The sequence below is a fragment of the Podarcis pityusensis genome, assembly GCF_964106645.2.
Source record: "Podarcis pityusensis genome assembly, chromosome: 8".
NCBI classification, from domain to species: Eukaryota; Metazoa; Chordata; class Lepidosauria; order Squamata; family Lacertidae; genus Podarcis; species Podarcis pityusensis.
Window position 1 is genome coordinate 5819536 of NC_138033.1, and position 144179 is coordinate 5963714.

At 47.6% G+C, this 144179-nt stretch overlaps 1 protein-coding gene across 1 annotated transcript; it reads right to left on the reverse strand.

Annotated features, from left to right (window-relative positions):
• Nucleotides 1-13483: 13483 nt before the first annotated feature.
• MEIS3 (Meis homeobox 3) lies at nucleotides 13484-89354 on the reverse strand. The gene is made up of 13 exons (XM_081019082.1): nucleotides 87805-89354; nucleotides 84426-84628; nucleotides 73525-73672; nucleotides 67696-67746; nucleotides 63481-63531; nucleotides 57907-58056; nucleotides 49488-49599; nucleotides 32539-32684; nucleotides 22639-22715; nucleotides 20478-20536; nucleotides 18355-18441; nucleotides 16103-16186; nucleotides 13484-14374 (listed from the first exon to the last, which is right to left on the reverse strand). The coding sequence occupies exons 1-12, from the start codon at nucleotides 87814-87816 to the stop codon at nucleotides 16137-16139; spliced, it is 1146 nt and encodes a 381-aa protein (XP_080875208.1). The 5' UTR covers nucleotides 87817-89354; the 3' UTR covers nucleotides 13484-14374; nucleotides 16103-16136.
• Between the last annotated feature and the right edge of the window lie 54825 nt (nucleotides 89355-144179).

Here is a 144179-nt window from a genome sequence, read left to right on the forward strand (position 1 = left end):
GGTGCGAGGTCTGAGCAAGGATCAAATGGTCCTGGGATGTGGCTTTGGCTTCGAGGGGCATGGAAATTCACAAGGTTGCCAACTGCTCTGTGGGGGGAAACTAGCCCAACTCGCTCCTGTGCCTTTTCCAGCAGCTCAGAAGAACAGCCCCGCATTGAGCCAAATCAGAGGGTCATTGAGTCTGTGGCTCGCCTGCTTTGCCTGCAGAAAGTCGCAGGTTCAAATCCTGGGATCTCCAGGTACATCCGGGGGAGACCTTTGCCTGAAAGCCCAGAGAGCTACTGCTGGCCAGTGTTGGCAATGCTAAGCCAGGCAGGCCAGTAGTGTGTACAAGGCAGCTTCCTGTTTTCCTGTATCACACTGGGGCCAACCAGATGCCCTCAGGAGACCCACAAGCAGGGCATGGGGGCAACACCCCCTTCTTCCCCACAACTGGCATCCTGACTCTTGAGCCAGACTTGGCCAACTAGCTACCAACAGGTGAAGCCTTTCGCAGCATGCCTAGAGGATGCGCTGCTCTGAAAAGCACAGGAGCCGATGAAAGAAGAAGAAGTTGGCAGCCTCATCAGATGAAAAAGCATCAGGGCAACCCAGATCATGTTCAGCATATGCTCAGTGGGTCATATGCATGTCACTCAATGCACCAAACTGGCTCTCAGTGTTGGCTGTGAAAGCCATGAAAAGAATTTTTCAGCTTTATAAGTAGCAGTCTTCATGGATCCAATGCATGTGTTCACACTTGTCCTCTTTCTCTCTGGCACTCTGTGGTTTTCCTCTCCTTCCCGACTCATTCAATACCCTGATTTCTCCCTTTGGTCATTCTTTTTCTCCCCCACCCATCTTTCAGCCTCCTCCCTTTCCCTTCCCCTCAGTCTCCCCGCTCTCTGCTCAGCTGCTCCAAAGCCAATCTGAGCACTGGAAAAGCACATAGAGCGGTAAGAGGAAGTAGGAAGGAGTGTCTCTCTTCCAACTTCCTCCTTCAGCTCTATGTACTCTTCAGGGGAGGAAGGTAACTCATGATAAAAGGGATGTTCACAAGGCTGCCAAGGCACCCACAAGCCCTGTGTTGGCAACCCTACATCTAGCCCAACTGACTGGTTGTCTCCTCTGACTGGTAGCAGCTATGACCAATAATAATAATAATAATAATAATAATAATAATAATAATAATTCATATTTCAAAGAAATGTGTTGTTTGCAAGACCCTAGAAATATCACAAATAAAAGTACAAACACAAAAAATGCAGTTTAAAACCCCACATTTTTAGTGGCATGGAGACGAAAATGTCCTCTTCAATACAGCGGCACCTCGGGATGCGAACGGGATCCGTTCCGGAGCCCCGTTCGCATCCCGAACAGAATGTAAGACGTGACAGCGCGTCTGCGTGTGCGCGGGTCGTGTTTCGCCGCTCCCGCGCATGCGCGTGACATCATTTTGACCGTCTGTGCATGCACGGGCGGTGAAACCCGGAAGTAACCCGGCCTGTTACTTCCGGGTTGCCACAGAGCGCAACCCGAAAGTGCTCAACCTGAAGCGTATTTATCCTGGGGTTGTTGTTGTTTAGTCGTGTCCGACTCTTCATGACCCCCTGGACCAGAGCATGCCAGGCACTCCTGTCTTCCACTGCCTCCCGCAGTTTGGTCAAACTCATGCTGGTAGCTTCGAGAACACTGTCCAACCATCTTGCCCTCTGTCGTCCCCTTCTCCTTGTGCCCTCCATCTTTCCCAACAGCAGGGTCTTTTCCAGGGAGTCTTCTCTTCTCATGAGGTGGCCAAAGTCTTGGAGCCTCAGCTTCAGGATCTGTCCTTCCAGTGAGCACTCAGGGCTGATTTCCTTCAGAATGGAGAGGTTTGATCTTCTTGCAGTCCATGGGACTCTCAAGTGTCTCCTCCAGCACGACAATTCAAAAGCATCCATTCTTCGGCGATCAGCCTTCTTCATGGTCCAGCTCTCACTTCCATACATCACTACTGGGAAAACCATAACTTTAACTAAACGGACCTTTGTTGGCAAGGTGATGTCTCTGCTTTTTAAGATGAATAACTCAGAGAAGCTATGAGCGATGCCGTGCAGGGCCACCCAAGATGGACAGGTCATAGTGGAGAGTTTTGACCAAACGTGATCCACCTGGAGCAGGAACCGGCAAGCCACTCCAGTATCCCTGCCAAGAAAACTCCATGGACAAAGACAACAGGCATAAATAATATATTTATATTATTATTATTATTATTATTATTATTATGGAATAGGACATCCCTCTTTTCCTCAGATAAATGTTGGAGGGTATGCTCCTGGGAGATAGTAGACCATAGCTGTCAACTTTTCCCTTTTCTTGCGAGGAATCCTATTCGGAATAAGAGAATTTTCCTTAAAAAAAGGGAAATGTTGACCGCTATGTAGTAGACCTCCCCAAAACCCAGGTACCTTGTGGCATACTGCAGGGAGGAGATGGACAGTATGCCCCTGTTCCCACAATGAAGTAATTTCTCCTCTGTATAGGACCACAAACTCGGTGCTCTTTCGGGTGAGGCAAATGTAGGCCGGAGCACGTAGAAATGAGCTATGGGTCTCTTTCCCCAGCCCCCCTTTTATAAAAAGCTCTTATATGGAACCACTGATAGCATAACCCTTGGCCACATTTGGCAAGCCGAAAGAAGGGGGTTCCCCACTCCTTATTCCCCACCCGCGCCCGTTCCACTAGAGAGCGACAACAGTGCTTAAAAACCAGCAGCACAGAAACACGCGCTCACTCCGACTCGCTCCCCCCCCTTGCTGCCCCCCTCTCCTCCCCCCGCCCTGCTCCCCAGAGATCGGCGGCTTGACTGGCGAGCCTCGCCCGGTGATAAATGACTTTATTATGATTCTTATTTCCCCAGCTCCCACCCCTTCCTATTTTTTCTCCTGGAAAGCCAGGGTCCTCGACACCTAATTCTACCTCTTTGGCACGGCCCATCCATCATTCCTCCCCCCTCTCTCTCCCCCCCTCCTCTCCCCCCCCCACAACCGCGGCGGCATCAAACCTCTCAGTGACATTACCCAACAATTGCCGCGCCTGCTGGCATGAATCACGCTGCCAGAGACGGGATGCAGATACCCCGTAAATTAGCATGGCCTAGATCGGAAGCCGGCCCCCTTGTTTGCTGTTAATCTGTCCGTGGCAAAGAACTGGAAATGGCTGGCTGTTTGTTGTGGGCCTTGTGTGTGTGTGTGTGTGTGTGTGTGAGAAAGAGGGTGTATATGCGCCTGTAATCTTCACGGAAACGAGAAAGGGGTAAGATTATGGCTTCCGAAAGCCTGGAGGATAGGCATGGGCCAAAAGAGGGGGAGACTTGTCCAGTTCGATTTGCCTTCAATTGAGCTCCTAATTCGCTTTTCCGGAAACAGTAGGCAAACCAAAACCCAGCTCTCCTTCGAAATTCGCTTTTCACCGAACGCAGTTTGCAAGAATGGCTGTGTTCGGCAAAATTGCATGCAGAAACGTGTGTATCAGGAGAAAGCAGCGTTGAGGTGCTGGTGAATTTTCGCCATGGCTTCTTCTTCTTCTTCTTCTTTTTTAAATTGCACCCTGATGTGGAAATTTGATGAGCTGAAGTTGAGACTGGAGAAAACGAGATAGGGAGGAGAGACAAAGCTGAAAGATTCATCCGTCCTGAATTTCTGGGTGCATCTCTGGGTGATTTGCCGTAGGTCAGCCCACGTTTCTGATTCCCCATTGTCTAGCAACAGCGACGACCGAAAAAGCTGTTTGCTCAGACACCCCTAAATTAAGTTATGGGGGGGGATGCATTGAGGTGTGTTTGGGGAACAAAAGTGCGTTGGGACTGGAGGAACTTGCCCGCTTGGTTCTGGTCCTGATCACAAACCCCCATGCATGGCAGACGCTCAAAAGCACCCTGTTCCCTAATTGTTGGCGTATGTCAGACTGCCTGAGCCACTGAAAAGCAGATCACACAAATCTTGTGATAGGAATTTTATGGTCTTAAATATATGGTAATGTTCATAAGTGTACCAACCAAGCACATACATAGATCAGCACAGGAAGGGCAACCTGGAACCCTTTTGATTCCTAAACTGAGCAAATCTTTTCTGTGCAAGGTCAAACTGGAAAAGCCTCCCCATTGTTTTTTCCTTCACAAATCCTGTCTTAAGGGTATGTCTGTGTTTGAATAGGGTGTGAGCCTGTGACCTGGCCCAGGAACTAAGTATTTATCACTCCAAAAGAATGGCCATCTCCCCAGGCAATCCAATCAAGTAACCTGCCAGACAGGAGATAAACAACAACAGGAGAAAAATAACATTCAAATTTCTGTTACAGATAGGTAGCCGTGTTGGTCTGCCATAGTCAAAATAAAAAAATCCTTCCAGTAGCACCTTTAAGACCAACTAAGTTAGTTCTTGGTATGAGCTTTCGTGTGCAAGCACACTTCTTCAGATAATTCTTCAAATTTCTGTTTTAGACCACCTTTTTTGTGATGTAGGTGTGATGTATCTGAGGGGTGGTCTTAGGTGACACCCCTTCTGTGATGTATGTATGATGTTTCTGGTGGTGGTCTTGATTCTACAGGGTGGCAATTTCAAAAGTCTTTATAAGGCCTTGCACGCCATTTTTCTGGGTCCCTCCTCTCTCCTGCGGGTGAGGGGAGCACCCTGTTGCAACAGATCAATAAAGGCCAAGCTGCTGTTTTGCTCCAAGTAATCCTGGTTGGTGTCTTTGTTTTTGTCCAAGGGAGCCCTCAGATTTTTCCGTTAACAACCTGAAGCTTGCTCACTCTTAACGCAGGAAAACAACAGACGTTCCACATTGCACAGGTCTCGGCGCACATGTGTACAACACACGGTGATCTCGATTTAAGAATGAAATGAAAGTTCCGTCCAGCTCAGCGTTCTGCTTTGTATCAGCTCTGAGCCAGGTGCCTCTAGGAGGTGGCCTCACCCTGTTCTTTGTCTCCAGTGTGCAGGGTAGACTGCTTTGGTACATGAAAGCTCCACTCATGGCTGTTAACGGACCGGTCCTCTCCGGCCAATGTGTCTGCTATCCAAACCAGATATTTAAGGAGCTTAAATATATTTCTCCTTTCCCCTCCTGTGATGGAACTCCTATTTGGGGACTTCCCTGGCTTTTTTCTGGCCCATGTAGGACCAGTCTGGAAAGTTAGCCTTGGTGAAGACTTGACATTTTCATCCCCCAAAAAGTTTTTGATTTGAGTTTCCATTGAAATGAGGCTGTATTTTAATGTTTTAATGTTGTATTTTAATTTTGTTTTTAAGTTGTATTTCAATCAATTTGTTTTTGTATTGGGTGTTAGCCACCCTGAGCCCGGTCTTGGCTGGGGAGGGCAAGGTATAAATAAAACGTATTGTTGTTATCATCATCATCAACATCATCATCATAGACCCAGGGTCACATGCCTTCTTAGGGGCCCACATGACAGCAGTGGTGAGAGGCAAAGGGTGGCGGTGTGTGTGTGCGCAGAGCAAATGGTGCAACTCTTACCCCACTGCCTTGTGGGGCATCTCTGGGAGAAGAAAAGGCTCATGGGTAAACTCTACACAAATCCAGAGCGGAGTCCCTAAGGTGGTTGGATGGCGCCTTGTACGCCTCCTTCCTGCAACTCCTGCAGCCAAGCTGGTGCCAAACGTCTTGCTCTCCTTTCCTTTGGACGCCATCAGTGAGACCAAGGGGATGGGGTCTTGTCATTTGGGCAGCCCAGGACGTCCAGACACACTACACAGGACTGCGCCCCAGGGAGGTCACTTTTAGGCTGCTAATGCAGCAAAAACAATGCAGAAGAAGGTAGGAACTAAGAGCTGCAATCTCAACCTGATGCTAGTAAGGCAGAGCATTCCAAACCGTGTGTCGGTCGTGACAGCTGCAGTGTGTAGGTGCGTTTTGTGAACATTTGCCACGTTCCTCCCAGGGCTGGAAAGGGGTTAGCCCAAGGATTAAGGCTTTCTGGGAGATGATCTATAATGAAATGAAAAAGGTATTTAAATATACCTTCTTGAAGAAACAAGAGGCCTTCCTCCTGGGCATAGTCGGCCAATTGGTGCCAAAGAAGGATAGAACCTTTTTTATGTATGCCACAACAGCAGCAAGAATACTTATTGCAAAGTACTGGAAGACACAAGATCTACCCACCCTGGAAGAATGGCAGATGAAGGTGATGGACTATATGGAACTGGCGGAAATGACTGGCAGAATCCGAGACCAGGGAGAAGAGTCGGTGGAAGAAGATTGGAAGAAATTTAAAGACTATTTACAGAAATATTGCAAAATTAATGAATGTTAGAATGATGTCAGAATGAAGTTAAGTGGTTTTAGCAGCAATGTTATAAAGGTGTATGTAAAAATGGATTGTTAACAGGTGAGATTCCAAAGTTAGACTAGATTAAGTTAAAGGATTAAGATAAAAACAAAGAGGGAAAGGAATTGCTGAATTAACCAATTGAACTGGAATACAAAAAAGGGAGGTGAGAGGAGGTCAGGGAAGCAAGGAAATGAAATGTAAGGTACGGAAAGATTGATTTGTTTTTAAGTGTTTTTTATTCCCCCCCCCCTGTATTTTGTATTTTGTATTTTTTCTCTTTTTTATTTTTTCTCTTGTTTCTTTTCTTTTTATCTATGTAATCTTTTGTTTCTGAAATTTTAATAAATATAATTTTTTTAAAAAAAGGAAAGGGGTTAGTTCAACCTCCAGTTTGCTAGTAAAACCGAATTACTGTGTTGCAAAATGTGTTGCATGTCTAAAAAGTGCATCACTGACATGAAAAGTTTGAACAAAAATAAATAAATAAGAATTCCTTCCAGTAGCACCTTAGAGACCAACTAAGTTTATTCTTGGTATGAGCTTTTGTGTGCATGCACTTCTGATAGGTGTGGTAAACCTGTTGACGACAATCACCCATTCCCACCACCCTTCTGAGTAATACCCTTCCCCATCCTCTCACTATATGTAAGGGTCTGGTGACTTCTGTTTCAGTGTATCTGAAGAATTGTGCATGCAAATGAAAGCTCATACCAAGAACAAACTTAGTTGGTCTCTAAGGTGCTACTGGAAGGAATTCTTACTTATTTTTTTGTTTCGACTATGGCAGACCAACACCTACCTGTAATGAAAAGTTTGGAAAGCTCTGGTGTGAGATATGGGTATTACAGGTTGCCTTAATTAGCCCCACCATGTGGGAATCTCTTGCAGATGACTGCAGCACTTAGAGACAGCCAGTTGGTGCATCCACAGCTGTGATCAGAGGAGGAATGACCTCAGGAAGGAGAGCAGAGAGAAGCAGCGCAACCGGACGCCTTCCTCTGCCCCAGCTGCAACAAAACATGTCTGTCTCGTATCGGTCTCTACAGCCACAGCAGGCGCTGTAACTCTTCACCCCCAGCAGCACACTCCGCCTTTGGCTCCTGAGACAGACAGATGCCAGCGACGACAACAACTTGTGTACAGAGGGACACATTCCAGCTCTGCAAATGCCACATCTAGGAACCCACATCTCTACATTCTGCACCCAGCGTTGTCTCAGTTCAAAGACACGTTCCTGCTAAGCAAAAATGCTCAAGGCTGCTGAAGGGTGTAGTGTGGGGAGGGTCTCGAGGGCCAGATGGAAAGGTCTTGAGGGCCACATTTAACCCCTTGGCCAAGCCACCCCAGAACCCATGGCCTTTGGCCACATTGCTGCCGTCAATTCCGAAAGCGCACTTCCCTTTTTTCAGATTTGCACTTATTTAAGCAAACCCAAGGGACACGGGTGGTGCTAGGGACGTGGGTGGTGCTGTGGGTTAAACCACAGAGCCTAGGGCTTGCCGATCAGAAGGTCGGCGGTTCGAATCCCCGCAACGGGGTGAGCTCCCATTGCTCGGTCCTTGCTCCTGCCAACCTAGCAGTTCAAAAGCACGTCAACGTGCAAGTAGATAAATAGGTACCGATCCGGCGGGAAGGTAAATGGCATTTCCATTCGCTGCTCTGGTTCGCCAGAAGCGGCTTAGTCCTGCTGGCCACATGACCCGGAAGCTGTACGCTGGCTCCCTCGGCCAATAAAGTAAGATGAGCGCCGCAACCCCAGAGTCAGCCACAACTGGACCTAATGGTCAGGGGTCCCTTTACCTTTACCTTTTAAGTTCTAGTATCCCGAGAGAAGGGACGCGGGTGGCGCTGTGGGTAAAACCTCAGTGCCTAGGACTTGCCGATCGCATGGTCGGCGGTTCGAATCCCCGCGGCGGGGTGACCTCCTGTCTTTCGGTCCCAGCTCCAGCCCACCTAGCAGTTCGAAAGCACCCTTAAGTGCAAGTAGATAAATAGGTACCGCTTTATGGCGGGAAGGTAAACAGCGTTTCCGTGTGCTGCGCTGGTGCTGGCTCGCCAGAGGAGCTTTGTCACGCTGGCCACGTGACCCGGAAGTGTCTCCGGACAGCGCCGGCTCCCGGCCTCTTAAGTGAGATGGGCGCACAACCCTAGAGTCGGACACGACTGGCCCGTACAGGCAGGGGTACCTTTACCTTTACCTTATCCCGAGAGAAGCAGGCGAGCTGGGTGTGAGGGGAGATAATAATCTCTCTCCGCACATTGCGCCATTTTGTAAACCTTTCTCTAAACAAAAGCACTGGGTCTTTTAGGTTTGGCCTTTCCACCCAGAAAAAGCAGGGAAACCGAGGCATTAATATCCCAGGACAAAGGTGGAGTGTGCAGGCCGAGTCGGCCAACGCTGATGGATCTTAGATCTGCTCTCCGTCTTCCAGCTTGCTTTAATCCCCCTCCAGACCACCGGGCCATCCATCAGGTTGTCCACCGCAGGCCCGGCGAGGCCCATTATCCCCTTTCCCTAATCAAGAGGTTGTCGCACAGTGAGATATTGCCGCCAGCTGCCTCCCCATCACCTCGGCCGCATCGATTCTCCTTGGCGCGCTGGCATCAGGTGAGGTGGTGCAGAGTTGCGTCACTGTGCGGAAACGGGACTCGCACCTTTCAAATTTGGCACTGTCAGCGTTTGGGCTGCTGCCGCCAAGTAGGTTTTCTCTAATAATAATAAATAAATAATAAATTTTTATTTATATCCCGTCTTCCACAGCCGAAGCCGGGCTCAGGGTGGCTAACAACAATAAAATAAGACAACATTTTAAAATCATTTCATTAAAAAATTACTTCGAATCAAATTGATGGCAGCCATTGGGTAGAGTTCTGTGAAGATTGCCAAAGGAGGGTGTCAGGCTGTGCCCTGGCCAAAGGCCTGGTGGAACAGCTCTGTCTTGCAGGCCCTGTGGAAAGATGTCAAGTCCCGCAGGGCCCTAGTCTCTCGTGGCAGAGCGTTCCACCAGATTGGAGCCACAGCTGAAAAAGCCCTGGCTCTGGTTGAAGCCAGCCTAACCTCCCTGTGGCCTGGGACCTCCAAGATGTTTTTGTTTGAAGATAATAAGTTCCTCTGTGGGACATACCAGGAGAGGCGGTCCCGTAGGTACGAGGGTCCTAGGCCGTATAGGGCTTTAAAGGTTAAAACCAGCACCTTGAACCTGATCCTGTACTCCACCGGGAGCCAGTGCAGCTGGTTTAGCACTGGGTGAATGTGATCCTGCGGCGAGGACCCCGTGAGGAGTCTCGCTGCAGCATTCTGCACCCGCTGGAGCTTCTGGGTCAGTCTCAAGGGCAGCCCCACGTAGAGCGACTTACAATAATCCAGTCTGGAGGTGACCGTCACGTGGATCACAGTTCTCTAGACCTTTTGCAACCCAGGGGGGGCACATTCCCACCTGAACAGTCTTCCGGGGCCACATCAATGATGGATACAGCGAAGAGCCAAGTGGGAGGAGCAATTAATATCAGTTTTACCTTTGTGCACTAGGCTAGTTTCTTTAGGCACATGAATGAGAGATAAGGTTTCCTTCGACATGAAATTGAGATTGATCCGGCAAGAATCAATATTTTGAGCGTAATTGACCCTGTATAGGAAGGCACTGTCCAACTCAGACAAATATTGGAGGTGTAACACAGAAAATGCCTCGTTGAGGTGTACGAGGTGGGCTTTTCGGTCCGAAGTTGTTATCCACATCAGTTTTGTATTGGCAATATTCCTGATATTTCCAGGTGTTTGTGTACTTTCATATCATCTTCCTGCGGCACGGCGATTAACGGCAGGGCAGCAAAAGTGGATTTTGCAAGCACGTATGGTTGCTAAGAGACTTCGAGCCTGAAAGGATAAATGCCCACTGTCTACTATGCAACGGTCTGAGGACCTCTCTGCCCTGACAACATTCAAACAATATTTTATATGGACATCAATTTTACGTGGACATTTTGAACACCTGGAGGGCTTACATTTATTTTAAGGTGCATATTCTGATGATGGCTGTATCCATAATATGAACTGATAGTGTGTGTGTTTTTGTTAGTAATATTCATATATTATTCCTTTTCCTTTATTTTAGTGTCTCTTAAATTCCCCCTTCCTTTCCTTTGTTAAATTTGCAAATAAAACATTAATAAACACACACACACACACACACACACACTACCTTTTTGTTGTCTCTCCAGACAAGCGGGAGAGATGGTCAGAATTCAAGGACAAATTTCAGCTGTGTTTGGGATGCAAAGTGGGGCAATTGGGGGGTGTGGCCTGTGAAGAAGGGGTGTGGCCAGCAGAGAGTTCATAGAAGGATGCATTCCTGGGCCTGAGAATACCCAGCCTCACTATAGACTTATTTGGTAAACATAGTTCTGGGCTGTGCTTTTTTGGAATGGGAAGGGGATGAGGTGTCACACAACTGAATGCAAACCTTTTCCCCAAATCCTTGCACCTAGGTAGCTAGGATGTTGAGGACAAGCCTAGGCTATAGAACCCTTCTCCCTGACAAGCTAGCATTCCGGGTGCGGGGATGTCTTTCAAAGTGGCCAATTGTGAATGAAGGCAACATTCATTGATTTCTGTGTGGTGGGGTCTTCGCTTATTTCATACAAGGATGAACAAGGTGGCTATAAAACTAACTATCAAATATAATCCATTCCAGGGGAAAAAATATAGACTAATAAAAACTCGGGACGAAAACAACAGATAAAACAGATGCGTTAAATAAAGCAGATTGTCTGTCCAGTAAACCAGCTTTTTTTAACCAGGTGCCCTCTAGATGTTTTGAATATTTCCCATCTGCAGCTGAGGCTGATGGGAGTTATAGTTCAAAACAACTGGAGGAAAAAAGTTCGGTGACATGTTTTGTGGTTTCTTGTTTTTGTTGTCATCGTACGTACAAACAATTATGTCTATTCATGAGGCTGTGTGCCTTGAATTTTTGTAGTGGGGTGTTACGGAAATTACGGGCACATCTTTAAAGTTAAATATTACAAATATTATGCCTGAATGTATCCTTTCAACTTGACAGCTCAGGGAAGTTACCTAGCTTTAAAAATAATATTAAAATCATCTCCTTTCCCAGTTTCCTCCATTCCAAAGCTATTTTCCCCTTGAAAAAGGACTCCAGGAAGTTCCCAGAGGTGACAATTACTGGGCTCATTGTTAGCCAAAGGAAGCCAAATCTCATCACCTGACTCCCTCAGGCTCCAGACATGCAAAGGAACTTCTATTGTACTTTTGGGTGGTGGGTACTTAAGACATATTTGTCTATGCTAATCTTATACCTGAGTCTTGCCCTGCCATGTCTGCTTATGCTAATCTTGTACCAAGAACTTGTCTGGACATATTTGCCAAGGTTAACCCCTCCCCTTTTGTGACATGTCAGTGATGTAGAAATGATGCTGTACGAACTATATTCTGGGATATGGTGGGAAAGTTTTAAAAGTCTTTGTCACCTCATCCTCGAGGTTCAAATTTGCTCTTTGAACCTATTGCGCAATAAACTTTGGTCTACATCTATTTGCTCCGGTTAGCTGGACTCCTTCCTTTATTCCGCAGGGACCCGCGGGCTCTGCCTGACCAGCTGGGGGACTGAGCAGCCTTGTTCCTAGATTTTTCCATAACGGGGCAACCACTGGATCTATTATTTTTGCTGTGCTTTTTACCACTGTAATCATAAATGGGATGGTGGTCATGGGCGAGCCTGTAAAATCATGCAAATCCATGAGGATCCATTTCAGTTTTGGGTGGATCTGACTTTCCGCCCAACCCTGTGGAACGAAAGACAATGCGTGCTTTTTCTGTCTGTGATTGGGAGCGAACGGGGAAGAGACTGACCAGTAGAAGGTGGGGAGAAAAGCAACTCGTTGGTGGTGCCTATAACACCCCCTTAAAATTCCAGATGTGCCAGCAGTCGTCCAGCATAAGAATCAAAAGATCAGGTTGAGATATGAAATGGCTGGGCTGGAACAAACTAATGGAACACAGCACATCTTGATTCTATTTGTTTTGGTCTGAACACAGACAGCAGTTTCTGGTCTTATTTCCACCATGTCAAACTACAACTCCCAAGATCCTTTGGAGGAAGCCATGACAGTTAAATTTGTATAAAATTGGCATCTGTAAAGGTCCGTATAGTTAAAGCCATGGTTTTCCCAGTAGTGATGTATGGAAGTGAGAGCTGGACCGTAGAGAAGGCTGATCGTCGAAGAATTGATGCTTTTGAATTCTGGTGCTGGAGGAGACTCTTGAGAGTCCCATGGACTGCAAGAAGATCAAACCGATCCATGCTTAGGGAAATCAGCCCTGAGTGCTCACTGGAAGGACAGATCCTGAAGCTGAGGCTCCAGTACTTGGCCACCTCATGAGAAGAGAAGACTCCCTGGAAAAGACCCTGATGTTGGGAAAGATGGAGGGCACAAGGAGAAGGGGACGACAGAGGATGAGATGGTGGGACAGTGTTCTCGAAGCTACCAGCATGAGTTTGGCCAAACTGCGGGAGGCAGTGGAAGACAGGAGTGCCTGGCATGCTCTGGTCCAGGGGGTCACGAAGAGGCGGACACGACTAAACGACTAAACAACAACAACAACAAAGTTGGAGATGACACAAGACTCATCCAGACCTTTCAGAGAACTCTAATTTTCCATTTTCCTAGGAGGATAAAATCACAGAATTGTAGAGTTGGAAGGGACAAGGGGGGGGGTGTCACCTAGTCCAACTGCCTGCAATGCAGGACTCGTTTGCCCAATGCCCTGAGATTCAGACGAGTCCAAACAGTTAATCTGGATTAAAAGTGTTTTAGTGTAGACACACCCTTAGACATTAGCACATTCCGGATCCTTAAATTCAGCCCGGCCGGAAAAGGCAGCTTTAAGGATTATTCCTCCTCCCACCCCCCATCCCACCAGCCATTTCTTATAAAGAAAGGAAGAGGTGAACGTCATTTTGTCTCGATAACTCAGAACAGCAATAAACCAACCCAGCGAGAACAAACGAGACCAAGGCCGCAGGTGTAGTTCGTTTTGGTTTTTTTTTCTTTTCTCTTTTTCTTGAATTATTTCTCAGTTTAAAAAACAAAACGAAACAAAAAAAAAAGCACGTTAAAAACAAGAACCCTGGGAAAAAAAGATAAAAAGGAAAATAAAATGTACAATTTAATTTACTTCCCCGTTCTGAGCATCGACATCAATAATTAATTAATAATTAAAACATCCAGAAGGAAGGAGGGGGGGAGGGGGAAAGAAAGAAAGAAAGAAAGAAAGAAAGAAAGAAAGAAAGAAAGAAAGAAAGAAAGAAAGAAGGAAAAGGAAAGGTTTTTGGAAAATGAAACAAAACACAACCCTGCTTGGAACATTCTCTCCTTTGGAAAAGAAGTCCGTGAAGAGGCCGCCGTGTCTGGAGTGGTGGCGGGGGGCAGGCGGGCGTGAGGTATGTGCCTGGTGAGAAAAATGATGGATCAGACCCCAAGCAATGAAAAAGTTAATACATCGGCCTTCCCCCCTCTCCACATCTTTGTTGAAAGACGGATTGCGCTCTCCACCTCTCCCTTGTTCTTTCTTTTTCCTTTTTTATACGCTGGGAAGGGGGATCTGTTTCCATCAAAGTCCAGCTTCTTCTGGCTCCTAAACCCCGGCAGACGCGACACCCGCAGGATATTTCGGAGCCTTGTCGTTTTGGCTACAGGTTGTCGGGAACGGTCCTTCTTTATTTGGCAAAAAGGAGTGAGGGAGAGAAGGAACTGGCGGAAGGGCAGGAAGAAGGAGGGCAGGGAAGGGGCGCTGTCCGTGCTCGGCCCGTCCCGAGTGGGGGGTTTGGGTGTGCTGGGGGTGTTTCGCTTCCTCTGGTCGGGGGTTGCAGTGCGGACAGTGGCCGTGCGTCGTGGCTGGAGGGGGAGAGGGAGAATGGTCTGTGGCACATTCTCACGGAGCGCTGGGGAAGTTGTGGGCGCAGGAGGCCCTGATGTGCCGGGAGTCTGGTGCCCGTAAAACCTGCTAGGGTTCATGTTGCCCAGCACACAGCCTAGTCTGGAAACCTGAAAAAAAACAAAGAAGGAGCAGACAGTGAACGCCAGGCATGCTTTCCTCACTCCGCCTGCACTTCAAATCTTCTTTTTCAATTTGTTGACATATTTCTATCTGGCGAGCTCCAGGTTACGTACACAGCTCTTCCCCTCTGCCTCTTACCCACACAACAACCCGTCGCGGACGACTCTGGGGTTGTGGCGCTCATCTTGCTTTAATGGCCGAGGGAGCCGGCGTACAGCTTCCGGGTCATGTGGCCAGCATGACTAAGCCGCTTCTGGCGAACCAGTGCAGCGCACAGAAACACCATTTACCTTCCCGCTGGAGCGGTACCTATTTATCTACTTGCACTTTGACGTGCTTTCAAACTGCTAGGTTGGCAGGAGCAGGGACCGAGCAACGGGAGCTCACCCTGTCGTGGGGATTCGAACCACCGACCTTCTGATCAGCAAGTCCTAGGCTCTGTGGTTTAACCCACAGCGCCACCCACGTCCCTAATTTTCGTAGCAGACCAGTATAAAGTAAGCAGCACATAAGCGGCACACAAAACACTAAAAAAACCATTCTACATTCATCACTGTTTAATCCAACTTACCTTTGTTGGTATCTAAAGGAGCCTGGCTAAAGGAACCTTTAAAGACTGAATCTTCCTTTTGGACACAATTTGAATGAGTTTTCTGCTTGTGGCTTCTGTAGTAGATATTGTACATAGCTCTCTCAATTTTTGGATTATTTATATAAGATTTAGAACGCAGAATGGTTTTTTAATGTTTTGTGTGCCGCTTATGTGCTGCCACAACAACAACAACAACAACAAAAGAATAATTTAAAATGGTGGATCCTGTTTAGAGAAATTTAGCAGAGAGGAGAGAGAAAAAGGATATTGGGGTGTGTGTGTGCAATGTCTCCTGCAAAATATCAGCTCAGTACTATTGGCTGAAGTCCCTGTCCCCCCCCACAAATGGACCAGCCAGATTCTTCAGGGGCGTCTCCCAAAATGCCCCAATCACAAAGCCTCAGTGAAGACCCAGGGCATCACGGGAAATTCCTAGCAGTGGTTTGAAGCAGGGCCGGCCCACCCATGAGGCAAGGTGGGCAACCGCCTGGGGTGGCAGGATCCACGGGGACAGCAGATCCCGATGTAGATCTTTATTCCCACCCCCTGTTCCTGTTATAGATCTTCACTCACACCCTTCTAACATGGTGGGGACTAGGTGCCTTTTTGTGGTTTGCCTCAGAGGCCAAAATGTCTTGGGCCACTGTTATGTACTGAGTTGAATAGGATCCAAAAGGCAGCAGCTGATTGGTCCTAGAACAATAGGCTTCAGAATGCAGCAGTCTGACTGGTCCACAGGAGCCACCCAATCCAGCTCCAGGTGGAAGTGAATCCGCAACCTGATTGGCCTACAGGTGAATCCCGGAATTAGCCAATCACATGGGGCCCATTGTGTAAATAATGTATATAAAGCAGACATTCTGGGGGAACTTCCATTCCTCCTCACCACTAGGAGCTGAATAAAGAGCATGAAATCCACTCTCGACTCCGAGTATATTTCAGCCACTCAACGGGGGGGACCCAGAGCCGGCGCCCATGTGAGTGGGTCCTGTCAGCTGCCCAAGGGTGCTGGGCACGGATGCCACACTTGGCTTCAACGAGCGCACGCCATGCTACTTCTGTTTCCTGGAGCACGAGGCCAGATGAACCCACCAGCGACCGCAGACTCCCATGAGATACTCACTTCCCCATCTCGTGTTGTCAGCGGGTTCAGGGCTTTACATGTAGTGCCATTGCCCCTCCATGCCCATTGCCATCCCCATTGGTCCTGGAAACGGAGGACAAAACCAGAGCTCGTAAGTCTCCCAGCACCCCACTTCTATTTCACACAGGGTTGTAGCCAACTACCGTATTTTTTGCTCCATAAGACTCACTTTTTCCCTCCTAAAAAGTAAGGGGAAATGTGTGTGTGTCTTATGGAGCGAATGCAGGCTGCGCAGCTATCCCAGAAGCCAGAACAGCAAGAGGGATTGCTGCTTTCACTGCGCAGCGATCCCTCTTGTTGTTCTGGCTTCTGAGATTCAGAATATTTTTTTTCTTGTTTTCCTCTTCTGAAAACTAGGTGCGACTTATGGTCTGGTGCATCTTACAGGGCGAAAAATACGGTAAGTAGACCCATTGAAATAACAGACTTAAATTAGGCTGCATTCACATAGTGGTTTAGGACGTTTCCCTAACTGTTGATTGCCAAGTTCTATTCAAGCTTTTCACACAACGTCAAAGCTGCTGCCAGACGTTGCAAATTTAGCTCCTCTTTTTCTTGTTATTTGCAAACAGAAACGAGTGCGAAACTTGGGCTACATTCCGCTATTTTTCCGGAAGTGTCTTTTATGTCATGTCAACACTCAAATATAATGCAGAAATTCACAGTTAGGGAAACATCGGGGGAAACAGAATAAACTACTGTGTGAATGCATTACTTAAAATGCATGACTTTCAAGGACTCTACCTTGAGTAGAACTTGCACTGGAGACAACCCATTTATCAGGGCTCGGGGTGAATGAATCTGTCCCTTTTGGTTTCCCTCAGATTCTCATTTTCCAGCCTTAAGCTCAGTTCTCCAAATTTCTGTTAACGGTTTGCAAACTATTATTATTTCTAAAGTCCTCACAAAAATTTGTCAGCATTTAGTGCAAATGTCTCCAAACGTGCACATGTTTGCCGGCAATTTTGCCTGGAATGCACACTTTTGCAAGCAATATAATACACTTCACATGTCGTCTTTATCCGATGCAACAAATTTTTCTGCACACTTTCCCTGAATGCACACATTCTCTGGTTGGAGAAGTGTGTCACAATATTCAGAGAAGTGCGAATTTCGAAGAATGCCTGCAATTCGGTTTCCCATATTGTTTCAGAAAGTGTGGCTGACATAAAAAGGTAAAGGGTAAAGGGACCCCTGACCATTAGGTCCAGTCGTGGCCGACTCTGGGGTTGCGGCACTCATCTCGCTTTATTGGCCGAGGGAGCCGGCGTACAGCTTTCGGGTCATGTGGCCAGCATGACTAAGCCGCTTCTGGCAAACCAGAGCAGCGCACGGAAACGCCGTTTACCTTCCCGCCGGAGCGGTAACTATTTATCTACTTGCACTTTGACGTGCTTTTGAACTGCTAGGTTGGCAGGAGCAGGGACCGAGCAACAGGAGCTCACCCCGTCACGGGAATTCGAACCGCTGACCTTCTGATCGGCAAGTCCTAGGCTCTGTGGTTTAACCCACAGTGCCACCTGCATCCCTTGTGGCTGACACAAAGGTAAAGGTAAAGGGACCCCTGACCATTAGGTCCAGTCGTGACCGACTCTGGGATTGCGGCGCTCATCTCGTTTTATTGGCCAAGGGAGCCAGCGTACAGCTTCCAGGTCATATGGCCAGCATGACTAAGCCGCTTCTGGCGAACCAGAGCAGCGCACGGAAACGCCGTTTACCTTCCCACCGGAGTGGTACCTATTTATCTACTTGCACTTTGATGTGCTTTCGAACTGCTAGGTTGGCAGAAGCTGGGACCGAGCAACGGGAGCTCACCCTGTCGCGGGGATTCAAATCGCTGACCTTCTGATCGGCAAGTCCTAGTGCCACCCGCGTCCCTATAGGCTGACATAGGCCCACTTTAAAAATCTGAACCAAACCGGTGTTGGCATCAGAGTCTGCTTTGGTACTGAGAGGCCCCTCGGCTAAGTCTGGTGGCAGAGGTAAGTGATGGGCAGATCTGTCAATTTCAGTTTCTCCAGCCTTCAGTTAAGCTCTACCCTTTCCCACATCCGTTTGTGGGATTTTTAAAGTCCTCTTGGAAACTTGCCAGCCTTTTAGTGCTGAGAAACTGAGCACATAGATGGGAAGATGAGAAACCAAAATCGACAGATCTGCCAATCCCTCTGATCTCATAATCCCACTGTGCCCTCTCTACTTCCCTTGCTGCCTTGAGTTCAGTCGCCACTTACCTGGGGGGCGAATCGTCATATGCTGCTGCCCATCCATGACGTAGCCTCCCATTGGCTGCCCATCAGGGCTGTACGGTGCCCCTTGACCTGATTGGACGAAAGGAACATCATCTCAAAAACTCACTTGCTTTCATGACCCATCGAGGATTTGTGTGAAAATCCGTTGGGAACTTTCTTAAAAGCCCTCATAGATTCTGCACCTGCTGACGCAAGGGACTGCGCATTTTAAATGCCATCAATAAATTCCATTCCAACTGCAAAGTCCTCCCTATTTCATCTTTTAGGTAATATAACTGGGCTTTTGGTTTAGGGTTTCTAAGTATCTGATAATCCTGTCAACTGCTGATTCATTGCTGTAATAATAATAATAATAATAATAATAATAATAATAATAATAATTTATTATTTATACCCCGCCCATCTGGCTGGGCTTCTCCAGCCAATCTGGGCGGCTTCCAACAAAATATTAAAATACAGTAATGCATCAAACATTAAAAGCTTCCCTAAACAGGGCTGCCTTCAGATGTCTTCTAAAAGTCTGGTAGTTGTTCTTTTTGACATCTGGTGGGAGGGCGTTCCACAGGGCAGGCGCCACCACCGAGAAGGCCCTCTGCCTGGTTCCCTGTAACTTGGCTTCTCGCAGTGAGTAATATCATACCCATTGGGTAGAAGATCAGGTTGATAAAGGCTTACATCTTAGTCCCAGTTAGAGCAGAGAGGGTGTCATGGGCCTGGTTTGAAGCGGTGGGAGGAACCAGCTGGGGAACCCCCCTGGGAAGAAGGCTCAGAGCCAGGGGATTGGTGGTGGGACATTGATGAATGGTTGGAGGGAGAAGACTAGGAAGAGGAGGTGTCAGAAGCTGAAGAGGCAACAGGGCTTAATGAGCAGGGAGAGTCTGTGGCAGAGAGCAGTCCAGAATCAGAGACAGAAGCTGAATCAAGCGAGTGGGAGGCGGGAGGCAGAGAGGCAGAGATGAGCCTGGTTGGTAAAGAGTCACTGGGGTCTCCCCCTCCTGTTGTAACAAGCTCTCCCCCCCCCAACTCCTGGAATCAGAAGAGGCATGAAAGGGGAGGAAGAGAGGTTGGCTGCAAGCAGGCAGCGTCTCAGATTGCTTGGGAAAAGCCCTGGAGAGGAGGTGACTTAGACGGCTGTGGGTGTTGGGATACTGCCGGGGAGACGGGGGCATCAGGCAGGCCCCCAGCTGGCTCCAGCCACTGGCTGGCAGCCGGTCTCCCTTGGAACAGCATCAATCAGCGACAAGAGCCACAGATACGTTTAGAGCCCCGTGCACGCTCTGTCAGCAGAGTGTGTAAATCTTCTCACAGCAGAAGAGGCGGACAGAGAAATGTGTAAGCATAATGTACAGCATAGTTCAGGAACAGAGGAAAACATGTCTGCTTCCCTTCGTCTCCAGCAAAAACAGCAGTAACACAAAAGCTATATACAAAAGGAAGTTCTCAGCAGACTGCTGGAAGTAAACAGGCATGTGACACACAGCAGTCATGCCTGTACCCTTTTAAGGTGGAACAAAACTACCGTATTTTTTGCTCTATAAGATGCACCAGACCACAAGACGCACCTAGTTTTTGGAGGAGGAAAACAAGAAAAAAAATATTCTGAATCTCAGAAGCGAGAAGAGCAAGAGGGATCGCTGCGCAGTGAAAGCAGCGATCCCTCTTGCTGTTCTGGCTTCTGGGATAGCTGCGCAGCCTGCATTCGCTCCATAAGACGCACACACATTTCCCCTTACTTTTTAGGAGGGAAAAAGTGAGTCTTATAGAGCAAAAAATACGGTATATCCTAACAGTAGGGAGACGGGGACTTTCAGCCTCAGCAACTGATTTCCACGGAATAAGACCACTGGGAATGAACTGCAACTTTGAACGGTGTGGTTACTGACTGGCATGCTCCTGTGACAGAGGGGGAACCTGCAGCTGCCTAGATGTTGCTGCACCACCCCTAGCCTTTGGCGTTGCTAGCTGGGACTAGTGGGAACAGTCGTTCGAAACATCTGGAGGGCCCCACACTGGAGGAGTTAAGCAAGTGCAGCCCCAGCATCCTGGATCACACAACCCAACAACCAAAAAAATCCACTTGCCCTCTCCCAGACGGAACCCCATACCTGTGCGATTTGATTGATCGATCATCGGTTGAACTATGCGCCGCCTGGCGTTAATAAACCTGCAAGAGACAGAAGAAGCAGTGGAGGAGTCAGGCACCGACTGATAATAGGGTCAGAGTTTGGTCTGGGATTATGCTGCCTCTCTCCAAAATGCCGCTTGCTTATTGGCAGTCCAACTCTGGGTCACAGAGCCACACTAAGAGCTTAGGAAGTTGCATGGTACAGAGTCAGACCCTTGGTCCTTCTGGCACAGTACTGGAGGTAGTTGGAGGATGGATAGCGGCTAATGGATTGAGGTTGAATCCTGACAAGACAGAAGTACTGTTCTTGGGGGGCAGGGGGTGGGCTGATGTGGAGGACTTCCGTGTCCTGAATGGGGTAACTGTGTCCTTGAAGGACCTGGTGCGCAGCCTGGGAGTCATTTTGGACTCACAGCTGTCCATGGAGACACAGGTCAATTCTGTGCCCAGGGCAGCTGTCTGCCAGCTCCATCTGGTACGCAGGCTGAGACCCTCCCTGCCTGCAGACTGTCTCACCAGAGTAGTGCATGCTCTAGTTATCTCCCGCTTGGACTACTGCAATGCACTCTACGTGGGGCTATCTTTGAAGGTGACCTGGAAACTGCAACTAATCCAGAATGCGGCAGCTAGAGTGGTGACTGGGGGTGGCTGCCGAGACCACATAACACCGATCTTGAAAGACCTGCATTGGCTCCCAGTGTGTTTCCGAGCACAATTCAAAGTGTTGGTGTTAACTTTTAAAGCCCTAAAGGGCCTCAAAGGCCCAGTATACCTGAAGGAGCGTCTCTACCCCCATCGTTCAACATCTAACTGAGTTGCTGAGTCTAGTGGCCGGCTCCCCTTTTTGTGGCACCGAGTTCCATGTACTAAATTAATCATTGTATTAAAAAAACAACACTTGACCCTCCTGTTGTTGGGTGAGCCTGAGTTTCAGTTGCTGGAATCACAAGTGGAGAGAGAGCTCTGTAACACTTAGGTCCTTTTTGATGGATTCATAGAATCATAGAATCATAGAATCATAGAATCATAGAGTTGGAAGAGACCACAAGGGCCATCGAGTCCAACCCCCTGCCAAGCAGGAAACACCATCAGAGCACTCCTGACATATGGTTGTCAAGCCTCTGCTTAAAGACCTCCAAAGAAGGAGACTCCACCACACTCCTTGGCAGCAAATTCCACTGTCGAACAGCTCTTACTGTCAGGAAGTTCTTCCTAATGTTTAGGTGGAATCTTCTTTCTTGTAGTTTGGATCCATTGCTCCGTGTCCGCTTCTCTGGAGCAGCAGAAAACAACCTTTCTCCCTCCTCTATGTGACATCCTTTTATATATTTGAACATGGCTATCATATCACCCCTTAACCTCCTCTTCTCCAGGCTAAACATGCCCAGCTCCCTTAGCCGTGCCTCATAAGGCATCGTTTCCAGGTCTTTCCCATTGAAGCATCTGAGCGGCCACAGTAAGAAGAGGATAATGAACTAGAAGGGCCATTGGCTTGATCCAGGAAGCCCTCCTTCCGTCCTTAAAATGGCTTAACAACATATTTTCAAACATATTATTAAATAATTTAAAGCCTTTATCCTGTGCACCCACTACATCAGGGGTGTTCAAACTTTTGTCAAAGAGGGCCAGATTTGATGAAGTGAACATGCGTGAGGGCCGGCCAAGTTGTTGGTTTCTCAGATAATATTCTTGTCAGTTTCTTAACTTTATTTTCTTTACTGGCCTATACCTTCCTAATACCTTCTGACTGATTATCTCAACTGTTTGACTGACTCCTCTTAACAGATTCCCTCACTCTCTCACATCAGACTAGCCCAACCCATAGACTTATCATCAGATAACCCACGGATTAGGCCCCCGAAACAGACTTTGGACATGCCTACCCTACATCATTTAAACACACACACAACTAAAAAGTCACCATGGTGTAAACCCAAAGGGCTGCATCCAGGGAGTGTCCTACTCAAAGTAATTGAAATGACTTATCATTACTCACTCAGGTTCATAATTCTTAAATATGTCTACCACAAGCAGAACCTAGTTGGTTGCAACCCACGTCAATGAAGAGAACCTCCGGACTGGGTGAAGAAATGGATCTAAAGGAGCTAAATACCCCTCTGCGCCAGCGTTGAGATCCTTACCAGTTATTGACTTGCAAGATGGTCAGTCCCGTATCCTGAGCTAGCTGCTTCTTCTGTTCTTCTGAGGGATAGGGGTGCTGTTCAGGGGAAGAGAAGAGAAGTTGGGGAGGGTGTTAGCGAAGTTGGCCCGATATTATCCGAAGGGTTTTGCGGAAGGTTTCTTAAACCACATTTGAGCTTGGCCCCCGTACATAGCGATAACCTCATGCTAGCATCACAACCTTAGCCCCCAGCATAATTCAAGCACTGAACTATCCAGAGTGCTTTATAGACTTTGATGTGGACCAGAGCCTTGTGGCCAAAGATTTAGCTAGGGTTGACATACGACTGGAATTCCCTGGACATAGCTGGTATTCAGCCCTTGTAAACAGCGTCTGGGCAGAAATCTCTGAAATATCCGGGGAAATCCGGACATATGGCAGCCCATGACGGAAGTGTCGATTTTGGCGAACTTCATTAAAAATAACTCAAAAGCTCGGGGTTTTTTTTTAAGAAGAAACTCCTGGCCACATGCATTCCCTTCTCTCTGCTAAACCATGGCCCAGTTTACTGTATTTTTTGCTCTATAAGACTCACTTTTTCCCTCCTAAAAAGTAAGGGGAAATGTGTGTGCGTCTTATGGAGCGAATGCAGGCTGCGCAGCTATCCCAGAAGCCAGAACAGCAAGAGGGATCACTGCTTTCACTGTGCAGCGATCCCTCTTGCTGTTCTAGCTTCTAAGATTCAGAATATTTTTTTTCTTGTTTTCCTCCTCCAAAAACTAGGTGCGTCTCGTGGTCTGGTGCGTCTTATAGAGCGAAAAATACGGTATATGATGAGCAGAAATCTAGTGGCAAAGTTTTTTCGTGGACTGCACCACTTGAGGCTACAGGGGTAAGGGGTGGTCTGGAGTATTTGAATACTGGGCCACAGGTAAAATTCCATGGGGGACCTGGAGTTTTACCAAGTGGCTACGCACAGCAGTGGGCCTCAACGAGGACAACAGGGGCACCCTGAGCATCCCCTGCTGGGCCTGGCTCAGGTGTCCCCAAACTGGTGCCCTTCAGGTGTCATTGAACCTCCACTTCCATCATCCTTGGCCTTGCTGTCTGAGGCCGACGGGAAAGCAGAGTCCCACAGAAGCTGGGTTGCAAAAGACTGGTCTATTTTAACTTCTGACAGAGCCCTGGCATGATACTGAAATGGAGGAATTTTGTGGGAAATAGACCCAGCTCAAAGAATTTTTTAAATTTTATTTTAAAGAGGACCCACAGTAGGCATCAGTAGTGGGCCCTGCCAGGACAGAGGGGCCCTAGCAACTGCCTAGGGGTGCCAGGTGCTAAGGCCAGCCCTACCTGTAGAAGTGTTTTGTTGTTTTTTAAGTAGGGGGAATGTACTAGGGGAATGTGAGACTGAGTCCTTCTTGAAGAGCTGGTTTTCTACATGCGGGGAGATATGCTGGACCATAAAGAAGGCTGATCACTGAAGAATTGATGCTTTTGAATTATGGTGCTGGAGGAGACTCTTGAGAGTCCCATGGACTGCAAGAAGATCAGACCTCTCCATTCTGAAGGAAATCAGCCCTGAGTGCTCACTGGAAGGACAGATTGTGAAGCTGAGGCTCCAATACTTTGCCCACCTCTTGAGAAGAGAAGACTCCCTGGAAAAGACCCTGATGTTGGGGAAGATGGAGGGCACAAGGAGAAGGGGTCGACAGAGGATGAGATGGTTGGACAGTGTTCTTGAAGCTACCAGCATGAGTTTGACCAAACTGCGGGAGGCAGTTTAAGACAGGAGTGCCTGGCATGCTCTGGTCCATGGGGTCACGAAGAGCCGGACATGACTAAGCGACTAAACAACAACAACAACATGCTGCATCTCTTCCCACCCCCAAGTGTGGAGTATCCAAACAAGCATGCAACCCCACCAGCACCCTCAAGAAGAGGCCCAGGAAAAAAGCTTCGCTGCTCAATTTTGCCAGCCCTGCACGAACTGAATGTCACAATCTTTGCTTTCTTTTCAGGCTCCTTTCTTTGGCCCCTGTCTCTTCGCCTTATGTTCCCAACAAATATGGGAACAGATCCTGGTCTCCCGCTTTGGGGATCACCTTCCTTTTCCATGCCCATCACAAAACCACGTCCCTTTCTTTTCTCCAATTCCAAGCAGATGTTCCAAGACACGAAAGGTCCCCTGTACCCGGTATCGGGGGACCTGGCAACTGTCCATCCCCCCTCCCCCATGCTACCCTCCGCCTGCTTCAGCCTTTTAGCTGTCACTCCAAATGATGGATGAATTGGGTCCTTGCCCACGATTCGCAACCGGGCCTCCGTAGGGGCCCCGGCTCTGACAGCCCAGTGACAGATGACCGAAGGTCACCCAGGTCACACACAGAGTGGGGCAATGGCTATGGAGGCAACTCTGAAGACTCTCTCAGGTTTTGAAACACAAGGTCACCACTTTGGGGCTTTCTTCTGGAGCATCGTGGAGATCAGAACTTCCACAGATGCTCCCAGTTTCCCCTATTTACCTAGTGGGGATGGACTGTCTGATAATTCACGGTTCCTACTTTCCTGTTTAGGGAAGCTTTTAATGTTTGATGCTTTACTTTATTTTAATATTGTGTTGGAAGCCGCCCAGAGTGGCTGGGGAAACCCAGCCAGATGGGTGGGGTAGAAATAATAAATTATTATTATTATTTCCGTAGAGACATCACCTTGCCAATAAAGGTCCGTATAGTAAAAGCTATGGTTTTCCCAGTAGTGATGTATGGAAGTGAGAGCTGGACCACAAAGAAGGCTGATCGCCGAAGAATGGATGCTTTTGAATTATGGTGCTGGAGGAGACTCTTGAGAGTCCCATGGACTGCAAGAAGAACAAACCTATCCATTCTTAAGGAAATCAGCCCTGAGTGCTCATTGGAAGGGCACAAGGAGAAGGGGACGACAGAGGACGAGATGGTTGGACAGTGTTCTTGAAGCTACCAGCATGAGTTTGACCAAACTGCGGGAGGCAGTGGAAGACAGAAGTGCCTGGCGTGCTCTGGTCCAGGGGGTCACAAAGAGTCGGACACAACTAAACGACTAAACAACAACAACAACATTATTATTTCCATTTCAAAAAAAAGCTAGGGGATATCCTGATGCACAATTAAACCTATCTTCCTTGTGGGGGGGGGCTCTTGAATGTAAAAGGGGGAGGTGGAATTAAATTTAAAAATGTACATAGTTCCTCCCTCCATATCTATGGTTTCTCCCAAAAAGGGAAACTAGGAAATATAGGTGTTCAGAGTTTCCCTAGGCTCCCGTTCACACAACTGTAGTTCCCAGGGATCCCCATGAAGAGGAAATAGCTTCTACACCAGTTCAAGCCTTCAGTGTAGTAGTATGTACAGATGACAGGCTTTCCTATGACAGCACATACAGAAATCGCTATCATCCTTGTTCACTTTGCACTAAGGACCGTGATCCTGCTTCCACTGCCATATAACCTTTTGGGAAGCGGATAAGACAATATAACTCAGTAGATCAGGTTTCGTGATGTATGGAAGTGAGAGCTGGACCATAAAGAAGGCTGATCGCCGGAGAATGGATGCTTTTGAATTCTGGTGCTGGAGGAGACTCTTGAGAGTCCCATGGACTACAAGAAGATCAAACCTCTCCATTCTGAAGGAAATCAGCCCTGAGTGCTCACTGGAAGGACAGATCCCGAAGCTGAGGCTCCAAGACTTTGGCCACCTCATGAGAAGAGAAGACTCCCTGGAAAAGACCCTGATGCTGGGAAAGATGGAGGGCACAAGGAGAAGGGGACGACAGAGGACGAGATGGTTGGACAGTGTTTCTCGAAGATACCAGCATGAGTTTGATCAAACTGCAGGAGGCAGTGGAAGACAGGAGTGCCTAGCGTGCTCTGGTCCAGGGGGTCACGAAGAGTCGGACACGACTAAACGACTCAACAACAACAGATCAGGTTTCATTATCAGTACCTGAAGTCAGGATGGGGAAAGTAGGCTTAGCTCCCAATCCATGTGAACTCACCATATATTCTCCCACGAGTTGACGGGGCCTTTTTCAGCATGGATGGCCCCCTATCTGTGGAACTCTCTCCCTAGGGAGATTTGCATGGCCCCTGCTTTGCTGGACCCTGAAAACCCAGCGCGGGGGAACCTATGTCCCTTCCAGTGTCTTTGGACTCCAACTCCCATCAGCCCTTGCCAGCACAGCCAATGGTCATGGATTATGGGATCGATAGTCCAACATCCTCTTGAAAGGCTAAAGCTTCCTCATCTCCCGAAAATCTTTTTTTTTTTTCCAAGCTGCTGTTCAAAACATGGCACTAACTATTGCGTTAACGGCTGCCTTTTAATGCTGTAAAGTTTAATTTATTTTTAAACTGTTCTTAGTTCCGGATTGCAGCTTTATTGATTTTGGATGACCGATGGGATGTTGTTCTGATGTCGGCCACCTTGGGAGATTTGCCCTGGGATGTGACTTATAAATATCCAGAAGAAAAGAAAAAGTCCAGAGGCTGAAAGCTTAGGATGCAGGAACCTTGATGAAGTTAAGCAGAACTTGGCCTGGTTAGCACCAGATTGGGAGACCTCTGGGGAACTCTGTGTATCAGAAAGACCGCCTCCTTCCCTATAGACACTCTTGGGTGAAAAGAGTCACAAGTGTCCCAGGAAAACTGGGACATCCCATTTTTTTCCGCGAGAGAATGGCAGACATTTTGGGTGCCATGATCTTGTGAGATTTCGTACCACATTTTTTCTTGGGAGGGGGGAGATAGATAGATAGATAATTTATTACGGTCGGAGACCAGCTTATAAAACACACTTGGGGGTACAATCTCAGAAGGAAAACAAACATTTAAAACAATGTGCAACAATAAATTTAAAATTTATAAATGTGATAAGCGTATAGACACTTAAACTTTAAGATAAGCTTCCGGCACCCATAAGGCTATTTCCCCCTTAATCTCACAAATTCCCCCTAACCTTTGGGTCTCATTCTTTCGATCTTTGTATGAGGACGCTGAACCTCCGTTACGGAATTATAATATAGAACAACTGGCTAAATGGCCGCCAGTTTCAGTAACTGAAGTGAAATCATATATAAAACAACTGAAAATCGCCAAAGCCCCAGGCCTAGACGGCATTACGCCAGAAATGATAAAAGCACAGGTGGATTGGTGGGCACATTTCTTAGCTATCCTCTTTACTTACATAGATGACACTGGCCACATCCCAAGGGAAGGGGGAGTTTTCTTAGGGCAACGATTTCGCATAGCACCCAAAAATGCACATTTTATGCCACTGTGCCCCAAAGAAACAGTTTTTTTTTAATTTCAGGGGAAAATCGCAGCACAAAACTGTGTGAGATCACAGCGCCCAACATGGCCGCCATTCTCTCGCAGGAAAAAACAGGAAGATGGCGCCCAAGAAGATGACGCCACGGTTTTCACCTTCAGGGTGTTGGAGGGTATGTAAAGATCAGCAGTTAAGAACCGCCCTGAGATCTTTTGATGAAGGGCGGTATATAAATCCAACAAATAAAAATAAAGTAAATAAAAGAACTTGGTAGGACCACCACTATCAGAAGTTCTGTGTGTGAGAGACGCAGGAGAGGGCACTCTGTGGCAACTCCTAGGTTGTGCACTGTTATTGTGTGTTTCTCTACTCTGGGCCTTTGTGAAACCATGTTTTTGTGTGTGTGTGTGTGTGTGTGTATTAGGATCCGTGCTATTATATTGACTGTAAGTTGGTTCAACTACAGTGGTACCTCTGGTTGCAAACGGGATCCATTCCGGAGGCCCGTTCACAACCTGAAAGGAACGCAACCCGCGTCTGTGCGTGCGCGTGCCGGGATTCGCTGCTTCTGCGCATGCGCGTGATGTCATTTTGCGCATCTGCGCATGCGCGAGCGGCGAAACCCAGAAGTAACCCTTTCCGGTACTTCCGGGTTGCCGCGGGACGCAACCTGAAAACGCTCAACCTGAAGTAAACGTAACATGAGGTATGGCTGTATTTTTAAATAGTACTTTAAACAATTGCAACCTGTTTGGGACTTTATGGTGAAGATGAGGCAAAATCATCATCATCATCATCATCATCATCATCCCATACCCTCCAACATTTCTCCGATGAAAATAGGGACGTCCCATTCCATAATGCTAATTTTACTATTTCTACCTCAGACATCTTAATGGGCTTTCCCAGTCACTGTGGGCAGCTTCCAACATATATAAAAACAGAATAAAACGTTAAACATTTTAAAAATGTACAAGGCTGGCTTCAGATGGCTCGGGGGGTCAGATAACCCCATACACTCCAATATTTTCCCAATGAAAATAGGGGCATCCTAAGGAAAAATGGGATCAAATCAGAAACCAGGACGGCTTCTCTAAATCAGAGACGTCCCTGGAAAACAGGGACACTTGGAGGGTCCATCATTCCTCTTTTTCATTTGGACCCACTCTGATTTGGTCCTAGCCGTGCCCAGCCCTCGTGTCCTCAAGCTGAAAAAGGCTCCCTGACCCAGGTGTAGTGGTTACAGCATCAGATTAGGAGTTTGGAGGTCAGGCTTCAAGCCCGTACAGTGGTACCTCTCAGGTTACATACGCTTCAGGTTACAGACTCCGCTAACCCAGAAATAGTGCTTCAGGTTAAAAACTTTGCTTCAGGATGAGAACAGAAATCGTGCTCCAGCAGCGTGGCGGCAGCAGCAGCAGGCCCCATTAGCTAAAGTGGTGCTTCAGGTTAAGAACAGTTTCAGGTTAAGTACGGACCTCCAGAATGAATTAAGTACTTAACCCGAGGTACCATTGTATTCTGTTCAGAGGGTCACCTTGGGCCAGTCACTATCTCATAGGTTGTGAGGTTGTGAGGATAAAGTGTGTGTTTGTGAACCACATATGCTTCCACTCCTTGGGGCAAGGTTGGGCTTAAAATCTAAGCAGCAAATACGAAAACAAACTAGATAGCGCATGGTGAGGAAGACGAGGCTTCCCCCTGCCCCAATTCCAATTTGCTTGCTCCCTAGCCCACTAGAGCCAGGCTGGGCCCAGCTTAGCCGTAGCCGCTTAGCCTTGGAAGCCCCCCTCCCACCTCACTCCCTGCCAATGCGTTCAGGGTAATTGGCTAGGATTGATTACCCTTCACCAGCCTCTAATAGCTTTATAGCTCCTTCAATTAGCCACTAATTGGCCAGCGCTCATTAACTCGCCTTTGTTTAACTAACCAGGGAGAGGCCCTGCCTAATTGCCTGGCAGCTTGGTGGCGAGCGAGGAGGCGAAGGGGAAGGGAGCCTGGGTGGCGGGCATGGAAAGATGCCCACTGTTAGCTAGCAAGCCGCTCGCTTGCCAGTTCAAAAGGGGCCGCAAGCAGGGAGCCAGAAATTCCCCAAACTCAGCCTGCGTTGGCAGAAAATGGCGCCGTGGGCAGAAATGATCAGCGGCATGGCTGAAACATCGTCCTTTATTAAGGCCAGCTTTGGGCCCATTCTAAAAATGGGTGGTCCACATGCCTTGTTGTTGAAGAAAACACCTGGGTCAAGCACGTTGGTGTGAGGGGTGGGCTCTCACTGCAGGGCTGTCCCCAGAATTAATCGAGCTGCCTCTGCTCTTCCATACCCTCCAACATTTCTCCGATGAAAATAGGGACATCTTAAGGAAAAAGTCCCATGGACTGCAAGAAGATCCAACCTCTCCATTCTGAAGGAAATCAGCCCTGAGTGCTCACTGGAAGGACAGATCCTGAAGACTTTGGCCACCTCATGAGAAGAGAAGACTCCCTGGAAAAGACCCTGATGTTGGGAAAGATGGAGGGCACAAGGAGAAGGGGACGACGGAGGACGAGATGGTTGGACAGTGTTCTTGAAGCTACCAGCATGAGTTTGACCAAACTGTGGGAGGCAGTGGAAGACAGGAGGGCCTGGCGTGCTCTGGTCCAGGGGGTCACCAAGAGGCGGACACGGCTAAACGACTAAACAACAACAACAAGGAAAAATGGGGCGTGGGTGGCGCTGTTGGTTAAACCACAGAGCCTAGGACTTGCCAGTCAGAAGGTTGGCGGTTCGAATCCCCACGACGGGGTGAGCTCCCGGGATGGGGTGAGCTTCCGGGTCATGTGGCCAGCATGACTAAGCTGCTTCTGGCGAACCAGAGCAGCGCACGGGAATGCTGTTTACCTTCCCGCTGGAGCGGTACCTATTTATCTCCTTGCACTTTGACGTGCTTTCAAACTGTTAGGTTGGCAGGAGGTGGCACTGAACAATGGGAGCTCACCCTGTCGCAGGGATTTGAACCGCCGATCTTCTGATCAGCAAGTCCTAGGCTCTGTTTAACCCACAGCGCCACCCGTGGTTTAACCCACAGCGCCACCCATGTCCCTATGTATGTATGTATGTATAAATAAATTTATTATTACTATTATTATTATTATTACTATTATTATTACTATTACTATTACTCTTATATACCAGGCCACCCTACTTGCAAACTGCCCTGTGGAAAGCATCCTGATGATATTGATATTGATCCTGATGATATACAATATTGTTTGTACTTTGATAATGCATATTGTGGTGTGTGTGTGTGTTTGTTTAAATGTACTGTAGTTCAATCTCACTTGTGTAAGCCAACTTAGAAAGGTTTGTATCCTGAGGGGCAGGATATGAATAACTGCAATAAATAAATAAATGCTCTCGTGATAAAACCATTTAAAATACAAGCTCAACCCAGCTCTGGGAGGTGGGGGAGAGAAACAGCTAACCGCTGGGGAGACAGAGGTAAGCAACAAGCAGCACACAGCCTTTGCTTCTCTTCTACTCCAAAGTCCTGCGTTAAGATCACCTGGGTCTTTGCTGCTGCTCACCAAAAAGACAAGGGGATCAGGGAGAGAGGGTCCTCTCTGAAGAGGGTGTTGCGAAAAATAGAAGTCTCGTGCTAGGACCTTTCTGTTAAATGCTCCTTGCTGCTTCAGAAAACAAGTGTCCGTGATCCCTTGAGCCAACGGAACGGTTTGAAACAGGGTTAATTTGGGAGAGGGAAAACTGGCCCTCCACATACTTGTTGGACTACGACTCCCATCATTTGTGACTGTTGGCCATGCTGGCTGATGGGATTTGGAGTCCATTTGGAGGGTCACGGGTTCCCAGTCCTAGAGACAGAATACAGTGGTACCTCGGATTAAGTACTTAATTCGTTCCGGGGGTCTGTTCTTAACCTGAAACTGTTCTTAACCTGAAGCACCACTTTAGCTAATGGGGCCTCCTGCTGCCGCCGCACGATTTCTGTTCTCATCCTGAAGCAAAGTTCTTAAACCGAGGTAATATTCTGGGTTAGCGGAGTCTGTAACCTGAAGCGTCTGTAACCTGAAGCGTCTGTAACCCGAGGTACCACTGTACAGTGGTACCTCAGGTTACAGACGCTTCAGGTTACAGACTCTGCTAACACAGAAATAGTGCTTCAGGTTAAGAACTTTGCTTCAGGATGAGAACAGAAATTGTGCTCCGGCGGCACAGCGGCAGCAGGAGGCCCCATTAGCTAAAGTGGTGCTTAACCAGAGGTACCACTGTATGCTGTTTTCGCATATCTGACCTGTTCCGTACTCCAGGAAGCTTCAGGAAACTCCCATCAACCCTTGTTCAAATTGTCCGGCCCCCCCATTCCCAATTCTTCCCTGCGTAGCTGAGAATAAGACGCAGGAACCCTTGTTTTTGAAGAGGTCCTGGGGTTCCAGTCCCAGCTTTTCCAGGTAAAACTGGGAATATCCCCCTTGCACAAAATGCTGGAGAGACTCGGCCAGTAGGGGCACTCTTGAGCCAGATGGACTAATGGTTTGATTCCGCATAAGGCAGTTCTCTATGATCCTGGCGACTTCCCTTCTCTCCTACCCTTTCCCTCCACAAAGATCCACGTTCTTACCGACAAGTGTTGGAATAGCCACGCACGCATAATGTTTGTGGCCACTTTGGGGAAGATCCCTCTTTTCTTGTTCCGTTTTTTGTCTCGGTCTAAGTCGTCGTCATCTCCCGTGCTGGGGGAGGCCACGCTGTTGTCTAGACAGTCCCCTGCGAGGAAAAAAGAAGCAGAAATGGAGAGAGAAAACCCTTTGAGAAAGATGGTCGGAGAAAGAGGCCCAGAAAGTTTGTACCTGGTGTGGGACTAAATCTGCTGTGGTTCGGTTAGAAAGAGGTTTTGGAGTCATACCACATGTGGCCACTAGAGGGAGACATGGTATCAAGCGTCGAATGCTAGAGGCCCTCTAGAGGCTAGTGGTGGAATTTCACCCTTGGGAGGACTGTTGTAAACTGAAATCTGTGATGAAATCAGGGTCTTTAAGAATAGTGAGCCTCTAGATAGTTTCCCCTTCTCCCTCTACTCACTTTGACCCGCTCACGCGCATAGCTGGCTGAACATTACAGACCCAGCTGCTGCATCGCAGCTGTAAGAGCAGGAAGGAGGTTATGGATATGAATTGCTTTGATGGATCCATATGGTTTAGAATACTGCTACACACAGGAGACAACTGGAAATTGCAGAGTTTGGAGAAAATGAAGGATAAAGTGCGAGACTGGTTACATTACGCTCAGATTAAAGAAGTTTTTAAAAATGACAAGAAACTAGGGTTCCAGGTGGAGAAATCGAAACTAGAAACAGAACTGTTAGAACCAAAGTCTAAGGTACTTTCAAGGATGTATAACTTGCTGTTAAAATGGAATACACAAGATGAAATGGTTAAATCGGCTATGATAAGGTGGGCGCAGGACATTGGGTATAATATCATGTTTGAGGACTGGGAAAGGTTGTGGAGTACTGGGTTGAACTTTACTGCATGCAATGCTTTGAAAGAAAATGTAATGAAAATGATATATAGATGGTATATGACCCCAGTCAAACTTGCAAAAATATACCACCTGTCTGATAATAAGTGTTGGAAATGTAAAGAGAATGAAGGAACATTCTTCCACCTCTGGTGGACCTGCCCTAAAGTGAAGGCGTTCTGGGAAATGATCTATAATGAACTGAAAAAGGTATTTAAGTATACCTTTATTAAGAAACCAGAGGCCTTCCTTTTGGGTATTGTCGGCCAAGGGGTGGTAAAGAAGGATCGGACATTTTTTATGTACACAACAACAGCAGCAAGGATACTTCTTGCAAAGCACTGGAAAGCTCAAGATCTACCCACACTGGAAGAATGGCAGATGCAACTGATAGACTATATGGAACTGGCTGAGATGACTGGCAGAATCCGTGACCTGGGAGAGGAGAGGATGGAGGAGGACTGGAAGAAATTCAAGATTTATTTACAAAAATATTGTAATTTGAGTGAATGTTAAGCAGGATGCTAGATCATAAACAATTCGAGCACCACTAAATTAGATGATTTAAGATGATAAGTGAGATTGAGAAAAATATAAACTTTTTTTGAGAATTACAAGATTAAAATAAACAGATGGGACATAAGAATACAAACAAGATGATAAATTGCTGGCAAAAAGTTATAACGATGAAAGTGGGAGCGGGAGATGTGAGGGAGTCCAAAGAAGATGTGAAACTATGTTAAGACATATGTTATATTGTTTATTATATCTATTTGTATTTTAAACCCTAATAAATATTTATAAAAATAAATAAATAGAATACTGCTACACACAGCAACCAGACAGACACGATCGGGCATTCATGAACAGAATATAAAGGTAATATATGTCCTATATTTGTCCCTGCATCTGGCATGGAGGTCTATTTAAATATCTTGGCGTACAGTCCTTGATTTCTAAACCAGCAGCTAAAAGCAAATTGTGCAGGGAACACATCTGAACTAGCCCTGTGGGGACTGAGTGTGTTATTTGGGGGCAGGAACAGCCATCGTAAATTGATCATTTATCCTCCGTGAATTTGTCTAATCCCCTTTTGAAACTATTCACGTTGGTGGCCACCCTGGCTCTTGTGGGAGTGAGTTCCATAGTTTAACTGTGAAAAGGACTACAGTGGTGCCTCGCAAGACGAAAATAATCCGTTCCGCGAGTCTCTTCGTCTAGCGGTTTTTTCGTCTTGCGAAGCAACCCTATTAGCGGCTTAGCGGATTAGCGCTATTAGCGGTTTAGCGGCTATTAAAGGCTTAGCGGCTTAGCGGCTAAAAGGCTATTAGCGGCTTAGCGGCTTAGAAAAAGGGGGGGAAAGCGAAAAAAATTGCAAGACTCGCAAGACGTTTTCGTCTTGCGAAGCAAGCTCATAGGGAAATTCGTGTTGCGAAGCGCATCGAAAAACGGAAAACCCTTTCGGGTCTAGCGGGTTTTTCGTCTTGCGAGGCATTCGTCTTGCGGGGCACCACTGTACTCTCTTTTGTTTCCTGGTTAGCAGGTGTTCCTCGGATCTGGCCACCATACATGACCGGCTAAGCTGTCCATTAGGCAGGCATTAGCAGTCATGGTGGAGGGACATGGATGGCGCTGTGGGTTAAACCACAGAGCCTAGGACTTGCCAATCAGAAGGTCGGCAGTTCGAATCCCCGCAACGGCATGAGCTCCCATTGCTCAGTTGCTGTTCCTGCCAACCTAGCAGTTCGAAAGCACGTCAAAGTGCAAGTAGATAAATAGGTACTGCTCTGGCGGGAAGGTAAACGGCATTTCCGTGCGCTGCTCTGGTTCGCCAGAAGCGGCTTAGTCATGCTGGCCACATGACCTGGAAGCTGTATGCCGGCTCCCTCGGCCAATAAAGCGAGATGAGAGTCACAACCCCAGAGTTGGTCATGACTGGACCTAATGGTCAGGGGTCCCTTTACCCTTTACCTAGCAGTCATGGTAGAGAACGTGTCTTGCATGCAAAAAGTGGCTGGTTCAAGCTGTAGCCTCTCTAGATGTCAGCACTGGTCTGGAGAGCCCTCATCAGTCAGAGGAACAGCAGAGAGTTAAGAGGGATAAAGCAGACAGACGATCCATCAATTTAAGATGGGCTGCCTCTGTCCTTGAGGCAGAGCCGGCTGTCACAGGGTGATCAGTCAGGGCCCGTAACACGTCCACTGGATCAACACAAAAGGAGAGAGAAATGGCGTACACGATCAAGGGTCTAGAAGCCTAGCCTTATGAGGAATGGTTGAAAAAGCTGGGTATGTTTAGCCTCAAAAAGAGGAGATATGATGGCCATCTTCCAACAGCTAAAGGCTATCACATGGATGTATGGAAGGGAGAGCTGGACCATGAAGAAGGCTGACCGCCGAAGAATTGATGCTTTTGGATTATGGTGCTGGAGGAGACTCTTGAGAGTCCCATGGACTGCAAGAAGATCAGGCCTATCCATTCTTCAGGAAATCAGCCCTGAGTGCTCACTGGAAGGACAGATCCTGAAGCTGAGGTTCCAATACTTTGGCCACCTCATGAGAAGAGAAGACTCCCTGGAAATGACCCTGATGTTGGGAAAGATGGAGGGCACAAGGAGAAGGGGACGACGGAGGATGAGATGGTTGGACAGTGTTCTCGAAGCTGACCAAACTGTGGGAGGCAGTGGAAGACAGGAGTGCCTGGTGTGCTCTGGTCCATGGGGTCACAAAGAGTCAGACACGACTAAATGACTAAATAACAACAAATCACATGGAAGATTCCAACTAAACACCAGGAAGTACTTTCTGACAGTAGGAGCTGTTGGACAGTGGGATGGACTATCTTGGAAGGCTGTGGACCCTCCTTCCTTAGAGGTTTTTAAGGTTTAGACAGACATCTGTCATGGATGCTTTAGCCAAGATTCCTGCATTGGAGGGGGCTGGACTGAATGACCCCCAGGGTCCCTACAACTCTACGATTCTATACTTGGCCACAGACATCTCCTCCGCTCGCAAGTAGACAAGACAGGGAAGGGAACCTAAGGCTCCTCCAGACATGGTTGGACTCCCAACCGCTCTAGCCAGCATGGCTAGTGGTTAGCGATATTGGGAGCCTGTGGTCCAGCAATAACTGGGAGGCCAAAGATTAGCCATCAGATTCCACAGGGAGGCACCAGATAATGACCCATTCCAGATATCAGATAATTAACCAGCCTCGGAGGTGGTGAACCTGTGGCACTTTGCCGATGCCGTTGTATCTCTCATCACCCCTGACCATTAGCCATGCTGGCTGGTGCTGCTGGGAGATGGAGTCCAGCAACGCCACTCTTGCAGTGCTGGGATGGGATGTTTGAGTTGGTTACTGTGGTGGTTGGATTCCCCACCCCTGATTGTTTCGTTTTATTCTATACTTTTTTATGCTGTAACCCTGCTCTGGGATTTATCTTACTGGAAAGAAAATTATGATCAATCACCCTAAATCAACAGCAAACATCTTGGGGGAGGCACCTTTATTTGGGGCCGGGTGTGTGTGTGCCTTGTGTATTTCTTTCTTATGAACTGCGCGCGTTTCTCTACCTCTGTTTGTTTGTTTGATTAATTCATAGAATTCATATCCCGTTGGACTGAAAAGTCCCAAAACTCTCAAAACAGTTTACAAGAAGAATTAATCAATGAAATTATCAATAAAAAACCAACATTTTAAAGCCTTTAAACAACAACAAGAAGATTAAGACACATGCCAACGTCCTACATAGTTGCTTTATAATGTGTGCTGTAATGTATGTTATAACTTATGCTTATGTTTTTAAATAGGCTTGGAGATCTTTCTGTATAACATATACAGTGGTACCTCGGGTTAAGAACTTAATTCGTTCTGGAGGTTCGTTCTTAACCTGAAGCTGTTCTTAACTTGAGGTACCACTTTAGCTAATGGGGCCTCCTGCTGCTGCTGCCACTGCCGCGCAATTTCGGTTCTCATCCTGAAGCAAATTTCTTAACCCGAGGTACTATTTCTGGGTTAGCGGAGTCTGTAACCTGAAGCGTCTGTAACCTGAGGTACCATTGTACAGTCATACCTCATGTTACGTTTGCTTCATGTTACGTTCTTTCAGGATACATCCCACAATGACCCGGAAGTACCGGAAAGGGTTACTTCCGGGTTTCACTGCTCGCGCATGCGCAGACGTGCATAATGACATCATGCGCATGCGCAGAAGCGACAAATCACAACCCACACATGTGCAGACGCGCCGCAGAACGGATCCCGTTCGCAACCAGAGGCACCACTGTAACAAGTTTTAATATCATGAGGAGGCAAAGGACTTGGAAGTCCCACCCATTTTAAATCTCACCTCACTGAGTGGGCTTAGGCAAGGCACTCTCAGTCTCTCTCTCTCAGGGATGGCGGATTACTAAGGAAGAACATGCTGTGCTGAGTTTATTTGAAATACGTCCCATAATTCAGTGGCAGACTTTGGGCTCTGAAATTTCAGTGACGTAAAAATTCGGTGCCCCCTGCCTCTCACACTCTGTTCTACAGTATTGTTTCGGCGCTCCCTGCAGGGCGGCACCCGGTCGCACTTCCCTAAAACCGCCTCTGCATAACCATGAATGGTTCTGAAGATGAGGCAGTGTGGTTCAGTGGTTGGAGTGTTGCTTTAGGACCAGGAAGAACCAGGCAGAAGGCCCTGCTCAGCCCTGAAGCTCACTGAGTGACCATAGGCCAGTGGTTCTCAAGGGTGTGGTGCGCCACACTGATGTGGCAGGAGAGGAGAGCAAGTGTGGCAGGAAGGTTCAAGGATCATTGAAGAAACACTTAAACATTTCAGTGTGGTATAGAGGGGAAAAATTATTTGCAGAATATGGATAGATGTGTTTTCAAAATGAGATCAAAAGCATGAAGGACAATCTTAGCTGCAAAGTCACAACCTTGGAGAAACCTCATTTATAATTATATTTTGGCAATGATTTGTGTTATTATGTAGCTGCGTTTATACTTTTTGGGTGCCCCATGGTCATATTATAAAGTAGTTAGAGAGTTTGGATTTGATATCCCGCTTTATCACTCCCCTTCAGGAGTCTCAAAGCGGCTCACAATCTCCTTTTCCCTTCCTCCCCCACAACAAACACTCTGTGAGGTGAGTGGGGCTGAGAGACTTCAGAGAAGTGTGACTGGCCCAAGGTCCCCCAGCAGCTGCATGTGGAGGAGCGGAGACGCGAACCCGGTTCACCAGATTACGAGTCCACCGCTCTTAACCACTACACCACACTGGCTCCCACATAGTTGTGTTCTGTGTTATAAATCAAGCACGACCAGGAGCCGTTCCCTTTCATTTTCCAATGTATTTCTCAATAATAAGAAATTCTGTGTGGAGCGAGCCTTCCTTCTTCTTCTGAAAACATGGCCCAGATAAAAAAGTTTCAGAACCACTGCCTTAGGCCCATCAATCACGTTCTCAGCCTAGCCTACCTTACCGGGTTGTTGTCGTCGGGGTTATTAAAAAAGGAAGGACAACACCTTGAGCTCTTGGGGGCGAAAGGCAAGATTTAAAAGCTAATAAAATAAGGTTTCTTATCCCACACAGAAGCAGAATTTACAAGGAAAAACCTCATTGACTTCTGGCCGTTTTGAGTCAACCTCCTTTCCTAGCGGGGCTCGCAGAAAATTGAAGATAGAACTTCCTTCCTCCTGTCAATGCCTAAGGAAAGGAGAGAGGGGCCTGCAGTGTGGAACCCCCTGCTATCACACGCTCCCCACCTCCCTTTGCACACAAGCCTCGCCTAACAAACATAAAATCCCGTCTCTTTCCCCCCTACACCCGCCCAATCCTAGCCCAATGGAACAGCTGTCATGCTTTTATATCCTCCGGCTAAAAGGCAGCTTAAAAGCCCTGCCTGGAGGGGGAAGTAAATTATGCATCAGAGAAAGCGCTGCTGTCGGGGGCTTCCAGCAGCCATCACCCGTGTCCCCACTTGATCAACAGCCCCACCCTGCTTTCCTCCCCTCTCCCGCTCTCCCCCCCCCCAAAAATGCAAAAAGTAAAACCCATTGCCCTCTGTTTCCAGAACTCTGCTTGCGGAGGGGTGCGCAAGGACAGTTCTTTGCAAAAACTGCAGCAGATCTTTGCAAAAGAACAAAACCAGAAGGGCGAGGTGCAGATGCAGTCGGGAGGTCAAGCTTTTCCAGGCAAACCCAAAAGCCAAAATTCCAAAATAAAAAGGCTGCAGCAACGTCACTGCAGTGAGATTTGCACAACGGCAACAGAGCCTCACCAAAAGAAATTTGGGCAAAGTGAGCACTGTCATCATTTTATTTTTATATTTTTTTTTGCAGATCACAGGATTAGGGACTTGGATAAGGTCAGGCAGCACCCTTCTACACCTTTCTTGTCTGCTTACCACATTATACGTGGATTTATGGTTTATGATTAGACTAGGCAGAGCAGGGGTTGGGGAAACAGAGTGCTTCAACGAGGCTCTCACTTCTGTATTCTGCCACAGAACAGACAGTGCACACTCTTCCTAAATGAAGAAACACAATATCTGAACCTAGGAAAAAATCAAGCTTTTGTATTCCGGGTGCTTATTTGATTAATTGTCTGTCTTTTATCTAATTAAGTTGAAATAAATGTGCACATTACCAAAAATAGATCCCATTTTGAAATGATTTGCAATTTAATAAATGAAAGCTGCTGCTCCTTGTTTCAGGAAAGAGAAGGCTTTGATTTTTCTACTTTCCCATTCCCCGTTGTTGGTCACATACAAGAACTAGTCTCAAAACATAAACAAGCAGGTGTCTTAATGTCCTAACCCAGAATTAAAATGTGCCTTTGACTCTTTTGCTTAGCCAGCACTAATCAAATTACAAAAAGATTTTGTTGACTAACCTATTAGTGAAAGGTTGCAGTCCTAAGATAAAAACGTAGCTCTCTCATGTGTCCTCACTGCAGTATTCCCCCATTTCACAGATAGGGAAAACCGAGGCTTAGAAATGGCGGCTTTCCAGTGGAACCGGATGTGGAAAGAGGTAGGACTTTAGCCCAGGCCTTCCCTGATCATCCAGAGTTTCCTTATCCACTACACAAATACAAATGAGTAAAGTACCCTTTAGCACCACAGGGACACAGATCCCAGCCTAACCTACCGTATTTTTCGCTCTATAGGACACACCGGACCATAGGATGCACCGGACCATAGGAGGGGGAGAACAGGAAAAAAATAATCTCCCCCTCTCTGCTTAGCGCCCCTTCAGCGAAGCGGCAGGAGAAACGGAGCCCCTTCCATTTCTCCTCCCGCTTGGCTGAAGGGGCGCTGCGCAGCTCTCCCTCTCTGCTGAAGCCAGGAGAGTCGTGCTCTCCCGGCTTCAGCAAAAGGAACCCGAAGCCTTTGGAGCGCAGCACGAGGTCCCGCTGCGCTCCAAAGGCTTCAGCGAAAGCAACACGAAGCCTCCAGAACACGGAGGGAGCTCTCCCTCTGCACTTCGGAGGCTTCGTGTTGCTATCGCTGAAGCCAAGGAGCCTGCATTCGCTCCATAGGACGCACACACATTTCCCCTTAATTTTTGGAGGGGAAAAAGTGCGTCCTATAGAGCGAAAAATATGGTAGTTGTGTAAACACATTGCTATAATTATTATTTACAATGGGATAAAGGAGCCTGATCTCAGAGGAAAATCCCTCTAATTTCTCCCCTCACCCCTAATTTACATACCCTCCAACATTTCTCTGATGAAAATAGGGACGTCTCATTCCATAATGATAATTTTACTATTTATACCCCACACATCTGATTGGGTTGCCCTAGCTATTTTGGGCAGCTTTCAACAGACATAAAAACATTAAAACAAAGGTAAAAGGTAAAGGTACCCCTGCCCGTACGGGCCAGTCTTGCCAGACTCTAGGGTTGTGCGCTCATCTCACTCTATAGGCCGGGAGCCAGCGCTGTCCGCAGACACTTCCGGGTCACGTGGCCAGCGTGACAAGCTGCATCTGGTGAGCCAGCGCAGCACACGGAATGGCGTTTACCTTCCCGCTGGTAAGCGGTCCCTATTTATCTACTTGCACCCGGGGGTGCTTTCGAACTGCTAGGTTGGCAGGCGCTGGGACCGAATGACGGGAGCGCACCCCGCCGCGGGGATTCGAACCGCCGACCATGTGATCGGCAAGTCCTAGGTGCTGAGGTTTTACCCACAGCGCCACCCGCGTCCCTTCCATTAAAACGAAACGAAACATAAAAAACCCTTCCCTGTACAGGATAACTCCATACCCTCCAACATTTCTCCAATGAAAACAGGGAAATCCAAAGGAAAAGCAGGACATTCCGGGATTGAATCAGAAACCAGGATGGCTTCTCTAAATCAGGGGCGTCCCTGGAAAATAGGGACACTTGGAGGGTCTGAATTTATTCCCCTACTCTAAGAGTTGGCACCTGGAAGCCACCAGGCCATGGGTAGGCAAACTAAGGCCTGGGGGCCAGATCTGGCCCAATCGTCTTCTCAATCCGGCCCGCAGGCGGTCCAGGAATCAGCATGTTTTTACATGAGTAGAATGTGTCCTTTTATTTAAAATGCATCTCTGGGTTATTTGTGGGGCCTGCCTGGTGTTTTTGCAAGAGTAGACTGCGTGCTTTTATTTAAAATGCATCTCTGGGTTATTTGTGGGGCACAGGAATTGGTTCATTCCCCCCCCCGAAAAAAAAACATAGTCTGGCCCCCCACAAGGTCTGAGGGGCAGTGGACTGGCCCCCTGCTGAAAAAGTTTGCTGACCCCTGCACTAGGCCCAAACCAACCCCACTGAGAGATGCTACCTGATCTCAGATCTGTCGCCAACCTGGATGCAAAAGTCTGGTGTGGAGAAGGGAGTAGGAGGTAAAACCCAGGTCCCAGGACCAGCCCAATATACCCGAGAGGAACCCCAAAGTGGTGCCCCCGTCCCCACCAAGGAAGAAGGGGGCAGGGAAGCTCCGCATAGGAACAAGGTGTTGGGGGGAGAAGAAAGATTGGCACCAGAATCTGCTGCTCCAGTGGACTTGCCGCCCAAGGCAGTTGCCTCACCTTGCCTCATGTGTGGGGCGGCCCAGACTGGCCCACTAACTCTCACTCTCTTCCTCACAGCGGCCCTTCAGAAAAGTTAGTTTATCTGTCAAGATGCCAATCCCTTGCAAATCAGCGGAGTGCAGAAATTGACTAGACCAGATATTGAGGCGCTTCCGGTCTAGTCAATTTCACTCCCGCACTCTTCCTTTTCATCGTATATACATTGGCACAAGCGCATACATGGATGCGCGGGTAGTATTTGCACACACAATGCAATCAAGGCTGCAACGCTAGCACACACTTACCTCGGGGTAAGTCCCATGGAATCCAGAGGAACACACTTCTGAGTTGCAAAACGGTTCCTAAATTTAGGTAAAGGTAAAGGGACCCCAGACCATTAGGTCCAGTCGTGGCCGACTCTGGGGTTGCGGCGCTCATCTCGCTTTATTGGCCGAGGGAGCCGGCGTACAGCTTCCGGGTCATGTGGCCAGCATGACTAAGCTGCTTCTGGCGAACCAGAGCAGCGCACGGAAACACTAGGGAAACACTAGAGACTAGGAGAGGAAAGGAAAGCCCTCAGGCGAGAGATAGGAGACTCTGTCATTTTCTATAGGTAGCTAGGATCAAGAGCTACCTTTGACAAAAGATTCTGCATCTGTGGGCTGTCTTTGTAGTTTAGATACCCTGCTGCTGATTTTCTAGGCTATTTATGCTGTTGCTTTTATAAGAATTTGCGTTTCATTACACATTCCTTGGGATGTGGGTGGCGCTGTGGGTTAAACCACTGAGCCTAGGGCTTGCCGATCAGAAGGTTGGCGGTTCGAATCCCCACGACAGGGTGAGCTCCCGTTGCTCAGTCCCAGCTCCTGCCAACCCAGCAGTTCGAAAGCATATCAAAGTGCAAGTAGATGAATAGGTACCACTCCGGTGGGAAAGTAAACAGCGTTTCCGTGCGATGCTCTGGTTCGCCAGAAGCGGCTTAGTCATGCTGGCCACATGACCCGGAAGCTGTACGCCGGCTCCCTCGGCCAGTAAAGCGAGATGAGCGCCGCAACCCCAGAGTCGGCCACGACTGGACCTAATGGTCAGGGGTCCCTTTACCTTTTTATGCATTCCTTAAAATAATTGCATTTGTATAATTATTTTGAGTTGGATGTTACATAGATGTTACGTTGTGAAACTGGTCTTGCATGCTGCAGTTTTCTGGCGAAAGGTGGCATATTATTATTATTATTATTATTATTATTATTATTATTAAACCCATTGCTACTTAAGCTGGGGCTGGTGTTTGTGTGTGGCTTTTGTTGCATGCATCTGTCCCCCTGCAACTTCCCATGAGCAGCCACAGAAGCTGATTGAACCAGAGAAGGAATGGAATGTCGGGCAAAAATGTCGGCTGATCAAGTCGCTGGTGGGCAGGAAGAAACACCCCCCCTCCCCCCCTGCATTTCGCTTTGCAAAAAGCAAGCTGCCCCTCCTCTTCCCATTTAGGCGCCGACCCCTTGACCCTCGGAACGTCACTATTCAGTTTGGAATGAGAGGAGAGGTCACACACAGAGGGCCGGCTATTTTCTGTTCCTGCCATGAGTAAGCAGGCCTGTCTCTGGAGGCCTGCAGACAGGTTTATGGATGTCCAGTCGGACAAAGAGAATACTGGGCTGTCTCCAAACAAGCCGTGCTCAAAGTAGACCCATTGCAATGAATGGACCAAGCTCATTTCAGTGGGTCTGCTCTGGGCAGGACTAGCACTGGGGACAAACCAGTGCTTAGTGGTTAGAAGAACAGGGTGGGGAACTGGTTCAAAAAATGGGTGGGCTTCAGCTGGTGATGGTCTCTCAATGGGTGGTGCCTTCAAAGCTCTGGGCGAACCCCCACTCACACTTTGGAACTCCCTGCCAATTGATCTCAAGCAGGAACCTTCACCGAAACCTTTCCAGCACCTGCTGAAAACATTTTTTTCTTTTGGCAAGCCTATCTAGGTACGATGAATGCGGATGGGTGTTTTAATCTGGTTTAAAAAAATAAAAATTAAATGGTTGTTTTGAACTTTTCCTGCCTGGAAGAACTGATGTAGCCGGCTTGTGCCACAGAAGGAGAGAGGTTGGGTAGAGCAGGGGTCAGCAAACTTTTTCAGCAGGGGGCCAGTCCACTGTCCCTCAGACTTTGTGGGGGGCGGACTATTTTTTTTTGGGGGGGGGGTGAACGAATTCCTATGTCCCACAAATAACCCAGAGATGCATTTGAAATAAAAGCACACATTCTGCTCATGTAAAAACACCAGGCAGGCCCCACAAATAACCCATAGATGCATTTGAAATCAAAGGACACATTCCACTCATGTAAAAACACGCTGATTCCCGGACTGTCCGCAGGCCGGATTTAGAAGGCAATTGGGCCGAATCTGGCCCCGGGGCCTTAGTTTGCCTACCCATGGGGCAGAGCTTAATTCACACTCACCAGCACCATATTTGCTTCCAAGCTCTCCAAGCGGTCAAAGGAAGCCACACTCTCCAGGCCGGAAGCATCTTAAAAACCGGTCCATCCAATTTCACCACTCCTTGCTGATTTACAAGGGATTAGCAACTGGGCTGATGACTAACTTTCCTGAAGGGCACTGTGCGAAAGGGAGTGAAGGGGTAGTGAACGAAAATGTTAAGTCGTCGTCCCTGCACGGCAGGTCTCCTAACACTCCTCTTTTACCAGCAGGCAAGGACCAGGATGGAGGCAGTGTCCGTTCTGCCCGGACACTGAGGTCCATCTCCGAGGGTCTTCTGGCGGTTCCCTCGCTGCGAGAAGCCAAGCTACAGGGAACCAGGCAGAGGGCCTTCTCAGTAGTGGCACCCGCCCTATGGAACGCCCTCCCACCAGATGTCAAAGAGAAAAACAACTACCAAGTTTTTAGAAGACATCTGAAGGCAGCCCTGTTTAGGGAAGCTTTTCATGTTTAATAGGTTATTGTATTTTAGTGTTTTGTTGGAAGCCACCCAGAGTGGCTGGGGAAACCCAGCCAGATGGGCGGGGTATAAATAATAAATTATTATTATTATAAGACAGGCCATTTTGTGGGGAGGGGGGTGGGAAGTCAGCAGGCTAAATCTCCTTCCTTCTCCTAGGAGGCCTCGCTCACCCCATCGCCTCTAAAACCTGGATGCTGTTTCTCGATTTTCCCAGGGCAATCTACCCCTCCTCCCACTCTGGTCCTCCCTTCTCGTCTCCCCCTCGCCCGCTCCCCCCTTGCAAACCCTCCCATTGGAGGCTGACTTCTGCGCTCTGCAAGGTCTGGGGAGGAGGAGGTTCCACGGGGCGGCTTGCAGCTCTGCCGCAGTGACTCCCAGGACGACCCCCCAGCTTCGAGGGCTGCCAGCACACCCCCCCTCCTCTTGCCTTTGCTTCCCTTTCTTCAGTTGGATGCCCCCATTCTCAGGGTATTTGCTCAACAGATGGCGACTGCTGGAATGCAGAGGCCCGTGTGTGTGTGTGTGTGAACGCTCACACTCTAATTAGCATAACTGCGATCCCCGGCTTTCTGCGGAACACGCTCGCAGGTGTTGTAGGCGGGCTCACGCCCTCTCTGCACATACGCGGGGATTGCAAAACGCAGATGGGAGGCCAGGATGAATCTCCTTCCTGGCTTAGGGCACGGGGAGGGAAAGCATAACGTTGGTACACAGGGGTGCCTCCCTTGCAACGCTCCAGAATCTGGATGAGAGAGCACAACACAAGCCAGTTTGTATCCTCCCCCCAATAAAACACCCCACCTTAGCACGGGTTTGACCATATTGACCATAATTTCTTGCGATGGAGAGATCTGGTTTCACACATTTTTGCTCATAGGCCTGTTCTGTTCTTACAGTTGCCTGTGGGGTGGTTTGTTTTTTTAAAAAAATCAGCGTGAAAATTCATCCTTAAATACTTGTTTTCATTTACCTTGGGTTGAATGTGCTTCAGGTTGAGCGCTTTTGGGTTGCGCCGTACGGCAACCCGGAAGTAATGGAATGTATTACTTCCAGGTTTTGCCGCTCGTGCATGCACAGATGCTCAAAATGACGTCACGCGCATGCACGGAAGCGGCAAAACGCAACCCGCACATGCGCCACTGCGTCTTACGTTACATTCAGGATGTGAACGGGGCTCCGGAATGGATCCCGTTCGCATCCCGAGGTACCACTGTACTTATTCCAATACTTGCTCTATTGCAAAACGAGCGTTTCGGAACACACCTCATCTGAAGGCATGCCCGCCGAAATCCGTTTTATTCTAAATGAGACATTTATTTCGTCCGAGAATCGTACACCGCAAAATTCAAAGGACTGTCGAATCCAAATAATAATTGCGTCCCTATCAAATACATTGGCCGATAAGATACAGATTACATCGTTCAGTTCACAGAGCTCAAATTCCTGAAGCACTGCTGATAATTTCTGCGCTAGGTTTGGGTGGCCTTGGCTCCAGGAGCAAACTTTGGGAGTCTGACACCCTGAGAGAGGCCAACATTTGCTGCCCGCAAATGGATCTTCTCAATCATGGATCTTCTCAATTTTGAACCCCGTTGGCTCAGTGCCCTGTGCAGGGGAACCAACCACAGGGCTCTAAATCCAGCACTGCTTGGCACAGTTTAAGGGTATGCAGGTAATCTGGGTATGTTAGGAACCCAAAGGTAAACCCCCCCACCTTGTCTCTGGTCAAGACCACTATGCAAAGCGTAGTTTCTCTGATGTGCCCTATCTTCTTATTTTCTGAGAGCCTTTGATCCTACAACTGGGGTCCCAAAAGAAGTGCAAGTAACTGGATGTGCTCACATTCCCCTCTGCTCAGCCTTCCCTCTGCCCTCCTCTCCAACTTTTACTGACTTTCCCACATAATACACTGCTTAAATTTAGATGGAAAACTCTGTAAGGCCCTCTTTGCTCTGCAAGCAGCTGCATATGTTTTAGAAAAACAAGACAAGTGCCGTATTTTTCACTCTATAAGACACACCAGACCATAAGACGCACCTAGTTTTTGGAGGAGGAAAAAAAGAAAAAAAATATTCTGAATCTCAGAAGCCAGAGCAGCAAGAGGGATCGCTGCGCAGTGAAAGCAGCGATCCCTCTTGCTGTTCTGGCTTCTGGGATAGCTGTGCAGCCTGCATTTGCTCCATAAGATGCACACACATTTCCCCTTACTTTTTAGGAGGGAAAAAGTGAGTCTTGTAGAGCAAAAAATACGGTACGTCCCTCTATTCCAGACTCGACTGGCCCCCCTCGCTTCATCATAACCGGCATCTTAGTCCCAGAAGCATCTCATTGCTGGGTGAAAGTTTGCAGTTGCAACGTACAAATTAATCCAGTGTGTCATTGTTCTTCTGCAATTCTGGGCTGCATCAATAGGAGTATAGCATCTAGATCAAGGGAAGTAATAGTGCCACTGTATTCTGCTCTGGTCAGACCTCACCTGGAGTACTGTGTCCAGTTCTGGGCACCACAGTTCAAGAAGGACACTGACAAACTGGAACGTGTCCAGAGGAGGGCAACCAAAATGGTCAAAGGCCTGGAAACGATGCCTTATGAGGAACGGCTAAGAGAGCTGGGCATGTTTAGCCTGGAGAAGAGGAGGTTAAGGGGTGATATGATAGCCATGTTCAAATATATAAAAGGATGTCACATAGAGGAGGGAGAAAGGTTGTTTTCTGCTGCTCCAGAGAAGCGGACACGGAGCAATGGATCCAAACTACAAGAAAGAAGATTCCACCTAAACATTAGGAAGAACTTCCTGACAGTAAGAGCTGTTCGACAGTGGAATTTGCTGCCAAGGAGTGTGGTGGAGTCTCCTTCTTTGGAGGTCTTTAAGCAGAGGCTTGACAACCATATGTCAGGAGTGCTCTGATGGTGTTTCCTGCTTGGCAGGGGGTTGGACTCGATGGCCCTTGTGGTCTCTTCCAATTCTATGATTCTATGATTCTAAATCCTGACTCAGTTATAATCTTACGAGGGGGGCTCAGCCGAGCCACCATTTTCTTTGCCTCAGCCTCCATCCCTCATTATTATGATTATTTTGAAGACCAGTCTCATAAATAATGGCCTGACACACAGGGCTGTGGCGTAGATGGCTGAGTTAATACGAAAGCAGAAATGAGGAAGAGGAGCACTGTCTGCAAACAAGTCTGCTGCGAAAAGCCTTGCTGGCTACAGAGATTTTGGAGAGATTTGGAGATTCAGGAAGCATTGCCCTCACTCAGGGCTGACTTTGCTTGCCTTCGGTTAAGTCCTTCTACAGTACCACTCTTCCCAGACTGAAGGCAAATGAATTAAGCTGGATCTGATGGGAGTTATAGTTCAAAACATCTGGAAGACCCCAGGCTGAGCAAGGCTGCAGTGTTTAAATGCTAAGAACAACTATCACGATTATGGTAATCGTAACTGACTTTTTCAACTCAGTTTCTGAACTTTCGTTGCCATGTAACAATAGTTTATTGTCAGGTTACCTGGTTCATTGTTGGTACAGTGGTACCTCGGTTTTCGAACATCTCTGTTGACGAACATTTCGGTTTTCGAATGCTGTAAACCCGGAAGTAAATGCTTCGGTTTTCGAACTCGCCTCAGAAGTCAAACATGCCGCACACCTTCCGTATTGAGTTTTCCATATTCAGTTTCCGTATTGAGGCTTCCATACTGAGTTTTCGGTTTTTGAACGTTTCAGAACTCGAATGGTCTTCCAGAACGGATTATGTTTGAAAACCGAGGTACCACTGTATTTTGTTATACTGTATTTTTCTTGAGCTTCCCTATTTTGTTGGCCCGTGTCAAATATTTTTATTTGAGGTGGATGTCTTTTCTTTTTCTACAATTGTTCCCTTAAATTCTTTCTTTGCTGTATTAGCGCTGTTGGTCAAAGACATCACCTTTCGCACCTTCTTTAGATTCTTAATTCCACCTAAAAGGCTCTCTCTGCAATGCTCTCCTTACCTGGAGCCCACACAGAAAATCCAGGACCACGGAAGCAGAGCCTTTCTCCTCCCTCCAGCATCCACTAAACCTACCTTGTTCGCTGGAGTTATCGCCGCTCTGCGACGCAATCCCACCGCTGGAAGGTCCCGGCGTTCCCGAGTGCGTGGATCCCGTCTCATCGTGGTCCCGGATCCAAGAGTTGTTCTACAGGAGAAGAGAGCACATATGGCAAGGTTAGCTGTGTGAGTGGGCACCAGGAGATTAACCAGATCCATGTTTTCCTTTCATCCCCAACCCAGGAAGAATGGTTATCAGCAGATTAGATAGATGATAGATAGATAGATAGATAGATAGATAGATAGATGATAGATAGATAGATAGATAGATAGATAGATAGATAGATGATAGAACCCTTCATCTGTCACCTGCAAGGCAATTCTTATTCCTTGGGCGTTCCGTGAATGGCTTGGAAGAGAAGCTTTGCAAGAACTGAGCCGAACCTTGAATGTCCTCAGTTGTCCCAAAGGCCATGCAACCAGAGTCAAATCGATATTGTATTCTTAATTAAACTAATTAGCTAACTATTTCGCCTCACCCACCCATACCTCAAGGCAAGGTACAAAATGCAATGAGCGTGGCGTGGAAAACCAGTTAAGCACAACACAGAAAATAAGAGCAGATGAATGTAAAGGCCATACAAAATAGATGCCCATGGCAGAGACCCAGCTAGGAAAACTTAGGATGGTACATGTAAACCAATTAGAACACCTTGCAATTGATTCTTTATTGACCTTGAAGCATCCCTCATCCCTGAGCGTATGACAAGGAGGAGAAAAATAGTTCTCTGGGAAAGTTTCTCTCTCTCCACCCCCACCCCGTTCCCCAGTCACTTTGGGTGCTCAGTGGGTGGAAAGTTAGCCATGTGGCCCCCCGTTATGGGAACTGTAGTCCAACAATGATTTGGAAGGCACCAAACTGCCTGCCCCCAATCTGCACCCCCTCAAAAGTCCCCCCAATATCCCTGCAAGGTAAAGGTAATGGACTCTGACCATTAGGTCCAGTCATGGCCGACTCTGGGGTTGCGGCGCTCATCTCGCTTTACTGGCCGAGGGAGCCGGCATACAGCTTCCGGGTCATGTGGCCAGCAGGACTAAGCCGCTTCTGGCGAACCAGAGCAGCGCACGGAAACACCGTTTACCTTCCCGCCGGAGCGGTACCTATTGATCTACTTGCACTTTGACATGCTTTTGAGCTGCTAGGTTGGCAGGAGCAGGGACCGAGCAATGGGAGCTCACCCCGTCACGGGGATTCGAACCGCCAACCTTCTGATCGGCAAGCCCTAGGCTCTGTGGTTTTAACCCACAGCACCACCCGCGTCCCGTCCCTGCAAAGTAGGCTGGTATTATTAGTATCCCTAGTGTGTTTGTAAACAGGGACAATCAGTAGGCAAATTCTTCCCTACCCTGACCCTGCGCAGACAGGAAGAAACAAACAGACATAGCTCAGTTGGTTAGAGCCTGGCGCTGATAACGCCAAGGTTGCAAGTTTGGGACAGCTGCATGTTCCGGCATTGCAGCGGGTTGGACTAGATGATCCTCAGGTGTCTCTTCCAACGCCACGATTCTATGAAATTTGTTTTTCCTGGCAAGGGTATTCAGCAAGGGCGGCAGCTTCACCGGTTCGACTTCCGCCTGTCCAGAGGCTGCTGCCGGCTCAGGGAATCCCTACCATGGGGCAACTCCCTTATCCGCAGCTCCCAGTTCCTTCTCCCATGTAAGCCTTCCCCCCCATCCCCATAAATCCTTTAAGGAGGAGGCCAGGATTTAGCAGGGATTTCCACAACGCCTCCGCTGGGGCTGTAATTATTTTGACCCCCCCTTCCCTCCCCTTCCCTTGCCCAATTGAAGAGAGTTCAAAGGGGGACACCGGGCCTCTGGCGCAGCTACCGAAGGGGCTCGGATTGCAGCCCCCCGACTTGCGGGGGGACTAAAACAAAGCCCCGGGTCCCCCCCGCCCCCGCCCCGCCCTCTCATGCCCTCCCTGATTAACCTGGCAGAGCTGATCACAGGAGCCCCACAAGCGAGAGGCCTACGGGGTTCAAGGGGTTAAGGAGCTGCGGATTTCGAAAGCGAACCTAACACTTGTAGACCACAATAAACGGGAAGGGAGGGGTCAGGGGGTCGCTGTTTCAAACTCTAGGAAGCAAAGGTAGCAACACTAGCGGTTAATTAAGTGCAGGCCCAGTAACTTCTGCCCAAAGCGGATTTCACAAGAGAGCCGCTTAAGAGTCAAGTCCAGGGCTGAGATTTGGCTCCCCATCTTAAGGACGGAGGCTTAAGCATGTTAACGGGGGTGGGATTTGAATTTCCAACAATTATTATTTGGGATATTAGCATTCCCCACCTGCCCACCCCAATCGTTCCCAATCGTGCCCAGTTGCCAATCGTGGAACTGACGGCCGCAGCAAAAGCCACTACCTTTATATTTTTTTAATTTGCAGCGGTACATCAGGTTACATACGCTTCAGGTTACAGACTCCACTAATCCAGAAATAGTGCTTCAGGTGAAGAACTTTGCTTCAGGATAAGAACAGAAATCATGCTCTAGCGACGCGGCAGCAGCAGGAGGCCCCATTAGCTGAAGTGGTGCTTCAGGTTAAGAACAGTTTCAGGTTAAGAACGGACCCTCCAGAATGAATTAAGTACTTAACCCAAGGTACCACTGTATTAAAAATCACACTTTCATACAAGAAGATAACACACAGTGTTGCAGTAAGAATCTCAGGTTTTGAAAGGCACGTCTAAATAATACCATTTTTAGAAGGCATTAAAAAAAAAGGGTAGGGATCGCTCCTGCCAAACTTCTACTGGCAAGGAGTTCCACAGGGCGGGGCCTGCCCCAGTCAAGGCTGGGCCCTGGGTAAAAGCCAGGCAAACGTTACGCGCCATACAGGCCCACCCAAAGCGCACTTCTTACCTGCCCTTCATCAGAAGAACCCACTGCAGGTGTAAAAATAATAATAATAATGCAGTATTAAAATTAGCCCTAGCAATTTACAATTGGGAGAACAGGGCGGGTCTAAATATAGACACCTTCAGTGTCAAAGGGTAAAAATGGGAAATTCAGATGACTTGTTTTTTTAAAAAAATAAAATAAGGGGGAGGTTAGGCACATATTGAAAGCCCTCAAATGCAACAGCTAATGTATTTTAAATTGCATTTTAACCTGTATTTTAAATTGTTTATTTTTTCCCCTATTACGTTTTTACTGTGATTTTATTGGTGTTAGCTGCCCTGAGCCCGGCTCTGGCCAGGGAGGGCAGGGTATAAATAAAATTTATTATTATTATTACAGAGGTACCTCGGGTTAAGTACTTAATTTGTTCCGGAGGTCCGTACTTAACCTGAAACTGTTCTTAACCTGAAGCACCACTTTAGCTAATGGGGCCTCCTGCTGCTGCCGCGCCACCAGAGCACGATTTCTGTTCTCATCCTGAAGCAAAGTTCTTAACCTGAAGCACTGTTTCTGGGTTAGCGGAGTCTGTAACCTGAAGCGTATGTAACCTGAAGCGTAGGTAACCCGAGGTACCACTGTATTATTATTATTATTATTAATCAGAACCTCCATGTAGAGGCGCAGTGTACCTGCGATAAAGCGGGGCATGGGGTGGAAAAGCAGGAGCAAGCCACCAGGCCTCGCTTACAGGCCCCCTTAGGCAGTCGTTGGAGATGGGAGAAGGCTGATCTCCATCCAACACTGACTTTCTTTCCCCTTCATGTTCAGTGAGGAAGAGGAGATGAACAGCTAAGAAAGGAGTCGGTCCTCAGATGCTGGGCTGCGGAAGTTGCTAGAATTAGCCTCTCCCCCCCCCCGTCTGCTTGCGCCAACCCCCCCCCCCCAAAAAAAACCCTCCACTCTGCGAAGCTTCCAGCCCGATAGCCCCGGGGCACATTAAAAATGCAAGGAAGTTGCTATAGGCAAATGAATGTGTTGACTGCATTAGCGGGGCTTGGGAAAAAATGAAAAAGTTGGCGGGGCGGGGAGGGGAAGGGAAGGGAAGGGAGAGATCAGGGGCAGTGCAAGAAGCGACCACGTCTCCTTCATTACCAGCTAACTGTCAGGGGTAATTATTTTCCAAATGTAGGACCCTTTTCTTTCAAACTCATGAATGTTGCAAGGAGAGCTGGGTCCCCCTCCTCCCCCACTTCCCTTACAGGGGAAGGGGCGAGAGTAGCCATACGGGCTGGGAGAGGAGGGGTTATATTTATTTTACACCATTATTAATCACTTCCCCCCCAAATTAAGGTAGACCAAAAAGAGCGGATGTATGGAAGTGAGAGCTGGACCATAAAGAAGGCTGATCGCCGAAGAATTGATGCTTTTGAATTCTGGTGCTGGAGGAGACTCTTTAGAGTCCCATGGACTGCAAGAAGATCCAACCTCTCCATTCTGAAGGAAATCTGCCCTGAGTGCTCACTGGAAGGACAGATCCTGAAGCTGAGGCTCCAAGACTGTGGCCACCTCAGGAGAAGAGAAGACTCCCTGGAAAAGACCCTGATGTTGGGAAAGATGGAGGGCACAAGGAGAAGGGGACGACAGAGGACGAGATGGTTGGACAGTGTTCTCGAAGATACCAACATGAGTTTGACCAAACTGCGGGAGGCAGTGGAAGACAGGAGTGCCTGGCGTGCTCTGGTCCAGGGGGTCACGAAGAGTCGGACACGACTAAACAACAACAAAAAGAGCGGAACGCGGCTTGAGAGATAAGCTCGATTTTGTAGGATGCAAACACACCATTCCTTTCTCCCTGCCGATCAAATGGCTTTTTGAAGCAAGCAGAAGCCAGCTAAACCTGTTGTGGGACGGGACAGGGGGTGTGGGGTGCAGGGAGGGATCCCAAAGTCAGCTATATTTCAAAATGCTTTATGTGAAGCCGGGTAGCCTGAGGATATCCAAGTGTTATTTCTGCGCCTCCGTCTGCCTCGGCAAAAATTATCGCCGAGCGGCAAAACGCGCACTTGCAGGCAAAAGGTTCGCACCCTTGAAACTCCAGCTAGGGCTGCGAACTGTCCTAAACATTGGGGAGTCATCGGTGGTATTTGGGCAAGATGGAGACCCTTGGCCTAATTCGGTATGGCCTGATTCCAAGGGCAGTCTCTCTGCAAGTGGTCACTTCAGATCTGTGGCGAAAGTGAGCTTTTTCCCTAGTCTGGCAGTCTGTTGGGTGGAGAGGAAAACAGGGAGGAGGTTGGCACCCCCCACATTTGCTTTGGCCCTGCCTATAATAATAATAATTTTATTATTTATTTGCCTCTCATCTGACTAGGTTGCCCCAGCCACTCTAGGCAGCTTCCAGCAAAATATAAAAAACACAACAGAACATCAAACCTTAAAAATGTCCCTAAACAGGGCTGCCTTCAGATGTCTTTTAAAAGTCAGATAGTTATTTATTTCCTTGACATCTGCTGGGAGGGCTTTCCACAGGGCGGGCGCCACCACCGAGAAGGCCCTCTGCCTGGTTCCCTGTAACCTTCTTCTTGCAGGGAAGGAACCGCCAGAAGGCCCTCGGAGCTGGACCTCAGCATCCGGGCTGAATGATGGGGATGGAGACACTCCTTCAGGTAGACAGTCAAATCTCAGTTGTCGAATGTAATCCGTTCCGGAAGACCGTTCGACAACCAAGGCGCAGCTTCTGATTGGTTGCAAGAGCTTCTTGTACTCAAGCAGATGTTCAGGTTCCGAAAAACGTTCAAAAACCGGAGCATTTACTTCTGAGTTTTCGGCATACGGGAGCCGAAATGTTCAAAAATGGAGCCGTTTGAGAAGCGAGGTTTGACTGTACTGGGCCAAGGCCGTTTAGGGCTTTAAAGATCGGCACCAAACCTTTAAGTTGTGCTTGGAAACTTACTGGGCGTCAATGTAGATCATTTAGGACAGGTGTTACGTGGTCGCAGCAGCTGCTCCCAGTCACCAGTCTGGCCGCTATATTCTGGATTAGCTGTAGTTTCTTGCAAAAGCAGAATGACTATTAGGTAGCACTTGTAACAGACTGAAGCAGTAGATTGGGCATATTTGCCAGGTCTCCCAGCAGAGAAAGCAGGTTAGGTAAGGATCGCCACACTTTCACGCACAAAATAGCAGGCCCTGGATAAGAGCAGGATTTAAGACTAGAAGGGACTCTTCTGAACTCAATATGTTTGGAAGAAACAGCTGCACAAGAAATATCTGCGGATATCATTTCCTAAACTGAAGAGGGTGGGATCACATCATTGCAGCAGCAAATTTTATGCCCCCAATACAACAACTGGGTTCTGAAAAGTTGCCATTAACTCTCAGAAAGAAAAAGGGGAGCGCAGTGAGGCCAGACAAGATTTCTTATAACTCTTGCCCAGCATAAAGAAAGCTGACCCAAGCAAGTCGGTCAGAAATGGTAAGAAAACACAAGGTCGCATGATGGATTACTTATTTATTAAAGTGATTGTTTCAACCTGCCCTTTTTCAGGGATGGGAAGAAGAGAATTTCAGCATGTCGAGAGAGCAGAGAAAACGGCGAACATGGGCTTAAAATTTCATCACAAAAAGGCGGCGCAGCTAATGGTAATAAGTAACTAATTATAAAGGGTTGTTTCCACAGGAGGAAAAGAGCTATGTGCCATTGTATATATATAAAAAAGGAAATAAATGAAGTATATAGCATTAAGCCAGATCACTATCCTCTTTAACTAGCACAAGAACTCTAGCATCCCAAATTGCAATGTGAAATAACAATCTGGAAAATCCTGCTGTTACCCCAATTGCACATTGGCTATTGGGAAAATAGGAATTTGCTGTATTGCGAGTCCAACCATTGGTCCATGTAGCACATTATTGTCTACACTGGCTTTCCATGGTTCCAGATAAGGGTCCATCTTGTGGGATGTAATCCACTGGGAGCAGTCAAATACAACATTCCTTGTCTTCCTAGAGTGGACATGCAAAGGGATGTTTGGTCCAGCCAGTTGAAACTTCCTGTTCCTCCTGGCTGGACCATCCTTCCTTTTGCATGTGATAGAAGGTAGGCGTGACCTAACCTGTCCAGGCAACAAAAGGACGAGTCACGCAGCACACCTCTCTCTTTTTCACTTCCATCTTCGTTTGACCAGCTTCTAGCTAGGACTGCTCTGCTAGCTCTCAGCTAGCAGAAGCACTGGGATTAATCCCCATATGGGGTAGATCCTCGTGTACATATTTGTAACTAAGTCTGCCTTCAGGGATCCAACTGTGAACTGATGTAAGTAAACTTATTTTATTGACTTTGAATAAGATTGTGGTGTCTTTATTCTTTTAAGAGGGATTCAAGGGAACTTACCAGGAACGTACAATACAATCTGAGACAGGTAATGTGAGAGGCTTACACAAGCCTGCAGCCAGCTATCTGCTGTACGTGTAAAAAGGGGAATGTAAACTCTGCTAAGTAAAGGAACTTGCTAGCGTGTGCTGGTCCCGTGGGCTAACCATGAGGTCGAGGTTGCAGTATGCAGGCAGTCCGACAGAGCTGAAGCTGGGTCCAAGGCAGGGAGTTGGGTGAGGTCAGGAGCTCCGGCAGAAAAGCAGGACAGGGTGCAGGCAGGAACAGGCTACCAACAATGTTGCTCCCGCAACTTGGGACTGGGCTGACCGGCTTTTGTGTGCCCCGAGGCATAGGGCGGCCCCGATCCTCTGGTGACTCGCCTCTCCTGGCCTGGAGGCGAGCACTCCTCCTGCGGGAACTTAGTTCCCTGCTCCTCTCTGCCCTGAGCCTCTGCAGCTCAGGAGAGGCTGGAGGGTTACCGGACCCAGAGGCAACCTCCTCTTCCCCTGACGGGGCTGAGAGTGGAGCACCTGCAGGCAATGGGTCCTCCATCACCTCAGGAGCCAGAGCAGACTCAGCTGATGCCTGCACCTGAGGATCCCGCACAGGTGAGGACCCTTCAGGCTCATGCCCCAGCCCCAGCTCAGCTGGTTCTGGAGGCGGGGAATCCTGTGCAGGCTGGGATTCCTCAGGTTCAGCCTCTGAGTCCGAATCCCAGGCCATCACATAGCGCAAGTTAGAAGGATATTAAGAATCAATATATCCTCTCTTGTCACCCTGAACATTCCCACACTTCTCAGTCCTACCTGAAGATGCTAAAGATTGAACCACTTTTAACCCCTGAGCTATTGCAGGTAAGCATCCCAAACTCACAAATGATGCTTTGCATCAACGTAGAGTTGTGCATGGAAATGGCACTGGGAGATCCTCACACCACTCCACTTTTCCTATAAAACATTTTGCAATATAGTTGACTTTGCATTATAGTTGATGCCGCTGATCACAAGCGCAACATTCAGACACGCACCTGAGAATCTACATTTGCAAATTTCCAGGTCGGCAGAAAACTCCATGAAAACATGCCTCCTTTTTCTTAAAGTCAAATTATGATTGCAGCAGGCAAACGGTTTGGCTGCAGCCAGGGCTTGCTGCCCGAAGCTCATGCCCCGCAGGTGTCCTACCTGATCGGAGAGGCTGGCGCAGGAGCCGCCAAAATCTTCCAGGTCGGATTTCGAGCCCCCGTCTCTGTCGTCGATGACCAAGTCAATGGGCATCTTCCCCTTGAGGCAAGTGATGTAGCGGTGGCAGAAATTGTCACAGAGGTCATGTACCTGCCAAAAAGAAAGAAAAAAGTGAAAATGAAAGAATAGACAGGAGTGGCTGGTTTAAAAGCCAGGAATTTCCAGCTGGTAAGTATTCTACCTGAACATTCAGGAGTTCTGGAAGCAACCAAGAACTCAGGGAAGGGGGGGGCAAGATATGGACTTTTTCCTTTCTAATGATGGCATAACAGATAAGATCCTTCCCTGCATCAGTAACTGGTTCAAGAGCAGGAAGCAGAGGATATATTTATATGCCCAGGATTTCCCTGCCCCATAAGAAAAGCCCCCATTTTACATGTTTTTGAGTCCTCTGAATTTCTGTTTTATTCGCTTTTCTGTGCTTTTATATTGCTGTTTTATCAGGCTCCGTTTTTGTTCCTGTTTATATGTGTGTGAGTTTTGTAAAGTTCAGTCTTATTATTTCATTATCATTTCATTTGCTTTAACAGTACAGTGGTACCTCAGGTTACAGACACTTCAGGTTACAGACTCTGCTAACACAGAAATAGTGCTTCAGGTTAAAAACTTTGCTTCAGGATAAGAACAGAAATCGGGCTCTGGTGGCGCGGTGGCAGCAGGAGGCCCCATTAGCTAAAGTGGTGCTTCAGGTTAAGAACAGTTTCAGGTTAAGAATGGACCTCCGGAATGAATTAAGTACTTAACCCGAGGTACCACTGTATATTTGTTCGTTTTTTAGACTGGGAGATTCTTGAAATGCTGAGTGGTTTATGACTGCTTTAACATGAATAAATAAATGCCCCATTGCCCCTTTCAAACTCCTCTTGAAGTATTAGGCTCTAGAATCTTGGCAGGGCTTTTGTTTTTAATAAACATGCCGCCGACCAGGGCTTATTCTGAAGGTACGTGAAGCCAGCACCTTGCTGAAACTAAGCCGGTCTGGATCTGGTAACTGCCTAGCGAATTTTTGGGACCCCCTTAATGTTAGCATGTCAGAGATCTAAGAGACTTCAGTGGTGGCTGAATGGGGCTGCCTCCCCACAGCCTTGTCTCTGACCCAGCAGAGCACCACCGACCCCCTTCTCCCTCTACTGAACTCAGAAACACCCCTTTTCCCAGGACAAAGAATTAAACCCCAGCTTCTAGAGTCTGCCGCTTCCCAGCAGGTGCCCTCTGCGTGAATCAAAGGGTTAATTACATGAACAAGGGATTTATCAGGTTACAAACACTGAGTTTTACTGCGTGGCTAACGAGCTCATTACCCTAGCAAAGAGCGTGCCTTTATTCCCCCCCCCCCCACACACACAACCCCATGCCCCACCTGTAGTGGCAACCAGTGGGGTTTTCACATGTGGGTTTGGGCTGGTTAAAGGGGGGTAGACTTGACACCCACTCTTTTCCAGGGCCCCCCAAATAACTCAAAGAGGTGGGCAGCCTGTATCTCGAAAGCTAGAGTGTCAGGGAGGAGACATGTCCCTGATGTGTTAGATTTCTAGGTGAACGGATTGTTCTGTTTTCGTAAAGATAAACATTCAGGTTTCACATGGAAGTTGATCACGTCAGGGAGAAGGGTTATAGTCTAGTCCGTCCGTCCCCCTGACTTGCTAGCTTTCTGAGGCCACATTTATTTATTATCTATTATTTATTATCTTGGGTAAACAGGAATATTTTTAACTTTCTCAACAGTGAGGGAGACAGGTGTACCTTGCCAGGAAAGGTGTTCCACACCTGGAAACCATCACCGAAAAGGCCCTGTCAAGTCACAGTAAGCTTACCAACCACAATCCGGTTGTGTTTTTTCTGCCCGCCCTTCTGCTAGCGCTGGACAGACACAAGCCACAATCCCTATCTTAGCATTACATCCAAATCAGGGATTGTGGTTTGTTTCCCTTCCAAGGAACTCTGATCTGTAGCCAAGGTTTGTCCTTGGCTTACTGGCCGTGGTTTGTTAGAGCAAAACGAACAATGGTCCCCAGTTTGGACGTGAGCCTAAGCCAAGGAGCATGGCCTTGGGAAGACCCAAAAGGTTGCATCCAATGTTAGTCCTGCTCAGAGTAGACCCACTGAAATTAATAGACACAGCTAACTTCAATCAAATAATCTCACTGGCTTACACATCTTTATCTTCCAAAGGATGCAATTCTAAGTGGGCTGACACACCAGTACAAACAGCCTGTGATCTTAAGTACTGTGACATCAACCACGCATATCCGAATTTCTGAACGCAGGAGGCCCAAGACACTGGTCCAAGGTATCGCTCTAATGGAGCGGTTGCTAGGCAACAACCTCCGATGAACTCAGCTTCTTCTGAACTTAAATGCATAAGCAACATGCACCTCATACACTTATTTCTGGGCCAGACCTCACCAGGATATATAGACAGGCTATAATAATAATAATAATAATAATAATAATAATAATAATAATATAATAATAATAATAATAATAATAATAATAATAATAATAATAATAATAATTTATTATTTAAACCCCTCCCATCTGGCTTAGTCTCCCCAGCCACTCTGGGCGGCTCCCAATCAAATGTTAAAAACAATACAGCATTAAATATAAAAAAACTTCCCTGAACAGGGCTGCCTTCAGATGTCTTTTAAAGATAAGATAGCTACTTCTTTCCTTCACATCTGAAGGGAGGGCGTTCTACAAGGCGGGTGCCACTACCAAGAAGGCCCTCTGTCTGGTTCCCTGTAACTTCACTTCTCGCAATGAGGGAACCGCCAGAAGGCCCTCGGCACTGGATCTCAGTGTCCGGGCTGAACGATGGGGGTGGAGACGCTCCTTCAGGTATACAGGACCAAGCCTGTTTAGGGCTTTAAAGGTCAGCACCAATACTTTGAATTGTGCTCGGAAACGTACTGGGAACCACTGCAGATCTCTCAGGACCGGTGTTATATGGTCTCGGCAGCTGCTCCCAGTCACCAGTCTAGCTGCCGCATTCTGGATTAATTGCAGTTTCCGAGTCACCTTCAAAGGGAGCCCCACGTAGAGTGCATTGCAGTAGTCCAAGCGGGAGATAACCAGAGCATGCACCACTCTGGCAAGATAATCTGTGGTCAGGTAGGGTCTCATCCTGCGTACCAGGTGGAGCTGGTAGACAGCCGCCCTGGACACAGAATTAACCTGCGCCTCCATGGACAGCTGTGAGTCCAAAATGACTCCCAGGATGCGCACCTGGTCCTTCAGGACCAGGGAGTCCCCCACACCCACCCGCCTCCTGTCCCCCAAGAACAGTACTTCTGTCTTGTCAGGCTATGCCAACCTGGCGCACTCTAGCTGTAGCCCAAAATATTTACAGGGCACCATGTTGGCTGGGCCAAAGGTGATGGGCAGCAGCGGGCAGAAAGATAGCTCTGCCAACACCCTCCTTCCCTCAGCTTCCCAGTGTGATCTCGCTGGATGCCTTTCTGCAGCTTCACCTTCAGTTACGTTTGCCTAGAACAATTGAAGCTGTCAACGTGGAGCTGGAAGCCGCAAGATCAAAGCAAAAGGGGAGCTGCGTAGGAGCTGAGCCGCATGGCAAAGTGCCTCGTGGCGACCTAGCCAGCCAGCCAGCCAGCTCCTCTCAGCTCCGCTGCAGGACCGGGGCCCTGGGATGAGGTTTGCGAAACCGGAGCCACTAAACTGAAGTGGCTTCCATTGACAAGGCCAGAGTGGCTTTGCTAAATATAGTGGCTCGATAGCTCAGATCTGAAGTCTCGTAACCTGTCCTGGGCATATATGCCTAGCTCAGAAATGGGCAGCTGTGGGATGAAAACCTGAGCGTTGTGGTGGCCAGGAGATTTGTGGATCGAGCCACAAAACCTACAAGATACACACAGAGAGACGCCGTTTCTGTATTCTTTAGCCAACCCTCTCGGGATCAATATGAATGGGTGGGGGGCATCGCTAGATTAGCATTTATCTGAAAACCCATGAGTTCTGGTGCCGTAAAAACATAATGGAGAACTGGACTCTGAGTCTATTTTTAAAACTTCTCCCCTTCTCACTCCCATATGAGGAAATACTTCAAAATTGGAGACAGCTGTTGCTGCCGCTTGTGAGAAAGGGAAATTATTTGCAAACTTTTTTCTTTTTCTTTTTGCTGGAGGATAACTTGGATTTTGATTTTTTTTTTTTAAAAAAGAATCCTATACTTTGAGATAGTGGGATTTGTCACCCTTTCATTTTTCCCAGGGACCACCTCAGGCTTTACTTGGAGCTATATGAAAACTAGTTTTGCAGAAGCACAGAAGAAATATGTGAGATCTTGCACCATGAGACTGAGAATTCTGCGGTGGAGGACCTCAACTCCCCCTCCCCACCATCAACTTTCCTTTTATAAAGACAAGTTTCTTTCCCTCATGATATGCCTGGAGGTGTGTGGGCAATGCCTGAAGTCTCAGGTACTGGGAGGTGGGCCTCAGTTAACGTTTTCTAAAGGGTTGGGGCAGAATATCAGCAGAACCAAAACAAGTCATGTGAAATGGCAAACATGTCAGAATAATAATAATAATAATAATAATAATAATAAGTTAATATTTATACCCCTCCCATCTGGCTGAGTCTCCCCAGCCACTCTGGGCGGCTCCCAATCAAGTATTAAAAACAATACAGCGTTAAATGTTAAAAACTTCCCTAAACAGGGCTGCCTTCAGATGTCTTTTAAAGATAGGATAGCTGCTTATTTCCTTCACAACTGCTGGGAGGGTGTTCCACAGGGCGGGCGCCACTACCGAGAAGGCCCTCTGTCTGGTTCCCTGTAACCTCACTTCTCGCAATGAGGGAACCGCCAGAAGGCCCTCGGCGCTGGACCTCAGTGTCCGGGCTGAACGATGGGGGTGGAGACGCTCCTTCAGGTATACTGGGCCTTTGAGGCCGTTCAGGGCTTTAAAGGTCAGCACCAACACTTTGAATTGTGCTCGGAAACATGCTGGGAGCCAATGCAGATCTCTCAGGACTGGTGTTATATGGTCTCAGCGGCCGCTCCCAGTCACCAGTCTAGCTGCCGCATTCTGGATTAATTGCAATTTCCGGGTCACCTTCAAAGGTAGCCCCACGTAGAGTGCATTGCAGTAGTCCAAGCGGGAGTTAACTAGAGCATGCACAACATGATTTATACAGAAGTCAGAGAACGCATGTAAAAACTTATAATGGTTCAATCTACCTAATTCATGCAGGTTTCAAAATCCAACTTTCTTCAGTGCAGGATTCTAAACTAGCTGCAGCAACGAAGAAATATTGACCACAACTTGACTTCTCAGCAAACTTGATTTTGCCCAACATTTGGTTTCAGCAGTTATTGTAGGAAACCACAGCTCTTTCCCAATCAGGGATGCCACTAATAAAGCAGGGGTCAATCATGTCCTTCTGCCTAGTTTCCAAATTGCTAAGACTGGGGGTGTTTTTTGAGGGGGGGGTGTAGGGTTTGCGGGTGGGAAAAGGATAAAAGAAATTGCAAAGCAAAGCAAACATCTGTACCTTTTCTAATTCCAGAAGGTGGAATCTCAGAACTTGAATAGCTTGGATCATCTGCAATTATAAAGAGAGAGAAAAATAAGTTGTTGCTAAAGATTGGTGACTGTATTACTTTTCTTAGACTGCCGTTTTCCCTGACAGGAGTCAAGGCGGCTTACAGATAAAATCAAGAGCTGCTGAAAACATAGAATAATCCAACATTAAAAAGCAATTAAACATTGATAGAATTAAAACTATATGCATATATTAAATCTGTTTATAAATACACCAATATTTACAATGAAAACAGCATGCCACCAGCCCGTTAACTAAAAGCAGTCGATTCCCAAAAGCTTGTTGGAGCAAAAAGGTCTTCACCTGCCAATGGAACGACAACAAGGAGGGAGCCAGGCGAACTTATTTAGGGAGATAACTCCAAAGTCTGGGAGCAGCCACTGAGGAGGCCCTGTCCCATGTCCCCACTAGGCCTTCCTGTGAGGATGGCAGGATGGAGAGAAGGGCCTCCCCTCAAGATCGCAAAACCCAGGCAGGTTCGTATGAGAGAATACGGTCTTTCAGAGAGCTTGGGCCTACATGGTGTATAGATCATAACCAGCACTTTGAACTGTGCCTGGAAACAGACCGGTAGTTGGTGGAGCTGTTCCAACAAGGGAGTCGTCTGCTCCTTCTAACAGGCCCTGGTCAACAATCTGGCTGCCGTTCTTTGAGCCGGTTGAGGTTTCTGAGCATTTTTCAAAGGCAGCCCCATATAGAGCATGTTACAGTCATTCCAATGGGATGTAACTTAGGCCTGTGTCACTGTGGCCAAATCAGATACACTAAACCCTCAACTTTGGTGTATCTTGTGCACACAGGGCTGTCCTAAGCATATGCAGCACCAGGGTGCAAAAATCCACCCGGCGCCTCCCTCCCCAGGTTGCCCAGTCCCAGGTGCGCAGGAGGGCGGAGCCGGCCAGCTGCCTCAGCGTCTCATTGGCTCGGTCGCCCCCGAACTTGCCCAGGTGCCCCGCACCCCTAGTGCCTATGGGTAATATGGCCCTGTGTGCACATTCAGCTTTCATGGCCTAGGACCCTCGTACCTATGTGACTGCCTCTCCCGGTATGCCCCACGGAGGACCTTAAGGTCCATAAATAGAAACACCCTAGAGGTCCCGGGCCCTAAGGAAGTCAGATTAGTCTCAACCAGAGGCAGGGCCTTTTCAACACTGGCCCCGGCCTGGTGGAACACTCTGTCTCATGAGACCAGGGCCCTGCAGGATCTGATTTCTTTCCGCAGGGCCTGTAAGACAGTTTGATTCCCTCCCCCTCTTTCTTTTTTCCTTTCTCCTCCTGTGATGAGGCTGCATTTTAATGTTTTAATGTTGTATTTTAATCTTGTTTTTTAAGTTGTATTTCAATCAACTTGTTTTTATTATTGGTTGTTAGCCGCCCTGAGCCCGGTCTTGGCTGGGGAGGGCGGAGTATAAATAAAAATTATCATCATCATCATCATTTAAAAATATATTTTAAAATTAGAATGCCAGTGGGTATCCATGAGAAAATATTCTGGCAATCCCACCCGCCATTGCACCCGATGTGCTCTGACCATGCACAATTTTGACTTTAGGCATGATCCCCGGAACATAACGCCCGTGTAAGTTGTGGGATTACTGTATCTCAAGCAAGGGGTGCCGCTGGTGCGCTAGCTTATTATGTACATATAGTACACAGAGTAAGTCTCACTGAAGAATCTGGCTTCCTTCTGAAGAAAACCTGCATGGACTGAGGCAAACGACTTCTTAAATCCATGTTCAGAGTTAACCCATGTAAAGGCACTACAGTCAATCCTTTGGAAAGTGTCACCCGTCTCATCTGCTGTGGCAAACACATCCTTCCGGGAACCTGGTTGCGGTTAGCAGGTCGGCCACGTTTGTGTCGCTGGAAAGGAGGAGATGCGCCACAAAAAAGGGGGAGGCGGAAATAAATTCCGCAACTGTCAATTGATATGGAGATACCTATTTATGAGTAATAACTATAATGTTGTGGTTAGAATAGTAGATGAGGACCTGGAAGAGCAGGGTTCAAATCCCTGCTCAGCCGTGAAATTCACAGGGTGGCCTTGGGCCAGTCACTGTCTCTCATCCTAGCCTACCTCGCAAGGCTGTTGAGAGGATAAAACGAGGAGGAAGAGAACCACGTACGCCACCTTGAGCTCTTTGGTGGAAACCTGGGCTAGAAATGAAACGAAAGCATCTCACCAGAGTGAGGAAGACTGTAACCAGGTGAGCTGTGGGCCTGCTCAGTCTGCTGGCCAGGTGTTGCTAACTGTGGACGGGCAGCTTCGAGGCCTCTTCCTTCTTAGAGTTATTTTTCTCTAAGCTGGGATTGGACCAGACAGCCTTTCAAATAGAGACTCTCCTTTGTAAAGGAGGAGAAAGCCATCCATGGCTACTTGCATAGCTGTCAACCGTCCCTTATTTGGCGGGAAAGTCCCTTATCCCAGCGCCATGTCCCGCTGCTGTCCCTTATTGATGATGTCCCTTAAATTTCCCGGGTTTCAAAGGAAGCAGCTCCTCTCCCTCCCTGCCTGCCGGCCAGGGAGGAGGGAGGCTCCAACTGTGTTGCTTGGCTGCATTGTTCACCCAATAAGGAGTCTAAGAACGACTGGGGGGTGGAGCTTGCATGCCTTGGGCCAATCAAATCGGCCGCCTTGCCTGGGGACTCGCCTTTGCTCAGCGCTTCCCAGCGGAGAGGTGACGGTGGTTTTCCTTGCTGCATCCCCTTTGCCAGGTTGCTGTGCTGTGGGAACCACTGCTTGAGGCTTTGTTTGGCTGCTGGCTGGGCTTTCTGCCTTTGGCTCGGAGGGGCTCAGAAGTTGAACCTACCTGTGCTGGGAAAATCCCTTATTTTGGCTGCTGATCCCTTATTTTCGAGGCTGCTGGTCCCTTATTTTCAAAGTTGACAGCTATGGGCTACTTGCCAGAAAGCAATACTTCTGAATACTAGTTGCTCTTGTGTTGGGGTCTTCCTTGCACAGGCATCTGGGTGACCACAGCAAGAACAAGACACCGGACTGGATGGGTTCCCTTTGGCCTGATCCTGTAGGACACGTGGCTACCCTAGTTAAGGCTGAGAGGCGGCGGCTTGCCTAAGACTTCCTAGCAGACCGACGGCTGCAGCAACTGTGGAGCCAGCGATTTTATTTGCTAAACAGCTGGCCTCTGCATCACCCTCAACGGGAAGGACCCAAGTTGTGTCCTGTTGGCTAGCAGGCAGTGAGGATCACTGGTGGAATCATTGGCAGGCCAGTTATTCAGAATCCAGATTTGCGTCCCACTTGTGTAAAGTTGTGAAGGAATGATGGTGCGTGTCTAAGATGGGCGGACGCCCTTCATGTGTACTCCCATCATCCTTCATGTGTTGCGGGACTACAACTCCCATCATCCCTGACCATGGTTGGTGCACAGCTGTCAACTTTTCCCTTTTCTTGCAAGGAATCCTATTCGGAATACAGTGGTACCTCAGGTTACATACACTTCAGGTTACATACGCTTCAGGTTACAGACTCCGCTAACCCAGAAATAGTGCTTCAGGTTAAGAACTTTGCTTCAGGATGAGAACAAAAACCGTGCTCTGGCGGCACGGCGGCAGCAGGAGGCCCCATTAGCTAAAGTGGTGCTTCAGGTTAAGAACAGTTTCAGGTTAAGTACAGACCTCCGGAACGAATTAAGTACTTAACCTGAGGTACCACTGTAAGGGAATTTCCCTTTAAAAAAGGGAAACGTTGACAGCTATGGGTGGGTGAGGCTGCTGGGAGCTGGAGTGCAACAACATCTGGATGGTGCACACATATTAATTGATTTATTAATTGATTCATCGGCTTTACATAACAGCTTTTCCTCCAAGGCACTTGAGGGGGCGTACCTGCTTCTTCCCCTCCTCGTTTAATCCCCACAACAATCTGGTGAAGTAGGATAAGGCTGAGGGACCATGATTCACCCAAAGACCTTCATGGACAAGTGAGGCCTTCAACCATGGTCTCCCGGATCGTGGACCAATACTCTAGCCACTACACTACACTTTCTCTGAATGGAAGTGTGTGTGGAGAAGTGATTACTAAAAGTGAATGTGAGAAAATACCTCGTTGCTCCTATGCGGAGTAGGCAAGGCTGGCAGACGGACAGACAGGGGAAATGCAGTTTAAAAACTTAAAACGAGAAAAGAAAGAAGCGTCCTTACCAAGTTATCCAGCTCAGGATTGGAAGAAAATAAAGGTTTTTCTGTCCTAACCTAAAAAATGGGCATTTCGGGATGGGAAGGGGGGGGGAGAGAAGAAAACAGAAGGAGCGTTAGTACAGGAGGAGAAAACATGATAGAGAGAAATGTAAGGAATTGATGCGCATCACTGAAAAATCTGTTTCTCTCATTTCCCAGAAACTGTAAAGAAACGGCAAAAAAATGTGACTCTCGTCCCCCGAGAGCAGCAGCTGGCAGGAGAACATATATTTCACTTTCAAGAGTTTGCAACCTCCCTCTCTCCACCCCCCCCACCACCCCAGGAGCCCCCTGTGCTTTTAAAATTCCTCAACATTTCCCCTCCCTGTATCAAAATGCAAAAGTGTAGTTTCCCCCCTCCACATGTCTCATTTAAGAAACGAGAGAGAAATCGCGGCAGTAAATACCGTATTTTTTGCACCATAACACTCACTTTTTTCCTCCTAGAAAGTAAGGGGAAATGTCTGTGCGTGTTATGGAGGGAATGCCTACGGGTGGCATGCCTACGGATTTTCCTCCTCTAAAAACTATGTGCGTGTTATGGTCGTGTGCATGTTATAGAGCGAAAAATACGGTAATTTCAAGGCACTAAACAGACCCAGGCGCCTGGCCTCATCCTCTCTGTTCTGGGACAGGGCTCCGCCAACTTGGAGAATCAAAAATTCTGGTACCCGGGTGGGACCTTTAAGAGGAGATCCAGAGGCAGCTACGAAGGGGTGTGTGTATGTGTGTGTGTGTGTGTTTGTGTGTGTGAAGCTCAGTTTGGGCAGGTCTGGGGGTTGGAGCAAAAGTTGTTTACTCACCTAAGGCGAAGTTTGCCTTGCTCGTGCCTTCCAGATGTGCTTGGACTACAAATCCCATCAGACCCAGTCATTCCCAGACATCTGGAGGGCACTAGCTTGGCAAAGGCTGACCTTGGGAGTACCGTTTTATTATTTTATTTTATTTTATTTTATTTTATTTTATTTTATTTTATTTTATGACGGCAAGTGAGGAGGACTCCTCCATTTCCCCTTTTGTTGTTCTGGCAACTGGCTGAAAAGATACAAGGGCGGGCGGGCGGGGAGCTAAATCCCAGTAAAAGGAATTTCCTAATTCCCAGCTGCGTCTCAAGGACAAACAGCACATTGCTAACCCATATGCCTTATGCCTTTTAAAAAAAGAAGAAAGGGGGGGTTTAGAACTGAGAAAAACCAGTTTTTTAACCATTTCTCGGCTCACCATTTCTCTGCATCAGTTTGCTTGCCTGCACCGCCCGCCCCCCCCCACCCCAATATCCCCAAAGACTTTTCTCCCCATTGGGGGCACGGCCAGACTGGGATTCCATCACGCCGTGGCAAATTCAGGTTGCACAGTTTATTTTACTTCAACTGGCTCTCTATGCTGCTTAAGAGAGCCCGTGTGGTGTAGTGGTTAAGAGCGGTGGACTCGTAATCTGGGGAACCGGGTTCGCTTCCCCGCTCCTCCACTTGCAGCTGCTGGGTGACCTTGGGCTAGTCACACTTCTCTGAAGTCTCTCAGCCCCACTCACCTCACAGAGTGTTTGTTGTGGGGGAGGAAGGGGAAAGGAGATTGTTAGCCGCTTTGAGACTCCCTAGGGTAGTGATAAAGCAGGATATCAAATCCAAATTCTTCTTCTTCTTCTTCTTAACATCATAAAACTCAGGTCACACAGCTAAAGTTCGTGAGGACCACTCGTGCGACAAACTCGCTTGGCTTTAAGAGCTTCTGGGCAACCTGTTTATCAAGCATTCATTCTTATTTGCTTCCAGGGGAGGTTAGGTGACATTAACATAGAATAATAGAGTTGGAAGGGACCAGAGAATCATCTAGTCCAAACCCCTTCAATGAAAGCTCAACCATAGCATTCTTGACAGATGGCCCTCCAACCTCTGCTTAAAAATTTCCAAGGAAGGAGAGTCAACTACCTTCCATTCCTTGGTCAAACAGCTCTTACAGTTAGAAAGTACCGTATTTTTCACTCTATAAGACACACCAGACCACAAGACGCACCTAGTTTTTGGAGGAGGAAAACAAGAAAAAAAATATTCTGAATCCCAGAAGCCAGAGCAGCAAGAGGGATCACTGCGCAGCAATCCCTCTTCCTGTTCTAGCTTCTGGGATAGCTGCGCAGCCTGCATTCCCTCCATAAGACGCACACACATTTCCCCTTACTTTTTAGGAGGGACAAAGTGAGGCTTATAGAGCAAAAAATATGGTACTTCCTGATGTTGAGCCGGAATCTCCCTTTCTTGCAACTTGAATCCCACCATTTCCAGTGCTCACTGCCTGAGCTTATTCCTTGCGCTAGAAAGTCTGATTTGGGAGGGGGGCAAGTGGGTTTGTGCCAAATCAAGGGTGCCAAATCAGCTCTGATTGTGCCTCCGGAACTTGCCACCATGTAGTGGAAGCAGACCTATAGTGAAAGCAACACTACAGACGCACCCTTGGCAGGGAGATGTACTGGAAAGGGTGGGATAACACGTGCTGGACGCAACCAGTTTACGGATTTACGTATAAGCTAAGCAAGCTATAGTTTAGGGCCCCACTCTCTTGGGGGCCCCCAAAAAAATTAAAGGAAAAAACAACTGGATGTACATTTCCAAAATTTAAGATAAAAATAAAATAAAACCTACATACAGCAACAGTGTTTTGTGTTTTGTAGGCTCCTATGATGTAAGTAGAGGGACGCGGGCGGCGCTGTGGGCTAAACCACAGAGCCTAGGACTTGCTGATCAGATGGTCAGTGGTTCGAATCCCCGAGACGGGGTGAGCTCCCGTTGCTCGGTCCCTGCTCCAGCCAACCTAGCAGTTCGAAAGCACATCAAAGTGCAAGCAGATAAATAGGTACCGCTCCAGCGGGAAGGTAAACAGCGTTTCCGGGTGCTGGTCTGGTTCGCCAGAAGCGGCTTAGTCATGCTGGCCACATGACCCGGAAGATTTACGGCGGCTCCCTCGGCCAATAAAGCGAGATGAGCACTGCAACCCCAGAGTCGGTCACGACTGGACCTAATGGTCAGGGGTCCCTTTACCCTTTACCTTTATGATGTAAGTAATGGGGCCCCAATCATTTTAAGTTAGAGCTTAATAATTATTTCACTATTAATATATTTCTTCTTAATTGTAGTTCACTATTAATATACTTCTTCTTCATTGTATTTCAGTTCAACAATAACTTTTGATGAAATACATATTTTGTTATGTGCAAATGGCTTTAGGTCTATAAATTACCATATATTCAACATAAAAAAGCAGCGACAATTTGTTGTTGACAAAGGACAGCTGGACATATAAAGGGCCCCGTTACCTTCAGTAGCTTAGGGCCTCATCAAGCCTAAATCCGTCCCTGAACGCAACATTGCTTAAGTTCCCCACAAACCTATTAGAACAAATGCTCAGTGTAAAGGATGAATGTTTGAACCCAGAAGGACAGGAGCTGCTTCCGGTGGGAAGGTAAACGGTGTTTCCGTGCGCTGCTCTGGATTGCCAGAAGCGGCTTAATCATGCTGGCCACATGACCTGGAATCTGTATGCCGGCTCCCTCGGCCAGTAAAGCGAGATGAGCGCCGCAACCCCAGAGTCGGCCCCGACTGGACCTAATGGCCAGGGGTCCCTTTACCTTTTTAATTGCAATAAAAGAAGAAAGGGGTTAAACTTCTCTTTCCTCCTCCCCAAGCTGTTTCTCCACTCTGTATTCTCTGCTCCTGAGAGAGCTTTTTCTTTTAAAGTGTAGAGACCTCGTTACAGACTTTACAACCTGCTTTGCTCCCCCCACCCCCCCAAAAACACACACTTTTGTTGTTCCATTCTAGGCTATTCATTTGATCCATCTTGGCTTTGAGTTCGCCTTCCAACGAAATGAGGGGGAAATTGACCTCCATTGATTCATCATATTGGTTAACTGAGCAATCATCCCAACGGTGGACTTTTAATCGAAGAGGTCCCCGTCTCAAAACCTTGCGGGAACCTACCAACGCTGCTACACGCTTTGCCAGAGCTTCACCCCGGTTGCCAGAACAGAAAAGATATAAAGGCAGTAGGACAATAAAAACGTGGGATTAAAAGAATATAAATGTCCCTAATTTCCATACAATTAAAAGAATACAGAGGATTTTTTTTAAGGCCAGACTACATGTATGGCGCTATGCATGGGCAATTGCTTTTCAGTGAGAAACAGCAGGCAAGGAAACCCCACCAGGACAGTCACATGCGTGACCTGCATCCTGGTCCTAATGAAAATCACCTCTTACCTTAAGCCACTAGCAGTTGGATTACAACTCTCATCAAACTTGACCACTGGCCATGCTGGCCTGCTAAAAATAAAAACCTCCTCCTTGTTTAGGCAAGTCTACCCAGACATGCGATTTTATTATGCATATTTATTTTTTAAAAACCGTTGGTTTTCTCTGCAATTTGGTCATTTTATCCTGCTTCCTGTTTTAAAAGCTTGTTTTTCTTAACGAACATTTTACACCATTTCGGGCAAACAGCTTTGAGCCAAGTACAGTATATAACTCTTTGTTAAATGAAATAAAAATAAGAAATGGCTAACCAATTTATGGCGGCCTGAGCTTTCACGGGCCAGAATCCAGTTTGTTGGATGCATGAAGTCTCGAAATTTTGCCTTGATAAATAAGTCATTTTGAAGGAGCCACAGGACTCTCCATTGCCTCTGGTGAGTTAAGAGCTGCCTTTGGACAACCAAGTGGGGAATCTTTTTCTAGAACATGGCTCTGAATTATTATTATTTTTTTAAAAAAGGACTACAAATACAGAGTAAAGGTAAAGGGACCCCTGACCATTAGGTCCAGTAGTGGCCGACTCTGGGTTGCGGCGCTCATCTCGCTTTATTGGCTGAGGGAGCCGATGTACAGCTTCCGGGTCATGTGGCCAGCATGACTAAGCCGCTTCTGGCGAACCAGAGCAGCACACGGAAATGCCGTTTACCTTCCCACCGGAGTGGTACCTATTTATCTGCTTGCACTTTGATGTGCTTTCAAACTGCTACGTTGGCAGGAGCAGGGACCGAGCAACGGAAGCTCACCCTGTCACGGGGATTCGAACCGCCGACCTTCTGATCGGCAAGTCCTAGGCTCTGTGGTTTAACCCACAGCGCCACCTGCGTCCCTTACAAATACATACAAGTAGGCAATTTGGCTAAGGAACATTTTTAAGGAGTGGTAACTTAGAGATCACTGCAGATGGTGACAGCAGTCACGAAATTAAAAGACGCTTGCTTCTTGGGAGAAAAGCAATGACAAACCTAGACAGCATCTTAAAAAGTGGAGACATCACCTTGCCAACAAAGGTCCGTATAGTTAAAGCTATGTGAGAGCTGGACCATAAAGAAGGCTGATCACCGAAGAATGGATGCTTTTGAATTATGGTGCTGGAGGAGACTCTTGAGAGTCCCATGGACTGCAAGAAGATAAAACCTATCCATTCTGAAGGAAATCAGCCCTGAGTGCTCACTGGAAGGACAGATCCTGAAGCTGAGGCTCCAATACTTTGGCCACCTCAGGAGAAGAGAAGATTCCCTGGAAAAGACTCTGATTTTGGGAAAGATGGAAGGCACAAGGAGAAGGGGACGACAGAGGACGAGATGGTTGGACAGTGTTCTCGAAGCTACCAGCATGAGTTTGACCAAACTGTGGGAGGCAGTGGAAGACGAAGAGTCGGACATGACTAAACGACTAAACAACAACTTAGAGAAGATTTATTTGTACGTTCCTACTGCCAAGCACTCCCCAGTTCTGCCCTCCCTCCATCACCTCTCGTTCTCCAGAAACCAACCTGTTTGGCAAAGACGGCAATGTCTTCGTTGAAGGAATCCGATGAGCAGACGTCTCCTCCCGGGTAGGAGCCAGAAGTGTCCCTGGGAGAACAGGTTGCCAGCTCACATTTTTCAAAGACCAGGGCCAGCAGCGGGAATAAGGGATGCCTGTTACACAAGAGGAGATGTTTAGGGCCTAGCAGAGTGGGAGATCCAAAGAGACCAGCCAACGTTTCAGCTCGGAACAGAAACTGGGACACAGCAGGTTTGGAAAGGAGTTGGAGGCTCGGAGTATAAGCTCTTCTTACAGAGCCTCGTGCTTTCCCCTCATTTCCTGACTAGCCACGCTGCCAGCATAAAGTAAGGCAAAAAGGCCCTTGGTGTTAGAGACCATTTGAAAGGAAAAAACAAATTACTGTATATTAAAATTCATGGAAAATTGGGGGGGGGGGAGTTGCATTGGTTCTCATTATTTACTTTCCTCAGCCAGGCAGCGGTGGGAATGCTGCCTGGGGGTCATAGGGTTGTCTCCACCCAAGGTCTACTCAGAGTAGACTTATTGAAAATAATGGGCCTTAGTCATGCTGCCCAATTTCAGTGGATTATTCTGAATAAGACTTGACATTGGATACAACCCATAACCTGAAAACCCATATTGCTGCTCTCTTAATGCCATCATCACTGATTTATTAACTGCCTTCTAAACCACCATCTCCTGGCATATAAGACAAAAACAGAAAAACAACAATAATAATAACAGCAACAATTTTATTTTTTTACACTCTGCCCATATATTTAACGCAAGACTAAAATCTTAACAAGTGGACATTTGTGGTAAAGACCCATTTGCCCATTCGGGAAAGCCTGTTGAAACCAAAAATTATTGGAGACACGGTTGGAAACAATAAAAAATAAAAAATCATCTTCATATGCCCTGAGACCCACTTTTCCCCCATCTCAACTTCACATATGGGCCCCAGGACCCAGCCTTGGCTGTGAGAGGCTCTATAGGCAGGCTCTCGTTCAGTAGAAGACACATGGGAACCCAGAAAACTATAATCACGAATTGTGTCTGCCCTTATTATGCATCTGTTTGTCGTCTCTTACACCCCCTGACCCTGCCTTGGCCCACCAGCGCTGGAGACCTGTAAGCCGAGTTTGTAAACTGACAGACTCCATCAAACAGTGTGTGTGTGTGTGTGTGTGTGTGTGTGTGTGTGTGTGTGTCTCTCAAGCAGTGTGAAGGCTGCAGAAGTCCTGTCTGGGATGCGGCGTATGACACAACATGCTCACACCTCAAAGTCACCACAGTGTGGCATCGTCAAGATATCAACCTGCATGTGTGAAGGGAACTCCCCGCCCAGTGAATAAAAACAGCAAGGGCCGTGTGTGTGTGTGTGTGTGTGTGTGTGCAGAAAACAAAACCCAATTCCACAATACTTAAAATCCATGCAAAAATTGCAGTTTGGAAGCTTGGTCTACGTGCCAAGTAATGTTCTAGAAGAAGAGCAAATTCTGAAAAAACGAGAGAGAAGTCGTTCAAAGGAGGGGGGAGGCAGTATGTGGCTCTAAGAAACCGTTTCTGCTAGGATCACAGTTATTTCAAAGAGCTCATTTGGGGGTTCGGAGGGGAGCTCACTTCCATCCTGTTCTGTGATTTATGTCTTGTGAGCAATGTCAACTGCAAACCAGTAAAGGCCATCCTTCGGCTGCTCCCCCCCCCCCAGCACACACATTTCCCCCCTAGATTTGGACGGATAGCTAGCAAGACAGAGTGTTCCCAGCCATACATTATACAAGTTCACGCACCATATGTTACACAAATATTTGTAGCTGAGGCCCAGCACGGTGTAGCTGTTAAGTGAGCGTCTCCACGGAACTTTTAGATCTCGTACGCAAAGCAAAACAAATCCCCCGCTACCCCCCAAGAAAGATGGGGAGGCAAAATCCTGCAACATTTCATCTCCTCTCTCCCTCTCTGCCCCGCTGCAAATTCCAAGAGGGGGAGAAAAAATTGCAAATTAAAACCATTGCCAGCTGTAAGTAGGGATCTGGGGGTAGGGTGTTGCAGGGCTGGGCATGGCGGCGGGAGGGGGGCAAATAACTTTTATGTCTCGTAGGGTGGAAAAAAATAGACTTGCTCTACGACGGCTGGAAAGTTTCAAACCGCATAGCGCAAGTCGAAGACGAAAGGAAGGGAAATCCATCACGTTCCTCTTAGGCCAGTTGCTCCCCCCACTCCACCCCCAGTGATGCTTTTATAAACCAGTTTCTGCATTTCCCAACCTTGCTGGGGAGGGGCAGAGCACTTTTGATTTAGGAACCAGATTCTACAGTGATTTCTGTACTGGGCTGGAACTGGCGAGGGAGCAGAACACACGTCAAAGGGCACTTAGCCTTTTTCGTGAAAATGAGGACCAGTCGCTAGGGATCACAAGTGCTGTGAGAGCCCTTGTGTTCAGATTGCGGGGCTTCCCGTTGGGACATCTGGTTGCCCCCCATGTGAACAGGATGCTGGCCTAGCCAGACCTCAGGCCTACAAGGTTCTTCTGATGTTATTGTGCCATCTTCAGAATCCGATTCTCAAATACTCTGGCTGATAACCCACAGCTAGGAAGAGAATTTTGAATTATTAGTTTTGAATTATGGTGCTGGAGGAGACTCCTGAGAGTCCCATGGACTGCAAGAAGATCAAACCTCTACATTCTTAAGGAAATCAGCCCTGAGTGCTCACTGGAAGGACAGATCCTGAAGCTGAGGCTCCAATACTCTGGCCACCTCGTGAGAAGAGAAGACTCCCTGGAAAAGACCCTGATGTTGGGAAAGATGGAGGGCACAAGGAGAAGGGGACGACAGAGGACGAGATGGTTGGACAGTGTTCTCGAAGCTACCAGCATGAGTTTGACCAAACTGCGGGAGGCAGTGGAAGACAGGAGTGCCTGGCGTGCTCTGGCCCATGGGGTCACGAAGAGTCGGACACGACTAAACGACTAAACAACAACAACAGGAAGAGAAACACTGGTTTTATTTGGGGTTGTGTGGATCGATCTGAGCTTTCCATACAAAAGTGCAAGAATTCGGTTCTCAGTGTCCTTCCCCTTAAGCTTGTCTTCTTAAAATGTAATTTTCTTTACACTTGAAAAGAGATATTTATATAATTATTCAACACAGCAAATATTTAACCATTCGCTCTATATAAAAAAAACCCAACCATGCAGAAATATTACATTTCCCAATAATCGGGTTGCTGAGAAGCTGAAGAGGGTGGGGGAATCTGAATTGCTTTTCTTTCGATGGGCAAAGGGAGGGGGGTTTAGAAAGGGGTAATTCTTCTCTTCCACACCAGCCTTTCCCCCTCAAAAACAAACATACACCTTTCTCCTCCTAATGACAGAGCTGTCAATTGGCTGGGGTGTGAGAGCGAGAAGACACAGCCCTGATAGGCCAGCCCATAAGTCTCCCCACAGGGGCAAAGATGTTAGCTGTGAGAAATTTGATCATGAGAAGAAATCTTCTGACACTCCCCCCACCCCAAATCCTAAACCCAGACAAGGTTCCATCGAAATCAGTGGGACTTACATCTATATAAACATGCATGGGACGAGAATGCTCCATGGACGATGTTGTGTGTTGTATTTTAAGCACAAACTTTTTTTTAAAAGTGCAGTGTGTTTACAATAAAGTTATGCCCTATACGGGAGCTGGGATTGGCTGCAGATCTGCAGTGGCTTTGGCACCAGCCTGGAGGAACACTCTATCGCAGGAGACCAGGGCCCTGCGGGACTTGACATCTTTCCGCAGGGCCTGCAAGACAGAGCTGTTCCTCCTGGCCTTCGGTCCGGGCCCAGTTTGACCCACCCCTGCCCCCCCCCCCATCTATGGGACCCTGTAAGTTACCTCTTTGGCCGTTTTATTGGCTCATGTGGGACCAACATGGATAGCTGGCCCTAGTGAATATTTGAGGTTCCCGAACCCTATGGTTGTAATTCGTGGGCAATCGTTTAATTTTACCCTGATTCTAATTTTTAAGCTGTATTTTAATCAATTGTTCGATTGTGTTTTAATGTATTTGATATTTGACGTTAGGTCTTGGCCAGGGAGGGCAGGGTATAAATAAAAATTTATTTACTACTTACATTTGGTAAAAGGTAAAGGTAAAGGGACCCCTGACCATTAGGTCCAGTCGTGGCCGACTCTGGGGTTGCGGTTCTCATCTCGCTTTATTGGCTGAGGGAGCCGGTGTACAGCTTCCGGGTCATGTGGCCAGCATGACTAAGCCGCTTCTGAAGAACCAGAGCAGCGCACGGAAACGCCGTTTACCTTCCCACCAGAGTGGTACCTATTTATCTACTTGCATTTTGACATGCTTTCGAACTGCTAGGTTGGCAGGAGCAGGGACCGAGCAACGGGAGCTCACCCTGTCGTGGGGATTCGAACTGCCAACCTTCTGATCGGCAAGTCCTAGGCTCTGTGGTTTAACCCGCAGCGCCACCCGCGTCCCCTTACATTTGGTAGCAAACCCCAAATTTACATCTGTGTGGTGTGAGCAAAACAATTGTTCATTAATGAGTCACCACCAAGTTCAGTCCTGTGCCTTTTAAAGAAGTCCTAGTCCTAACGCACGTTGATGGGGGAATTTACTCAAGCCCCATGGAACTCTTCAAGACTTACTTCTGAGTAAATGTACTGAGGATGCTGTCATTGCCATTAGTCACAACTAAAGCTGAAGTCGTGGTTTAGGGCTGCAACCCAGTGGAACAGCATTTGCCTTCCATGCAGAAAGTTCCAGGTTTGATCTCAGGACGAATCTCCCGGTAAGGCTAGGAGGGATCTCTGCCTGAAACCCCAGACCCGGAGAGCAGCTGCCAATCCGTGAAGACAATACCAGGTGAGACAGGCCAGTGGTCTTACCCAATAGAAGGCAGCTTCCTAAGCCCTACACACTGGAACTGGGAAGTACGTTCCACTGAAATGAGCTGGACGTTGATTGCACTGCACATTTTGACGGATTGTGTCCATTGTATGGAAGTTAAGTGGCACTGGTTTGTCTGCAACTGAGTCTTATGAAGTCCCATTGAAACCAATGGACCAAACTTAGTTTCAACAAGTCTGCTGTGAGTGGGACTAGCATGAGATGCCACCCATGGAAGCAAATGGGATTTGCTTCCAAGTAAGGCAGAGACATCACCTTGCCAACAAAGGTCCGTATAGTTAAAGCTATGGTTTTCCCTGTAGTGATGTATGGAAGTGAGAACTGGACCATAAAGAAGGCTGATCGCCAAAGAATTGATGCCTTTGAATTATGGTGCTGGAGGAGATTCTTGAGAGTCCCATGGACTGCAAGAAGATCAAACTGATCCATTCTGAAGGAAATCAGCCCTGAGTGCTCACTGGAAGGACAGATCCTGAAGCTGAGGCTCCAATACTCTGGCCACCTCGTGAGAAGAGAAGACTCCCTGGAAAAGACCCTGATGTTGGGAAAGATGTAGGGCACAAGGAGAAGGAGATGACAGAGGACGAGATGGTTGGACAGTGTTCTCGAAGCTACCAGCATGAGTTTGACCAAACTGCGGGAGACAGTGGAAGACAGGAGTGCCTGGCGTGCTCTGGTCCATGGGGTCACGAAGAGTCGGGCACAACTAAACAACAACAACAACAAGGCAGGTGAGGTCCCTAGGGCACAGTCCAAAGCCGCGTGATGCCACAACCTTGCTGGAGCTTAAGCAGGCCAATGTCTGGTCAACACCTAGGTCACCTGAGAACTGTACAGACTTCCACCATGGGAGGAAAACACCCAACACGATCTCACAAATCGCCACCTTGCAGCTCCATCTTGTCCCCAGGTTCGGAAACAGACTGCACCTTCCCACCGTCATCTAGCTTCTTCCAGTTTTCTCTCTTGGGACACTCATTTGAGATTTGCCTCCTCCCTCCCAATCCCAAGTGATCAAAGCATGGGACAATACATCCAAGCTGGAGTCCTCCAGATGTTCTGGACTCCAGCTCCCATCACTGATAGGACTGGGAGTCTAAAACATCTGAAAGGCTCCAGCTTGGACAAGGCTGATCCACTCTTTTTACTCACAGAAGAACCTATGGAAGAGAGATTCCAGATGAGCAACGATTAAGTCTGTAGCTCACAATGAGGAGCAGAAAGAACACCTTTGCAACTGGAAGCTGGCATAAAAAAGTACCGTATTTGTTTCTCTATAAGACTCACTTTTTCCCTCCTAAAAAGTAAGGGGAAATGTGTGTGCGTCTTATGGAGCGAATGCAGGCTGCGCAACTATCCCAGAAGCCAGAACAGCAAGAGGGATTGCTGCTTTCACTGCGCAGCGATCCCTCTTGCTATTCTGGCTTCTGGGTTTCAGAATATTTTTTTTCTTGTTTTCCTCCTCCAAAAACTAGGTGTGTCTTATGGTCTGAAAATACGGTACTTGGAGAAGGCTTATCTAGCTACCCAACCCATCTAAGCGGCTCCTCGGGCCAGCAATGTTGATATGGGCTCTGAAGTTGCGTTCACAACCATCATGCCAGCTTCCCAAAAGAATCTGGCCACTGTGCAACAGGATACTGGACTAGATGAGCCATTGGCCTCATCCAGCAAGCTGATCTGATATTCTTATGTTCTTACAAGGACCCTGTTCGCAATCCAAATATATAGGCACCTCTGCAATATCACAGGGACCTGATATCACTGGGGTGTGCTCTGCCAATCACACAGGGAAGCATGTTCAGTGTTTCCTGCATGAGCTGAAGGCAGGGCGTTTGTGGTGGTGTGGGAAAAGCTAACCAAAGTGGCTTCTCCCACATGGCCACTGCGCATGGGAAACTGGGAAGCACACTGAAGCATCTACCTCAGCCTGTCTCTATGGGGTGGCCATGATGGTTGCACTGACAACCTGGAAAAGTGGTTTATGGTCACCCAAGCTGCTTGTGCGGGACGCGGGTGGCGCTGTGGGTTAAACAACAGAGCCTAGGACTTGCCGATCAGAATGTCGGCGGTTCGAATCCCCATGACGGGGTGAGCTCCCGTTGCTCGGTCCCAGCTCCTGCCAACCTAGCAGTTCGAAAGCACGTCAAAGTGCAAGGAGATAAATAGGTACCGCTGCGGTGGGAAGGTAAACGGCGTTTCCGTGCGCTGCTCTGGTTCACCAGAAGCGGTTTAGTCATGCTGGCCACGACCCGGAAGCTGTACGCCGGCTCCCTCGGCCAATAAAGCGAGATGAACGCCGCAACCCCAGAGTTGGCCATGACTGGACCTAATTGTCACGGGTCCCTTTACCTTTACTTTTAAGCTGCTTGTGGGACATAGCCTGATAACCCAAGAGGAAGCAACCAGCAAAAAGCCAGAGGTTAATGGAGCTTCCTTCTTCAGTGGCAGTGTATCCCAGAAAACACTGCTGGCAAACAGACAATTGGGGAAGACAATTAATTTCATGGCCTGCTTGCGGGTCTTAAAGGTTTTCAGACCTGGGTAACCACCTTAAGCCAAGCATACATTTGGGGACCCATTTCTCTATTATTATTATTATTAGCAGTGCTACTGTTGCAACCCATCTTAGATCAGGCCTTGACCAGTTCAGCAGTGAAAACATATATGAAATGGATGGAAATGAAATATAAAATAGATTTAGATTGGGATACGCAGGAAAATAGAGTAAATATAAAGAACTGCAGAAAGAGGGGGAGTCAAAATATGATATGTAAAGATGATTCTGTTTGAAATGTTTATTTGTCATAAATGTAAATAAATAAATAAATGACCAGGCCTTGACCAAATAGTGAGCCCTGAACAACCAGCCGAACGCCACTGAACTAGACCTGCCACTGTCGGAAACAGGACACTGGGCAAAGCGGACTTTTTGTCCGATTTAGTAGGATTTGTGTTCTATTGCCAAACTAGCTCTACTCTCAGGCAAAGTGCTCCATGAAGCACACCCCAAAATCAGGTTTTGAGTCAACTCGCTTCAAAAAATGTAACAAGGAAAAACCCCGAAAACGCCTACTAAACTTTTTAAAACTGTCATTTGGATTTTTCCTTCTTGGGTGCTCAAATAAATCCAAATTCATGAGGGTGTGGATCTGGGTGTGCCACATCCATGCCCACTCACAAAATCATGCATGCACCTACATACACACACACATTTTCACCTCTGCGATGGAAAAAACTGCAGCACAAAGCCCGATCTGGAGATCCCCACCTGTTCGCTGGGACCGATCCAGCGCAAAGCGCAACAAATGGCACTTTGTAAAACGCTGCATGCTCACACACCCCGCAGTGAAAAATAATTTTAATGCCTATATTAATAAATGCCTTTTTCAACTGGGGTGGTGGTCTGTAGGAACCCCTTGTGGGGATTCTACAAGGATCGTCATGTGGGATGAAACGAAAAGACCCTTTAACACCCAAGGTCCCCTTTTCCGGAGTGCCCAGCCTTGCGCCTCTGGGAAACTCACAACTTATAACGGGGCTGGCGACTCCGTCTTTGGATCCAGTTCACACGGGATCCATGAATTCGTCACACACACCCCGAAAAAGATTCCGCCTCCTTCCGCTCAAAAGCTCCTGCCGCAAATCCTCTCACACCTCGCAAACCTGCTCTGAGAAGTCCGCTGTTGGCCCCGTTTTACAGATGAGGCTGGAGTTTACTGAGGCTGGAGTTGCGCGGGGGCCGAGGGGAGAGAAGAGAGTGACTGGACTGTTCTCCCCAGCCGCCTCCCCGCCTCGCCACTCCTTGATGCCCCAAATCTGAGTCAGCTGCCTCTTCTCAAACCGGGGAGGGGCCACCTCTGCAAGGCACACCGGGGAGGGTCTGATCCTTGGCTGATTCACACGGAAGCGCTCTTGTTTTCAATCACTCTATTTTTTTTCAATCCTCTCCACCACCCTTTCAGCTGACCTGCGCACTTTGGAGTCCCTTTCTGCTGGGATCTCAACCACAGGATGATAATAGCAGCAATGATGATGATGATGATGTGGAGGAGAAGGAGAGGCTGAGGCTCAGTGGCAAAGCACCCGCTTTTCACGCACCCCGGCATCTCCTCTTGGGGTGCGGGTTCGAATCCTCCCCTGCCCGAAACCCTGAGAATCACTGCCGCTGCCAGCCCGAGCGGGCAAGACAGCGCCAAACGGGGCCTGACTCAGGATAAAGCAGCTCCCGGTGTCCCTGTGCCCTTCTATCCCGCCTCCCCGGCGTCCTCCGCTTTTGCCAACCTGCCGCCCTCCGGGCTTTCCACAGCTAGCCGTGGCTCAGTAGACGCGCATCTGTTGCGCATCGAAGAAGGTTCCTGGTTCGGTTCTCCATGGCATCGCCAGGTAGGGCTGCGGGGAAACCCCGTCTGAAACCCCGGAGAGCCGGGTTTCCGAGCTAGCTGGACCCAGTGGACTTGGAATAAGGTATCTTCCTCGTGTTCTGTCATCTGCTGTTACGAGGTCTTAGCGAAAGCCTGAGATTTCAAGAGCGTAAACCTCCGTCGCTTGCCCGCTTCTTATTTCTTGCGGTCGTCGGAGGGTTCGCCCCTATCCCTCTGAGTCTAGCAGGAAACAAAATGCTTTTCAGAAGCGGGGGGGAATCTATACTGTAGGATTGGTGGAAACTAAAAAAAGAGGCCCGGAAATCCCGAAAGCATTTCATCTTTTGTGGAAATCCTGAGACGCGCAGCCCAAAAGAGGAACGGACCTTTTGGAAAGGAGGAGACACCCACCTGAGGTTGGGAATCGTAAACGCACAGCAGGAAGGAAAATCTAGCTAGCCAGCAACAGGAGACGCGAATCCTGTCATTCTTTGGCATGAAGAAACATGCGGAATGGAGGGCGCGAGAGAGAAAGATATACAGTACAACCCATCCTTTTCGCCCCACGCGAGGATAAAGTGAAGTCTTGGAAACCGCAGACGCCCAAATAAATCTCGAGGCGCGCAGATGTTCTAGAAATCCCACGCACCTTGAGCGGATTTCTAAACAAGAAGAGCCTGCGGAACCCAGGCAGAAAATGCCCCCTGTAAATCAAAGTCTGTCTGGTTGGAGTCACCAAACAAACCGATTACGACCTAGAGGGAGAGGACAGTTAATTCAGGCAGCGGTCCTCGGCAGACTTACTCGGGAGCACATAGGAAAAATACTAACGAATAAACACCCAGAGGATCCGGCTGCAAAAAAAGGATAAAGTGTGCGCGAGACTGGGGGGTGGGGTGGGGTGGGAGACCCCACTATTTACGCTCCCTGGGAAAAGCAAGACGGGGAGACCCGCAGGGAAGCCACGTCCCACCGAATCGATCAATTAAGCAAACACGGTAATAACCCTCTTTCATGGGGGAAGGGGGAGAAGCCTGCGGACAGATCTACCGGAAGGGAACATCTTCGATCCGCTAAGAGTTTGTGTGTGGGAGCGAGATCCAGCTGAATTTAGAGAAATATCCCGGTTGGAATATATCAGATTTGCGGTCGGATCGTCTGCACGTCTAACTGGGAAGCAGCCCCTGTGGCTTCAGAGAGGCTTCCTTCCAAGTGAGCGCAGCACGATTCCTCGGGAGTAAGTCCTCCGTGCAAGCAGGAGCAGGCTCCGCCGGGTTCACCCCGATGTAAGCGAGCAAGCGGCGGGGTTGCAGCCTCTGCAAAATAAGTTTTGAGTCTTCCTGCGGCCCGTTTCCTTGGGTGGAAAGCCCCCTAGAGCACAGAGGCATTTACTCCCGAGGAGGCAGGCTTCGGATCGAGGCGCTCATGTTTCCACCCTTCTCCTCCCTTTCTCCAGTATCCAAAGAGGGTTTGGGGAAGAGGAGGGGGGCCGATTCCCCGATGCCAAAGAGTTGCGCGCAAAAGTTTTCAAGGCGAATTGGGCTCATCATCCGAACCCCTGCCAACCCATCCCACCTCCCTCCCACCGTCCTTTCTCGAGGGACTGAGCGGGATCCGGACTCACCCATAAATCTCATCCTTCTCTCTCTTCAAGGCGTCGTTGGTGCCCAGCCCCGGGGGCAAGCCGGGCCGGTGGTTCACTCCGGCGGATCCGTAAGGGCCCCCCTGGTTCAGAGCGTGGTGTTGCAGACCCCGGCCCGTGTGTGGGTCTCCAAAGCCCGGCAGAGAGACCCCGTCCATTCCGGCGTAATGTACCAAGTCATCGTACTGGAGGTAAAGAAGACCCAGGTGCGAAAACGGGGCAAGGTGTGGGGCAAAGAGAGAGAGAGAGAGAGTTTAGACATCCGATCTAGGCGCATTTAGCAAATTTCATATCACCAAAGGGCGAATAAATTGCACAGCCAAACACCAGGAAAACCCATATCTAAGCACGCCTAAAAAGTCACATTCGTGTGTGTGATACAAAGAAAGATGCCTTTTAAATGACCGACTTTTAAAAAGCAATTTTTTGGAAGGTTTTCATCTCAGAGAGGAACTTGGGGCGAAGTATTGAGGGGGGGAGCACAAATATACACAAGCCTTGGTTATTATCTAAAATCTCCCCGCATTTTGATCTTTTCCCACCGACGTCACGACTTCCCCGAGTTTTCCACTTGGGTCGAACATTTGCTAGTTTTGTTTGCCGTTCTTCTGCACCCCCTCAAAATAAATTAAAATTAAAATTGAGTTTAGCAGCAGCGTCCATACACCAACGGCCAGCTTTGCCCTTAATCCTCCGCTCAGGAGACCCCCGGCCATTTCTTCCCAGCCGCCCCTCACAACAGCCCCCAAACTTTCGCCATCTCTCGCCACAAATGGGTCCTCTTTTGTGCCTTCGGCCACTTAAGTCAATTTCACGCCAGCGCTCGTCAATTTCACGAAGCCGGCCTTGTTAATTCCAGCCTCCGTCTCCAAGGCCTGCGCGCAGCGTCGCGCTCCCAAGTACTGGGCGCCGTAGTCTCTCCCCCTCCCCAGCCCCCTACAAAACACAGCAGCTAGAAGAAGACCCCCACCAGTTCTCCTCCTCCCTAAAAAAAAGTTACTTGCAAATCAGGTGGGAAAGCTGCTAATTTCGCTTGCAGTTTGATGCACCCTCAAACTGCAAAACACCTTCCACACATACAAGAAAAAATAATCTAGCTTCCTTAAACCCCAAATTTGTTTTTGCTAGTGGACCGGAGGCTGCATCGCTTCTCTGCAAACTTTAAAAGAAGTGAGAAAGCCTTTCTCCTAACAGGGGAGGCACTGAACTTTGGACAGATCAAACTCACGCACGCACACAGTCATACTCCTGTCCTGGGACTGGACTGTCCAAGAAGGAATTTTTAATTTTATCATCATCATCATTTTAACACTGGGAATCTGCCTCGTTTTCATGCTTCCCGCAAGCGGGCTTTTAAATAAGCTTGGATTTAATTCCTGAATGAACTGTCCCGTTACTCGCAGGTCATCTTCATCCTTTTCCCGACTGGCTGTTCCCCTTAAGAAGAAATCAACACCTACATATTTTTGCCCCAATCTCTCTCTCGCTCGCTTTTATTTTTCCTCCTTAAAGGGAGTACAGTCAACCTCTTTATAACTCCTTAAACCCCGCCAGGCACTTTTCGAAACTTCAGTCTTCTTTTTAAATAGAACAAAAACATTCTCTTCTTCTCCCATCTCCCGCCCCCCTTTCGTGGGGAAAGGGGGCAAAAAAAGAGAAAGTGTGAAATTTTTTCACCCTGCCAACTATTCTTATTTAAATCATGCCGTATCTCATGCTCTTATGGGCCGCTTGACGTTATTTCTCTCTCTCTCGTTTCGCAAAACCTCGCTTGAAACTCCACAGACTCCTCTCTTTCAACGGGTGCAAAATACACAATTTCAAATAAATAAATGAACGGATGCCTTTTAAATGCCCCACATATGCTCTGTGCGTGGGACCTTTGAATGATGAACAACAACAGCAACAGTAATTTAAATTGTTCAGGTGTAGGTGATGGTAACAAATGCTGGTTGCAAAACTGTTGAGCACACTCATATTCTGAATTATCTTATCAGAGTTTCTCTAGGTGTAAGTATGTGAAGGGTTTCCAACACACTCACACCCTTCCGCTTTTGCCTAGAGAAACAGTTGATTTCTAAAGTTTGAAAACTTAGTCAGAATGGACAGGATTTTTTAATAAAGCGGCAGAGATTCTCCTTGAATTAAAAAATGTTGGTGGAAGCTGCATTGGCTTGCTATAGAGAAGTTGGGTGGGTGGGGGGGAAAATCGAGAGACTTTTTTGCAGAAGGAAGTAGCTGATTCTGTCTCTGCTGCAAGGAATTGTAGTTCCTCCAGCCCCAAACGCAATGGATGAATTTCAAAATAGTGGGGAGGGGGTGGGTACTGAAGCGTTCACCCACACAAAATAAATGGTGGCGGTTTGGGAATTAGAGTCCCATGAAAAGTTTCCTGAATTTCTTACAACCGGCCACATTGAAGACACATTAACCTCAGCCTTTCAGACCGGCCAGATCTTTTCTGCCGCTCCACGGAGGGGGGTCAGAGGAGAAAAAAGGAGTCGAAAAACTTCAGAAAGGCATCGCAAAATGCCACAAAGCAGCCCCATTGAGGCTTTCAAATGAGCAACGTGGAATCAAAGCAAAAAGGCTAGACTGAGAAAGTCAAGAAATAGTTTGCTCTGCCTGAGAGAGGTTTTGTCCCCGGCTGCTTTTTCGGTTTTGTTCTTAAGTATACCCAATGCATCTATTTTGCTCAAATTTGCTATAGGGACGCTTCAAAACACCGGTCAATATTTAGTTTATTTAGTTGTTTTTTAAGCCATATCTCTTAAACCACAAAGTTAACCCGAGAATGAGGCGTGCCTCTATTTATACCGACTAGGGGTGACAGCTAATATACTCGAAATGAAAATGTTTTTAAATATATATATTTCCAAAGTGGCATTCCTCTCTCTTTTCTTTTTCCCCCATCCAAAAATTCGCATTTGACACTTGCCAATCAAACCCCGGGGTGGGCGGAGGGAGGGAAGAGATAAATATTTACAAATAAGAAGTTGAGATGGGAAGTGTTGAAGGAGGGAGGGATGGAGGCTGTTTTAAAGGCAGCAGACAGGTTCAAACCCTGTCTGACTTTATCGCTGTGAGTTCTAGAGTTACTAACTTCACAAGCCACAAAGTTATTTTTTTCTTTTCCGAAAAAGCAGGCAATAAGAAAACTATAGATCTATAAAAAAAACACAAACACACAAACACGCAGACCTATCATTCCCTTTTATTTTACTTGTTGAGTTTTTGTCGTGTGCTTCTAAGAGTCTAGGCCAGAAGATAAGACATCTTTCAGAACAGATTTCGCAAACAACACCGAGTTCTATCCCAAAAACACATTATTATCACCGTCCTCCTCCTCGCCATCACTTACCCTTTGTGCCATCAGACGCTGGGAAGTTTGTTCTCTCGGGCTTTCTTTCCTTCTTGCTTCTCCCCCTTGGGGGGAGGCGGCTCTGGGGGGGCCAGAGAAACTTCAGTCCTTTCCAAAGAGGAGATCTTTCATTTTGGCCCCCTCTCTGACCCCATCGCTCCAAGAAGACCAACCAAGTGAGAGATGGAAACTGTTTCAAATAGTTTGGCTTTTCTTGCCTTTGGGTAGGGGTTTTTGTTTTGGTGGGTTTAGGAAACAACCTATTTTCCTTTCAGGGACGGCCGGTTTCTCTGTGGATCGCTCAGCAGCAAGAATAATTTTTAAAAAAAAAAATAGCCCCCCCCAAAAAAAAAGAGAGAGGGGAAAAAAATCTAACCTTTTACACTCACACGCGTACAGATATAGAAAACAAACCTAAGCCAGCTTGCTAGTGAGGTTGCCGGGATGACAGATCTGCGTGGATGTGTTTGCATGTGTGTGTGTGTGTGGGGGGAAGGCTAGAGTTCCTTATTTCCTTCCTTACGGGTATCTTCTTCCTCCCAAGTAGACCCTTTCTTCTGCCTTTTGGCTGTCGTAGCTGCCCATCAAGTGCTGCGAGGTGTCAGACTTCAAGTGACTGATGGTCCTCGTAGGGGAAAAAAAATATCAACAACCCGGTGGTAGTTTGAAATTGGAAGGGGGGGAGGAGAGAGAGAGAGAAAAAGAGAGAGAGAGAAGGGGTGTGTGTGATGATCAAACACCACCACCCCCTTTTCCAAAACACTCCTTTCTCTCTCTCCCCCCTTTCTTTTCTTTTCTTCCCCCCTTCTCCTTCTCCTCTCCTTTTAAAAGATGGACATCGACTCTCTCTTCTTCTTCTTCTTCTTCTTCTCTCTCTCTCCCCCCCCCGGCTCCTTTCTCCTCCCTCTCCCCTTTTAAATGGTTGTGGCTTCAATCCTATCAAAGCAAGGAGCCAGGAATGAAAAGGAAAACCGGGTGGGGGGGGAGGATGGAGAGAGAGAGAGAGAAGAAGAAGAAGAGGAGGAGGAGAGTAGGTGTAAGAAGGGAGGTGTGGGGGGGCTCAGAGGTTCCAAAAAGCCCCCCCACCCAGCATCTCCACCAAGGAGGATTCAGCTCCCACAACACACCCCAGCCCCCTCTGCTCAGCAAACAGAGGAGCTGGGGCGGGGAATTGGGGGGGGGGGGACGCACACAGAGAGAATATGGGCTTGTCGGTTTCCCCTCCTCTTAAAGCAGCAGTGGATCTGGCGAGGAGGGAAACCAGAGGATGAAACTGACGAGGCTCCCTCTCTCTCTCTCTTCTAGCTGGGAGTTTGGATTCTAAAAAAACCCCACGATGGCTATTTTTATATATCTATCTATCTATAGATATATCTCTTTTAAAAAATAATCAATCAAATCGGTTGCCTGCGGTTTCCTTTCGTTGCCTGTCTCTGCTCCTTTGGAAGCTGTTTTGCTTTCTGTATATGTGGAAAGAAGAAGAAGAGGAGGAGGGGAGAGAGAGAGAGAGAGAAAGAAAGAAAGATGCTCTCTCTTGTGCGCTCTGGTTTTCTCTCCCCCCCCCCTCTCTCTCAGCTTCACAGCCCTGAGCTATGAACACATCCGGAAGTAGAAGGGTTTTTTCTTTAACTCGTTCTCTGCCTGCCTCCTCCTCCTCCTCCGATGGGAAAGAGCGGAGGTTATCAGCTGAGCGAGGGGTCCTTCTGGCGGACGAGACAGGCGGCAGGGAGACTCTCCCTCTTCGCCCTAGCAGCGTCAGGAGCCGGCTTGCCTCCTTCCCCTGGGCTGGCCCCAGTTGCTCCCCGAGATCTCCCTCTCTTGGACTTTAGGGGCAGCCGCTCCCCAGAGTTTTTTTTAGCCCCGGCACCTATTTCTGAGGTTGCCGCTAAAATAAAATAAAATAAAACCCAGCCCTGGTAGGTCAGGGTTGTCACCTTGTTGTGGGGTGCTTCCCCCCCCCCCAAAAAAAAACTGGCATTCGGGATTTTAGCAGGTAAAGGCTTTCTCTAGCAAGGAGATGCGCGGATCTTGTTATGCTCTGCAGTGCCACTCGAAATACCTGGCAACCCGAGCCCTAGACAAGTGAGCAGGTCTTGCCGGGTCAACGCTGAGCCACAGCCAACAGAACCAGGCAGGTGCCTGTCAGGGGAGTCACAGAAGTTAAACTACTTTCTCTTGGGAGTGTAGACACACCCAAGACACCAAGGAGCAACCAGGAGGGGGAGAGATCTGGATTAACACCCAGCAGGGAGAGAGGTCTAGCTCCTGATCCTAACAGCAGGACCCAAGTCCTGTCGGCCTGGTGATGTTGTTCCCTAAAACCATGGACTATGTACTTCCCCCAGCTTAACTGTGGTTAGTTAATTAGTATGGCGTGATCATTGTGCATGTCCCTTTGCAGATGGGCCAGGGTATAGATTATTATTATTATTATTGAAGCCAAATCACCAACAGCGTCATCTAGGGGAGTAACTGTCACAGCAAGTACAACCGTTTTGTATTTTTATGTGGTGAGCCACCCAGTAATCTCTGGATGAAGGGTGGGTATACAAATTTAAATCATCATCACCATCATCATCATCAAGTTAACAATTTTATTGTAGGAAGAGTTTTCTCTGGTTAATCCAACTTAATCAGATGTATAAAGTGGACAGTGAAGAAGTTGGGGCATCCAGATGAGCTGACTAGAAAGGGTTTTCAAAGTGAAATTAAGATATGCACAAACACTTTCTGAAATCAAAGATACTGCGCACAGGAAGCAAACAAGATCCGAACATCAAGGATCTCCAAGTCTTGCCAGAGAATCAGGCACATTAAACCAGGGGTCTGCAACCGGTGGCTCCGGAGTCGCATGTGGCTCTTTTACACCTTTGCCGCGGCTCTGGGGCGGATACTAGCGAGGGGAGGAGGCACATTGTGCGCCCCGACACTCCCCACTGTGGCGGGTGCTGTACTGGCTGTGACGTCGCATGGGGCGGTGCGAGCGTTAGTCACGCACCATCCCGACGTCACCTTCCCGCCCGCCCGCCCGCTACATTGTAAGGGGCATGTACGCTGGTCACTGCATTGAAAGGGGCATGTACGCTGGTTACTGTTTTGAAGGAGAGTGAAGAACACACACACACAAAAAGGTAACTTGTTAATTTAACGTTTATTTCTATGAGGAGGAGTAATTCTGAGGGGTCAAACAAAGAAATAATTTAAAAAAGTGACAAAAAAGTTATTTTTATAATGACGAGTTTTGCGGCTCCCAGTTTTTTTTCCTTCGGAAACGGGTCCAAGTGGCTCTTTTTGTCTTAAAGGTTGCAGACCCCTGGGTTAAACTATGTGGAGGGAAGTGAAGTGTGGCCCTTTGAAGCTTAATTCTCGACACTGTGTTTGAGGTGTGTGTACAATGGAAAGAGAGGATCAGCGTGCGTACAAAATGTAACAAAAGAGGCCTCTGCCCCAGGAGTTTAGAATCTAAAATTTGACATGGGGAAGCAATGGAGGAGTAGGCAGAAAACGGAAGCGAGACCTGTAGATGGGACCCTATGAACTGAAAACACAGACATTAAAAGTACCTTTGTTATTCACAATAATCTTCCGATAAAAAACAAAGAAATTGTAAGCAAGAGTAAACAGGGGGGGAATAATTACACATGTTTACAATGTAACACGGGGACTAAAGTTAATGAATCTGCGCAACATATTATGTATTTTATTGACTCGCTTCTAAATAAATAAAAACAATAAATATGAACACTTCTATTCTTTTCTTTTAGATTTATTAAGTTATCTCAGAATAGCAGTCAATTATATGAATTTGGAGGAGAGGATGGAGCCAGTTTACTAATCTTCTTCGCAGAAAGCAGTACCAGGAAACATCCGCCAGTCACTTCTCTGAAAAATTGCCACTTAGGTTTGCTTTGAATTAAAACAGGTTTTTGCTTTTTGCTTTTTCCCTCCCCCTGTTCCTGTTGGCCCCTGTTCCCTGCCACGGATGAGGGAGAGATAAGTGTCTGTCAAGGCAAAATTGGCCTTGGCTTGACGTGCTGATTACCCAAGATTGTTAGTTTCAGATTTGAGGAGTACCCATGATGGATAACAGTAATCACTGCTTGGGTCTTTAGCAGGGATGGACAAATTTGCCAGTTTTGGTTTCTCTCAGATTCTCATTGTTCTAATCTTAAATTCAGTTCTCCACATTGCAGCGTTGGTTTGCAATTTTAAAAAAGAATCCTCATGAAAATTTGCAAGCATTTTAGTGTGTTTTTCTCTCAATTTACACTCTTGGTATTTGCAGTTTTGCTGGACACACATTTCTCCTAGTGATTTCCTTCAATATAATGCATTGTTCCATACTATCACTGACACACGCTCTTCGACGCACACGTCCTCGTATCTGAAGTAGTGTGCATGCACACGAAAGCTTATACCAAGAACAAACTTAGTTGGTCTCTAAGGTGCTTTATTTTATTATATTAGATATTTTGACTTCCCCTTAAATTTTGCCACATTTTTGCACGGTTTTTTTTCAGGCAGGATTCAGTTGGAGAACTGCATCGCAAAATTCAGAGAAGCGCAAATTTCAAAGGATGGTTTTGGTTTGCATATTTCAGGAAGTATGAACATAAGAACACTGGAGGAGACTGCTGGATCAAGCCAGTGGCACAACTAGTCTAACATTACTCCATCCCAGAAGCTAACCAGATGCCTTTGGGAAGAATCCATAAGGAAGACCCGAGCATAAGATCCCTCTTGCATTTTCCAGCAGGAACATTACTGCCTCCAAACATGAAATAGGTCGCTTCACATAAAAATGTAAAAGTAAAGGGACCCCTGCCCATTAGGTCCGGTCGTGGACAACTCTGGGGTTGCAGCGCTCATCTTGCTTTACTGGCCAAGGGAGCCAGCGTATAGCTTCCAGGTCATGTGGCCAGCATGACCAAGCCGCTTCTGGCAAACCAGAGCAGCGCACGGAAACGCCGTTTACCTTCCCGCCGGAGTGGTACCTATTCATCTACTTGCACTTTGAGGTGCTTTCGAACTGCTAGGTTGGCAGTAGCAGGGACCGAGCAACGGGAGCTCACCCCGTTGTGGGGATTCGAACCGCTGACCTTCTGATCGGCAAGTCCTCGGCTCTGTGGTTTAACCCACAGCACCACCCGCGTCCACATGTGCACTGAACCAAATTCCTCCTCTAACCCTTCTATTTAGAAAGTCTTGATGGATAGTAGCATTGGGCCCCAGAGTTTTGTTCTACAAGGGTTAATTCACTTGCACATAACTTGGTCACTCCACACATGTGAGCAAATGCGTGGACTGCGGTGCACTGAAAAGCATGGAGCTTGAAATTAGATGATGAGAGTAAAAACCCACATCATTCTGCAGACACATTTGTGTGATAATGTGTAGTACCTTCTCTGTATCTAATCTGCTTCATCCTCTCTTTCTCTCTGACATACACACACCCAGAGCTACAGCAGATTGTATACTCAAGAGTTGACCCATTAAAATTAGTTGGCACAGCTATCTGAATTTCGTCTGTTTCAATGGGTCTGTTCCGATACAACTCGTACATGCTGTTCTACATGTCTACACAAATCTCATTTGCACAATCTAACAGTTGGCTAATATTTATTCCCCCCCCCCCGGCTTTCCTTATTGAACCCTTCCACGAGCTCTTCTGCTCCTAGGAATTTTGCAACAGCTTGTTCTTTTCTTTCCATTTTTTTAAATAAACAAAAGCTCCTGAGCAATTGGAATGTTCGTGGACATTCCGTCACCCATCAGCAGCTAAAACCAGATATCTATCCAGCGTGTATATATGTTGACAAAGTGTATTGCACTCTCGCAGCCAATAACTATGGGGATTTTAAAGGCCGCAGCTTATATTTACTTCATGTGTTGGTCATGTTTGTCTGATTTGGAGAGGGATTCCCCCACCCCCTGCAAATCTTCACATTCTGAGATTTCAAAATCTCAGCTGTCTCTCTACCTAAAAGATGCAGCCTAGGACCCACGTATCTATGGGACCACATCTCCTGGTATGCCCCGTGGAGGACCTTAAGGTCCACAAATGGCAACACTTTGGAGGTCACAAGGTGGTTAGGTTGGTCTCAACTAGGGCCCAGGGCCTTTTCAGTATTGGCCCGGACCTGGTGGAATGCTCTGTCACAAGAGACCAGGGCCCTGCGGGACTTGACATCTTTCCGCAGGGCCTGCAAGACAGAGCTGTTCCGCCTGGCCTTTGGTTTGGACTCAGTCTGACCCTTATGTTTTCCCTCCCCTTATGGTTTTGATCTATGGGCTACTTCTAAAATGAGGCTGCATTTTAAATTGCATTTTAACCTGTATTTTAAATTGGTCGTCCCCCCCCCATTATGATTTTACTGTAATTTTACTGGTGTTAGCAGCCCTGAGCCCAGCTCTGGCTGGGGAGGGCGGGGTTTAAATAAAATTATTTATTATTATTATTATTATTATTATTATTATTATTAAGTGTATGCAAATAACTGTAGAATTTTGAATAAGTTCTTGTTGTGTAGAATGGCAAACTGTATGCAGTTCGTTAAGCATGGGCATAGCCAGGAATTTTGTTGCGGGGGCGGGGTAGAACCTCAGTTTGCTATGTATTTTTATTGATATAGGCTGCCCCCTTGGCTACGCCCATGTTTTTAAGGGTGTTAAAAAGGGTTTTAAGTTTGCCTTCTCAGGAACCATAGCTCCCTGAGAAGGCAAACTTCCATTCCCATGATTCCTTGAGGGCAGCCTTCTGCTCCAAATGTGTGGTGTGGATGGTTCCCTCCAAACTCTACAGTTCCTCATGCTTTCAGGCATGGTGGTTGCCCACGAGAGGACATTCTCTGTGCCTGGCCCAAACTCGTGGAACTCCCTCCCCACTGAGGTGTGTCCAGAAGGGGTGGACTTTCATTTTTCAAATTTCAGCAGTGCCTTGTGCAAGGTCAACATTTGGTGCCCCCTACCTCTTTTCTGGGGACGCGGGTGGCGCTGTGGGTTAAACCACAGAGCCTAGGATTTGCCGATCAGAAGGTCGGTGGTTTGAATCCCCGTGACGGGGTGAGCTTCCGTTGCTCGGTCCCTGCTCCTGCCAACGCCAACCTAGCAGTTCGAAAGCACGTCAAAGTGCAAGTAGATAAATAGGTACCGCTCCAGCGGGAAGGTAAACAGCGTTTCCGTGCGCTGCTCTGGTTCACCAGAAGCGGCTTAGTCATGCTGGCCACATGACCCGGAAGCTGTCTGCAGACAAACGCCGGCTCCCTCGGCCAATAAAGCGAGATGAGCGCCGCAACCTCAGAGTTGGTCCCTTTACCTTTACCTCTTTTCTGCTACGTCATAGTGGTGACGCCCTTAGGCCTGGCACCCAGGGTGGCGGAACTGGTTGCGCTGCTCTCAGTCGGCCTCTGTGTCCAGCACCTTCACTGTGCGGCTTTCAGGGCTATGCTGAACACCCACCACTTCACTCCAGCCTTTGACACTTGAGGTGTATATTCTTAAGCCCCACCGTATTCCCAAGATGGTTATTTGTTTTAAATTGTTTTTAACGTTGCGCTTTAGTTTGTTGTAACCTGTCCTGGGACCTAAGGGTTAAGGGTGGATCGTGCATTTTATTTTATTTTAAATTGCTTGTGCAGGTTCTTTGCTGTTCACTTGTGTTCCTTTGGTGGTGAGAGAGGTTGGGGTTGGCCTAGGGTGTGGTTATTCATTTGTGGTTGGCTGTGGTGGTCTTTGTTTTCATGTGTGAGTGGGGTAGGTGGGTGTTTTGGGTCAGGTTAGCCATATTGATTTGTATGCTGTTGGTGGATTCTTGTCATTGTCTTGTTGGGCTGTGTGTGTGATAAAGGGGAGCCGTACCGGGGTGAAGGCGACTTCTTCTATTTGTCCCTGTGTCAGTTTCAGTTCATTGGTTAATTTTTCTAGTAAGGCTGTTTCCCATACTATTTGGTACCATTGGTCCATGCTTACTCCTGACAGGTCTCTCCAGTGTCTGGTTATGATGTTTCTGGCTGCTGAAAGTAGGTGGGTTATGAGTTCTTTGTGGTGTGTGTCAATCAATCAATCAATCAATCAATCAATCAATCAATCAATCAAAATGTTTATAAGATTTACAGCCTACCATTCCATTGGATGAATGGCAAGATGGCTTACACTTAAAGACTGGATACAAAGGTGGCTTTTTGGTTAGGGAAAGCCTTTTATATATAACCTTTAGGAGATATCTGAAGGCAGCCCTGTAGAGGGAAGCTTTTTAAGGTTTAATGTTTTACAGTGGTACCTTGGGTTAAGAACTTAATTCGTTCTGGAGGTCCATTCTTAACCTGAAACCGTTCTTAACCTGAGGTACCACTTTAGCTAATGGGGCCTCCCACTACCACCGCGTGATTTCTGTTCTCATCCTGAAGCAAAGTTCTTAACCCGAGGTACTATTTCTGGGTTAGCAGAGTCTGTAACCTGAAGCGTCTGTAACCCGAGGTACCACTGTACTATGCTTTTATACATGCTGGAAGCCGCTCAGAGTGGCTGGGACTGTTCCCGGGAAACGGGGACATCTGGTAACCATAGTCAAACCAGCAATTCAAGTTTTGCTAGATAGGTACATAACAGGGGCTGAAGCTCACTAGAGTTTTCCTGTAAACTTGCTAGAGGAACTCTGTGGGAGACACTCCCACCGTGCCCTGACAGGGGGAGCACATAGCTAAATATTGTCCTACCTGCCTGGGCAAACTCTCTTCCTCTTTCCATCTGAGGACATCTGCTAAGCTTGAAGTCCATGCTCAGTCTACATCTTAAGCTAGACTTAAGTATGTCTTTGTAATTCAATGATCATTTTAAGCCTGTCTGAACAAAGCTGCTGTATCTGTTACTCTTCAACAAGTATTCCTAGTGAGTAAATGTCATTTTCATGTTTTGCAAGACTGTGCGGTTATTGTTTTAAGGTGAAGAAAGGGAGGAAATACCAGGAGAATGCAGTCTGCCTTAAAGCATTCAGGATTAGTTAAATGGCTAAATCTAGCCTAAGATTCCCTTTAAGCTGCAAAGGGATGGCACTCTGTTGAATTCACAAATGTGAGGAAGGAAGGAAAATTTGTAATAAATACAGTGTTATCTTTCAAGAAAAAGAGGTACCAGAACTCACGAAAAACACCTCCCTTGTTCTCAACAAGAGCCAGGGCTTTTTCGTCTGTGGCTCCGATCTGGTGGAACGCTCTGTCACAAGAGACTAGGGCCCTGTGGGACTTGACATCTTTCCGCAGGGCCTGCAAGACGGAGCTGTTCCACCAGGCCTTTGGCCAGGGCGCAGCCTGACCCCCTCCTCTGGCAATCCTCACAGAACGCTAGCCCAATGGTTGCCATTAATTTGATTTGAATTAATTTTATAATGAAAATGCTTTTAGAATGTTGTATTATTTTGTTGTTGTCAGCCGCTCTGAGCCCGGCTTTGGCTGGGGAGGGCGGGATATAAATAAATTATTATTATTATTATTATTATTATTATTATCATCATCATCATCATCATCATATAAAGGCAATGGACTTGCCGATCGAATGGTCGGCGGTTCGAATCCCCATGGCGGGGTGAGCTCCCGTCTTTCGGTCCCAGCTCCTGCCGACCTAGCAGTTCGAAAGCACCCTTAAGTGCAAGTAGATAAATTAGGTACCGCTTTATTGCGGGAAGGTAAATGGCGGTTCCGTGTGCTGCAAGTTCCACCTGAAAAAAAGCCATGAATAAATATATCCTCTCCTAGGATCTATTCACATCCCAACATACACAAGGAAAGGAGGAGAGTGCCACCTTGTTCTTCTGGGAGCAAAATGCTCAGTCAGTTGAGCACGAGACTCTTAATCTCAGGGTTGTGAGTTCGAGCCCCACATTGTGCAAAAAATCCTGCATTGCAGGGGGTTGAACTAGATGACGCTTGTGGTCCCAACTCTTTGTTGTTGCTGTTTATTCATTTAGTCATGTCCGCCTCTTCGTGATCCCCTGGACCAGAGCATGCCAGGACCTCCTGTCTTCCACTGCCTCCCGCAGTTTGGTCAAACTCATGCTGGTAGCTTCGAGAACACTGTCCAACCATCTCGTCCTCTGTCGTCCCCTTCTCCTTGTGCCCTCCATCTTTCCCAACTTCAGGGTCTTTTCCAGGGAGTCTTCTCTTCTCATGAAGTGGCCAGAGTATTGAAGCCTCAGCTTCAGGATCTGTCCTTCCAGTGAGCACTCAGGGCTGATTTCCTTCAGAATGGATCAGTTTGATCTTCTTGCAGTCCATGGGACTCTCAAGAGTCTCCTCCAGCACCACAATTAAAAAGCATCAATTCTTCGGCGATCAGCCTTCTTTACGGTCCAGCTCTCACTTCCATACATCACTACTGGGAAAACCATAGCTTTAACTACACAGACCTTTGTTGGCAAGGTGATGTCTCTGCTTTTTAAGATGCTGTCTAGGTTTGTCATTGCTTTTCTCCCAAGTAGCAGGCATCTTTTAATTTCGTGACTGCTGTCACCATCTGCAGTGATCATGGAGCCCAAGAAAGTAAAATCTCTCACTTCCTCAATTTCTTCCCCTTCTACTTGCCAGGAGGTGATGGGACCAGTGGCCATGATTGTGTATACAGAGGGCTTAACCACACCTCTGCTTGCTCCACTGTTTCGGAGTGGGTTTTCCAGGGGAAGTGGCAGGGAAAAGGAAAAGCCGCAGTGGCTCTCCGGGCTTTCAGACAAGAGACATTTCCATCTCTACCTGGAGACACTGGAGGAGCCCTGAAAGGCCTTGGCCCAGTATACCTGAAGGAGCGTCTCCACCCCATTGTTCTGCCCGGACACTGAGGTCCAGCGCCGACGGCCTTCTGGCGGTTCCCTCATTGTGAGAAGCAAAGCTACAGGGAACCAGGCAGAGGGCCTTCTCGGTAGTGGCGCCCGCCCTGTGGAACGCCCTCCCACCAGTTGTCAAAGAGATAAACAACTACCTGACATTCAGAAGACATCTTAAGGCAGTCCTGTTCAGGGAAGTTTTTAATGTATGACATATTAGTGTATTTTTGGTCTTTGTGGTAGCCGCCCAGAGTGGCAGGGGAAACCCAGCCAGATGGGCGGGGTACAAATATAATTATTATTATTATTATTATTATTATTATTATTATTATTACTATTAAAGCTGAGACCTTTTGCACGCAAGACCACTGAGCTACAGTCTTGTCCTCACCAGGCAAAAGGAAGCCTCCTCTATTACTCCTGAATCAAGTCCTGGAAAGAGGAAGGAAACGAAGTGGGGGCGAGAAAGGAGACGTTTGAAAGTCATTGGAAGAATTTATAATACAGGGAGCCCAGGTAAAACGGAATAGCAGCGATAACCGGATCATAACGACAAGCTGCTGAGATCATGTGAGCTGAAGGAAAGAGATCTGAGGGACACAAGACGAAGAACGGACAATAGTAGCGAGAGAAGGAGGCGAGGGGATGTAATAAGCAAGAGCTTTAGTTGCATCCAAAGAGAGAGAAGGGCAAATTTTATAGACATGACAAAGCTAAGTTCATCTTGGAATGCCAGCAAAAAGAGTCTGCGGTTTTTGGGAGGTAAGAAGGTGGACAGGCTTTGTGTCTGTTTTAGGCCAGTTTAGCAGCCAAGGCTCCCCCCTCAAAGCATTCTGGGAACTGCAGTTTGTTGAGGGCACCGAGAATCCTCTGACAGAGACCTTGAGTCTCCCATCACAGAGAATTGCAAAGGATTCACCAAGAATGGCTGTCAACCCATATTCTATTCTATTCTACAGTGGTACCTCGGGTTACATATGCTTCAGGTTACAGACTCCGCTAACCCAGATATAGTACCTCGGGTTAAGAACTTTGCTTCAGGATGAGAACAGAAATCGTGCGGCGGCAGCAGGAGTCCCCATTAGCTAAAGTGGTGCTTCAGGTTAAGAACAGTTTCAGGTTAAGAACGGACCTCCGGAACGAATTAAGTACTTAACCCGAGGTACCACTATTCTATTCTATTCTATTCTATTCTATTCTATTCTAAATTCATCATTGAATATTACTTTATTTGATATAGGTTGTTTAATTTATAGCCATATTTTGATAATGACTTACTAGCATTGCATCAGATTGCTATAGGGTGATCTTGGATGTACTGTATATTTTGTTGCTACACTGGCTTGCAAACTGCCTGGTGTATAGCAATATAGAAAGGCGGTATACAAATGAAAAGTGAAATGAAATTTGAAGGCTAGGGATGGTCTAATCCAGGCATGTCCAAAGTCCGTTTCGGGGGCCTAATCCAGCCTACTGGTTGGTTTAATCCAGGCGCTTGTGGCAGTTTATTTCCTGGGGTGAAATCCTCAACAACTACAATCCTAAAAAAAGGTCAACAACTTTGGTTGGCCCTTCACTTCATCAAATCTAGTCCTCTTTGAAAAACATTTGGACACCAGCATCTATCCATTTTTGGTTTCTCTCCCTTTAATTTTTCAAAGTTTATGTTCATTTCTTCTTGTTTCCTCAGCAATTTGCGATCATTACTATATATATATTTTTTAAAATCCTCATGAAAATCTGTCAGCTTTTTAGTGTGAATTTCTCCGCCGGTTTGACTACACACACTTAACACGCTGCTTTGACTCGCACAACAAATGTTTGAATTCTATTTTCACCAGCGCATGCACCCCCTAATTCATGCATTTCTGTACGTGATGGCTAAACAACCGCAACGCAAAATTTGGAGACGTGCACAATTCAAAAGACAGGTTATGTTTCTGTTTGCGAATTGTTCCGGGAAATGTGTGCTGGGGAGCTTCACATTAAAAGGCAAACAAAAACCAAACTTCTCCCCTGCCCCAGTCTAAGGCTGTCATGAAAACGGACCCTTTAGAGAGAACGGACTGCAGCTTATCCCAGGGACCAAGCTGGAGCAAAGTCAATAGGGGAACAGGCTCCGTAGCAGGAAGAACAGGGAAAACTCTTAAACTGCACATTCTCTCTCGACAGGAGTGGCTTTTAATTGGCACTTTGTTACATAAGGCTTCATTAGGGGGGAAAGCCACTGAAGGTAATTTGTCACTAATTGCTCAATTATCTTCCCTGAGAGGAGGCTTAGGAAGAAAGCACTCGAAGAAGTGCTCTCTGTCTTTTTTGGTGCAAACTTTAAGGTGAAAATATTATTAGTTGGGGAGCGGGCTGCAGGGGGAACCAAGCAACCCAAGTCAAATATCCATGTCACAAGAAGTTGAAAAATCTTGTGAGATGGAGCTCAAGCCCTTTTGTGGGTTGGCAGCAATCAAGAGCTGAGAAACAGGGGTGTTGAGTGGTTTTGGGTCCGGATTTTCCTGGACATTACTGGGATTTCAAAGGCAGAACTGACATCTGGGAGGAATTTCTGAAAGGTCAACAACTTTAGGGTTTTCCTTAAAAAAACTCAATTTTGGGATCTTTTGGGGTGTCCTGGTTTTTACTTTTTGAAATATGGCAACCCTAGTTTTGAGGGTTGTTGTTGTTGTTTAGTCGTTTAGTTGTGTCCGACTCTTCGTGACCCCCTGGACCAGAGCACGCCAGGCACTTCTGTCTTCCACTGCCTCCCGCAGTTTGGTCAAACTCATGCTGGTACCTTCGAGAACACTATCCAACCATCTCGTCCTCTGTTGTCCCCTTCTCCTTCCGCCCTCCATCTTTCCCAACATCAGGGTCTTTTCCAGGGAGTCTTCTCTTCTCATGAGGTGCCCAAAGTCTTGGAGCCTCAGCTTCAGGATCTGTCCTTCCAGTGAGCACTCAGGGCTGATTTCCTTCAGAATGGAGAGGTTTGATCCCCTTGCAGTCCATGGGACTCTCAAGAGTCTCCTCCAGCACCAGAATTCAAAAGCATCAATTCTTCGGCGACCAGGCTATTTTTTTTGCCAGCCTTTAGCTGCAGCCTACTGTGCAGAAAGGTAGCAGGCAAATCTTTGGCCTCGCTTTAGCTGCTTGCCAGGAAAAGCTCTTTTGAACTTTATTTCCTCCGTGGTGGAACTCAAGACTGCATTCCCACCTCCCATCCATTCCTGGCACTGGTCAGATCCAGGCTTGCTTCGCATCGGCGAGGCGGCTGCAACCTGGGTTCAAATCCTGCATGCAGGTTCAAATCAGTATATACACTTATGCCTAGAGGCTCTGCTGGCAGCATACAACTAAAGGCACTGTTGCCTGGGCCTTGTTTTAGGATCATTGAGCATAGACACAGTAAGAGTTTGCAGTTCTGTAAGAACCTACCGCCTAACCGTTAAAATTCAGTTAGGAGGCTGGAAGTCAGGTCTTTTCTTTCTGTGCCTGTAATCCAGGGTTCAGGCAGGCAGGTAACATGGAACTCTACATTGCCTGAATTTGAATCTCAAGGCTGGTTACAGGTCAACACAGGAAGGGGTGGGCCTTCACATCACACACACACTTAAAAACAACAACTCCAAGATTTTAGCACAATGACAAAGCATAGAATAGAATTCTGGAGTCCTGCACCCTGATTTTCCCATCTACCTTATGTGATCCCAGTTTCAGAAAGCAAGGAACAGAACTTAGAAATCAATTTCTAAAGGGGGAGGGATGTCGTAAGACTTTTTAACTCCCCGAAAGCCTTGTGTTCTTGTGCTCCAGTGAGACTCCAGATTCAGACCCAGTCTTTGCCACGTCACCAAAAACAAGCCTCCATCCCTCCCCGCTCCCCTCTCCGCCCCCCATCCCGTGCCAGGCTGTGAGCAGACGGCTGCTAGGTTCTCCCTACAAAAATGATTAATGATCGTCCCTTGCACCCCTCACCCCTGTTGCTATGTAAGAGCGTTTGAATCTTCCCCTCTCCCCTGCTGCAGCCATGCCAGCTGTTGGGATCACATCTGGACTGAAGAAGGAAAGGGGAGGGATGATGATTGGAGGGGAGACTATGAAAACATCCAGGAGAGCAGTGATGGGATCGGAGGAAGTCACTGATTCCCATATACAGTATATATGTAATATTCTAGTAGTGGTGGCGGGAGCTTAAGAAATCTACAGCATGGTTTCTGAGCAAGATCATCCAGTCTTTCACTTCCAAGAGTCTGATCCTCTCTCCGGCCCTGATCCTTGCATTTAAGCACCAGCCTGGAAGCCACGGGTGCCCTGGAATTGCACACAGGTGGATGAGAGTGGGCTGACAAATAATAATAGTAATAATAATTTATTATTAATACCCCGCCCATCTGGCTGGGTCTCCCCAGCCACTCTGGGCGGCTTCCACAAAGACCCAAAATACACTAATATGTCATACATTAAAAACTTCCCTAAACAGGGCTGCCTTAAGATGTCTTCTAAAAGTCTGGTAGTTGTTGTTCTCTTTGACACCTGATGGAAGGGCGTTCCACAGGGCCGGTGCCACTACCGAGAAGGCCCTCTGCCTGGTTCCCTGTAACTTGGCTTCTTGCAGTGAGGGAACTGCCAGAAGGCCCTTGGAGCTGGACCTCAGTGTCCGGGAAGAACAATGGGGGTGGGGACACTCTTTCAGTTATACTGGGCCTTTGAGGCCGTTTAGGGCTATAAAGGTCAGCACCAACACTTTGAATTGTGCTCGGAAATGTACTGGGAGCCAATGTAGGTCTTTCAAGACCGGTGTTATGTGGTCTCGACGGCTGCCCCCAGTCACCAGTTTAGCTGCCGCATTCTGGATTAGTTGTAGTTTTCGGGTCACCTTCAAAGGTAGCCCCACATAGAGTGCATTGCAGTAGTCCAAGCGGCAGATAACCAAAGCATGCACCACTCTGGCAAGACAGTCCACGGGCAGGTAGGGTCTCAGCCTGCGTACCATAACATTACAAAGGAAGGGCAGAGGGCTCCATCCTGCCTCTGCGCTCAGCAGGGAAATCAAGTACAGGGCACGGGAGGGAGGGAAACCCCCCTACTCTGTGATCAGCAAAGAAAAGCTGCAGGCTGCAAAGGGGCTGCTACAGGAGCCATAGAGCAATTCCCCCCCTTTGACCAGACCCCAGCATTTTTGTGGACCTATTTGCAAGGTTGTTCTAGCACCTGGCCTTCAAGGGTAGTCTGCCTTTGCACCTGGAGGTTCTGTTTATCACGATGGTTTCTGATAGGTCTGTCCTTTTCTACAAAGTTACCTGGTCTGTCACCATCATGATTAAAGCTAAAACTGGTAGACCAGGCTTCCTCAACTTCGGCCCTCCAGATGTTTTTGGCCTACAACTCCCATGATCCCTAGCTAGCAGGACCAGTGGTCAGGGATGCTGGGAATTGTAGTCTCAAAACATCTGGAGGGCCAAGGTTGAGGAAGCCTGTGGTAGACACTGCCTCACCTTGTGGCACTGAGTTCCGTAAGTTACAATAAATAGGGTGTGAGTAACAATTTCATAGATTTCTAGAGTTGGAAGGGTCATCTAGTCCAATCTAGGAATAAATGCAGGATTTATATTATAATCATCATTACCATTATTAAGCTTGACCTTCCAATCCCTTCCAGTAGCATGAAAGAATAATTTACCTCTTTCTATATCTTCCATAGGGACGTGGGTGGCGCTGTGGGTTAAACCACAGAGCCTAGGACTTGCCGATCAGAAGGTCGGCGATTCGAATCCCCATGACGGGGTGAGCTCCCGTTGCTCAGTCCCTGCTCCTGCCAACCTAGCAGTTCAAAAGCACGTCAAAGTGCAAGTAGATGAATAGGTACCGCTCCGGTGGGAAGGTAAACGGTGTTTCCGTGCGCTGCTCTGGTTCGCCAGAAGCGGCTTAGTCATGCTGGCCGCATGACCCGGAAGCTGTACGCCGGCTCCCTCGGCCAAGAAAGCGAGATGAGCGCCACAACCCCAGAGTCGGCCACGACTGGACCTAATGGTCAGGGGCCCCTTTACCTTATACCTTCCATAACGTTACAAAACTCCATCAAAGCCTTCACCAACTTGGTGTCCCTCCAGAAATTTGGGCTAAAAGCCCCATCAGTCCCAACTAGCATGGCTGATGGGCCAGGGCTGATGGGAGTTGTAGTCCAAAACATCTGGAGGGTGCATGGGCAGTTCATGAGTGAGTATGGAGCCAATTGGGGAAGTGCTATAGCTCAGTGGAAGGGTGGCGCTGTGGGTTAAACCACAGAGCCTAGGACTTGCCAATCAGAAGGTCAACAGTTCAAATCCCTGTGACAGCGTGAGCTCCCGTTGCTCGGTCCCTGCTCCTGCCAACCTAGCAGTTCGAAAGCACGTCAAAAGTGCAAGTAGATAAATAGGTACTGCTCCGGCGGGAAGGTAAACGGTGTTTCCGTGCGCTGCTCTGGTTCGCCAGAAGCGGCTTAGTCATGCTGGCCACCTGACCCGGAAGCTATACGCCGGCTCCCTCGGCCAATAAAGCGAGATGAGCGCCGCAACCCCAGAGTCGGTCACGACTGGACCTAATGGTTAGGGGTCCCTTTACCTTTACCTTTATAGCTCAGTGGAGGAGCATCTAATCTACTTTGCTAGGACTGGGAGACAACTCTGTCTGAAATCAGGGAGTGCTGCCCATTGGTGTAAACCATGGGTCAGCAAACCTACCGCACCTCAGGCTAGTATCTCCAGCGCCGATTGCTTGGCAGGCCGGGGGGCGGGGGAGTGCGTGCCCATACACGTGCGCACACGCTATTTCTGGCGCACTTCTGGGAAATAGCTTGTGCGCATGTGCACAGGCCTCCTCCAACCCGCATGCGCACCAGAAATAACACTTGCGCATGCACACAAGCTATTCCCGGTGCTCCTCCGACCTGGAAGTGGGCAGCCACACAGCGCAGCGCCAGTAATCGGGCATCGGGCATCGCCAGGGGCCGGATAAACGAGTCCCTCAGGCCTTATCCGGCCCGCGGGCCTTAGTTTGGGGACCCCTGGTGTAAACATTGCTGAGCTAGATGGAGCAATGGTCTCTCTTCACACCAGGTGGTTTCCGATGCACCTATGAAATTCCCTGGCTGTCCTTTGGCGCCAATCCCGCTCTCCTTCAGCCTGAGCTACCCAACTGGCTTCTTCAGCAGACATTTTATACCATTAAAAGTATTGCATATTTTGGCTAAGTTACCGTTAGTGAAAGGAAGGGCAAGGAGTAGATTTGAAAAATAGGGTTAGATTCAAAACAAAAAAGAGAAACTTGGTGATTCAAGTTATCACCAACGCCACAATGGCAGATGAAGTTGATGGACTATATGGAATTGGCGGAAATGACTGGCAAGATTCGAGACCAGGGTGAAGAGTCGGTGGAAGAAGATTGGAAAAAGTTTAAAGATCATTTATAGAGATATTGTAAAATTAAGGAATGTTAGAAAAATGTTGGAATGAAATTATATGGCTTTAGCAGAAATGTCATAAGGAATTAGGTATAAATAGATTAATAGAAAATTAAAGGAAAAGTATGGCAAGGATGTGTTAAGATAATTATAGAACAGAAAACAGAGTAAGAGGGAAAGGAATTGCTGAAACAAATAATAGAAGTGGAATACAAAAAGTGAGGTGGGAGGAGGTCGCTGGAAATAAGTGATTTTCAATAAGATATTGAAAATGTTTGAGGTGTTTTTAAACTGTTTTTGCTTGTTTTTGTTTGTTTTTTTAGTCCATGTAGTGTTTTTGTATTGTTTTTGTATTGTTCTTTCTTCCCCCCCCTTTTTTTTGTTTTTGTTTGAAGTGTTGTGTTGGAAATGTTAAAAAAGTAATAAATATCATTAAAAAAAAAAACCAACAAGTTATCACCAACGCCATTACACCCCTAATCCGCCGCCTTTCATCCTGGGAAGCCTGTCTTCCAATCTCCCCGCCTTCCCCCTCCAAGCTATCCTCCCCTGCTCCCAGCCAGCTTTGCCCTCGCTGGGGTGCTTCTGCCTGAAGTTCCCACCAACGGCATTTTCCCACTTCTCCCTTAGGCTCTCCACTTAACATTAACTAATAATCGAGTTTATTTACAGGCATGAACAAGCCTAAACTGTCCTATGCGTTCCTAACACTACCAGGAGAAAACAGGAGATAGGGAACTCTGCAGGTTGCTCTTGGAGCAAGCAGGCCAGTGGCTCTTTACAAGTCCAGAGCACAGTTTCACCAACACGCCAGCAGTGCTAGAACAGCCTGCACATTGGACGTCTTAAGGCCTCCGGGATCGCGGCATAATTTAATCCGCCACCGCCATTCTTCTTAAGCCTTTCATATTGTTTCAGATTTCAAGTAATGCATGCTTGTAATTCCGCCCCCCTTTTATCTTCCCCCTTTCTTTCTCTCCCCCTCTAACGCCCCCTCCCCAAAGCCATCCAGAGCTGCCCGGTGCTCAGATACTTTATCATAAATTACAGGCGTGCTAGTCCATAAAATCAACAGGACCCAGAGTGTTTATGTTGCTGCGTTAAACCAGCCCCTCCATTATAGACAAGAAAACACGCCAGGAATGCCCGCCTTTGAAATGCCCCACCACGTAAAATATATTTATTGCATGGCAGCTGTGAATTTAAAGGTGCAGTACTCACATTTATGACCTCTCGTTACATACAATTTTCAGTTAAAAGAAATCTTTTCTCTGCTCCCCCTCACCCTCTCTTTCTGCCCATCCAATAATTCATTCTCAGGCTGAAAGCAAGGGGGCAAAGGCATCTCCCCCCCCCCCCCGTCCTTTTCCTGCCTTTGGGAATCACTTTTCTCTCCAGATAAATTAATAAAAGGGAGAACACTGTGGTGTGGCTGTAGTTGTTTTTAAAGGGGTGTGTGTGTGGATGTTTCCTTGTTCCCTTGCAACTTTTTACAGGGCTACCTAATTGGGACAACAAGATTAAAAATACTAAAAAGGTGCTTAAAAAATGAGCGAGCGAGTATTGTATATTAATAAGTTAAATGGTCGGGAAATTAGCAAGCGGGAGAGAAAAGATAAATAGGGCTTGTCAAGCCTTTTTAACTGGCTTGGCTCCTGTATTCTGAACAACCGTCTAATAATATGCAGAGATTTAAGAGGCAAACATTTAAAGGCTTGGGGATGATGACTGGGTTTGGACATCATGATAAACCATGGTTTACTGTGATAGGAACAAGCCCCGTCAAGCATCGGGCTTTTATGCCTGCCTCTGCTGTGGCTGTGGGACACGGGTGGCGCTGTGGGTTAAAGCACAGAGCCTAAGACTTGCCGATCAGAAGGTTGGCGGTTCAAATCCCCGCGATGGGGTGAGCTCCCGTTGATGGGTCCCTGCTCCTGCCAACCTAGCAGTTCGAAAGCACGTCAAAGTGCAAGTAGATAAATAGGTACTGCTCTGGCGGGAAGGTAAATGGCATTTCTGTGCATTGCTCTCGTTTGCCAGAAGCGGCTTAGTCTTGCTGGGCACATGACCCGAAAGCTGTACGCCGGCTCCCTCAGCCAATAAAGCGAAATGAGCGCCGCAACCCCAGAGTCGGCCACAACCGGACCTAATGGTCAGGGGTCCCTTTACCTTTACCTGCTGTGGCTGCAAGGAGGTGTTTGGAAGGTTTTGTTTCCATTTTAATTAACCTCAGTTTGCTGTGTTATCCAGATCCAAGAAACTGAATCATAGAATCATAGAATCATAGAGTTGGAAGAGACCACAAGGGCCATCAAGTCCAACCCCCTGCCAAGCAGGAAACACCATCAGAGCACTCCTGACATATGGTTGTCAAGCCTCTGCTTAAAGACCTCCAAAGAAGGAGACTCCACCACACTCCTTGGCAGCAAATTCCACTGTCGAACAGCTCTTACTGTCAGGAAGTTCTTCCTAATGTTTAGGTGGAATCTTCTTTCTTGTAGTTTGGATCCATTGCTCCGTGTCCGCTTCTCTGGAGCAGCAGAAAACAACCTTTATCCCTCCTCTATGTGACATCCTTTTATATATTTGAACATGGCTATCATATCACCCCTTAACCTCCTCTTCTCCAGGCTATTGTGATTACTGTGATTACTGTTAACTATGGTTTGCTGAAACAAGTCAAACCATAGCTTATGAAACTGGCTTACTTCATAAAGTAAGAGTTCACCAGAGGTGGCCCAAGACATTTTTCTGCCAGAAGCAAAGGGCAAGATGGTGTCCTCTTCCATTTCCACTGTCTTAACTGGCACTTGAATTTTCCTTCAATGCTGACCATGGGATAATTTTTTTGCACTGCACTCGTGGGTAGATATTAGGCCACATGGCATGCTCTCCATCACCTCCTTCCACAATCACCACCCCAACTCTGTCGCCTAAGGCAGCCACCTCATTCTGCCTAATGATAGGAACGGCCTAGAGATTCACCATAGTTTAGGATTTGGACATAATACTGAACTTAGGGAAGGAGCCCTGCTGGAGGTTAAGTTCCTTTCTGTCCAAATGGAGCCAAGGTGAAGGGACAAACTTCACTCACTCAATTTCTGTGAGTCAGGCTGACGATGATCAGAGCACAGAAGCAGAGTTGATGCGAAAAAGGTGACACCACGATGAAGAAATGATACATTATATTTGATTAAGGCTGCAGCATTTCTTCAATTAGTCACTTAGTTAGATTGATAGTTTTGAAACTGCTCGATGGATTAAAAAGGTGCCACAAATAATCGGGGAGCCAATTTTACGAAAGATTAAGGGATTCGGATCGCGGATGCAATTCTATGGGTGCATCTCCACCTCAGTTCCATAAAGCTGATGAAAAGCTTCTTGCGAGGAACAGCTCGTGATGAGGCACGTGGGAGCTTGTGTCTGGCGTAAGGGGAGAAGGTGGAAAGTGGAGATCCCACTCCTGTAAACGGAAGCCCCTTTCACTCGTGTGAGGACCTCTGTGGGTGCAAACCATTGTTTACAGTGCAAGCCCTTACAATATCCATGTGTGGCTGGGGCAACCTAACAAGATGTATTCTCATTTTGTATTTTTCTTTTACGAACCGCCCTGCGATATTCAGAGGAAGGGCAGTATACAAATAATAATATTAAGAATAATAATTCCTTCTCATCCTCTCCCACGCAGGAGTGAAAGCCTCTTCTAAGAGGGCAGCTTCTGCCACAAATAATGCCGCAGCCCACTGTATATGCAGGTATGGCTGAGATATCTTTGATCAGGCAATAGACTTATCTATATAGGAAAAGGAACTTCTGGAGACAGGACCGGTTTAGAGACTCTAAAGTCTATATTGTTGTTGTTGTTGTTTAGTCATTTAGACTCTTCGTGACCCCATGGACCAGAGCACTCCAGGCACTCCTGTCTTCCACTGCCTCCCGCAGTTTGGTCAAACTCATCCTAGTAGCTTCAAGAACACTGTCCAACCATCTCATCCTCTGTCGTCCCCTTCTCCTTGTGCCCTCCATCTTTCCCAACATCAGGGTCTTTTCCAGGGAGTCTTCTCTTCTCCTGAGGTGGCCAAAGTCTTGGAGCCTCAGCTTCAGGATCTGTCCTTCCAGTGAGCACTCAGGGCTGATTTCCTTGAGAATGGAGAGGTTTGTTCTTCTTGCAGTCCATGGGACTCTCAAGAGTCTCCTCCAGCACCATAATTCAAAAGCATCCATTCTTCGGCGATCAGCCTTCTTTATGGTCCAGCTCTCCCCTCCATACATCACTACTGGGAAAACCATAGCTTTAACTATACAGACCTTTGTTGGCAAGGTGATGTCTCTGCTTTTTAAGATGCAATGTCTATATTACATTCCAGGAATTATCTTTATTAAATCAACAGGATTTCGTGTGTGTGTGTGTGTGTGTGTGTGTGTGTGTGCGTTTTAAAATAAATAAGAGAAAAGGGAAAGATAATATACAATTCTGCATGGTGTTTCTTTTGTAGTTTAGCCCATCGCCCCCATTTCCAGTTATACCTGGAAATGTCTAACATTCCCCCCATATCATAAACTTTACAAAAAATGGAAATTGCGGTAATAAACCTTTGCCAAAGCAGCTCTGTAAGGCTGTTAGCGATTAAAGGTTTCTGTAGCTGAACAACCTCCGCACTTTTAACTGATTCATCAACTAATTTGCCAGTTCAAATAAATGTTACATTATCTTCATACAGGTAATCATCTAGTAATAATTTATATTTCAACAGGTTTGGGTTCTTTTTTCACTGGTAGATTTAAGTCATGGGTAGGCAAACTAAGGCCCAGGAGCCGGAGCCGGAGCTGGCCCAATCGCCTTCTCAATCCAGCCTGCGGACGGTCTGGGAATCAGCGTGTTTTTACATGAGTAGAATGTGCCCTTTTACAATGGTACCTCGGGTTAAGTACTTAATTCGTTCCAGAGGTCTGAAACTGTCCTTAACCTGAAGCACCACTTTAGCTAATGGGGCCTCCTGCTGCTGCCTCGTTGCTGGAACACAATTTCTGTTCTCATCCTGAAGCAAAGTTCTTAACCCGAGGTACTATTTCTGGGTTAGCGGAGTCTGTAACCTGAAGCGTATGTAACCCGAGGTACCACTGTATTTAAAATGCATCTCTGGGTTATCTGTGAGGCATAGGAATTCGTTCATTTTTATTTTTATTTTTCAAAATATAGTCCAGCCCACCACAAGGTCTGAGGGACAGTGGACCAGCTCCCTGCTGAAAAAGTTTGCTGAACCCTGATTTAAGTGATCTGGGGGCATCTTTGCTTTGTTTGGGGAAATGGTCTTGAAGGGAGAAAAAATAATATCCCCCTGTGAGAAGGCAGGCCATTCAAATCCTTATGGAAATCTCTTTGCAAGGAAAACACCAATTAGGTGCTGACACCTTGAACCTCTGTTTTGTGCAAGCAAAACCCATGCATCCTATGAAGCCATAAGTTGTTTGTTTGTTTTCAGGGTGGCAATATCATGCCAGCTGATTGCTTCTGAGACCTGTGCTGCCCACTCATTAACTGGTTTTAGCCAATTAATTATCAACCTAAATGAATTGATCTTACATTATGTTGAAAATAAATATGCGTATTCCACCTCAGTAGCTTTCTGACAATATTGTCAGCAGTGTGAAATTCTAACCTGTATTCTCAGAGGCGAAACCTACCCACTCCTCTCCGAGAGGAAAGGCTACCGTTCAAATGTTTGTTTTCATTCCCTACTGTGGCAATGCACCAGAACGAAATAAATAAAAATAAGCATGTGTGCCCTTATTTTGTGGACAAACTCCTTCAGCTTGTTTCGTTCTTTGAAACGGATACATTTGTTAGGGCTGCCATACGTCTGGATCAGGGGTCAGCAAACTTTTTCAGCAGGGAGCCAGTCCACTGTCCCTCAGACCTTGGGGGGGGGCAGACTATATTTTGAAAATTAAAAAATGAACAAATTCCTATGCCCCACAAACAACCCAGAGATGCATTTTAAATAAAAGCACACATTCTACTCATGTGTTAAAGCTATGGTTTCCCCAGAAGTGATGTATGGAAGTGAGAGCTGGACCATAAAGAAGGCTGATCACCGAAGAATTGATGCTTTTGAATTCTGGTGCTGGAGGAGACTCTTGAGAGTCCCATGGACTGCAGGAAGATCAAACCGATCCATTCTTAAGGAAATCAGCCCTGAGTGCTCACTGGAAGGACAGATCCTGAATCTGAGGCTCCAATACTTTGGCCACCTCATGAGAAGAGAAGACTCCCTGGAAAAGACCCTGATGTTGGGAAAGATGGAGGGCACAAGGAGAAGGGGACGACAGAGGACAAGATGGTTGGACAGTGTTCTCGAAGCTACCAGCATGAGTTTGACCAAACTGCAGGAGGCAGTGGAAGACAGGAGTGCCTCGCATGCTCTGGTCCATGGGGTCATGAAGAGTCGGACACGACTAAACGACTAAATAACAACAACTACTCATGTAAAAACACCGGCCAGGCCCCACAAATAACCCAGAGATGCATTTTAAATAAAAGCACACATTCTACTCATGTAAAAACACTCTGATTCCCAGACCATCCGCGGGCCAGATTTAGAAGGCAATTGGGCCGGATCTGGCCCCCAGGCCTTAGTTGGCCTACCCATGGTCTGGATTTTCCCGGTCATTAAGGAGGAATTGACGTCCAGGGAGAAATTCCAAAGTCCGGCGCAAGTACAGAAAGTTGGAATCTTAAGTGGGGAAAGTGCTTTAGGAAAACCCCACAGAGTAAATGATATATAATGAGTTTTTAAAATGTTTAAAATAACCTTTTCTTTAAAAAAAAAAACCCCGAAGCCTTCCTTTTAGGAATACTAGGTGCCAAAATTCCGAGGGAGCGAAAAGTGACCACGGCTGCGCGGATGTTACTGGAAAGATGATAAAGTCCCTACCAGAGAGGAATGGAAGATGAAGTTGATGGATTATGCCGAAATGACTAAAATGACTGGAAGAATCAGAAATCACGAAGACCAAAATTTGAATAAGGAATGGGGAAAATTTAAAATTTATCTTAAAGACCATTGTAAACATTTAAAATCGTTAGTAGGGTTGAAATAACACTTGTGGTTTAATGGTGGATTTTGGACACAATGGAGAGGTAAAAGTTTTGGATTGTTATAAAAGATGCAGGAGGAAATAATTAACAATAGGACCCACAAAAGGGAGGGGGGAAATCCAGGAGATTCTTTGGAATCTAGTTTCTATGTTGTATGTTGGATATGTGACTGAAAAACCAAATAAATAAATTTATATATAATAAAAGGAAAACCCCTAAAGTTGTTGAGCTTTCTTTAGACAAACCCCAAAGTTGTTGAGCTCTTTAAAAAAACAACAAAAAACTCCAAAAGAACCGGGAAATTCCGGATGTACGGCAACCCTAGGACCAGATGACATCAGCACTTTTCCCAATTGAGATTGCCAGCAACTGGTATTCAGAGGGAGGAGTTTGCTAATTTGGATATTTATTTTGCTCTATACCAGGGGTAGGCAACCTGTTATGTACTGAGTTGAATAGGATCCAAACTGTAGCAGTCTGATTGGTCCTAGAACAATAGGATCCAAAAGGCAGCAGTCTGATTGGTCCTAGAACAATAGGATTCAGAATGCAGCAGTCTGATTGGTCCTAGAACAATGCAGCAGTATGATTGGTTGGCAGGAACCACCCAATCCTGCTCCAGATAGAAGTGAATCCACAACCTGATTGGCTTACAGTAGAATTCCAGAATTAGCCAATCATGTGCAGCCCATTGTGTAAATAATGTATATAAAGCAGATACTGTGAGGGGACAATTATTCATTCCTCCTCACCACTATGAGCTGAATAAAGAGCATGAAATCACTTTGCGACTCTGAGTATATTTCACTGGCGACGAAGGTGGGATCCCGCTGAGCTGACTGCCACACACAGCACCGCAGCACCGCCAACTGCCGCACCGCTGCCTCGCACCGTGTATCCAGGCTTCAGCTCCGGGGCACAAGGAACTCAGAATGGCAGCCAACAGCAGCTTCTCGCCATTCAACCCAGCATCTGGAGACTGGGAAGCGTACGCCTCCCGTTTCACCTTCCTCCTAGAAGCCAAAGGGGTCACCGACGAAGAAGACGCCAAGAAGAGGGCGATATTCTTCAGCGTCTGCGGAGAGGAGACGTTTGAAATCGCCCGGGCTCTCCTTGCGCCTGAAGACGTCGCTACTGTTCCATACAAAACAATAATGGAACAGCTGAAGGGGCACTTTTCGCCGCAGCCCTCAGTGGTGGCTCGTCGAAATGCCTTCTACGCAAAGCGGCAAGCCCCTGGGGAAACCATAACTGGGTTTGTGACCTCTCTCCGCCAAGCCGCCCGGTTCTGCAACTTCTCAGAGCTGGAGAACATGCTTCGTGACCGCCTCGTCGGTGGCCTGAAGGATGAGAAGCTGCAACGGCGCCTCTACGCTAAGAAGGACCTAACGTTCCAGGTCGCTCTGGAGGAGGCCCTGGCAACAGAAGCTGCCGAGAGGTCGACCCAAGAGGCACGGCCGAGCCTGCCATCCCAACCGAGGGTCCACCATGAAGACCTCACCGACGACTCAGGATCCGACAGGGAGGAGGTGCACCGAGTACAGCAGCGCACTCAAGCAGCGCACAGACCACAGCTGCCTCGACGAGAAGGAGGGAACTGCGCAAGCTGCAGGGAGAGTCACGAGAGGAGGACCTGCCGTTTCCGCAACGCAGAGTGCAGGCAGTGCAGAAAATCGGGACACATCGCCCGGGTGTGTCGGGCTCGGCCCACCCGACACCAGGCATCAGATGACCAATCCAAGAGCCCCAGGTCCCGGGGCCCAACGCACCAAGGCAACTCGACGGAGCTCACGGACTTCCAGGTATACCAGTTGCCCCACCCCAACGTAGAGAAAATTTATGTAGAGGTACAGATAGAGGGGGCCCCATGCCGCATGGAGCTTGACACGGGTTCAACTCTATCCATAATCTCGGCAAGGACCTTAAGGAAACTGTGTCCCACTGGGGGTCCCAAACTCAGGCCGGCCCCATTCACCCTCCGGGACTTCCAGAAACGTAAGGTCCCCACAATGGGGGTGGGGACCTTCAGGGTGCAATACCGAGGGCGGACGCGGCAACTGGACTTGCTTGTGGTCAAGGGCCCCTACATTAGCTTACTGGGATTGGCATGGTTTGGACCACTGGGGCTAGCTGTCACCGGGGTGAACCACACTAGCTTACAAGTGGACGTGGACGCCATATGCAAGGAATTTCCAGGGGTTTTCGATGGGAAATTGGGACAGTATACGGGCCCCCCCATTGCGCTACAGCTTGACCCCGCAGTACGACCGGTCAGGCTCAAGGCCCGCCGGGTCCCGTTCGCCTTGAAACCCCGTATAGACGAGGAATTGGACCGACTCGTAGAGCAAGGAGTGCTGGAGCCGGTGCCTAATGCTCCCTGGGAAACCCCAATCGTCACACCCGTCAAGCCTAATGGTTCGGTCCGCATCTGCGCAGACTACAAATGTACCATAAACAAGGCCCTCACGGCCCACGCATACCCAGTGCCAGTGGTCAGCCATGTCCTTGCCACCCTGGCTGGGTCGAAAATTTTTGGCAAGCTGGACTTGGCCCAAGCATATCAACAGCTGCCAGTAGATGAGGCCACAGCAGAGGCACAGACGATTGTGACGCACAGAGGAGCGTTCAGGGTAAAGCGGCTGCAATTCGGTGTCAGCGTGGCACCAGGCATATTCCAGAATATAATGGACTCTCTCCTTAAAGGGATTCCTGGCGTCACCCCCTTCTTCGATGATGTGTTGATTGCCGGCCCCACACCAGAGGAGTTTGAGGACCGCCTCCGCACCGTTCTGCACCGTTTCCAGACGGCGGGTCTCAAGGTGAAGCGGGAAAAATGTCTACTAGGAGTGCCTCAGGTGGACTTTCTGGGATTTATGGTGGACGCAGAAGGGGTCCACCCGACTGGGGACAAGGTACGGGCCATTTGTGATGCCCCAGCGCCCAAGAGCAAGACTGAACTTCAGGCCTTCTTGGGACTATTGAACTTTTACCATTCCTTCCTTCCCCACAAGGCGGCGGTAGCGGAGCCCCTACACAGACTCCTGGACAAGCGGGCCCCTTGGGTGTGGGGCCAGCGCCAGGAGGCCGCATTCCAGGCAGTCAAGGACTTGCTTGTCTCAAACTCGGTCTTGGCACACTTCGACGAGAGGCTGCCGGTGGTGCTAGCATGCGACGCCTCACCCTATGGCATTGGAGCTGTCCTGGGGCACCAACTCCCGGATGGAAGAGAGGTACCGGTGGCGTACTTTTCCCAGACACTCAACACAACCGAGCGGAACTACTCGCAAATCGACAAGGAGGGTCTGGCAATCGTAAAGGGAGTAAAAAAATTCCATGATTTCTTGTACGGGCGGCCCTTCACCGTGGTGACTGACCACAAGCCGTTGCTTGGCTTGTTTGCCCCCGAAAAGCAGACCCCCCAAGTGCTGTCTCCTCGCGTCCTCAGGTGGTCAATTTTCCTTGCCAGCTACCAGTATGCACTGATTCACCGACCTGGGAAGGCGATGGGCCATGCGGACGCCCTCAGCAGGCTACCACTACCGGAAACAGGCCCTGACCCAGCACCTGCACAAGAGGTTATGAGCCTGGAGCTGCTTCCCGACCGCCCCATTCAGGCACAAGAAGTTGCACACCATTCCAAGAAAGATAGGGTCATCTCCCGGGTCCTGGACTGGGTGTGGAGGGGATGGCCCAGCAGCAGCCCCGGGCCAGAATTCGCCGGCTACACAACCCGCAAACATGAACTGTCGGCCCACAAGGGGTGCCTGTTATGGGGAAGCAGAGTCGTTGTTCCCCAGCCCCTCTGCAAAAGGGTCCTCACAGCCCTACACGAGACACATCCAGGGGTAGTAAGAATGAAGGCCCTTGCCAGGAGTTATGTGTGGTGGCCGGGGATCGATGGAGAGATAGAGGCCTGGGTCAAACACTGCCAGGCCTGCCAAGAATCCCGCCCAGATCCCCCAAGGGCCCCAGTCCAGTCCTGGGAGTCCGCCCGAGCACCATGGTCACGCCTGCATGTGGATTTCGCTGGCCCCTTTCAGGGGAAAACATTCTTCATAGTGGTGGACTCCTACACCAAATGGCTGGAAGTCGCACTGGTACCGTCCACTTCCACGTCCGCAGCCATCCGGGTACTACGCAGGCTGTTTGCAACCCACGGGCTCCCTGACACTCTCGTCTCAGACAACGGGACTGCATTTACGTCAGGAGAATTCCAAACCTTCACAGCGCAGAACGCCATCCGCCACATCCGTTCGGCGCCGTTCCACCCTGCCACCAATGGCCAAGCAGAACGCATGGTGCGGACCACCAAGGACACCCTTCGCCGCATGACGCAAGGGGACTGGGAGTACCGCCTTGCCACATTCCTTCTAGCACAGCACAGCACCCCCAGCTCAACGACTGGCCGGAGCCCCGCTGAACTACTAATGGGTCGGCGCCTTGCAATCAGATTGGACCGCCTTCACCCCGATAGAGCTCAGGATGAGGTAGTGGTGGGGGAAGGCAGGAACCCCCGGACCTTCGAGGCCCAGGACCCAGTGTACGCAAAGAATTTTGGGGCAGGCCCAGCATGGGTACCCGCCACAATCACCAGGGTCACTGGCCCCGTGTCGTACGAGGTGCTAACGGATGGGGGGCAATGCTGGCGCCGCCACTGCGACCAGATACGGCGACGATTCCCAGGAGAAAACCAGGAGGAGGACAGGTCAGAGGAGTCCCAAGGGAACAGCGGGGCAGTGAGGCCCATAGAGCAGGAGGGGCCAGCAGGAGAGGCAGAATCAGTAAATACAGAGAGGACCCGTGAGGCCGAAAGGACACCGGAACCAGAACCACGACTGAGCGAGCCGGTTGCACCAGACCAAACAGCCGCATCACAGCCAGCATCCTTGGAACACGAGCCAGAACCCGGAGCCCGGACCAGGGAACACCCCAGGCCACAACGCACACGTAGGCCGCCGGCATACCTTGAGGACTATGAATGCGACCTCCCGGGCAGGACTGGAACTTAGAGGGGAGGGGTGTTATGTACTGAGTTGAATAGGATCCAAACTGTAGCAGTCTGATTGGTCCTAGAACAATAGGATCCAAAAGGCAGCAGTCTGATTGGTCCTAGAACAATAGGATTCAGAATGCAGCAGTCTGATTGGTCCTAGAACAATGCAGCAGTATGATTGGTTGGCAGGAACCACCCAATCCTGCTCCAGATAGAAGTGAATCCACAACCTGATTGGCTTACAGTAGAATTCCAGAATTAGCCAATCATGTGCAGCCCATTGTGTAAATAATGTATATAAAGCAGATACTGTGAGGGGACAATTATTCATTCCTCCTCACCACTATGAGCTGAATAAAGAGCATGAAATCACTTTGCGACTCTGAGTATATTTCACAACCTAAGGCCCAGGGGCCGGATGCGGCCCAATCGCCTTCTCAATCCGGCCCGTGAATGGTCTGGGAATCAGCGTGTTTTCACATGAGTGGGATGTGTGCTTTTATTTAAAATGCATCTCTGGGTTATTTGTGGGGCATAGGAATTCCTTCATCCCCCCCCAAAAAAATATAGTGTGGTCCATCAGATGGTCTGAGGGACGGTGGACCAGCCCCCGGCTGAAAAAGGTTGCTGACCCCTGCTCTGTACTATATCCTCATAGTCTACACAGATATGTCTGCCTGTGGCCTTGTACAGGTCCAATATACCTGAAGGAGCGTCTCCACCCCCATCGTTCTGCCCGGACGCTGAGGTCCAGTGCCGAGGGCCTTTTGGCGGTTCCCTCATTGCGAGAAGCAAAGCTACAGGGAACCAGGCAGAGGGCCTTCTCGGTAGTGGCGCCCGCCCTGTGGAACGCCCTTCCAGCAGATGTCAAAGCGATAAACAACTACCTGACATTCAGAAGACATCTTAAGGCAGCCCTGTTCAGGGAAGTTTTTAACGTGTGATATTTTACTGTATTTTTGGTTTCTATGGAAGCCGCCCAGAGTGGCTGGGGAGGCCCAGCCAGATGGGCGGCGTATAAATAATAAATTATTATTATTATTATTGTACATGCAACTCTCCCACACTGCAAATGAGGACAACGTCCCACCTAAACCAAATCTGCTGCAGCGAACTTGATGGAGACTGCTGCTCTTTCGGAAGGCGGGGAGAGGGTGTAATATTGCTGAAATCAATTTTCCCCTTTGAGTGCCATGAAAGGGAAGAAACTCAAGAATACTGGAAATTAAGCCCCCCTACCCCCGCCCTTTGTCCCAGCTCAACATCTTTCTTAAAGTAAATCTCTAGAGGAAGGTCTTTTGAGTATTTTAAGGATTGGGTTCCAAAAAAAAGAGAGAAGAAGACGAAGAAGAAAAGTCAGCCTTGGTATTGGATAATAAAAGTTCAAAGGCTCCTGTCTTTAGTATGGTAAATAGATCATGCAGAAGAGAGCAGGGCGATAATCACCCTTCCTTGGAGAACAAGGCAGTTTGGGAGGGAAAAGGGGGTGGGGAAGGCGACTGGGGTGGAATTTCATGATCAAACATGTTCCCATCGTGATATCTCTCTGACCCCAGCTCCTCTTTCTTCCTCTTCCTGTTCGTAAGCGCATTTCATTTGAAGTAAGCCCCATTGATTTTCAATTATCATTTAATTACTTATATAGTGCCAGCGCCCGCCCTCCCTGGACTGACATTGGCAGAGAAAGGGCAGGTCTCTGCTCCAAGGAGCCTACAATTTTAATCTTGGCAAGTTTAAGGGAAAAGGGGATGGGAAGGAGGGAAGGGAGAGGAGAGGCAAACTAAGGATTGATAGGGGCAGATGGAGTCACTGGCTGGGTCACCCTCACACCATACATTCAAAGCCTGTTTAAAAAGCATGGCTTCCCTGCAAAGACTCCTGGGAAGTGTAGTTTGTGAGGGGTGCTGGGAATGCTCTGTGAGGGGAAAACTACATTTCCCAGGATTCTTTTGGGGGGGAGCCATGTGTTTTTAAATGTAGGGTGTGGATATAGTTGTGGCCAAGGGCTGAGGGGTTAAGCCAGGCATAGGCAAACTCGGCCCTCCAGGTGTTTTGCCACTACAACTCCCATCATCCCTGACCACTAGTCCTGTGAGCTAGGGATGTTGGGAGTTGTAGTCCCAAAACATCTGGCGGGCTGAGTTTGCCTATGCCTGGGTTAAGCCAAGGATGGGGAGCCTGCAGTTTGGATATTATTGAGCTACAATAGGCCATGATCTCTGGGGTGGATGGGAGATAGATTCTAGCAGCATCTAGAGCCCCACAGATTTCCCCATCCCTGGTTCTATCCCCGCGGCAGAATGCCGCGGCGAGACTCCTTATGGGGTCCTCGCTGCAGGATCACATTCACCCAGTGCTATACCAGCTGCACTGGCTCCCGGTGGAGTACAGGATCAGGTTTAAGGTGCTGGTTTTAACCAGCCCTATAAGGCCTAGGACCCTCGTACCTATGGGACCGCCTCTCCTGGTATGTCCCACGGAGGACCTTACGGTCTTCAAATAAAAACATCTTGGAGGTCCCAGGCCACAGGGAAGTTAGGCTGGCCTCAACCAGAGCCAGGGCTTTTTCGGCTGTGGCCCCGATCTGGTGGAACGCTCTGCCACAAGAGATTAGGGCCCTGTGGGACTTGACATCTTTCCGCAGGGCCAGCAAGACAGAGCTGTTCCACCAGGCCTTTGGCCAAGGCACAGTCTGACTTCTGTAATCCTCATAGAACTCTAGCCCAATGGTTGCCATTAATTTGACTCTTGATTTTAGAATGAATTGATTTTAGAATGTATTTCAATTAAATGATTATGATTTTATGTAAACTGTGTTATTTTTACAGTTGTTAGCCGTTCTGAGCCCGGCTTCGGCTGGGGAGGGTGGGATATATATATATATATATATATATATATATATATATATATATTATTAGACACGCAGCACCTGGAAGAGGTTACTTTTGAGGAACTACTTTCAGGGCTCTGGCCTGTGCCAAAGGGCAGAATGCAACTTAAACAGGAAATATTTAAACATTAGAAATATTTGAAGGGGGAAAGGTGCACTGTGTAGGTGTTCTGGGAGAGCCATAGAATCATAGAAAAAAATCACAGAATTGTAGAGTTGGAAGGGGTCATGAGGGTCATCTAGCCCAACCCCCTGCAAAGCAGGAATCTTTCACCCAACATGGGGCTCAAACCCACGGCCCCGAGATTAAGAGTCTCACGCTCTAGCAACTTAGCTGTCCCTCCTTGGTTGTAGGAACACCTCTCAGCGGTTTGCAAAAACAGAAACTGAAACATTACCATTCCCTATTTAAAAAACAAAAACAGTTTAAAGCAGGCCTTGAAAACGTATCCAAAAGATTGTTGAAATCAACAATAGCTAAGAAGAAATAAAACACCTGCAATGTTTACATGTCTAGATAGGCTTGGCTAAATGGAAATGTTTGGATCATAGAGTTGGGGACATCTGGCCAGAAAGAGAAGGCCCCACTGTAGGGACCCCATAGCTCTCCAGACGTTTCATGCCTACAAGCAGGGGCTGATGGGAATTTGGAGTCCATCAGCAGCAGAAGAAGAAGAGTTTGGATTTGATATCCCACTTTATCTCTACCCTAAGGAGTCTCAAAGCGGCTAACATTCTCCTTTCCCTTCCTCCCCCACAACAAACACTCTGTGAGGTGAGTGGGGCTGAGAGACTTCAGAGAAGTGTGACTAGCCCAAGGTCACCCAGCAGCTGCAAGTGGAGGAGCGGAGACGCGAACCCGGTTCACCAGATTACGAGTCCACCGCTCTTAACCACTGCACCACACTGGTTCTCTGCATCTGCAGGACCACAGACTCCCTATTCTGGGGCATCCAGGACTGAGAGGAAGCAAAGGAGAAAGAGTAGAAACCTTTGAAGGAGCTGGAGATCTAGGGATCCCATGGGAGCAGCACCGGGAAATGGGCAGTCTTGAGAAGGGAGGCAGCCGACTCAGGGTAGTGCAGATGAAGGAGTGAAGGTCACAGGCAGGAATTTATCGAGTCACCCGAGAGCTGAAGGACAAGAAGAGGAGGTGCCACGGAGGATGAGTGAGTCACATACACAATAATAGTGATGATGATAATAATAATAATAATAATAATAATAATAATAATAAGGCAGCTCCAAATGGAATATTAAAAATAGAATCAAACAATAAGTAAGTAAGGTAAAACTGGGAGTTGCACGGCAGCGCTGGCCATTGTGGTGCTCTACAGAAGCTGTAGGACTCCAACTCCCATCAGCCCCAGCCAGCATGACCACTGGTCAGCGATGATGGGAGTTGTAGTCCAACAACCTCTGGAGGTTGGCTGCTACTGCTGTTCTTCTGCAAGTAAACAAAGCAGTCATTGCTGGAGGAGATGTACTCACCCACATCCCACAAAGCCATTTAGCTTGTTGTTGTTGTTGTTGTTGACTGACAGAACTAATAAAGGAGATTCTTCTTCACCAACTCAGCTATCAGGAAAAGGACCTGCCTCCTACTAAAAGATTGCTCATCTAGTGACGAAGATAAAGCAAGATCCTAATGTCTCGGAGCCAGCTACTGTCGTCATCCTCAGCACCAGCAACTATTAATAGGGAGCCAAATTTGAATTTGCAGTTAAGCGTTTCCATTTACTCATTGCGCCAACTCAGGCATGAAAGCCCTAAAGAAAACATGGCATTTGGGGGGAGTACTTAAGGTACTTGGGGGGCACCTGGCGCTGTGGGTTAAACCACTGAGCCTAGGACTTGCCAATCAGAAGGTCAGCGGTTTGAATCCCCACAACAGGGTGAGCTCCCGTTGCTCGGTCCCTGCTCCTGGCAACCTAGCAGTTCGAAAGCACGTCAAAGTGCAAGTAGATAAATAGGTACCGCTCCGGCGGGAAGGTAAACAGCGTTTCCATGCGCTGCTCTGGTTTGCCAGAAGCGGCTTAGTCATGCTGGCCACATGACCCGGAAGCTGTACACCGGGTCCCTTAGCCAAGAAAGCGAGATGAGCGCCGCAACCCCAGAGTCAGCCACGACTGGACCTAATAGTCAGGGATCCCTTTACCTTTACCTATACCAATGGACTTTGGGGCAGACGTCCTTTCCTCCACTTCTCAATTGAGTGAGGGGGGGGGCCTCAAATGCACATGCAGGGGCCCAAAGTTTGCCTGGCAAACAACCATAGCACAGTGAAAGCTCCTCCAGAAACCTCTTTCTTGAACATTCATATTGATTTGTTTGCTGAATGCTTCCGGGCAGAGGAATGTCCAGTCATTATTGAGCATTTGTTCTGATTTTGGGCAGGCGGGGGAGCAGTTTGACAGTGACAATTGTGCCTGGGGCAACAGAACACTTTCATCTACAATAATTGCCCAAACCCATATTTCTGGCATGGATTTCAATCCTTCTTGCAAAATCCTGGCAATTTGGAGTCAGCCTGGCTCCTTGGTGTAGTAGTAAATTCCGAAGCGCAAGCGTTCTTCCTGACAATCCCTACAGCCACGTACCCCCTTCTAAGACTATGCAACAAAAATGAATTGTTGACCAACGCAGACGTTACAGCTTCGATACTAAGCCAGCTGTATCTCACCCCGGCCTCCACTTTGCTTAACATGCAGCCTGATGGAGAGTTATGGCAAAGTCAAAAACTTACTTGCTGTTTTATGACATTTGGGCTGGTTGCACGCAGAGGAATGTAGGAAGCTCCTTTGTATAAGGGCACTTCCAGGCAGCGGTGACCTGAGCATTCAACATGCTATGTTTGCAGGGAGAAACGAAGGTGCTGGGCATTTCATAGGCATTCGTTCAGATTAGCTTGCAGGCCAGCATGTTTTGTTGTGCAATCAGCTATAATTGCTGGAATGGAATTGGGTCCCACCAAAAATGGTGGTAGTCTGGAAGCACCCATAGACAATTGGCTCATCTGGCTCAGTCCAGTATACCTGAAGGAGCGTCTCCACCCCCATTGTTCTACCCAGACACTGAGGTCCAGTGCCGAGGGCCTTCTGGCAGTTCCCTCACTGCGAGAAGCCAAGTTTCAGGGAACCAGGCAGAGGGCCTTCTTGGTGGTGGCACCCGCCCTGTGGAACGCCCTCCCACCAGATGTCAAAGAGAACAACAACTATCTGGCTTTTAGAAGACATCTGAAGGCAGCCCTGTTTAGGGAAGCTTTTAATGTTTGATGCATTACTGTATTTAAATATTTTGTTGGAAGCTGCCCAGAGTGGCTGGGGAAGCCCAGCCAGATGGGTGGGGTATAAATAATTTTATTATTATTATTATTATTATTATTATTATTATTATTATTATGGGATGTAGAATGTCTGGGCATGCAGGGTCAATCTCCAGCATATCTGGATGGGGCTGGGAGAGACTCCCGGTCTGAAATTCCAGAGAGCTGCTGCCAGCTAGGGCAGGCGATAATGAGCCAGATGAACCATTATCTGGCTCAGTCTAAGGCAGTAGTGTGAAGAGAATCCCATGGACTGCAAGAAGATCAAACCTCTCCATTCTGAAGGAAATCAGCCCTGAGTGCTCACTGGAAGGACAGATCCTGAAGCTGAGGCTCCAAGACTTTAGCCACCTCATGAGAAGAGAAGACTCCCTGGAAAAGACCCTGATGTTGGGAAAGATGGAGGGCACAAGGAGAAGGGGACGACAGAGGACGAGATGGTTGGACAGTGTTCTCGAAGCTACCAGCATGAGTTTGGCCAAACTGCGGGAGGCAGTGGAAAACAGATGCCTGGCGTGCTCTGGTCCAGGGGGTCAAAAAGAGTCGGATGCGACTAAACAACTAAACAACAACAACAAGGCAGCTTTTGATGATGAGAATAATAATAACAAAATAATAAATGTTTATTTATATCCTGCCCTCCCCAGCCGAAGCCAGGCTCAGAGCGGCTAACAACAGTAAAACTAACACAGTTTACATAAAATCACAATCAGATAATTGAAATACATTCTAAAATCAATTCATTTTAAAATCAACTCAGAATTAAATTAATGGCAACCATTGGGCTAGCGTTCTATGAGGATTACCAAAGGAGGGGGTCAGACTGTGCCTTGGCCAAAGGCCTGGTGGAACAGCTCTGTCTTGCAGGCCCTGCGGGAAGATGTCAAGTCCCGCAGGGCCCTAGCCTCTTGTGACAGAGCATTCCACCAGATCGGGGCCATGGCCGAAAAAGCCCTGGCTCTGGTTGAGGCCAGCCTTACCTCCCTGTGGCCCGGGATCTCCAAGATGTTTTTGTTTGAAGACCGTAAGGTCCTCCGTGGGACATACCAGGAGAGGCAGTCCCATAGGTACAAGGGTCCTAGGCCGTATAGGGCTTTAAAGGTTTAAACCAGCACCTTAAACGATGATAAAAGTAATAACAATGATGCCACATGTTGAAGGAAGTGATGCACATTACCATCTAAAGAAAGCCACCCCCACCCCCGCAAAAAAACTCCTAACCATTAAGCCCAGAGTCTAAAATTATTTAACCAAAGCACCAACAGCTGGGCATCATCCATTGCCCCAAACCCAGGACTCACAACACCTGGATAGCTCAGCTGGCTAGAGCATGGTGCTGAAATTGCCAAGGTTGCAGGACTAGATGATCCTCAGGGTTGGACTAGATGATCCTCAGGGTCCCTTCCAACTCTGAAATTCTATGATTCCAAGCTCCTGCATCTGTAAGGCAATTGGGTGGGGGTTGAGCAGGCTGTGCAAGATTGTCCTTCCATCTTTTCATTGAACTATTCCACAGAAGCTTCCTAGGAATGCTTGAAAACCACCACCTTGCTCAAAGATTTCAGCATCAGATTTGGAGTCAAATCTCACTCTTTAACTTTGGTAGGAGAAAAAAGAAAGAAAGAATGAAATACGGGGCAGGGGAATGTGTTTTATATTCTTTTTGAAAACAGTTATTTAATTCTCCAACGCGCTGAGGTTTTAAACCACAAGGAACATGAAAATGGAGAACAGGCCCATCTCCCCCATTTTTACTTTTTAAAAAAATCTTTTTTTTAGATGCAATTTTCTCTCGCTTACAATGGTGTGAGCAGTTGGGAGAGAATGTTACAGAATTCTTAAGGAAAGGGCCTGGGATACCAGCAGTATTTCATGTAGACTCTTTGGGGGAAAAGGAGGGGAACCTATACGCAGCAGGAAAGGAGTTTTTAATTTTCAAACACCAGGGGTGGCACACAGAGATATTTCCCCCATTCTATTATTTCCTAGGGATTCTGATCTGATCACATTTCTGTCATTCGAGACCCTGAGAGCTTAAAAAATTCATCTTTCTCTCAACAAGTTTGCACTCTTAAACTAAACTTGCCGGAAAAAAACTTTAATCAACAGTTGCTTTGTGAGACTCAGCTGAGCTGAAGTGACGATGGCCACAGTGATAATGGTGGCACTGAGGATGCCTGCAGCGTTATCAGTGCCATAGCGGCCAAAATCCTTCCAATGATCTCCGCCCCAAGTAGCATCCAGTAGCTGTGCGCTACCAACAGTCTATGGGAAATGGAGGGGGTACAAGTTGGACTGCAAGGCCATTTCCCCCAAACCACTTTAACCCACCCATCAGCTGATCTCACCCATGAGTACTCTAGGCTACTCCTAGATCAGAATGTCCTTTTCCACATTCACAGGATCTGGGCAAGATGAAATTTCCCCTGTTCTTAGGACTACACTCCACAGCCTCTTTATTTCCCCCATCCCCCTACAGTAGATCCATCCAACTCCATTGGATTTATCCAGAGTAAACGGGTTGAGGACAGTTTTGTTGTTGTTGTTTAGTCGCGTCCGACTCTTTTTGACCCCCTGGACCAGAGCACGCCAGGCACTTCTGTCTTCCACTGCCTCCCGCAGTTTGGTCAAACTCATGCTGGTAGCTTCGAGAACACTGTCCCACCATCTTGTCCTCTGTTGTCCCCTTCTCCTTGTGCCCTCCATCTTTCCCAACTTCAGGGTCTTTTCCAGGGAGTCTTCTCTTCTCATGAGGTGGCCAAAGTCTTGGAGCCTCAGCTTCAGGATCTGTCCTTCCCATGAGCACTCAGGGCTGATTTCCCTAAGAATGGAGAGGTTTGATCTTCTTGCAGCCCATGGGACTCTCAAGAGTCTCTTCCAGCCCCATAATCCAAAAGCATCCATTCTTTGGTGATCAGCCTTCTTATGGTCCATACATCACCACTGAGAAAACCATAGCTTTTACTATACGGACCTTTGTCGGCAAGGTGATGTCTCTGCTTTGTAAGATGCTGTCTAGGTTTGTCATTGCTTTTCTCCCAAGAAGCAGGCCTCTTTTAATTTCGTGGCTGCTGTCACCACCTGCAATGATCATGGAGCCCAAGTAAGTAAAACCTCTCACTTCCTCCATTTCTTCTCCTTCTATTTGCCAGGAGGTGATGGGACCAGTGGCCATGATCGGTTTGATCTTCTTGCAGTCCATGGGAATCTCAAGAGAACAGTAACGTCACCCAAAAGCATTTAATTTGGATCAGCCCCTTCATCGGTTTTGATCAGGCGAGCTGCCACTTTGGTTCAAGGGAAGACATTTCCCTCGAAGGTCAAGCTTTCAGAAGAACCCGTACAAAAGAAAAGACCGTTAGTTCAGTTGCTTGGCAGAGTGAGCAATATCTCCCTCTCCCTCTCTCTCTCACACACTTTCAGGTTCTCCCCATTTCACAATCCCTTTGGCAAGCCCACCCCCCTACCCCCGCCCGGCTCCTTCCCTTTGTGATTATTGTTGGGGAGCTTAGCCAAGTGGCTTTGTTGTCCGAAGAAAGGGACAGATGGAGGGTGACTTCTGTTTTCTTAACTTTGTTTTTCTGTTTACGGGACACACACTTTTTTCTTTCCAGGTTGGAGTGGGGTGGGGTGGGGTAGGGGTCAGTCTGCAGCCAGATCTTATCAGAGTCCTCTTGAAAAATCTTACAAAGACCTCAAAATATATATTTAAAAAATAAAAACTTGTCCAGTAGCACCTTAGAGAGTAACTAAGTTTGTTCTTGGTATATAATAATATAAAAATAATTTATTATTTATACCCCAGCCACTCTGGGTAGCTTCCAACACAATATTAAAGTAATGCATCAAACATTAAAAGCTTCCCTAAACAGGGCTGCCTTCAGATGTCGTCTAAAAGTCTGGTAGTTGTTGTTCTCTTTGACATCTGGTGGGAGGCCGTTCCACAGGGCGGGTGCCACTACCGAGAAGGCTCTCTGCCTGGTTCCCTGTAACTTGACTTCTCACAGGGAGGGAACCGCCAGAAGGCCCTCGGCGCTGGATCTCAGTGTCCGGGTAGAACGATGGGGGTGGAGACGCTCCTTCAGTTATACTGGACTGAGGCCGTTTAGGTATAAGCTTTCGTGTGCATGCACACTTCTTCAGATGCACAAAGACCTGTCTGAATACATGCCTATAAAGAAGACCACATCCTGTGAGCCGAAAACACATCAGAACAGCTTTTGCCAACCTGGTGACCTCCAATCTTTTTGGACTACAACTCCCATCAGCCACAGCCTGCCCCAAGCATCTGGAGGGTAGCAGGCTAGCTGAGGTTGCTATTTGGTAATGAAGGTAATTCAATGAGTTCTGGGTGGGTCAAGACCACCCAGTAAGATGGACTCCTTACCGTCTCATCCTGGACACAATATCTCTGTGGCTGCCCTTTGCCACAAGTAGTAAAGTTTAAATGTCCTGCAGCCGGAAGTTTGGCACACTTCTCTCTCCTCTCAGTATCCCAAACTAATGTGTAATACAAGATCTCTCTCCTGAACACCAAGATATTGGAATGAAATTTGGTATAATAATAATAATAATAATAATAATAATAATAATTTATTTATACCCCGCCCATCTGGCTGGGTTTCCCCAGCCACTCTGGGCAGCTTCCAACAAAACACTAAAACACAGTAATGCATCAAACATTAAAAGCTTCCCTAAACAGGGCTGCCTTCAGATGTCTTCTAAAAGCCAGATAGTTGTTTGGTAAATGTTTGGTAGTTATTTTTCTCTTTGACATCTGGAGGCAGGGCGTTCCACAGGGCGGGTGCCACTACTGAGAAGGCCCTCTGCCTGGTTCCCTGTAACTTGGCTTCTCGCAATGAGGGAACCGCCAGAAGGTACTCATGTTCAGGACATTATTCTAGGTTTGAAGTACAAACACTGACACAATCTCTCACCTTTTTCTTTTTTTAAGGTCAAGGACTAGGCACCAAGTTTGGGAAGGGTGTTAATGCGTTTAAGGTCTATGTTTCTATGACCTTTGCCTCCTTTGCCCAGAACATCCAGACAGATCTTTTTTAGGATCTTCAACAGGCCTCTGATGCGATGGAAGATAAGGCTATCGGTAATAACTAGTTGGAGGTGGTCAAAAATGAGATGGCAAGAATAAATATTGACATCCTGGGCATCAGTGAACTAAAATGGATGGGAATGGGCGAATTCAGTTCGGACGACCATCATATCTACTACTGAGAGCCAGTGTGGTGTAGTGGTTAGGAGCGGTAGTCTCCTAATCTGGGGAACCGGGTTCGCGTCTCCGCTCCTCCACATGCAGCTGCTGGGTGACCTTGGGCCAGTCACACTTCTTTGAAGTCTCTCAGCCCCACTCACCTCACAGAGTGTTTGTTGTGGGGGAGGAAGGGAAAGGAGAATGTTAGCCGCTTTGAGACTCCTGAAGGGGAGTGAAAGGCGGGGTATCAAATCCAAACTCTTCTTCTTCTTCTTCTTCTACTGCGGGCAAGAAACCCGTAAAACAAATGGAGTGGCCCTCATAGTCAACAAAAGAGTGGCGAAAGCTGTACTGGGATGCAATCTCAAAAATGATAGAATGATCTCGATACGAATCCAAGGCAGACCTTTTAACATCACAGTAATCCAAGTTTATGCACCAACCACTGGTGCTGAAGAAACTGAAATTGACCAATTCTATGAAGACTTACAACACCTTATAGAAATGACACCAAAGAAGGATGTTCTTCTCATTATAGGGGATTGGAATGCTAAAGTAGGGAGTCAAGAGATAAAAGGAACAACTGGCAAGTTTGGCCTTGGAGTTCAAAATGAAGCAGGGCAAAGGCTAATAGAGTTCTGCCAAGAGAACAAGCTGGTCATCATAAACACTCTTTTCCAACAACACAAGAGACGACTCTACACATGGACATCACCAGATGGGCAGCATCGAAATCAGATTGATTATATTCTCTGCAGCCAAAGATAGAGAAGCTCTATATAGTCAGCAAAAACAAGACCTGGAGCTGACTGTGGCTCAGATCATCAGCTTCTTATAGCAAAATTCAAGCTTAAACTGAAGAAAGTAGGAAAAACCACTGGGCCGGTAAGATACAATCTAAGTCAAATCCCTTATGAATACACAGTGGAAGTAAGGAACAGGTTTAAGGATTTAGATTTGGTGGACAGAGTGCCTGAAGAACTATGGATGGAGGTTCGTAACATTATACAGGAGGCAGCAACTAAAACCATCCCAATGAAAAGGAAATGCAAGAAAGCAAAGTGGCTGTCCAATGAGGCCTTACAAATAGCGGGGGAGAGAAGGCAAGCAAAATGCAAGGGAGATAGTGAAAGATACAGGAAATTGAATGCAGATTTCCAAAGAATAGCAAGGAGAGACAAGAAGGCCTTCTTAAATGAGCAATGCAAAGAAATAGAGGAAAACAATAGAATGGGAAAAACCAGAGATCTGTTCAAGAAAATTGGAGATATGAAAGGAACATTTCGTACAAAGATTACCATAATAAAAGACAAAAGTGGAAAGGACCTAACAGAAGCAGAAGACATCAAGAAGAGGTGGCAAGAATACACAGAGGAACTATACCAGAAAAAAATGGATGGCTCGTACACCCCAGGTAGTGTGGTTGCTGACCTTGAGCCAGACATCCTGGAGAGTGAAGTCAAATGGGCCTTAGAAAGCACTGCTAATAACAAGGCTAGTGGAAGTGATGATATTCCAGCTGAACTATTTAAAATTTTAAACGATGATGCTGTGAAGGTGCTACACTCAATATGCCAGCAAGTTTGGAAAACTCAGCAGTGGCCAGAGGATTGGAGAAGATCAGTCTACATCCCAATCCCAAAGAAGGGCAGTGCCAAAGAATGTTCCAGCTACCGCACAATTGCACTCATTTCACAGGCTAGCAAGGTTATGCTTAAAATTTTACAAGGCAGGCTTAAGCAGTATGTGGACCGAGAACTCCCAGAAGTGCAAGCTGGATTTCGAAGGGGCAGAGGAACCAGAGACCAAATAACATGCGCTGGATTATGGAGAAAGCTAGAGAGTTCTAGAAAGACATCTACTTCTGCTTCATTGACTATGCAAAAGCCTTTGACTGTGTCGACCACAACAAACTGTGGCAAGTTCTTAAAGAAATGGGAGTGCCTGATCACCTCATCTGTCTCCTGAGAAATCTTTATGTGGGATAAGAAGCTACAGTTAGAACTGGATATGGAACAACTGATTGGTTCAAAATTGGGAAAGGAGTATGGCAAGGCTGTATATTGTCTCCCTGCTTATTTAACTTATATGCAGAATTCATCATGCGAAAGGCTGGGCTGGATGAATCCCAAGCCGGAATTAAGATTGCCGGAAGAAATATCAACAACCTCAGATATGCAGATGACACAACCTTGATGGCAGAAAGTGAGGAGGAATTAAATAACCTTTTAATGAGGGTGAAAGAGGAGAGCGCAAAATATGGTCTGAAGCTCAACATCAAAAAAACGGAGATCATGGCCACTGGGTCCATCACCTCCTGGCAAATAGAAGGGGAAGAAATGGAGGCAGTGAGAGATTTTACTTTCTTGGGCTCCATGATCACTGCAGATGGTGATAGCAGCCACGAAATTAAAAGATGCCTGCTCCTTGGGAGAAAGGCGATGGCAAACCTAGACAACATCTTAAAAAGCAGAGACATCACCTTGCCAACAAAGGTCCGTATTGTAAAAGCCATGGTTTTCCCAGTAGTGATGTATGGAAGTGAGAGCTGGACCATAAAGAAGGCTGATCGCCGAAGAATTGATGCTTTTGAATTCTGGTGCTGGAGGAGACTCTTGAGAGGCCCATGGACTGCAAGAAGAACAAACCTATCCATTCTTAAGGAAATCAGCCCTGAGTGCTCACTGGAAGGACAGATCGTGAAGCTGAGGCTCCAAGACTTTGGCCACCTCATGAGAAGAGAAGACTCCCTGGAAAAGACCCTGATGTTGGGAAAGATGGAGGGCACAAGAAGAAGGGGACGACAGAGGACGAGATGGTTAGACAGTGTTCTCGAAGCTACAAACATGAGTCTGACCAAACTGCGGGAGGCAGTGGAAGACAGAAGTGCCTGGCGTGCTCTGGTCCATGGGGTCACGAAGAGTCGGACACGACTAAACGACTAAACAACAAAGAACTAGTCATGATGGCTACATTCTACTTCCACTGCTGGAGACAGGGTGCCTATGAATGAGAGTTATTGGGAGTCCCAAATGGGAAGAGCGGAGTTGCTCTCAGGTCCTGCTTGCGGGGTAGGCCGCTATCAGAACAGGATGATGGACTAGGTCTTCTTCTTCTTTGGCGATCCCTCGTAGCCGAGTAAGATTGTTTTCCATAAACACGGTTTTAACAATGAGTCTGTAGGTGACTGTGGAGGCCAATTCTGGATCCATACGTCCTTTCACGTTGGGGACATTGGTTTCCGGGTGGGAGTTGTTCCCGGTGTGGATTTGCAAAGAGTGCCTTCCTCCTAGCACGTTTCTCCCTTGCGTCCTGAGTTCTAGCGTCTTCAAAGCCCATGACACCTTTGGTAAAAGCTGTTCTCCAATTGGAGCACTCGCAGGCCAGTGTTTCCCAGTTGTCAGTGTTTATACAGTGATACCTCGGGTTACAGATGCTTCAGGTTACAGACGTTTCAGGTTACAGACTCTGCTATCCCGGAAATAGTACCTCGGATTAAGCACTTTGCTTCAGGATGAGAACAGAAATCGTGCGGCGGCAGCAGGAGTCCCCATTAGCTAAAGTGCTACCTCAGGTTAAGAACAGATTCAGGTTAAGAACGGACCTCCAGAACGAATTAAGTTCTTAACCCGAGGTACCACTGTACTACATTTTTTTAGATTTGCCTTGAGACTAGGAGGGCTTTGGCCAGATCCAGCAAACAGGCTGTTTTGTTCTTAAAGCAATAGACTGTCTAAGGGAAATTACAGAATATAGAAATAGTGCAACGTGAGTGGTTTTAAAAATAATAATAATAATAGAGTTCTCCAATAAAGCTATCACTTTAAAGATCACCTTGGGGTATAGTGAAGTTCCTCTAACCCCAGATAAAAGCTGCTTTTAAAAAGAACATGCAACCCTGATCCCACCTTTGCATTTCATATTCATATTTCATTAAATAGTTTTCGGTGGGGGAGGGGATGTGCTGGAAATGACAGGAGGGAAGAGGGCTCTAGTGCTCAGGGGGGTTTCCCACAGGGATCTGGGGGGCCACTTTGAGAACAGGATTGCTGGACTCATTGGGGTACTGGCCCGATCCAGAAGGCTCTTCTCATGTTTTTATGTTCATCTAGAATCATAGAATCATAGAGTTGGAAGAGACCACAAGGGCCATCGAGTCCAACCCCCTGCCAAGCAGGAAACACCATCAGAGCACTCCTGACATATGGTTGTCAAGCCTCTGCTTAAAGACCTCCGAAGAAGGAGACTCCACCACACTCCTTGGCAGCAAATTCCACTGTCGAACAGCTCTTACGGTCAGGAAGTTCTTCCTAATGTTTAGGTGGAATCTTCTTTCTTGTAGTTTGGATCCATTGCTCCGTGTCCGCTTCTCTGGAGCAGCAGAAAACACCTTTCTCCCTCCTCTATGTGACATCCTTTCATATATTTGAACATGGCTATCATATCACCCCTTAACCTCCTCTTCTCCAGGCTAAACATGCCCAGCTCCCTTAGCCGTTCCTCATAAGGCATCGTTTCCAGGCCTTTGACCATTTTGGTTGCCCTCCTCTGGACACGTTCCAGTTTGTCAGTGTCCTTCTTGAACTGTGGTGCCCAGAACTGGACACAGTACTCCAGGTGAGGTCTGACCAGAGCAGAATACAGTGGCACTATTACTTCCCTTGATCTAGATGCTATACTCCTATTGATGCGGCCCAGAATTGCATTGGCTTTTTTAGCTGCCGCGTCACACTGTTGGCTCATGTCAAGTTTGTGGTCAACCAAGACTCCTAGATCCTTTTCACATGTACTGCTCTCAAGCCAGGTGTCACCCATCTTGTATTTGTGCCTCTCATTTTTTTTGCCCAAGTGCAATACTTTACATTTCTCCCTGTTAAAATTCATCTTGTTTGTTTTTGCCCAGATCTCTAATCTGTCAAGGTCATTTTGAAGTGTGATCCTGTCCTCTGGGGTGTTAGCCACCCCTCCCAGTTTGGTGTCATCTGCAAATTTGATCAGGATGCCCATGAGTCCATCATCCAAGTCGTTGATAAAGATCTCTTCAAGTCTGGAAGGACAGCCCCATCTGCTCCTCCCCACAGTCCCAAGAGGCATATCTCAAGGGGTGCACTGACTAGGAGACTGCTGGTTCAAGTCTCTGTCCAAACACAGCTTGCAATGTCACCCCCATTTCACAGCCATCGTTTCTGCCCCAGCCGCTGGGCTCAGGTGGGAACTGTCTCCCCCAGAAGACAGATAGAGCTCTGCCACGCCTCTACGTTCTCAAGTGCACCTTTGCTTCAGAAAAGACAAGCTCGTTTATTGAGCAGATCCTCCATACGCAGACTGTAAGTCACATCGCATGGTTTCATCGCAAAATGTGTTCGGGAGTTGCGGGCAGAAAGGGAGAAGCTGGCTTGTGTCTCTCTCTGTGTGTGTTTATAAATCACCAGTGGAAAAACTAACAGGCATGCAGAATAAGAAATACATACAGTGGTGCCCCGCAAGACGAATGCCTCGCAAGACGAAAAACTCGCTAGACGAAAGGGTTTTTCGGTTTTGCGTTGCTTCGCTAGACGAATTTCCCTATGGGCTTGCTTCGCAAGACGAAAACGTCTTGCACTTTTTTTTTAAAGCCGCTTGAAGACCGTGCTTCGCAAGACGAAAAGCATCGCAAGACGAAAAGACTCACGGAACGAATTCTTTTCATCTTGCGAGGCACCACTGTATCTGAAAAATGCTGGACCACAGGAACATGAGTAAAATCCAGTCCGTGTTTTATGGACTGCCAGCCCAGCGGCGTGATCCCTGCCAATGATTGATGGCCCGGTTCTGAGACGCCTGTAACTCATAGCCTCTGGCCTGTGGAACCTAGTTCCTGCTTGTCATGGCAAACTCTGCACATGCTCAGAGCCCCTCTGTCCCTTGTTATGACTTGGGCTGTGAGCCTTAATCGGTCTAATGGGCAGGCGAATCAGCTCAGGCTTCAGTTAAATCAATTGGTGGGGGCCGGTTTTAATTAATTTTAATTAATTCATTAAAACTGTAATTCATCAGTGGGGCTGCAAATCAAAAGAGCAACCTCATTTGGTGAAGCTATTCTGGTCTTCCTAAATTACCGCAAAAGGGGGAGAAAAGCCAAATGTGGAAGATTTTGTTTACAGAACTGCAGAGTTATCTTGCATTTCCATCAATAACCCAAAGAGGTGTCTGTATTTTTTTTTTGGGGGGGGGGGTGGCCCCATATGCATATATATTTAAATACAAAGCAATGAAGACAGATGATTAATTAAGACAAAACATTTAATCAGTCAACAGTGCTAATTATTATGACTCTTGTTGAGGGAACGATGCTAGGATTGAAATTAAGTTCTATTCATACTGGGGAGGAGCCTTGGTCTTTTGACCCTAAAGGCTGTGGGGGGGGGATGTTGCTTTCAATGGGGCTGGAGAGGATTTTTGTGCTATAGGTTCTGTCTCATGAGGAAATGTGTTGAAAAAGAATGAGAATAGTTGGGGGAAAATTGATTTTTTTAAAAATGAGGCAGAGCTTTTTCTCTCATAAACCTTTACATAGGAAAATAATAATAATAATAATAATAATAATAATAATAATAATAATAATACATGCTGTAATCATGTATTATTTCACCAGATCAGAGGCCTGTTGTTTGCAATATGGCTCCGTATGAACCAGAATCTTTTATCTTTGCGTGCTTCCCGCTCTGAAACCCATGAGAAACAAGTTTTAAGTTTCAAAGAGGTAGGCGTGGAAATGGGTAGTGTGTCTTTCCACATGCACACACACCCTGACGGAGAGAGAGACACTAAATCAATGGCACTGTGCCAAATGGGCCCCATAAGGCCTCATTCACACATCAAGACCCCTTTGTTCACACAGTGTTGGCTCTTTAACACCCCTGTGCTAAAGAGTTTGCCCTCCACCTGTGGCAAGTGGTCCAGGATGCTCCCACTGAAGGGGTCTTTCTCACACCTGAGCTAAGGAGGCCTGCCGGAGCCTGAGGCCTCCTCAGGAATATCCCACCCAGGCTCCTTCCTTCACTTAGTAGGAGCTTTTGTTGTTGTTCCTTAGCCATTTAGTCATTTAGTTGTGTCCGACTCTTCGTGACCCCATGGACCAGAGCACGCCAGACACTCCTGTCTTCCACTGCCTCCCGCAGTTGGGCCAAACTCATGCTGGTAGCTTCGAGAACACTGTCCGACCATCTCGTCCTCTGTCGTCCCCTTCTCCTTGTGCCCTCCATCTTTCCCAACATCAGGGTCTTTTTCCAGGGAGTCTTCTCTTCTCATGAGGTGGCCAAAGTCTTGGAGCCTCAGCTTCAGGATCTGTCCTTCCAGTGAGCACTCAGGGCTGGTTTCCTTCAGAATGGATCAGTATGATCTTCTTGCAGTCCATGGGCCTCTCAAGAGTCTCCTCCAGCACCATAATTCAAAAGCATCCATTCTTCGGCGATCAGCCTTCTTTATGGTCCAGCTCTCACTTCCATACATCTCTACTGGGAAAACCATAGCTTTAACTATATGGACCTTTGTTGGCAAGGTGATGTCTCTGCTTTTTAAGATGCTGTCTAGGTTTGTCATTGCTTTTCTCCCAAGAAGCAGGCGTCTTTTAATTTTGTGACTGCTGTCACCATCTGCAGTGATCATCTTCGTGGTCCAGCTCTCACTTCCATACATCACTACTGGGAAAACCATAGCTTGAACTATACGGACTTAGTAAGAGAGAAGATGCAAGCAGGATCCTGTCCTGTTGCACGGGTGGCACACTGAACGTTTTAAGTGCAGAAAAGCATTTATTTTATTTATCTGCGGTTACATTTATAGCCCAAGTTTCCTCCAGGGACCTCAAGGTGGCGTGGGGTGGATTTCCCTCCTCCCCGTTTTATCAGCACAACAACTCGGCGAGGTAGGCAAGTCAGGCTGAGACACCATGACTGGCCCAAGGTCACCCAGCTGAGCAGGGACTTGTCCAAAATGCTAACCACTACATCTCTCTTCTTAAACAAAGCTTGAGCAAGGCACACATGTGCCATTTATTTATTTATTTATTTAATCACAGGGTGGGTTTTTGTTTTTTTAAAAAATTTAAATACCAGAATTAATTCCTACGATTGCTAGGTACTCATGTCAGGGCCTAAACAGGAAAGCACCTTTAGGCACCTTTGGAAGGTAAAGGACATTTCTGGAGAACACCTGCTCTCTGGGTTGTGGGGCCCTGAGGCTGGATATATTATCAATTATTTTTATTAATTATTATAATTATTAATTAACCAATTAATTAATTATAATAATGATAATGATAATTTTACTTATACCCCTCCCTCCATAGCCAAGACCGGGCTCAGGGCGGCTAACGCCAGGTATAAAAACAATTGATTAAAATACAACTTAAAAACAAGATTAAGTACAACATTAAAATGCAGCCTCATTTCAGTACAAACTCAAATGTCAAATCTTCACCAAGGCCAACTATCCAGACTGGTCCTACGTGGCTAGAAAAAAGCCAAGGAAGTCCCCAAATAGGAGTTGACTGTTGATTGCATTTTTATCCCACCCTTTCCTCCAAGAGGCGCATGTGGCTCTCCCCTTCCTCATTTAATAATAATAATAATAATAATAATAATAATAATAATAATATATTATTTATACTCCGCCCATCTGGCTGGGTTTCCCCAGCCACTCTGGGCGGCTTCCAATAAAACACTAAAATACAATAACCTATTAAACATTAAAAGCTTCCCTAAAGAGGCCTGCCTTCAGATGTCTTCTAATCCCCACAAGGCAGAGAGTAAGCAAGCAGAGAACTGGCCCAAGGTCAGCCAGTGAGCTTCACAACAGCCGACTAGGAATTTGAACCCTGGTTTCCCAGGCCCTAGACCAACACTCTAACCACTACACCCCACTGCCTATATGGAACGTTCTTGAGGTTCACCTGCCCAGACGCACTCGCCTGCAGAATGCATTTAGTGTGCCCGTTTCTGAGGCTATTAGCCCTAGAAGGGGAAGCTTCAGAAGGAAGCAACTGCCCGTTGACATACCTGGATTTTGCTATGAATGCAGAGGCCAAGGGATGGAGGGATGGGGGTGAAATTTAACGATGGACCCAGCTAATTTGCACTTCCCAAGTCAATAAACGAAGCGAAACACCGGCATCCTTTGAAATCTGCGCTGCTCCAAATTTCGCTCTCTAACCGACTTGTGCAAAATTGCAAATACTGCCCTAGGGTAAACTGTGCATAGAATCATAGAATCATAGAATCATAGAGTTGGAAGAGACCACAAGGGCCATCGAGTCCAACCCCCTGCCAAGCAGGAAACACCATCAGAGCACTCCTGACATATGGTTGTCAAGCCTCTGCTTAAAGACCTCCAAAGGAGGAGACTCCACCACACTCCTTGGCAGCAAATTCCACTGTCGAACAGCTCTTACTGTCAGGAAGTTCTTCCTAATGTTTAGGTGGAATCTTCTTTCTTGTAGTTTGGATCCATTGCTCCGTGTCCGCTTCTCTGTAGCAGCAGAAAACAACCTTTCTCCCCCCTCTATGTGACATCCTTTTATATATTTGAACATGGCTATCATATCACCCCTTAACCTCCTCTTCTCCAGGCTAAACATGCCCAGCTCCCTTAGCCGTTCCTCATAAGGCATCGTTTCCAGGCCTTTGACCATTTTGGTTGCCCTCCTCTGGACACGTTCCAGTTTGTCAGTGTCCTTCTTGAACTGTGGTGCCCAGAACTGGACACAGTACTCCAGGTGAGGTCTGACCAGAGCAGAATACAGTGGCACTATTACTTCCCTTGATCTAGATGCTATACTCCTATTGATGAGGCCCAGAATTGCATTGGCTTTTTTAGCTGCCGCATCACACTGTTGGCTCATGTCAAGTTTGTGGTCAACCAAGACTCCTAGATCCTTTTCACATGTGCTGCTCTCAAGCCAGGTGAAATGCGTGCGTTTATGGGGGGGAAATGCATTCTTTTAGGGGAAACTGCTTTGCAAAAATGTGTGCAGAAGGCAAACCTGCATGCAAGCGCATGCATATTAGTTGAAATTTGCTGGCGAATTTTAATGAGGACTTTAAAAATAAAATTGCAAACCGGGCATGTGGAGAACTGAATGTGGAGAAATGAGAAACTGAGAGAGTTGACAGATCCGCCCATCCCTACTGGGTTGACTGAGAAACAACTGAGTGCTTTGCATTTAAGTTATTCAAATATTTTGAGGCTGCAATCCTATACACACTTCCCTGGGAATAAGTCTCACTGTGCCCGATGGGACTTCTGAATTGACATTTGTAGGATGGCACCATTGAGTAACAGTGCAATCCGACTAATACATGTTCAGATGTGAACTCTGTTTGGTTTAGTACATTCGAGTAGATTTTATGTCCTTAAAGCAATTTTTGAAAGGGGAAGAAATGGAGGCAGTGAGAGATTTTACTTTCTTGGGCTCCATGATCACTGCAGATGGTGACAGCAGCCACGAAATTAAAAGACGCCTGCTTCTTGGGAGAAAAGCAATGGCAAACCTAGACAGCATCTTAAAAAGTAGAGACATCACCTTGCCAACAAAGGTCCGTATAGTAAAAGCTATGGTTTTCCCAGTAGTGATGTATGGAAGTGAGAGCTGGACCATAAAGAAGGCTGATCGCCGAAGAATGGATGCTTTTGAATTCTGGTGCTGGAGGAGACTCTTGAGAGTCCCATGGACCGCAAGAAGATCAAACCTATCCATTCTTAACGAAATCAGCCCTGAGTGCTCACTGGAAGGACAGATCCTGAAGCTGAGGCTCCAAGACTTTGGCCACCTCATGAGATGAGAAGACTCCCTGGAAAAGACCCTGATGTTGGGAAAGATGGGGGGCACAAGGAGAAGGGGACGACAGAGGATGAGGTGGTTGGACAGTGTTCTCGAAGCTACAAGCATGAGTTTGACCAAACTGCGGGAGGCAGTGGAAGACAGGAGGGCCTGGTGTGCTCTGGTCCAGGGGGTCACGAAGAGCCGGACATGACTAAACGACTAAACAACAACAACAAAGCAATTTTGCAATAGCCAAACTGCAATGCAGCGCCGTCTGTAAAAGAAAAGAACGGAAAGCATATAGAACCTCCATATGCAGGGCTTGCCTACCTCTGAATAAAAAATAAGCTCATGCGCATTAATTTATATACCCCCTTGTGAGCTTCTCAGAGGAATCTGGGCTGACCACAAGGTGCTGGGAAGGAGGAACATTTTGCCTAAACCAGCAGGACTCTTTCATGTGTTCTTATGCGCAAGCTTTTCAACCCAAGACTGTGTTGCAACGCAGATTCCCTCCCCCCTTTCCCCCCTCTTTGCTGCTGCACAGTTATTTTCTCCACCCTGAGCCTCCCCCCCCTCCCCACCACCCGCCCCTCCTTGCTCTTTTCCAAGTCAGGGGAGAAATTTCCAGCTAATGTAGAGATAATTACCGCCTCTCAGCCAGGCCAAGGCAATTAGTGGAGAGATTTGGGGGCCTCGTTTGTTCAAAGATAAAATGCGTTAACACTCAATTAATTCCTTCAGATCCGGGGCTGATAAGGCGATGGGAAGTTACAGGCTGGCAATTAAACAAACAAGTCCATGTTCTTTGAATTTCGGGGGGGGGGGGAGCTGGGAAGGGGGGGCAGGAATCTGAGAAGAGAGAGAGAGAGAGAGAGAGAGAGAGAGAGAGAGAGAGAGAGAGAATATTCATATGCACGGATAGTGGTAGAGAGGGAACGAATAGGAGAAAGAAGGACGGAAGATGTTATGACTAACAGCCGTTGACAGACGTGTGAGTAGCAGCCATTGTCACATCATGTTGCAGGGAATTCCACAAGCTAATTGTGGGTCATATGTAGAGCCGGCCCTACCATCTGGTAGAGCGTGGGTAGGCAAACTAAGGCCCGGGGGACGGATGTGGCCCAATCGCCTTTCTAATTCCGGCCCACGGATGGTCCAGGAATCAGCGTGTTTTTACATGAGTAGAATGTGTCCTTTGATTTAAAATGCATCACTGGGTTATTTGTGGGGCCTGCCTGGTGTTTTTACGTGAGTAGAATGTGTGCTTTTATTTAAAATGCATCTCTGGGTTATTTGTGAGGCATAGAAATTCATTCATTCCCCCCCCCCAAAAAATGTAGTCTGCCCCTCCCACAAGGTCTGAGAGACAGTGGACCGGTTCCCTGCTGAAAAAGTTTGCTGACCCCTGTGGTAGAGTGAGGTGGCCTCCTCAAACAGCTGGTGCTGGAAGGTAGAGAATGGCCTCAATTTGGAGGGGGAGCTGTGGGGACCACGTGGATCGGCCCTGTGCCCCCCAAGCTAGACAGCTGCCCTCAGGAGGGCACCTGTGTTGAAATAAGGTTCAACTTCTAGTATGATCACCTTAGATGTTTGCGGAATGGCAGAGGCAAGGCACCCATCTTGGTGTTGTTTTTTTGTCTCAGCAAAAATTTATTGCGCCTCTTAATAAGGAAGGAAATAATAATAATAATAATAATAATAATAATAATAATAATAATTTATTATTTATACCCCGCCCATCTGGCTGGGTTTCCCCACCACTCTGGGCGGCTTCCAACAGAATATTAAAATACAATAGTCCGCCAAACATTAAAAGCTTCCCTAAACAGGGCTGCCTTCTAAAAGTCTGGTAGTTGTTTTTCTCTTTGACATCTGGTGGGAGGGCTTATTTGGGAGACGCAGAAGGTGCTGGGATACAGTGCGGGTATGTCTACTTGCCCATTGGCAAGCGAGGGCTCACAGGTTTGCATAACATTTGCATGCACTGATTTTCACGTACAGGGGCAACTATAGAAGCAACTAGTATAACTTAAGCAAAGAGGCAATTCAGGAGAAACATAGTGCAATTCAAGATGAAATATTGGGGAGGGCAATTTCAAGCCCCCACCTCCCCTCTAAGGAAGACCTTCATTTAGAGGGGGCCTTTGTTGGACTGGACTGTCCCTCTGCTACACAGGCCGTCCCTCGCTGCCTCTTAGGTACAGAGCACACTGCTTTCTGGATCCTCCTAATGGCATTTCTGCTCTAAGCAGCCAATTTGGCTGCATTGGCGCTTGGGCCGGTCCTGGAAATTAGCCCTGGGGAGGGCTCCCCCCAATTACAAAGACATAAAGGGCTTTGTTTTAAGATGCTGCTACCTTGCCGAAGGATGTGAGCGTTTCCTCCCCTCCAGTGGCCTCTGCGTAGCAAGAGAGAGGAACAAGCAAAGGCAGGCGGGAGGAAAAAAGAATGGAGAATACGATAAATAAATCACAGCTAAATGTCAACACAGCGAAGACGCAGAAGGCAAGGAGAGAATGCAGAGCGGAAGGTGGAGGAGAGAGGAAACTCGCGAGGTCCGCCCAGGGAGGATGAGAGCCACAGGTCTGGAGAAGAGAAGGCCAGGCCAGGCAGCCTGGAAACAAACCGTCCAGGAGTTTTTCTAGTGACTCCGAGATCTGTATGGTCAGCCATCAAGCAACCCATTTGGATGGAGGTCTTTTGAATTAGCGCTGAATTAGCGCTGTTCACATTTCTTTGTACAGGAATACATACCATATTTTTTGCTCTATAAGAAGCACCAGACCACAAGACGCACCTAGTTTTTGGAGGAGGAAAACAAGAAAAAAAAATATTCTGAATCCCAGAAGCCAGAACAGCAAGAGGGATCGCTGCGCAGTGAAAGCAGCAATCCCTCTTGCTGTTCTGGCTTCTGGGATAGCTGCGCAGCCTGCATTCACTCCATAAGATGCACACACATTTCCCCTTACTTTTTAGGAGGGAAAAAGTGAGTCTTATAGAGCAAAAAATACGGTATATATATTGTGTGCGTATTTGTTGAAGCAGGCCATTTTCAAAAGAGTAAATAAAGTTGGTTATTTTCAGCAGCATCTTTCGGAAAAGATGCTTGGCGCTTTAATTCTGTGTGGGATTTTTGGGGGGGGGGAGGAATAAGGTTGCGGTTTATTAATTGTGGCCTTTGGAAATTGCCCCAAGCCCAGTCTAAAACTAACAGATTTCTCCAATATGATAATTGAAAGGAAGGTATTCTCTGAAAATATTTTGAATCTTGCCTAGCACCAGAGATAAGGAGCTCGGGAAAACACTTTGGGCCGTTGACTTTGAAGTCCAAAAATGGCACGCAAGGAAGCCACGAAGACCACCCCTTCCCAAGGTGTTCTCCAGTGCGAGCCTGATTGAATTGAGTGGGAGCCCATTTGTTTCAATGAGGCTTGCACAGGAATGAGTGCCGTTCTGCCATAGCTGTCAAGCGTCCCTTATTTGGCGGGACAGTCCCTTATCCCAGCGCCATGTCCCGCCGCTGTCCCTTATTGATGATGTCCCTTAAATAAGCTACTGAAGGTAATGGGGCCCTTTCTATGTCCAGCTGTCCTTTGTCAACAGCAAATTGTTGCTGTTTTTTTGTGTTGAATATATGCTATATGGTAATTTATGGACCTAATAGGCATCTAAAGCCATTTGCATGCAACAAAATATGTATTTTATCAAAGTAATTGTTGATCCCTTATTTTGGCTGCTGATCCCTTATTTTCGAGGCTGCTGGTCCCTTATTTTCAAATCTGCAAGTTGACAGCTATGCGTTCTGCAGATCCTATC

Excerpts from the sequence above, each read along its gene's own strand:
- MEIS3 (XM_081019082.1), bottom strand. Across the intron at positions 63,532-67,695 it reads ATCCTGAGCTGGATAACTTG|ATGATCCAAGCTATTCAAGT; the intron begins GTAAGGACGCTT and ends TTATAATTGCAG. Across the intron at positions 22,716-32,538 it reads GGCTATTCCAACACTTGTCG|CACCCCTATCCCTCAGAAGA; the intron begins GTAAGAACGTGG and ends TCCCCTGAACAG.